This window comes from Saccostrea cucullata, unplaced genomic scaffold (assembly GCF_032062105.1).
Source record: "Saccostrea cucullata isolate Sc308-1 unplaced genomic scaffold, CSIRO_AGI_Scuc_v1 ctg778, whole genome shotgun sequence".
Taxonomy (NCBI): domain Eukaryota; kingdom Metazoa; phylum Mollusca; class Bivalvia; order Ostreida; family Ostreidae; genus Saccostrea; species Saccostrea cuccullata.
In genome coordinates this window covers 46,850-191,028 of record NW_026925444.1, presented here as the reverse complement: position 1 = coordinate 191,028, position 144,179 = coordinate 46,850, and the positions used below count along the sequence as shown (strand labels likewise).

At 32.5% G+C, this 144,179-nt stretch overlaps 6 protein-coding genes across 13 annotated transcripts; 2 read left to right on the top strand and 4 right to left on the bottom strand.

Annotated features, from left to right (window-relative positions):
- Positions 1-9,039: 9,039 nt before the first annotated feature.
- Positions 9,040-12,661, bottom strand: LOC134268852 (uncharacterized). Its single transcript, XM_062751094.1, has 5 exons — positions 12,549-12,661; positions 12,288-12,401; positions 10,927-11,124; positions 10,543-10,680; positions 9,040-9,315 (listed from the first exon to the last, which is right to left on the bottom strand). The coding sequence occupies exons 2-5, from the start codon at positions 12,378-12,380 to the stop codon at positions 9,211-9,213; spliced, it is 534 nt and encodes a 177-aa protein (XP_062607078.1). The 5' UTR covers positions 12,381-12,401; positions 12,549-12,661; the 3' UTR covers positions 9,040-9,210.
- A 2,883-nt stretch (positions 12,662-15,544) lies between these two features.
- Positions 15,545-17,840, bottom strand: LOC134268857 (uncharacterized). The gene is made up of 3 exons (XM_062751097.1): positions 17,788-17,840; positions 16,048-16,098; positions 15,545-15,907 (listed from the first exon to the last, which is right to left on the bottom strand). The coding sequence occupies exons 1-3, from the start codon at positions 17,812-17,814 to the stop codon at positions 15,545-15,547; spliced, it is 441 nt and encodes a 146-aa protein (XP_062607081.1). The 5' UTR covers positions 17,815-17,840.
- A 7,955-nt stretch (positions 17,841-25,795) lies between these two features.
- Positions 25,796-71,661, top strand: LOC134268859 (serine/threonine-protein phosphatase 6 regulatory ankyrin repeat subunit C-like). 3 transcript variants are annotated; one of them, XM_062751107.1, is made up of 4 exons: positions 25,796-25,960; positions 65,504-65,909; positions 70,626-70,724; positions 71,003-71,661. In XM_062751107.1, the coding sequence occupies exons 2-4, from the start codon at positions 65,603-65,605 to the stop codon at positions 71,365-71,367; spliced, it is 771 nt and encodes a 256-aa protein (XP_062607091.1). In that variant the 5' UTR covers positions 25,796-25,960; positions 65,504-65,602; the 3' UTR covers positions 71,368-71,661. The 3 variants fall into 3 exon arrangements, with proteins under 3 accessions (XP_062607091.1, XP_062607090.1, XP_062607089.1); XM_062751106.1 differs by lacking the exon at positions 25,796-25,960 and adding an exon at positions 65,266-65,373; XM_062751105.1 differs by lacking the exon at positions 25,796-25,960 and having other exon boundaries at positions 65,408-65,909.
- On the bottom strand, positions 36,239-37,537 carry LOC134268851 (ankyrin repeat and SOCS box protein 3-like). Its single transcript, XM_062751093.1, has 3 exons — positions 37,280-37,537; positions 36,832-37,143; positions 36,239-36,722 (listed from the first exon to the last, which is right to left on the bottom strand). Exons 1-3 carry the CDS (start codon positions 37,470-37,472, stop codon positions 36,556-36,558), a joined length of 672 nt encoding a protein of 223 aa, XP_062607077.1. The 5' UTR covers positions 37,473-37,537; the 3' UTR covers positions 36,239-36,555.
- A 14,328-nt stretch (positions 71,662-85,989) lies between the features above and the next one.
- Positions 85,990-87,282, top strand: LOC134268850 (putative ankyrin repeat protein RF_0381). The gene is made up of 3 exons (XM_062751092.1): positions 85,990-86,444; positions 86,607-86,705; positions 86,803-87,282. The coding sequence occupies exons 1-3, from the start codon at positions 86,126-86,128 to the stop codon at positions 87,177-87,179; spliced, it is 795 nt and encodes a 264-aa protein (XP_062607076.1). The 5' UTR covers positions 85,990-86,125; the 3' UTR covers positions 87,180-87,282.
- A 15,163-nt stretch (positions 87,283-102,445) lies between these two features.
- Positions 102,446-129,123, bottom strand: LOC134268858 (trichohyalin-like). 6 transcript variants are annotated; one of them, XM_062751099.1, is made up of 37 exons: positions 128,992-129,123; positions 126,906-127,019; positions 126,404-126,515; positions 125,705-125,835; positions 125,520-125,561; positions 125,040-125,113; positions 124,485-124,613; positions 124,172-124,189; positions 122,756-122,938; positions 122,460-122,534; positions 121,497-121,583; positions 121,214-121,344; positions 120,951-120,989; positions 120,440-120,557; positions 117,564-117,661; positions 117,080-117,211; positions 115,054-115,171; positions 114,199-114,375; positions 113,585-113,704; positions 113,202-113,324; positions 112,249-112,392; positions 111,447-111,530; positions 111,162-111,230; positions 110,872-111,065; positions 110,494-110,678; positions 110,328-110,389; positions 110,140-110,234; positions 109,886-110,039; positions 109,679-109,726; positions 107,380-107,544; positions 107,042-107,174; positions 106,768-106,926; positions 106,359-106,479; positions 106,179-106,267; positions 105,963-106,032; positions 105,447-105,611; positions 102,446-104,353 (listed from the first exon to the last, which is right to left on the bottom strand). In XM_062751099.1, the coding sequence occupies exons 2-37, from the start codon at positions 126,991-126,993 to the stop codon at positions 104,218-104,220; spliced, it is 4,068 nt and encodes a 1,355-aa protein (XP_062607083.1). In that variant the 5' UTR covers positions 126,994-127,019; positions 128,992-129,123; the 3' UTR covers positions 102,446-104,217. The 6 variants fall into 6 exon arrangements, with proteins under 6 accessions (XP_062607083.1, XP_062607086.1, XP_062607088.1 ...); XM_062751103.1 differs by lacking the exons at positions 102,446-104,353; positions 128,992-129,123 and adding an exon at positions 104,814-105,038 and having other exon boundaries at positions 126,906-127,025; XM_062751102.1 differs by lacking the exons at positions 109,679-109,726; positions 128,992-129,123 and having other exon boundaries at positions 126,906-127,025.
- Between the last annotated feature and the right edge of the window lie 15,056 nt (positions 129,124-144,179).

Here is a 144,179-nt window from a genome sequence, read left to right as displayed (position 1 = left end):
TTGTATAAATTTTCTCTGGCATCAAAACTTCTAGAAAATTCTTGCAAAAATTTTGTAGCTGAACTCTATTGTTAATAGTATACAGTTATATAATGGATTTGAAAGAAAACGCAATTTTATGGTCCATAAAATTGTTATTTTCCGAAAATCCATTCTATAACTGTTTTATTATACCGAAACAATTTTTAAAAGTATTCATTTAATCATATTTTTAAGCTATTTTAAGACCGAAGAAATACAGAAATGATTTTTTTTTTCAATGAATTTAATTTTTAAAATTTGATAACATTTTAAAATAAAGTTAATATGACAGTTATATCAACAATATATTTCACATCTATAGTCATCATTTAAAGAATTCTTTATCACAGAAAATATCACAAATAAATTGATAAGGTTATTTATCACGGTTAATATCACAAATAAATTGATAAAGTTATTTATCACAGTTAATATCACAAATAAATTAATAAGTTATTTATCACAGTTTACACAGTGTATATCACAAATAAATTGATTAATAAATTAATATAATAACAGTCAACAGATAATGTCTTCATTAAAAGTAGTTTCAACAGTCAGCATATATACATGTAAATTGACCACACTTATCACCGTAATAAATTTTCAAAGCAAAGTAGCCTAACAATCTTAATTGTGCAGTCAACAATAATTGAACATTTTTAGTTTTTTTGCATATTAAATGTTATTTGACAATTTGATATGTGGAAGTTGTTGGTACTTGGGCTTCTGGTAAAGAAACAAATCCCGTGTTGGTGTTTTGAAACTTGTGGTCTCCAATTTCGCAAAGAACTTTGTTGAGGTCATGATCATCCAAGAAATCTAACACTTCTGGAAAATTTTCAGTACAGGGTTTGGACTGTTCACATCTTGCAGACCGCTTTGCAGGGGGCACATTATCACTTAGAATGTCGGACATTTGCGCTTTTTGGCCTCGCTCAAGTGAGAACTGTATGATTTAGATGCAACGTCAGGAATTGCTACTCAACGTTGTAACGTTAAAACGACGTCAATATGAATTGTGTACGTGCAGTGTTTATATATTATAATTATGTTTTTAAACAATTACATGTAATCCCATTAAAGTAATTACTGAGTATAAATAGTAATTTGTTGACAGAACCTTGGGTAAATATACTTTTTTCGACAAAGCAGATCAACAAAACAAATTACGCTGTATTTTTAATTTTCTACCATTGTTTTCTCTCTTGCATATGAAAAGAAAATTCTGCACTTGCATGAATTTAAAATAATAACTACATTTGTATGAGATAATCGCTTAAGTTGCCTTCCACTGAAATGAATTTTAATAAATGTTGCCTCTTGAATTTGGAATAAATCAATAAGCTATTAACTTACATATATTTTACATGGCGTCATTTACGCAGCGGGACACATTTGCAAGACACGGATTATGTTTCATTAAATACCTCAGCCCCTGGAAAATTTTCATTATCTTTTTGGAACAAGTTGTTGTTTAAAAGTACTCATTGTTAGCTGCAGATCTGTAGCGTTATGGTTTTATATATTTGTCTTTGACCATAACACTACAGATCCCGTACTGCAAACAAGGTGCAATTTACGGTGCAATTTTTTTTTGCGCACTTTTGGGGAGAATTTCTCCACTTTCTAGCATTGGTCAATCAACCACCTATCCCTCCCAAATTTTAGACACATTCTGTAGCCAATATGTATATTTTATTAACCTCCCAACCATTTATTTTTGTCTCTCCAGGCATTAAACTCGCTTGAAGTGAATTTTCAGCAATCTAACAAATAATTTTAACCAAGTGAGTTTATCAATTGTAGAGACGACTATAAAGGGTTGGGAGATGGATAAAATATACAGATTAGTTAAATAATGTGCCTAGAATTAGGGAGTGAAAGTTAGTTGATTGACCGCTGCTGGAAAGTGGAGAAATTCTTCCCAAAAGTGCATAAAAAATATTGCGCCGTAAATTGCACATTTTAGCATTATGGGATCTGTAACGTTATGGTCAAAGACAAAATATATAAAACCATAACGCTACAGATCTGCAGCTAACTCATTGTATGTCAATTCAAATTTGTAAATTTTACCACAAAATTTCTTTTTTCACCATGGAAAAAGCGTTACACTAAATTTTCATTAAATGGGACATCTTAAAGGACTGTTATTTCAAAGGATGTGGGTATTTATTCTCTTAACAGAGGTTGTGAACAAACATATTATGTCTAAATATGATGTAAGAGAACGATCCTGTAAAATATCAAAGAGATGCCAGAAGATTTTTCAACCTTTTTCTAGAATAAACTGTTGAAGATATTTTTCTGTTACAACCGGACAAGATGAAAATTGACGTTATTCCGGAATATAGTAGTTTGTCAATGTGTACATACCTTGTAATGATACGCTTTCATCACAGGAGTTCGCGTACCTATCAATTATACCGAAATTTTCATTAAATAAAAAAAAACACGTAATACGTATAATAATAACGTTTGGACAGGGTGTACTCCTCACTTGCACGGGACATAAAAGAACATAGCGTGTTTTTTTCCGAGTGCAGAATTTTCGTACCAGGTGTCTTCATCATCGGAATACTTTCTTTTGGGTCTTTGCCAACAATTGGAATTAGATGGAGCTATGACAAGTATTTCTTGAATGAGGAAACTGGACACCTTGACTCGCCTATATATTTAAATTTCAAGAATAAGTTACAGTTTGAGTTTTTTTAAACAATTATAACAGAATATACAAAGAAAGATAACTCTTAAAAATTTACCTTGTCTGTCATACATTCGGCCTTGTTTATGATCTTTGTTGTGTATATCATCCCCTCTGCGATTCTTGGTTTGTTTGTTTAATATGTTTTACGGTGTGACCGTTGAGGCGAGCGCAGTTGTACCATCAAAACACTTAAAAAATTGATCAGCCACTTCAAACATCAAGTCGCACGAGACATCTCGTCTAGCTGTGACGTCACACGACGTCACGGAGCTCGTCGGAGCTTACGGAAACGGCCGAGCGTCTGGTTTAAACTATAGACCTAGCACAATTTTGGTCGAAAAAGATTGCAGAGTTATTTTTTGTTTCTTTGAAAGATTTCTACAAACTGGAAGCTTTTTATGCTTTAAGTTATTGTTTATTTATTTATCTATTTCACGGAAGCATCTGACATGACTTAATTAGCATATCGTCAAAATTCGTAAGTTTCCGGTGACGTCATATGTATCATTTCCGAAGGGCAAGATGAAGGCCAGTGTTGTTGCATGGGGGTATTTTTTGAATAAGGCAAGGCAAAATCATTTCGTTAATTTCTCGGTAAGAAACAATGTTCCTTTATTCTTTTTTAACTATTTTTGATTTATTCGCGCAAACGACATTGGGTAGTGCAGGAATTCTGGGAATGTTTCACAGAGAAATTTGCCTGACGTATGTACAGATTTCATTCCGAATTTCCTCTGTTCTTACACGTTAGTCTATTGAGCTCGCTGCGCTCGCTATAACGGATACATATTGATCCACAGCAATACAAAAGTCTGATTTTTAGGTCACCTGAGTAAACTCAGGTGACCTATTGCTATCTGTTTTCGTCCGTCGTCGTGCGTTAACATTTAATAAACATTTTCAGCTTTTTCTCTGCAACCACTCAACCAATTTCAACGAAATTTGGCACAAAGCATTTAAGGGTGATAGGAAACAACAATTGTGAATTTCATGATCCCTGGGACCTGAGGGGTGGGGTCAAAACCAGTAAAATTAATGAAATTCTTTAAAAATCTTCTTCTTTACTCCTGGACATCAAGCAGTCAAACTGTTGGCATGATTGTAATCAGCATTGAGTCCTCTACCAAAATTGTGAAATTCTAAAAGTGTTAATGTCATGGCCCCGGGGTCAGGGGTTCTGGTGTTAGGGCGGGATATTAATTATATATATAATAGTGAAAATGCATTATTTCTTTGAAAATCTTCGTTTTTGCTCCTGGGTATTAGACAAACTAACCAAGTACATAGTTTTGTTGAATAAGAGAGCCTCTTCCAAAATTGTGAATTTCATGGTCCCGGGGTCAGGGGTTCTTGTGTTAGTGCGGGGCTCTATTAATTACATCATGAAAATGCATAAATTCTTTGAAAATCTTCTCTGCTCCTGGGTATTAAACATACTAACCGAGTACATAGTTATGTTGAATAAGCGTGCCTCTTCGAAAATTGTGAATTTCATGGCCTCAGGGCCATGGGTCATGGGATTAGGGTGGGGGCTCTATTTCTTTTTATAGTGAAAATACATTAATTGATTTTCTTTAAAAATGTTCTTCTCTGCTCCTGAGTATTAAACCAATGAACTATGTACATAGTTATGATGAGGAAGGATGTCTCTTCCACATTTGTGAATTTCAGGGGCCCAGAGTCAGGGGTTTTGGTATTAGGTCGCGGCTCTAATGATTATATAGTGAAAATGCATGAATTCTTCGAAAATTTTTCCTTTGCTTCTGGGTATAATGCCAATGTTGTAAGTACATATTAATTATGATGAAAGGCGCCTACTCAAAAATGGTAATTTAAGGGCCCCTTGGTCAGGGTACTGAGGTGGGGCGTGGGAGTTACATAGTCTAAGAAAAATTAATGCTTAGAAATCTGATTTTTGGTATTAATCAACCATTTATAATGAAATAAAATTTATGTTAAGATTTCCAGAATTTTGAAATATGTGCCCGCAGGGTCCGTGGTTTCTGTGGGATTGGGTGCACAACTGGTTATAAAGTGGAATTACAATTGCTCTTTGTTACTGTGATCCACCTGTGGGTATTAGGTAACCAAAGTAAGCAAACTAAGTGTATAGCTATGATGAGCAATAGTGCCTCTTTCAAAATTTTGAATTTCATTGCCTTTGATTTAAAACACGAACCAATTCCATTGTTTAAAAAGTTGTCACATGATACTCAGGTGACTTATAAGGCCCGTGGGCCTCTTGTTTATTTTAAGTCTTTTTGATTTGGCTCCTGTATGGTGATGTTGGAAATGAATCTCACAATTCATGAAGGATGAATTCTGAACAAATGCAGAATTGTGGGTAGAAGATTTGCTACTCAAAGCATGGTTGTTAAAGGATTGTGATGAGGGACCGGTAACAGTTATTGAAGCAATGTCTATGTTTCTCTTTAGTGCTGCCAGTTTCGGTTAATAGCTCCTTTTTTATGATAAACTTCCCCATTTCTTAAGGCTCTTCTAAGGAACTTCTCGAGGGGACTATAGAGTTGATTTGGTGCAACTGATTGCACATCAATAAGTTCTTCTCTCCGCTCAATGCGCCTCTTAATGCTCCAGTCTAATAAAATATATCACAAAATGTAATACATTTTTATACCACATGGAGAGTGGGAGGGTATATAGTAATCGGAGTGTTTGTCCGTCTGTTACCCTTAGGGGAACCCAGCTCTTATCCGCAACTCCTCTTATACCACTGTATGAAATTTGATGAGACTTTCAGATTGATTGTATATTGTTTAACGTCCCTCTCAAGAATGTTTCACTCATACGAGGGGTGTTAGAAAAGTTCGCGGACAAGTTCTATTGTGAGCGCACTATTTCCACGAAACCGGTCAAACTTTCCAGATAAAATCTTTACCCTTTTTCCAATAAATGTACAAAAAATTGGTGCTCTCCGATGACTATTGAAAAATATGCAGCTTTTTTATTTTGATAAAACTTGCTTCACGGAGCATGCTACATTTTGGCACGTTTACATCACAAAGACTCTTTATCAAAATTAAAAATTGCACAATTGTACCGCAAAGAGTTTTATGATATTTTACCTGCCGCTAAAGCATTCATGAAACGTTACTGGGAGAAATTTTGAACTAAATTGGAGTGTATATGACTGTTTTATAGCCGTTTATAACTGATCAACGCTTAAAAACATAGCAAAAAATCGGAACGTCATTGAGCGTCATGGAGCATTGCACTACGTAAAAATTATGTATGCAGACTGGAAAAGGTTTAAAAAGAGATCAAAATGTTCAAGATGCTGCCGGGAATTTCCTACACCTACAAAGGACAAGTTTTCAAATGGTTGTAGCTTCATAAGAAGGGAAGGATTAACATTTTGAATGATTAACTCCATTGATACTTCAATATCCCCGTATCGCATGGACGTTGCGTTGCGCCTATATGGTTTTGCATAGTTTCCATACCTGATCGATTAATGCATAGACTTTTTAAAGATCTCAATAAACATCCGAATCAGTACAAAAGACATTATATAGAAGAAAAGTAACATGTTTTGATATAGATATTCATTTTAAAGAAGAAAAAAGATAAGAAAAATCTGAAGAAGTGAAAGATTTATAGAACTGCGACAAAGCTTAACCGGTTGAAATCTGGCTGTCACGTCGCCTTACGTCAAGTGATTGCTCCGTGAATCCCATGATCTTATAGTAAATATCGTTGTAAATTTTCAAGATTTTATTATATGGACCTGATTTTTTACATACAAATAAACAAAATGTAGGAATTTATTCAGACATAGGTCATACTTCACAGTACACAATAGATTTTCCGTAATTCAATGTGTCCGCGAACTTTTCTAACGACCCTCGTATAGAGATGCCACCACTTGCCGACGAAGAGCTGACATTTTTCCCTATACTTGGCAGTCGGGGCCATCGAGCTGGGAGGAATCTTTTTCGTGCCAGGACCTACTGCGACAAAGGACCTCGGTTAACACGATCTCATCCGGGAAACTGGTCTCTACGTCCCTCAGTGGGATTCGAGCAGAGAATAGAACAGAATAGAATAGAACCGAGCATAGAACAGACGCTCTGCGGCACGCGGGCGACGAGACTTTCAGAGAATCTTTATTACATTATGCCATTGGCACCTCCTATTTAACTTTTTGATCCCACAAATATCTTGGGTTTCCCATAAAAAAACCAGAAGTCTCTGTCGAGACTGTAGCTCTACTGGTTTGTATTTATAACAAAGGATGAGAAAAGAAACCATTGCCACCAGGCCAAAACTGTAGAAGGAGTAGCGTTTTAAAGGAATTTCACAGAAAATTCTTGTTTTAGTAACCATGGCAACACCATTCATCGAAATCAAAAACCGATGCAGTATTTTATGTATCATAGTGTTGTCTACTTGTTTGCCAAGTTATATTGAAATCAGACCAAAACTGTAGAAGGAGTAGCATTTTAAAGAATTTCACAGAAAATTCTATTTTTAGTAACCATGGCAACACCGTTCAACGAAGTCAAAAACCGATGCACTATTTTATGTATCTTAGTGTAGTCTACTTGTGTGCCAAGTTATATTGAAATCAGACCATCAGATCAATATTGTAGGAGTAGTAGCGTTTTAAAGGAATTTCACAGAGAAATCTATTTTTAGTAACCATGGCAACACCGTTCATCGAAAGGAAAAACCGATGCACCATTTTATATATCTTAGTGTAGTCTACTTTTGTGCCAAGAAATATTGAAATCAGACCAAAACTGTAGAAGAAGTAGCGTTTGAAATGAATTTCACAGAAAATTCTATTTTTAGTAACCATTGCAACACCGTTCAACGAAATCAAAAACTGATGTACTGTTTTATGTATCTTAGTGTAGTCTACTTGTGTGCCAAGTTATATTGAAATCAGATCAAAACTGTAGGAGGAGTAGCGTTTTGAAAAAATTAGGGTTGTCAAAATTGTCAATAATTGATATTCGAATATTCGATAGAAGTATTCGAATATATTCGAATATTCGATAAAATAGATTAAATATATAAATCTTCACTCTCCTGTCAAGTAGTATATTAGGTTTTATGGCATTATTTTGAAATAAAAACTCAAGTAGAGTGTGGTAAATGCACTGCAATTATATATTTTTTTAATTATATTTAATAATATATATCCAAAATGTAATGATTGTTTTTGGAAAATTCAAGATTGTCTTACTAAAGTCTACATCGATAACTCCTACAAACTCATACCAAGCAGAACAATTATCTAACGGTGAAACATTTAAATCAATTACTTTTTGCTAATCTTAATTTCCTGATAATGATTTTAATGATATTTACATAAACAAAGGGTCCGTGTGTTTACTGTAAAACTTTGTCCTTACAACAATACAAGCTGATTGTAAGTACTGGACACTATTATACCACTAATTAAGTGAACAAATAAATAAACTACTAAAATGGATGCACTCTTCACACCTTTCAGGTAATCCAAGAGGAGTGTTTTTTTTATTTTGTACAAACTTGATTCAATTTCTAATAAAACTTGCCCGGCTTTTTTTTCTCTTTTTAATGCTTGTATACTTAAAAACGAATATTCGAATCATAAATTCATATTCGAATATCAACTCATCGAATGAATATTCGAATATTCGTTGACATCCCTAGAAAAAATGTTTACAGACCGACGAACACCTTACTATCCTATAAGCTCTTCTGGTCTCTTGCAGTACATATATATTGACCTTGAAACATTCTACACCCCTAGGTTGTGTTTTTCTTGGTGCCGGTTGTTTGAAGAGATTTAAATAACTTGTTCATTTTTTTAAATCTGAACTTTCTTTGATTCTGTTATACATTTTGAGCATGTTGAGAGGGGTTGCGGGAGGCACAGGTTCAGGGAGGTCAGACAAAACACAAATGCTGAAGTTTTCAGTGATATTTTCTATTTTACTGATACATAACACGTGTTAATGTTGGAAATCGGTTGTTTCACAATTGAATTCATCAAACTCCATCACTAAACCAAATTCAAAGTGACCAAACTGATTCTGGCTCTGAGAACTAGCACTAGCCATGGTGTGGAAATATACATCACATTTACATACGATTAATATGTTTACGGTTACATCAGAAAGAAAATGAAACAAAAATGACAAGAAAATGAGCATTTATTTTTCATTATTGTTTAATAATTTGACTGACATGTCAATAAGCACTGTCAAAATACGTTTGTTTACATTTAGAAGTACTTTTAATAAAAAGTAGTCCCAAGAATGTTTATATTCATACGCGGGCAGATTACTTCAGGTGGGTTAGGAATTGACATGTTTACGAAGAAATTAAGAGCAGTTAATTTTAAGAGAAATAGAGAAAGAAATCTTTATTGAATGTAAAATTGATATAGACTTCTGACGGATGTTATTACGTAACGTGTCCTGCACTAGTATAAGAACTTGGTTGCTTTGATTTGTCGCATGCCTTCACTTCATTGTTTTCATCTCTGTTTTTGTGTCCTTATTTTGGCGTCTCTTGAACAAAATCACAATGAGGATTAAACAGGTAACAGAACACAAACAGGAGGCACCCTGAAACAAATGCAAACATTCCTCATTCTTATTACCTAATTAACTGTATTCAGATATCATGAAACTAGATGATATTATTAACAGTATTACTAACAGTACTAGTAATTGTAAACAATTATACGTAACATACAAACGCATAGTTCTATGTACAATTTATTATACCCCCCCTCCCCTTGGAAAGCGGGAGGATATATAGTAATCAGTATGTCCGTCCGTCTGTTACGCTTTGGGGTACCCATCTCTTATCCGCAACTCCTCTCATACCAATGAATGAAATTAATTTTGATGAAATTTTCACAGAATCTTTATAACATATTGCCTTCGTGCACCTCCTATTTTACTTTCTGGTCCGACACATATTTTGGGTTTACAATAGCAATACAAGGACAATCCCATTAAATTCATATTGGAGGCGGGGGTATCATCTAGTGAGCTCTTTGCTCATAGTACATCTACAGCTGTATTTAACATTGAATTAACTACTTGTACATGAACACAACTCAGATCTCATTAATTTGCAGCAACCTACGTTTGCTTCGAAATAAATAATCTGTATGGATAAGAGCAAACTTGCCATTCATATTTAATATAAAAGTTCTCTACACTTTAATTATTATATTTGTATTGATTGACAAGTATTTATCTTACATCGATCCCCGTTTGTTACTCCGCCTTTTAAATTCGCTATATACGTGTAACAAATGATGATGTATGTATAACAAAAGAAAATACACTTGTAATAAGCAGACTACAAATGTTGTCTTTCAAGGTAGCTTGTTCCCCAGAAATAGAAAATGCTCACAAAAGTATCTCAAAACTAACAATTAATCCAAGATATTTCTTCAAAGTAAATCTTTTTAGTTAATCATATAATATGAGGCAAAATCATCAAATCTCATATTATTCAGGAAATGTAAATTTATAAAGGATACTTATGTCAACTTTTTTCCATTACCCTTACTACAATTTATAAGGAAATTGAATCACATCAAGATGCATAAAAAGAACATTGTTGCATAAAGAAATTTCATGCTTTATGTTGAGGTTTTTAATTTAATTAATAATTTCACGATTTGTCATTCCTCGTTGAGGATATTCGTTATAGCTTCCCCAGACAACTTTTGTCCATAATCTTTTAGATACATGTTTATTCGAGTTATGTGAATCTTTTAATTTTTTTAAATCACTATGAATCAAAATCTGAATTGGCAAAAATGAACCCTGTACCTTTATGTAACTTAATGTTTTCCAATATATGGTAACATCCTTAAAATACTTGTTTTGGTCCTTCTGTTGTTCCTTTTGTCGTTGTATATAATCCTCTTTACGAGATTGAAGCTCACGTTTTACTACATCAAAGCATCCCTACAATATAAGGCAATCATTCAGTCAGTAACTCTGTTTTTTAACACTTGGACCCTTTTTTAATAGTCATTAAAGCTTCTTAGATACATGTATATTTATTTTTTTTGTTTGAAAAGTGAAAAGTTTTGTATTGTGATTCTGTCAGATGATAAAAAATCATATAACCCAGATTTCTTTATACATATAACTAATTCTTTTCATTGAATATATTTATTTGACTTTTTATGTAAGCATTGTTTCATTAACCATTTTATAGAAGCCTGACGCTACATATTCGTGACAACTCCCTTTTGTCAGTACAGGATTCTTTGCAGAGTAGCTTTCACAACAAGTCTTTGGTATTTGTGAGTTGGTCATCTGACAATCTCCAGCTGTTGTACACCATGGTGTATTGTCAAAGTCATTTGTGGTGGAGTTTATCGGGTTAACAGCACAACAATTACGCTGGAAATATATGAAATAAAAAAAAACCTTTTAAAACTCAATTTGGCCTCATGATCGAGAAATAAGGAAAAAATCCGCCAACAATTAACTTCAGTAAATAATAGCATAGTAATTATTTGAAAAACAATTAATAGTACATGTAATAATAATTATATATGGATTTTGTAAAATACAATATTTTCTCTTCAACTTGATTTATTTCTCAAAATAGTCAGTTGTGCCGATATTCAGTATACTTTTGAAATTTAAGCCCCAAACGATTTGTCATAAGACATGAAAATATTAACGTTACAATACATTTAACTTTTTCCTACTTTGACCTATTGTTAAAAGTATCTGTTTTCGTCCATCGTCGTGCGTCGTTCGTTACTTGTTGAACATTTTAGTTTCTTCTCTGAAACCACTCAATGAAATTTAAAAATTGGCATAAAGCATCTTTGGTTGAAGGGGAACAAAAATGTCATGATCCCTCTTCCCCGGAACCCGAGGGAAGGTACCAAAACCACTATAATTAAAGCAATCTTTTAAAATCTTCTTTACTCCGATCCTCGACGTCAAGCAGTCAAACTGTAGGCATGAGCATTGAGTCCTCTACCAAAATTGTGAAAATCATGGCCCCAAGGTCAGGGTAAGGCGGAGCCATATGGATTATTTTTTGAAAATGTATTATTGCTGTGAAAATCTTCAGAATCTTTGCTCCTGGGTATTAAACAAACAACCAAACAAAAATAAACAATGTCTTTCAAAATTCTTAATTTCATGTACCGAATCAGGGTTCTGGTTTTAGGGTAGGGCTCTTATGTTATTGGTAGTGAAAATGCATTAATTCTTGGAAAATCACTGATCCTGGGTATTAAACTTACTATATACCGGTATGTCGAGGAAGGGTGTCTCTTCCAAAAAATTGAATGTCATGGTCCCAGAGTCAGGGGTTCTGGTGTTAGGGCGAAGCTTTATTGATTATATCAATTTGCAGTACCTCTATGAAAAATTCCTCTCTGATTCCGGGTATTTAACTTGAAAACTTCATACTTATGATGAGCAAGGGTCATACTTATGATGAGCAAGGGTCCTTCTTCCAGAATTTTGATTTTCATTTCTATTTCAAGATATTAAAGTTCAAAATAACACCTGACTACTAGTATTTTAATAGTAGAACTTACCCCGATGAAAAATCTTAAGTTCCAGCTGTTAGATACATTGTTGTTTGTATCTGTTCTATCACTGGTATAATTTTTAGTCAGAGATGCATTCATATATCTCTTCAGCTTTATAAACTTTTAAGAAAAGTAATAAATAATAAATGAATTAAAAATGCATAAATAAATAAATCTATTGCAAATAAATATTTTCATGTCAAATTCTTCTTCAACTTGATATATAAGAAGGCGTAAACGTAAAAAACCGAGAGGAAAAAAACGTACCGACTCGCTGTTGTTCTGGATTTTATATACGGTGTCCTCCAAATTCCTTTGTTTGACTGATTGTGTTACAAATAGCACAATGGTAACAACGCCTAGCTATAATAATGATCAAAATAAATGTCACAAATTGAATATTAAAGGACAAGATATGGTAAGACACCTGGTTTGGGTGTCTTTTAGAATGATGCAACAGTTTATAAATTGAAAACCACTAAATGAGTATTTGTTATAAGTTATGAGATACACAAAGATCACAGGAACGTCAGAAAATAGGTAAATTTCCGAATTTTCTCATTTTTAGCTCACCTCAACGAAGTTGGGGGAGCTTATGTAATACCCTCGGCGTCGGCGTCGGTGTCGGCGTCGGCGTCCCGGGTTAAGGTTAAGTTTTTTGGAGCAGTTTTCTTTTTAAGTACTTCTATGTCCTATATTGATTAGACATGCATGGAAGATGGTTCTAGTGTGTTTCATTGTACCAGTCAAAGTTTCAGATGGTGCGATTTTAGCAAAGGAATGACCAGGTTCATGTTTTTGGAGCAGGTTAACATTTTTGGTGCAGTTTTTGGTGTAGGTTTCATTTCCAAGTAACTATAAGCCCTATGTTAACCAAACTTGCATGGATGATACATCTAAGGATGCATACTACCGGGCTTGCTTCGGATGCTGAATCTGACCTACTTTTTCCGGTTGAGTGAACAGGTTAAAGTTTTTTGGTGCAGGTTTCATTTCCAAGTATCTGTAAGTCCTATGTTGACCAAACTTGCATGGATGATACATCTAAGGATGGATACAACCAGGCTTGCTTCGGATGCTGAATCTGACCTACATTTTCCGGTTGAGTGAACAGGTTAAAGTTTTTGGTGCAGGTTTCATTTCCAAGTATCTGTAAGTCCTATGTTGACCAAACTTGCATGGATGATACATCTAAGGATGGATACTACCAGGCTTGCTTCAGATGCTGAATCTGACCTACATTTTCCGGTTGAGTGAACAGGTTAAAGTTTTTGGTGCAGGTTTCATTTCCAAGTAACTATAAGCCCTATATTGACCAAACTTGCATGGATGATACATCTAAGGATGGATACTACCGGGCTTGCTTCGGATGCTGAATCTGACCAACATTTTCCAGTTGAGTGAACAGGTTAAAGTGTTTGGAGCAGGTTTCATTTGCAAGTAACTTTAAGCCCTATGTTGACCAAACTTGCAAGGATGATAAATCTAAGGATGCACACTACCGGGCTTGCTTCGGATGCTGAATCTGACCTACATTTTCCGGTTGAGTGAACAAGTAAAAGTTTTTGGTGCAGGTTTCATTTCCAAGTAACTATGAGTTCTTTAATGACCAATCTTGCATGGATGATACATCTTAGGATGCATACTACCAGGCTTGCTTCGGATGCTGAATCTGACCTACATTTTGTGGATGAGTGAAAATGTTAGTTTTTGATGTATGTTTCATTTCCAATTAACTATGAGCCTTATAATGTGCAAACTTGCATGGACGATACATCTTAGGATGCACACTAATGGACTTGCTTCGGATGCTGAATTCGACATATATATTTTTCAGATAATAGACTAGGTTAAAGTTATGGTTGCAGGTCTATTACCAAAAAACTTTAAGGCTTTTATAACATTATATTTACATTTGCAAATGTTTTCCTTTATATAACACTACTGAAGGCAAGCGTTTTTATAACTGTGTAAATACAGGTATGGGGTCAAGAGGTCATAGATGTGCGTTTGGATAAACGTTCGACGTAATTTCTCTGTGACGTCATAAAGGGTCGACGCGCGTTCAGTGGATTACATACATGCCGTTGGGTTCGAAAAATTAACGCATTTCACATGTTAAAAGTAACAATCAGGCAAATATAAGGTATGAATAAGTCACAAATGTAAATATAAGTAATAAGGTATCATTTTTTGAGTTTTATTGAGATGTAAAACGGGTTGGCACATAATCAAATCTTCCATAAAGCCCTTCGGGCTTTATGGGATTTGATCACGTGACCAACCCGTTTTACATCTCAATAAAACTCAAAAAATGATACCTTATTTCTTAAGTATAACCCAAACTTGCACAAATGTTGCATCAAGAGATGAAAACTCAAATTTGCTTTAGATGCTGAATTACATTTTCATGAAGAAGAACTACTTTAAATTTTTTATGTTGGACTACTTCAAAGTATCAGATCAAAATTGCTTAGATATTTTCATTTTTGGAATGTACATTTTTTGTTGGTTAATTGTGTGACTTTGCCTTATTTAAAGACAACATTCGTTGAGGTGAGCTCTGTAATCTCTGATTACCTATGTTTATGCAAATGACAAAGAATTTTACAGCACATTTTCTATCAGAAAACATAGAGTATTAGCTTGCCTATCTACCATATTCATATATTTCATACACTAGTATCAAATGCATTTGGGGTCTTAAAATCTCTGATAGGCAAGCTTGTGGTCTATGTTTTCCGAAGTGAAAAGTATCTCTTTGAAGATATTCAACCAGATTGAGGAAATTCGAGAAAACTTCCTATTTCTGCACCCTCTTCTGCCCTCCGTGTATGCTTTTAATTGATATGAGTGCCGGTTTTAAAACAAGCATCAATTTATTAATTAACTAGTTATTAACTACAAACTATCACAGCCTGAATTGTGTTCTAATTTTTACATCAAATACGGAGCCAGATTAAACGGTTACCATACCTTCTCCATTATCTGGTATCAATTTCTTTACATTCCGAATAAAAATATGTCTTCACATTTTTTTTTCATGAATAGGGTATCGCTAGCCCATTTTGCTGTTAAGAGTGTATTATATACATGTAATTTACAGAAGAAGACGATACGTTTCTGTAGAAAATTAAAATCAAAGCGTTTGTGAGTGGTCACTAATTTGCGTCACAAATCCTTTAGCAAAAACATCAAATAATCTAGCTCTGATATTTTGAATTTCTAGAAAAAATACTTATAGTCCTTCTTGAAAAAAAAAGTCATTCTGTTACAGGTGATTTTAATATATTGTCACAAATGGTCATGAACACCCAGCCGCTCAAAAGAATGAAAATGCTTACACCAACAATACAAATTGCCAAAAGTACCATCCTTATTGATCTCCAACCTTCTTTGGCTTTCAGCAAGATCAGCAGCACTAGAACGGACATCAGAAGTTCAATACCAGATAAACTAATCGTTGATATAAAAACTTCCTGAGAGAATGCACTGTCTAATGGCTCATTGACAGGTACTAAATTATCGACATAGTGTACACCAATGCGTTCAAGGTCAGTGAGAATACTGTTGTCGACTGTTAATTTATGATTTCTGAGTTTAGGCAACAGAAGTATTGCAACGATCTGAAAAACGCAACAAAGCAAATGCATGTAGTGCTATTTCATAACAGTATTTTGTTATAATCCAACATGTTCAATAACACAAGGAAATAATATTATTTTAAAATTGAGTTCTGGTTACATCAAACGCAATGCATACTTACAATGACTGCTGCATTTATCAACAGGATTAAAACGAGCGGTACCGCTGTCACCTTAAATAGAAGGAAAATGCACATAAACCAAGTGAACTATAGTATTTTTTACGGTTTATTTTGTAGTTCCGACGGGAAAATAGAAAATGGTATCATGGAATATATGGAGAAAACGAACAGTATTCAAGAGCAAACGTTCAATAAACAATACGGATTAGGAGTACAGTAAGCACGACCACGAGGAGTTAGCACCCCCTGCCGACCGCCCTCAATCATCGTGTGCTCCTTGACACGATCGTTTAACAGGTCTGGACGATTTCTAAATAAGGAAGTCAAGAACGATAACCGTGAATTGCTATTAATACACAGAATAAACAAGGCACTAATCCTTCTGACCAATCAGATAACAGCATTTAGACAAACCCATGAGAAGATAAATAAAACACGTGGTTTTTAAGTTTTTGGCTCAAAAGATTTTTTTAGAACAAACTTTTTGTAAACTTTATGCGCATTTGGAAATAATATAATATTTATGACAATTCTACCGTGAACAAACACGACTTGAAAGCTTAGAATACGTTTTAAGTGGGATTAAAAAATCTGTCTCTAGGAGGTAGCAATCCCAAAAGTTTAACTTACGGTAAAAAAAAAATGATAAAAATACGGTAAATTTTCAGTTTTTAGAGCCTGACATAAAAGTCTTACCGAAAAGATATCAGTTTTTATTATATTTGAGTGTTTATTACAGAATACTGGTAGTCCATGCTGTTTCTGATATGAGGGGTAAGATATTGGGATAAAACGCATTCATGTATAATTACAGGATTCTCTTTTCTCCACGTTATGCGCCTTTCCTTATGCCCATTTAAAGTCTGCATAGCTAAGAATTCGGCGCTCATGAAACCCGTGATAATTCAAAACTATATGTGTATTATAGTCCATACGATAAACACTTGTGTGAGTTGATCTATACACATGGAACTTAAGCATTATCGATGAAAATCCGACGGCTAAGCAAAATTATATTTACCATCATATAATATATTCTGGTAAATGTTAAAATTGAACTTGATAAAAACTTGCTGGTGCGATCTATACCTCTGTAAACGATTACATTCTATCGTGTATTATTTTTTTTTTCTTTACCGAGATAAAAATGTCAAGGTTGTTCACGGTAAAAATGTGGGGAATACCTTATTCTTCAAAAGTTTTCGTCTTACTTCTACAGATTTTCTGTTAAAAAAATCTTTTTGAGGAAAAAAACAAAAGCACGTGTTATTTTTTTGTTCTTTTAAAATATGTTTTGGGGTGTGTAAAAATGCTGTTGTCTGATTGGACAGAAAAATTGTTACGTGTACTTGATGTACATTTATAGCAACTTTCGGTTATCGTTCTTGACTTCCATATTTAGAAATCGTCCAGACCTGTTCAATCAGTAACCTCGTCATTGCCACACAAAATTTTGTCACAATACACATCGGAAAAGACAGCTTTGATATATCATTTATGATAATTTTAATAATTTTTTTCTGTTATATATGGGTTATGTAATGCATAATAATTTCCCATATCTTATCTTTTTTTAGTATGAAAAAGGAAGTAACCTATTTGTTTCTGTTAGGGAGTTGATTAAAATACCTAATGAAATCCCTTGAAACTAGAAAACGTTGTGACAAATTCAATCATTTATTGTCAGTTATTTTTCAAACTCGGAACGAATTAAAAGTACAAAGAAATACATATACAAACCTTCTTAAGTATAGTCATTGTGTGCATGCCTTCTATAACTGAAATCTATGAACGCCTAGAAGTGTCTTTTTCCTGTTAAAACTATGGTAGAAGAAGGGTCGCCATATATTAGAAGAAAATGTCTGGAGTTCGCCTAACCGGCCAGATCATGCAAACTTATTTGGCCTTGATGCTTATAAAGACCGGTCTATCGCTGATAAATTAAATCTTTAAAAAGGCCCATAAGCCGCGCTCCCTTGGCCATATTTGTCCAAAAAAAATAAGAGTTTCTGTTTAACCATTGCATGATTAGATAAATAAAATCAGTAAAGAAAACTATATGGATTGAAAAAGAATGTAAAATAAAGACTAGGTATCTCAGGAACACAGTTACTTCTAAATCACTAAAGCTAAGATGCACAAGAAATCAAGCCAATCGAAGAATCCAATGTTAATGCTGAATCCTGGGGAATAGTAGAGGGGCAAAATTATACGGGATGCAAATTTTAATCTCTAAAAAGGGAAGCTTTCTAAAGACATTGATAAATCCTACTAGTGGACCTCCATATATAGCAACTGTTATCTTCTACAAACATGCACTGTTAAACAATTAATTTAGATATCAGTATACATGTATCTTGACTTACAAGTGGATTATATCAGTTACGCAATGCCTCTTGAACGAAGAAAATACATGAGTTGAAACAGAATTTTTTTTCAAATGCATTCTATATAAAAACAATGGACTTCTATTCATAAAATAAATGAAAGTTTTATTTGATGTCTGTTGCATAAAAAATACTAACTAACAAACAAAAAACGACAAAACAAACAAAATACAAACAGACACATGTTTAGGCCCAATTATTCTCCCAATATTTTGTGAATTAAAAATAATTGAATCTATTATTTCGAATTCACATTTTCAGTTTTGATATAATTTTATTTATAAATACCAGCCATTGGTTTAATGAGATCTGAACAGAACAGTCAATTTATGATCAGGAAATGACACTCTTCCTGCTTTCATACTTTTTATAAAGGAACTAGTGTGACTTGTCATCTTTACATGGGTCATACAAACAAGCGGAAATGCATGTTTACCCTTTTAAAACTATCATTTTTCGATTTATTTTCAGTCAATATAGGCACAGACTGATACAATGATGTAGAACAGGAATACTCATAACATATATTGACCAATCTTCAAAATTTTATTTTCATGCCGGATCGTTAACTGCGTAATAGCAAAGACCACTGGATGGAGCAAATAATGGGATCAGGTGCCTAGGGGGAGAAAACATCATTCGACAGGTCCCAACCACCATGAGCCCTTCGTATTGTTTTTGAATAGTTTCTTATGAAACTCCAAGCTATCCTTCGAAAAAGTTTTACAAAACAAAAATATTTGAAAATCTCATAAGATTCTTCATCATTTTATCTCTAATAGTCAGAGACCAGAAGAGCTTATGCGATAGCAGAGTGTCCGCCGACTGTCCATCTGTCTAGCTGTCCGTTAACAATTTTTCAAAACAGTACTCCTTCAATTTTGGTCTGAATTCAGTGTAATTTAGCGCACAATTAAGCTATTCTAATGCCCTGTTCACACGAAGAGTTTAATTCGAAATAAACGTAAATTTACTGCGAATTGGCTTCGGAGAATTTAATGCGAATTAATTTAATTCGAATTAGTTTACTGCGCATTAATAGCCATTCTCTGTAACCACTTAAACTTCGTTGCCACACATGGTCATCGATTTTGATGAAACTTCACCCATGCTTAGTACTTGACACCAGAAACAAATATCAAACAAAATTTTGTTGCTATGTGTCTTGGTTGCTATGGCAACAGCCGGAAAAGAAAACAAACCATTCTCACAAAAACATGACACCTTGATGTCACTTATACTGTAAAGAAACTGTTTAGAATATATCTCTAAGTAATGGTAACCAAAGGTACATTTGGAATACATTTAAAATGCTGAAATATGCTAAAAAACACTCCGTATACACTAATGGTAGGTGTTACATGCTCAAACTCAATCAACGACTTAAGAAAAACAATGAAAATGTTTGACCTTAAGTATATAAGTATAAGCAATATTATTCTATTAATAACTTATATGGTTGCCATGTTAAAACAGTGTAACAATACAAAACCAGTAACTAAGATTGGTTTAATGCTACTATCTTGAGGAAAAACATGAAAATTCAAGACTGGCAAATATGCATCCTAAGGACCTTGCAACACCAAAACCATAAGAAAAATTGGGTATAATTGCTACTTTGTAGTGTTACCATGGAAATAAAGTACCAGTGCTTAAAAGTGAATTATTTTTCGCTGCATTAAGAATTAAATTGCCATTTAAGCAAGAAACAAATTAAAGTACTCAGCTTGAATAGTACTTATCTGTTAGAACTGAAGTTGAATATCATATATTGATAAAATTTGATGAATAAAACAACACTGTTGCTATGGTTACCAAGAAGGGAAAATGTTCGATTTTGTGAACTTTATATCAATATTAAACCCTGTGAGCCAACTTCTTGCACCCACTTAGAGATTGAATGATAGTCAAAATTAAAAGTCAAGTTAGCTGTTAATAAATATCAATCATAAAAGTTTTGGGAATCTACATTTAAGGGTACGTATCTAAGGAAAGAAAATATTTTTCAGGTTTTTAAGCATATATTTTCTGTTTATTTCCATAGCATCGCTCTATTTAACGAATCTAATCTGAATTTTTTCAAATGAGAAAACTTGTAGCACACCAACATCTTATAAAATTGATCATTAGTTATGAGGAAATGTGCTTTATTTAAAAGATAGGATCAGATTTAAACATACAGAGTGTTACTTTGAAGGCTCTCTGTGGTATAAAAACCTTGGCAACCATTGCCAACCAAAATGAAATATATTTTGTTCTTGGTATATGTTTCAAGGCTCTTTTTTCAATTATTTGGTCACATTTCATCCTATAATTGCTTTTTATTTTTACGTGTATGGCTTTATAAAATTCAATGAATATTTTTTTTTACTTTTGAATACTTTGTTACCATAGTAACATACGTAATAGTTGATTTACCAAACATGTTTATTATGCATTTCAGACATATGACCTTCAGCTTTTGGAAACAGTCATTGCCAATAATTTGCTTTGCCGCAAAGGTTAACTATGGGGCTCTAAACATGTTAAAAAATGCCATTTTTCGAACTTTAAGACATGTTGCCATGGTAAATATAAAACATAGCAACCAAATTTTGCATGATTTCAGTTTAGGGTATCAATGACTTTTATCATAGAGAGTTTGGAGAAATTCTGAGACTATGTGTGCCACAGCTCCTATATAAAATTTCGAATCATTACAGAGAATGGCTCTTAAATTATTTAGCATTAGCCCTGTGTGAACACTAAGCGAAGCTAATTCGAATTAAATTCTGACGCATGCGTAATGGCAAAATTTAGTCAAATGCCACTTGTCGGTGGTCAGCTATAGGTACTTGTGCAATTTTTGAGTGAATTATTACTAAAAATAGTAGTTTCTGTGAAATTCTTTTTAAATGCTTCTCTGATGAACGGTGTTGCCATGGTTACTTAAAATAGAAGTGTCTGTGAAATTCCTTTAGAACGTTATTCTTCGTATTATTTGGTCTGATTTCACTATAACTTGGCACAAGTACATTTAGACTACACTAAGATACATAATTAAGTGCATCGGTTTTTGATGAAAGGTGTTGCCACGGTTTCTAAAAATTGGAAGTTTCTGTGAAATTCTTTTCAAACGCTAATCCTCTTACAGTTTTGGTTTGATTTCAATATAACTTGGCTTACAAATAGACTACACTAAGATACATAATTAAGTGCATCGGTTTTGATTTCAATGAACGGTGTTACCATGGTTACCAAAAATAGAAATTTCTTAGAAATACTTTCAAATCGCTACTCCTCATACAGTTTTTGATTGATTTCAATATTGACTGGCACACGAGTAGACTACATTAAGGTACATAATTCTAATATTTATTGCTTCCTGTTGCAAAGTTTCAAATTCAAGTACAAATTTCCTTGTTTTTACGAACAGACCAAATACTTCTGCATTCAATTAAAAGGTAGCGCACGAGAGAAAGAATATCTTCCAGAGGATAAATTATCTTGAATTCCCCTGAAGTTTATAATAATTTTCATTGCTGTGTTTTATTTCATTTAAACATTTTAAACTTCATTTCCAAATTTTATGATAGTTGCGTTAAAAAATATTAATTACTATTCAAATGTATTTTGCATTGTTCGAGGTAAAAAACCCAAGTGTTCATCTTTAGCTCTATTAACTGTATTCTGCGTATAAATGATTGTTTGCCTTCAAGGATATATTTATTATATGTTTAAAAATGTAAACTGCCTGCCGTAAGAGAAATATCTAATCGGGGGAAACTTCCTTTTCCATTATCTTTTTTGTTTTTTTTGTTTTTTTTTTTTTTTACAAAATATTTTGTTCAAAGTTTCCTTTTTCCTCAGTTTTTTAATATATAATTTTGTACTTCCTTTTCTCGATTTTACACTTCACCACAGGACTTTAGATCTTTTTTTTATCCAACTACAAAAATTTAGGACAGGTGTAAAAAATTTACCCCATTTTTTTGGTTGAATCAGACTGAAGCAATCAAAGGTCTGTGCACATAACTACATTATGTAATTAATAAACGTTTTGCCACATTTGTCAACCTTTCATTTTTATTATAGATTATATAAAATATAATGTATAATTTTAATTTTGACATACATTGTACATGTATTTTGCACTATCTTCCGTGATTTAACCTCAGGCTCGTCACTTTTAAACATCAACGAATGGAAAAGAGATTACGCTCCGCCCATTCTGTGACGTAAGCGGTCCAACATCTCATCGACCGGTCCAATATCTTACTCAGCGGTCCAATATCGATTTTTTATGCCCGCTCAGGAAAACATTAGAAATGTTAGACTTTTATCGTATAGATTTGTATAGGAACAAATTTTTAAAGGTATAACAATATATAGTACTGCATAATTTTAATTTCCTGGTTGTTCTCAATTTACAGTGTGTATCAACTTTACGCAAGTTGTTTTGCTATTAAATCCTTTCAGTATTTAAAAAAAAGATAAGACCTTTTTCAGGCTATAAATGAATTTTACTTTCTCGAAGAATGCCCTTAAAATATTTAGATTGTCATTATCTTGTGATTAGAAATTTTTGATACCACTTAACTGAAAAGGTCCGTGTAACACTTAATAATTCAATTTTTTTAAAGGTACTTGGACACAGATTTGAAGTTAATTTTTTCTCTATAATATTACGACTTATATGTTTTAATAGCATTTCACACAAAAATTAATTAAAATTCTTATTTCATTTATAAGTTATTAAAATTTTTATTTTTTTGGCGGGTTTGATTAACTCATCCTTGCATTTTCACAAATTTTAACTTTATTCTTAATCCTTAGGAAAAATGGCAATTTTGTTGAGTATTAATGAAAAATATTAATACTATAATCCAGAAAATTAAGAGTAGACATGTTCGAAAGCAAAACAAACACACAATGTATTGTCAGTCCGTTCAGTTGTGGTGAGCAGACTTTGGCAATTAAACGCACCCGGTGAATCGTAAACACCAAACAATAACACGCTCTTGCCTTGTTTACAAAAACTGTGTACATAACACGAGTGTGTTCGATTTGCTAAACTCTGTACACAACGGAATGACGATACTTGTGAAGGAGTTTTGCTTTCTAACATTTCTACTCTGGATTTAAGTTTTAATATTTCCCAATAATACACAACAAGATTGCCATTTTTCCTAAGGATAAAGAATAAAGTTAAAATTTGTGAAAGTACAAGGATGTGTCAATCAAACCCACCAAAAAATTTAAAGTTTTAATATCTTTTTAATGAAATAAGATTTTTAATTAATTTTTGTGTGAAATGGTATTAAAATATATAATTCGTAGTATTATACAGGAAAAATTAACTTCAAATCTGTGTCCAAGTACCTTTAAATGATTGAGAGTTTTGAAATGTTAATCTATTAAATTTTGAACATTTAAGGTAAAAATCTAAAAACTCAAAATGTTAAACCTGTTTTGAAATTTGAAAGCTTAGGTTTTTGAACTAAAATATTAAATTCCAATATTATATAATATTACATACTTAGTAATAAATACAGGATTTTTGCATATGCGATATGGCTGACGTCACAATAGCCGTATCAGCCCTTCAGGGCTGATATGGATTTGCGGGGCTAATATAGGTTATCAGCCCTGCAGGGCCCCTAGTAAATTAAACCTCAAAAAACAGTACTTGTGATCACACACATATTTTGTGGGTTACGTAATTCTCTTAATTTTAACTTTTTTTGAATGTAATGATAATCTAACTGATAAATAATAGATTATTTTCAAATTACGGATCGGGGACATTTGAAATAGAAGTACATGTAGAAACAATTCCACACCATATGAGACAAAAGACCGTGTAAATTGTAAGAATTCCGTGCATGATTATTTACTTATTTTCTTCTCAACTTAATGTGTTCTGTATTTTATTACTAAGTATGTAATAAATATAATAAAACATACCCTTTTACACATCACATCCTGTATCAGCCCTCGACCAATATCAGCCTTCGGGCCTTCGGCCCTCTGGCTGATATTGGTGTCTCGGGCTGATACAGGATGTGATATGGAAAATGGTATGTATTATTCTCTATATAACAAATCAGTTTGAGTTTTTGAAAGTTAGAAATTTGAACTTATATATTAACATTTCAAAACTCAGATTCATTTTTGAAACCCAGAATCATTTTAGAAATTTAAATTGTTAAGTGTTACACGGACCTGAAAACATTAAGTATACGGTATCGCTGTACCTTATTCTTGAGGCAGTTTTGTTGTGTTTACAAAAAAATTTTATTAGATTTAATTTTTCAGTTTTGAATGGAAAGAACTAGAGATTTCATTGGTGGAGACAAGAATCAATTAGGCATGAGATTGCAAATTAGCTGCCGTTGGCTTGTATACGTACATGTATACAGCTTCCAACATGCGGTCGTTTGTCAGTTAATAAGTGTTATGATTAATATCGAATCATAGCCGTTAGATTTTGTGGTGGCAGACATTTCAGGGAGTCGTAAAACCTAGTTTTTCTCTCTAGCCTTTTTGTACGTATTTGGACGCTACCATTACAAAAATTGTGTATCTATTTCTGTTTGTATTTTTACATAATTTACATAAATCCAATAGTTTTTTTTAAATTTTAGATCAAATAAGGAGTTGTTGGTGTATGACCTTTTCCGTGTTGAATATGTTTAGGACTCGATAACCTCTGTGGTTTTAGAATGTTCGTTTTTATGTCGAATCTGTCCCTTATTCTACAGCCCATTGCCTCGATAGTCTTCAATAACAATTAGTCTAATTAAGTGATTAACTGAGGGGAAACGTCGTTGTGGTTATGTTTTATAAGCTAGCGAATGCATTTGAACCTGTCAGAAATTAATTTTGAATTTAAATTTATTTGATCGACCTTGCAGTTGGAAAAAAAATCTGATTTTTTTAAAACTTGGAAACAAAATATATGAATTGCAACCCGAACTATCAATTTATGCTATTTCAAATATTCACATGCGTGAAATATATTATATTAACTTAAAATTAATTTAATATTTTTTCAAATTTTGCTCCATATTGCTTTATATTCTTTTCCACGTACAAAAGGTTCATTTTCTCTGTACACCGATTATTTGCATCATGTTTGACAGTTGCATATCATTGCAATTGAGAGGCTATAGGACCTTAAGGGTTATCCGAGTATAATACAACACTTAAAGAACCATAGGGTACAAAGTGAACTGAGAGATGAAGGTATGTTGCCCAAAATCAAGAGATAAAAGATAATCAGGTTCAACGAGATAAATAGTCTACGCATATCACAAGTATGAAAGAGACACCTTTCATTTGCTTATCATAACTGTACTTTAGTTATTTTGTGAAATACCCAGAAACAGCTAGAGAAGATTTTCTGTCTGCAAAGATTTTCAAAGAATAAATGCATTTTTACCATATATTCAATACAGTCCGACTCCAGCACCAGAACCCCTGAACCAGTTGTGACATTCACAACTTTGGAAGATGTACTTTTGCCCATCACAAAGATGCACTAAGTAAGTTTTTTAATACCTAGGAGCAGTAAGAAAAATCATGATAAAATACTCTTCAAACTTCATGTATTATCATCTATATATAATCCTGCCATAGCACCAGATCCCCTGATCCTGGGACCATAAACTTTTCAATATCAATAAAGGGACATGAAATGTGTTATCTTTGTAACTCTTCACTAATTTCTTCTACTTGCCATAATTCGTTAAAATTGGTTCAGTGGTACAAGATCTAAGAAGCTGATGTTGGTCAAAAACGAATAGAAAAAGGCCACCTGAGTGACACACTTTACCTTAGAAATACATAATTCAAGTGTTTTACTGTATTATTCATGCTTAAAGTTATGTAATTGCCTAATAAATTTAATTTATATGTTAAAAAACACAAAGGCTTGAGACGATGGCATTGGCTTCTTTTAACTATTAGCTGGTTTTATTGCAGTTTTTTTAAAAATATAATTTCGAAAGCTATTGTGTGGCATAATATTGATATTGTTTCTTTGTACATTTACCTATATATTTGTATGAAATTAGTCTGCATAACTGATTCTAATATATACTCCGTCTTAATCTCTATCTCATATTTGTATGCTTATGTAATAAGACACTTTCCAGTGCTTCGAATAGCAGTAATTTTCCCATAGTATCTACGGACAAATTAATTAATATCATGTGCATCATTATGAAAAATTTTTAAAATAATAAGTAAAAAAATTCAAGTTTCAAATAAATTTTCTATATTTTTAAAGGTATTATGTAATAATTACCAACAGTATATTTTCTCGAGATATATTTTTATTGAATATGAATACTAATCATTTGCCGACAGAACATTACAGTGAACATATCTAGACAACTGAAGCATATCAATAAAAATATTCATTGAAAAAACAATACCAGTAAAGATACCAGTAGTTAATATGATGATAGCAAAACAATTATATTTTTTCATTTTTTCTTTACTTCAAGGAAATTTCACAATAGTTCTTAATATGCGTTTCTCTCAGACAATTGATGATTTCTGGTTTCCCCCATGTACATTCCTTATCAAATCCAGTAACATGAGGCACTGGTCAGGACATCCTTTTACTGTGTCTGCCTCGGTGACTTGTCAAGATGTTTGAGCCTCTTCTTGTGCTGTCCGAACATTGAAAATGGGTTCATTCAATCTGTCATTCCAATCTGAAGAAGAGACCTTGGTTTAGCTGCTATACCAGTGCAGGCTGTTGACTTGTGTACTCCAGTTTTTGACATACTAGGGTTCGAAGTGCGCATACTCTTCTCAATCAGTTACTTCCTTCATCGCTTCTTTCCCTTTGATGCCGCCTGTTGCAGATCGTGGATGTATTTTACTTTCTCGGCTATCATCTTTAAGATATTTGTCATTTTCACGGCTTCTGAAAATTTTGCTGCCATTTCTATGGTATTTTGTTGAGCGATCGTTTACGTAACTATTTAAGCCCAAGTTATAATGCTTCTATGTAGCTGAATTGAGGTAAAGTTGTTAACATCCCGTCTTTTTATACCTCAGTGGTAAAACAGAAAGGATCTCATTGGTCGAGAGAGGAATCAATTAAACTAAAGCAGAACTATGCCGCTGTTGTGATTTATTGTTGTTGGTTTGTAATCATTACTTTCATTTATTTGTATCCGCATTTTCTGTATATTAATTAACACTGTTATGCTTCACTTCTTGCCACATTTAGCGAATAACATGTTGATTAGCCTATTAGTCTGCATGAAAACATCCAATTCTCTTTTACTATTAAATAGAACCAGGTTTCACATATTAACGATTTCGTTTGTTATTTTTTTCCATTTGTTTGTATCCGCATTATTTTACCTTTATTAATAATGTTTTGCCTTAAGTCTCTATATATATTTAGGGTACAACATTTTTGGGAGTCAATTAGTCTACATGACGACATACAATATTTTATTGATAAAACCTGGCTAAACAGATTAACAGCTATTATACATACCTGTATTTATTTTCATGCATTCATTCTTTTTTAGATGTTTTTAATTTCTTCTCGTCATTCATTTTGAGGAAGTTTAGAAGAATATTTTCAAAACAAAAATATTAAATAAATCTCCCTTCTTGGTATTATTGAAACTAGTCTACCCTTTAAATAGAATGTACAAAGTGTGTTGTATATTTATTATATCGAACGGTGACCACGCTAAAAAAATCCTGTTAACAAAAACAAATATGAGCAGGACACAATTGGAAATCCCTGGACAGGTTCGTATGAAGAAACTTTGAATAGTTTGGTGGACACAACCCTACACTTTCACTGAGTTGGGGGCACTATCAACGACCCAAAATTCCTTGACAGATAAAAGATCTTTAGACATTATTTTTAAGGGGCACGGGTATATCGGCATAACTGTAGGGGTGGGTGCGGTCCTCAAGTGCCCAGTGCCTATGGTCATTTTGGATACACCATACTTAGAAGGTATCTACCAGATACCTTTGTTATGAGAGCCACATGTAGAAGAATAGCCCAAGATTTTGATATTTTAAGTACAAGTTTTCATGGTTTTCCTGGCACGTAAAATATCAAAATAGTGAAAAAAGCTTGCAAAACGTCAGATATTTTGGAGTAGCAGACGGAGTACTCCGCAGCCAATGGATGGCTGCACGTAAGGAATTGCGTGAAGTTTCCACCAAAATAATCTTTCTCAACAAGTATTTTTTTTAATGGCGGGAAACTAGAAGTTTTGTTATTAAATTACATTAAATGAAAATTTGAAGTTAAGGAGTGCAAATCTGTTTTCATGCGCGGGATAAGCAAGGTTTCTCAAAACTCCGAGGACTCCTTTCTTTTGAGCTAATACATAAAATACAACAACAAATTAAACTTTTGTCTATTGCTCTCTGTTTATTGTTGGTGTATATATTTGCATGTTACATTATAAAGTTGTGTCAGTAGGAGATAAAATGAAACAAACATGTTCTCAAAGTTATAAAGTGTAAAAGTTGGGTTTTTTTTTTTACATTTGCTTTCGCTATTTTTCAAGCTTTTTAATATGATGAATTTTATATTTCATCAGTGATTTTTCACCTCAGGTATCTTTTGTGAATACTAAATTCCGTCACATGACGTGTAAGGTACATGTAGCATGTTATGTACTTACTAGTACTAGTTCATCGAGGCATTGATTTACAGTTTATCTGTACTTAAGTAGAGATGAAGATATTGTTTATTTCGTTTTAAAACCTCTGTGAAATAAGAACTGGTATCATTTACATAATAGAAAGAGTAAAAGAGATCACGTATTTTTCTGTCTTTACATGTCATTGTTTGTCTTATTTACAACCGATACTTACATTAAAGTTTATTTATTATTAGAGCCTTGTTCCTGAAGAGTTCACAGTGGGAACGAAATAAAAATAATGAAGGCCCTTTTGAAAAGTGTTAGATGCGTCAAAATTATTCATGGGCATAATTGAATTTTTGCTATAAAATATTTTAATCAAGAATTTTTTTTAAAGATTTGACGTCAGCAGTATCTTTAACCTTTTTTATGACTGTCACACTGAAGCTTTCATTATGTGAAAGCAAAGAATAAAAATGATTCATATACAGTTTTAGTTGGATTTGTTTTTTTGCCCCCCCCCCCCTCCAAATATTGTGAAGTGAGTATAAACATTAGTTTCCTTCTAAACATGAGAAGCTTAAAGGAAAAGAACTCGTAAATCCTTGCCTTTAGAAGAAACGGAGTGTACATGCTCTTTCTAATATGGAAGTGGTTATAACGACATAATATACTGGTGGTTTTACATCAGTAACTGATAATTTTAGTCATGAAAAGATTTTGCAGAGTGCATGACATGCTGGGAATATTTGACAAAAATGCACGTGAACATGGCGATTTGATTCAGGAAAGAGTTATATTTCCTCTCTTAGTATAAAAAAGTTACACTTTGCTATTCATCCCATGTTTTAAACCACTTTATTCCGTAGATTGCACTCATATACTAGTAGTTGTGAAATCACAATAGGTTTTGAGTAAAAATGATGAAGTAAAAGGTGGATTCATATACATGTATATATAAAAAACTGAGTAAAACACTGAAAGTGAAGTATAAACTATGAAATAAAAAGAATCTCCCATGGTTTGAAGTTCGATATGATTTATATCAAACTAGTTGTATGTTTTTATCCTTTCGCCGAGGGGCTAAAACATACATTCCCAAAAGGATCGGGAATAAAAACCAAAACAAATAGTTGAAAATTAAGTAAGGAGCTGATCCTAACGTCGCAGTTTCGAAACCACTGCAGGACGTGGAGACTGTTCGGATCCTTTGGATGAGACAGTATAAAAGTGTTGTCCTGTGTGGTACAGTAATAGGTGTTGGCACATGAAAGAATCATCGCTGCTCAATGGCCTTCAGTGCCGTTTGTTCTAATAGGTTTAATTTTGCAGCTGTTTGCCTCTATGAAACGAGCACTTGTACTATTTACATAATAGAAAGAGTAAGAGAGCTCACGTATTTTCTGTCTTTACATGTCATTGTATTCATCCTTGTCTTATTTACAACCGATACTTGTATTAAGGTTTACTTATTATTAGAGCCTTGTTCCTGAAGAGTTTCACAGTGGGGACGAAATAAAAAGGCCCTTTTGAAAAGTGTTAGATGCGTCGCAATTATTCATAGGAATTATTGAATTTTTGCTTTAAAAGATTTTAATCAAGGACATTTTTAAAAGATTTAACGTCAGCAGTATTTTAAACTTTTTTATGACTGTCACACTGAATCTCTTCTTATGTCAAAGCAAATAATAAAAATGATTCATATACAGTTTTAGTTGGATTGTTTTTTTGCCCCCCCCCCTCCCCCTGTGTGGTAAAAATATATTGTGAAGTGGCTATACATTAGTTTCATTCTAAACATGAAAAGCTTAAAGGAAAACAACTCGTATATCCTTGCCTTCAGAAGGAATGGAGTGTACAAGCTCACCCTAAAATGGGAGTTCTTATGACGACATACAAGCAACTGATGGGTATAAATCAGTAACTGATAAATTTTTGGCATGGAAATATTTTGCAGAGTGTATGCCATACTGGGAATATTTGACAAAAATGCACGTGAACATGGCGATTTGATTCAGGGGAGAGTTATCTTTCCTATCTTAGTTTTAAAAAAGATTACGCTATTTATCCCCTATTTACTACTTTATTCTGTAGATATCACTGATTTGATATTTTTTGGTATCCCATAGCTGTAACGTCACAATATGTTTTGTGTGAAATGATTAAGAAAAAAGTGGATTTATATATGAAAACTGAGTAAAACACTGAAAGTGATGTATAAACTATGGGATAAAAAGAAACCCCAATGATTTGAAGTTGGATATGATTTATATCTAATTAGTTGTATGTTTTTATCCCTTTGCCGAGGAGCTAAAAACATACATCCCCAAAAACCACACAAATCGTTGAAAAAATAGGTAAAAGCTGATCTTTACGTCGCAGTTTCGAAACCACTGCAGGACTTGGAGACCGTTCCTTTGGATAAGACAGTATAAAAGCGTAATTGGTGTTGGCACATGAAAGAATCATCCCTGCTCAATGGCCTTCAGTGCCGTTTGTACTATTAGATTTAATTTTGCAGCTCTCTACCATCAAGTAGTGGCGTCTCCATATGAGTAAAAGATTCTCGAGAGGGACGCTAAATTTCAAACAAACAAGGTGTTTTTTTTTTTTTTTTTTTTTTTTTACACAAAAAAAAAAAAAAAAAAAAAAAAAACTCGCACAGATTACTGGCAAGGCACACACGATTGTTTCGGTGATGTCGAGCAGGTGCTTGAAATTCAAGTGCAGGTTCTAATCACCCCCCCCCCCCTCACCCCAACCCAGCGTATAAAAATCATCACGCCTTAAATTTTAATGAATTTGGTCAATACAGGAAGTTTACATATCGTTTTCAACTCATGGGAAAAAAAGTCAGCTCCTGTCTCGTGCGAAATTCCCGAATAGGGAGGGGAGGTTCTGAAATTATATTAAGTCAGCCATGTTTTCACATGAACCTCAACTTGAATACTTTTTTGAAAACTAGATTATTATGTAAATTCCTTTTTTTATTTAGTAACATTCAATAATCACCTGTACATAATGTTCATGTATTTCAGCTGATCATGATTCAGTATACAAGTGCATGCTCCAAGTACGACCAGTTTAATCTTAGACAGGCTAATGACGAATAAGTTGAAATTACAGAACATTTTCTTTTCTCGTTAATGTCAGCAGTTCGCAAATTCTTTGTCCTGTATAATGGCTTTGTTTGTATATACATGATTTAGACCAACTTTAAGGCAATTGTTATATTATATCATTATTGACTGCAAAACTTCAAATAAAGAAAAATGACGTTTGCTTTAACAGCCGACAGGATATAGCACCTGCTACCCCCTCTGGTGTTTTTAGGAATCCGTGTTTTTGTCCTGTCCACAATTTGAATTGTTAAAAGACTTCGTGAGATAGATCCTAGTTCATTATGTTAAACTTTTTTCAATCTATTTTAATTATATGAAGGTTCATTATGCTATATTGTTCTATTTTGTTTCAATGGTTAAGGAAAGAGATTTAATAGATGTCAAAGTTTAACAGTGATCATAATTAAATGCACATTTGAAGAAAACAAAGAATTTCTTCACTTTGATCATAAATAAAGAATTAATTTTCAAGGATGATTATTCTAAGTTTGTATACTGATCACTAACTTTTTTATTTCTTCGCCACAGAAAATGATTTCATGTTACAAAACCGGTATAAAAATCGATTGAAAGCACCGGAAAAATATTTTGATAAATAACAGAAATCAAGGTGAAGAGTACAAAGAGCACGTGTAATGTAGTACTCTTTGCCCTGAACTTTGCCGCTTTATCTCGATTCACCTTGTCAACATTACATACATACAAGGTACACACATACATATACCAGATTAGACTGATTGAGTAGCGTTAACTGCAGCAAAGTAGTGAAGACAAATTTCTGAACTTTCTGTACGCACGGCTCTGGTTAGCTATATATTTTGACCTATTAAACTTGCATAAAAGGTTTGTATCAGACCGACTGATTAGATCCATTAAAATTAAAGAATATTAATCTAAAAAGAATTCGTCATGATATTGAAAATTCCTCTTTATTGTCGTGCAAGTTGGTACATTGTAGATATATGTGTCAAAGACCAAGGTGTGGATATATTATATTATCAAAGATTAAATAAAAAATATACCGGTATGAAAACGGTGACAAATGTACATTAATATTTTGCAGATGTTCTATAACTAATGGTCTTATCTTATTATTGTTAAGTATGCAATGAAATATATCAAGATAATGAACAGTTCAAGCTCAAAAGTCCGTTAAACAATACAAATTTAGGAGCAAACACAGACCAGAGGTGGGATCAAGTGCCATTGAGGAATGAGCATCCCCTGCCGACCTGTCATAGTCGCTGTGTATTCAATTGCTGAATATGGAATCCCGTAATGGGGGCTCATATACATGTATGCATTAATTTTCACCTTTTCCCGTCATTTTTTGCATAGGAACCTTTTCTTGCTACATATATCCGATATAGCCTATATGGTATGAATATATTAAAAACAGGAATATATTTTTAAAAATGCATCTTGCAAGCAAAAATGTAATTTTGGAGTGATTTGAAATATAACCTTAAAAGAATGAGCACAAGAAAAAATAAAAATAAAAACCACACCGTGATATGTCACCTTAAAGATAGGCAATTTTATGATTATTTCTTAATTCTTAATTATTCAATTAATTTAGTTGCCAGTTTGGCGGATAAAGATATTTGTCTTCATGCTCTATACAGTCAAATTAATGATAGGCGAAACACATAATTTACATGAACTGTTTATTGAAACCCAAAGTTTGCATTATTTATTTCAACTAGCAATTAAAAAATCATAATGTACAGTTCCAAACATTATAGATAAGAAATATTATTATACGAGCAATAACTTTTTAATATTTTTTCAATAAATGTAAGCATATCATAATGAAGTTTAATTTATAAAAGCACCTTTTTACCTTGTCACACTTCCCATAGTTTTATTCTGATATTCATATGTGTAACAAATATTCAATGAAAGCTTGTAAACCTTATTTGGTTTCGCGAGACGGTATGCTCGCGAAAATTTCATTCTCGCGTATAATACATTTCCTTAAGATTATATAGAGCAATGACCACAATTCGTGAAAATTTTGTCTCGCTAATAAAGAGTCAATGACTTTTTTTTTTAAGCCATCGCGAAAACTAAGTGATCTACAGTATTTGAAAATCATTTTTCTTGGGTTCCCCCTCCCCCTTCAACAAAAATGATTCTACGCTACTGGAGCAGTATGTGCAGAGTTTACTTATTTTCAAATATTCCAACAGACATCTGATGAAATAGACTGCATTAAAAATTCAGTGGATACAAGACGTTTACATACATGGTAATTTGAAATAAACTTTAAAATTTCAAAACTTTTCCTTATTTATATACTTTAAAGCTGGGGATCCACCGAAAATCTAAACTTAAAAATAGCAAAATCGTTCATCTTATTTGACCTTCAAATGAGTGGAATCATTAACGTTTTTCCATTAAATAACTTACCACAAAGTTATGATAATGTTATTGACATTTAAAGTTTTCCCGGAATTGGTTTATTGTCCATTTTGTCCTCTCTAAGATAGTTCATGACTCCAAGGGCTTTAACTTTTTCATTTCATTTGATAAAAATATGTAGATAAACCCATTACTTTTTCTCTGTTGTAACTTATAATGTCATTTATAGATAATTATGCAAAATTGTCTATGTAAACAACAGTTTATCGACCTAACTTATTATTTACATTGTTACTTTATTGTTTGAAAGAACCAAAGAATAATTAAGTGAATAAATAAAAATAAATTCGTCGGATTTATCCAAGGACGTATAAATAAAATGTCTTACCTTAACAAACGATGATAGCAAACGTGTTCGTTTTTTTCTTTCTTCTTTTCTTTCTTACCCTAACCATTATCCTTAGCCTGATCATTGCAAATTTTTTTCTTCTTTTTCTAACCTTAACCAATTATCTAACTCAGATTATAGCAAATGTGATTCGATTTTTCTTTCTTCTTTTTTTGAATCAAATTTTACTACATTTCAGTTTATATTACCTTCCTCAGTATGCATACATATGAAATATACGGAGATAAATAACAATATTTAAGCTAAAAGGTCAATTTAAACAATACAAATTATGAGCAAAACAAACATTGGCCTCTAAAATATCAGAGATGGGATTAGATACCATGGAGGAGTAAGCCTCTCGTGCCGACCTGTCACAACCACCGTGCTCCTTGTCATGACCGAAAAATGAGGGAAAAATCTGTCGCCAATTTAGTGTGTAATGCTGTAACAACTAGTTTGCAAATTGAAACGTCTGTAAGCTTTTGACTTAATGATAGATCGTGTTTGCTGTCAAGGTCATTGTATTGACCATATCTGAGAAGATCTTAACATTCAAGGTATCAACACCGTTATTATTAAAATTTTTATTTCTAAACAAAATACTTTAAAGAAAAAGATTTACCGATAGAAATTTGCAAAAATATAAACAGATTAATTGTAATAAATCAAATTCATATTGAATTGATCTTCTAAGGTTATAATAAAGCGCTCTGAGTGTTTGTTCTTTTCACGATTTACGCTGTTTATAGAATTTCTGAAACAAAGTTGATATTAATGACCATTTTCCTTTTTAAAAACTAATATGTTCTCTGTATATTTAATCCTGCTAACAAAACCTTACTTTTGCTAACTATAATTGACTATAGTAAGCTATAGTAAGTACTTTGATACCTTGATTTACTATGAAACTTTACTCTAGAACCTTGTTTTTTTTTGGTTTTTTTTTAAGATTTAGAGCCTTAGCATTTCTTTCCTTACATACCATTGATGTAATTTCTTGAAAAAATATGTAAATTTACTTAAAATACTTCTTCTAAATATCAGAAAATTACTTGGGAATTAAATGAAATAACATATGTCTAAACGAATTTCATATCAAAATAACTTTGATAAACTTAAGTGAAAACCTTGATTTACTATTAGTTTACACTAGTCAACTATAGTGCTTTTTAGGGTCAGTTTCAGCATATCAGAGTAAAATTCCTATTTTATTAATTGAGCATTTGCAAAAAAAGAAAAAAATTGATACAAATTCGCAAAACCATTATATATGTCAGAAGAAATAAAGAAGTCAAAACAAAATCATAGAATATTTTTTAATGTTCACCAAAAGCAATGAATCTACATGTAAATGACCCATACGTTTATCCTTTTAACATGATCATTAGATAAATGTCATGGGTGAATCATAGTTCAACTACAGTTCTTTTCCCATCAAGCTGAACACTATTATGTTGCGAAAGCGTTAGCATTTTCATTATGTAGCATAGCTTTTTTTTGGTCGCCGCGTCTTCCATATAGTACAAAGACTGAACTTGAAGACATGTCTTCCAACGTTGCGGCCTGCGCATTTTTGCAATGCGTTGTGGTTGCAGTGCCAATGTGTCAGCTACGCTTGTTCAGGTGGCAGAATTACAAAGTTTCAGAGAGCTCTGGATGGAAGAGAAAGACAGCATTTTGGACGCAAATTTCTTTAAAAGTTTGTTCACTTTGGATGCGTTTTGGAATTTCTCCAAATCCAATTCGTCAGGGGAAATCCATTCTGAATCTTTCTCGAGTGAATACCCTATAAATATAATGAAATGGTAAGAGACCATTTGCTTTATCCTTTAACAAACATTCATTCTTTTCAATGCAATAATATAATATTTAACTGAACTCAAACGATTCCTTACCATATTTCATAAGCTTTTTTACTGTCTTCAAACAATCATTATTCCCTCCATTGGCAATCAAGAACAACGCTGATTGTCCAAGTCCATCAACAATATTTACATCGCTGCCTTGTTTCATGAGATACTGAGCAATTCTAAATTTCCCCTCCTGGAGGGCCAGAAGAAGAGGTGTTTTTCCAGACTCGTCAATGCAATCAACATTGGCACCTGCTTTGATGAGAAATTTCACCATATCAAGATCATCTAAACCCACGGCCGTTGTCAAAGCCGATGTTGCAGAATCCAGACTCTTTAGATTAATGTCACAGACATCTGCAAAATAAAATCGAAATCTTAATATAGTCACCATTGATTATGTCTAAAATTGCTAAAATTGCTAATAACATAATAATTTCATCTAGTTGTAATCAAAAATGAGGTGTAATGAATAACGTAATGAAAAACGTACCACTCTCCAAAAGTACTTCGAGAGTATCATAATCCCCATTAACAACTGGGACAAAGATAAGGGGTTCTCCTTCCCCATCAAAGACATTCGGATTTGTTCCTGCTTTCAGGAGCTTTCTGATCACGTTTACATGCCCCTGTTGAACAGAGTTGAAAAGCAGGACAGATTGAGCTCGTGCTTTATCACATTCCATTTTTATAAATTCAAATTCCCAATAACAAGATTAGCAGATGTATTTTTAATGTGTCCTCTTTGAAGAAGCACTTCTCTTTCTGATGAGTTGTAAGAAAGATATGATAAAATCCAAGACATGTCTTCTATTTATATATTATTGCAAGATAACTATTAATATTAATGAGACATAAGCACCGCCTTTTTGAATTTGATGTGCAGTATTCCAGTTAAGTGACAGCCGCTTTATGAAGTGTAAACCATTGTCCTGGTCGGCGGGGACCACAAAATAAATCAGCAGTTGATGGCAAGAAAGAAACAAGCATATGATTAAATTTTCACCTTGAGGTTGAATTCGTTATGTATGAATTTCCAATGAGACGTTGGCGGCAATCTGTTGGAGACTGATCATTCAGTACAATTTTTTATTGTTGAACCTGTTCTCAAATGCATGTATATTGGACTAAAAACCATATTCATTCTACAGACAATAAGAAATATTTTGGGATCTTTAAAATCTGAAAAAATATTCATTAAATAAAAAAGGTTATTGCAAGCGTATAAGTCTTTTTAAGACAATTGTATTTTTAATTTTTTTCTTTTGTTTTTCGTTTAAAGTAAATTCTTGAAAATGTCGGCTTGAATCAATTCCTCACATTAATGAATAACAAACTTAGTCTTTTTCAAATTAAAATTATTTAGGTATGTCCTAAGCCATCTTCCAAAATCAAGGGTTTTTGATCCGCTCACGACCCCTGACTTGAAGATGATTCTGAGCATCCTCTCGCCAGAGTATTTCTTATCAAAGAATTAAGAAATTAGTATGGAACTTTATCTCATACGTGTTGGTGATACAGGCCGTTGGATAAACTTAATATGCTTTATCCACGGGTGATGCTTTATCAATAGCACTTCTAGTTTTGACACGATCCTTCGCTTCAAGATTTTATTTCATTGAAACTTTTATTTGTGAAAATTATTGTCCTTATAAAATGAATGATAAAGGGCAATAATATCATTAAAAGCAAGAAAAAGACTCGTATATGTCCAAGAAGTGTCTTATTTTATCAAGAAACCTGTATTTGCTACTTGAAGACATGTGTTAACCCTCCCCCCTTTAAATCGTTTTCGGAAAAAGTAAAGACTAGCAGTTAAGTTGTTGTTATAAGATTCCTTTAACATCTTCAATAATGCTTTCTTGTATTAGGCTATACTATACGTATGCCTACCTAATAGTACATGTAATGTAGGTGTAACTTACCATGGATCAACAATGAATCTACAACTTGCTTAACACGGTTTTATTTTCTGCTTCGGAGCAAAGAGTTAATTTTCACGATGCCATGGTCCTTACAACTTTCAGTCAGAAGTTCGTTCGATGTAAAGCTCCAGCAGTTGTCACATAATGTTTTCAAAGAGGCAGATAGCAAAAATTTTAACTTTTGAACACGATCTACTTTCTTTCGAAGCATGTAATCATCAACGGTGCTACGTCATCAAGTTATACGTCATCAATTATTCATGTAGTTTTGCAGGGGAAGTCTCAAAGTTTTGTTAAAACGAAAGTCGTATGAGATAAATAGAACATCTATAATTGTGTGATTTGATATTGGCTTTATCCAACTCGTTGAAATGGTGTATATTCGCTCGGCAAGCCTCGCGAATATATACACCATTTCAACTCGTTGGATAAAGCCAATATCAAATCACACAATATAGATATCCTCTACATATTACTGATCATAGCAATATAATTCCCACCAGTGATGCAAAAATTAGTCTTTTATTATCATCGATGTCCATAGGGAGTCTAATTTTGTTTCATATAGATTCAATTCCCAAATATTTTTACTCAAGCCCTAGAGGGGCTTGAGTTATCTAAAACGATGCTAGGTCATCGAATTACTCAGTTTTAAAACACGAAAACATATTACTTTTGTAGATAAAAATATTTCTAGAATATTAAAAATTTATCCTGAAAACGTCTGTATATTCAAAGATATTAAGTGTTAAATGTTGGATTCTTTTCTATGGCGAATGAACAATGAGTGAAGCTCCGCAGCCGCAACAGTTTCCATACAGAGATTTCGCGCTTTTCTTAGCGTAGGAATCTCAGGTAACTTTTACAATCGCCGACAAAGCATCTTTGGACGAGTCCACTGATTACTCTGAAAGGTGACGCAGGTTACCCATCGTTAACAAAACTAAAATTGCTTCTCACGGGCCTACAAATTATGTGCACTTTGAGTGACTGTAAAATAATAGCACAAAAGTCATGTTAATTACTCCCTCATACGTTTTTTTATTTAAAAAAATCGTACTATCTTCAGCTTTGGTATAACTTCTTTTGGATTCGTACGGAATATGTATTGCATTGGCGTCGTAAGTAAATGAAAGTAAGGGTGGGGGGCTGAGTGTAAGAATTTTTTTAGACCTACAAAATAACCTGTCAAGCAAAAAAAGAAAGGAAAACATTTCCATTGTCCAAACACGAAAATCTTATTTCGGGGGAGGGTAGGTTTGCCATTTTTAACCTATACTGCAACGTTTCAGTGAAAAGTGGGGGAGGGGGCTAAATCTAAGCTGCAATGTTCAATGTCTATACTAAGTCTACCTTTGGAAAAAAAAGGTTCTGACGCCTACGTATTGTACATGTTTGTATGCCCGGAGCCCCCCCCTTCCCCCAGCCACTTTGAAAAACGTTTTAAAGACAGTTCCTAATTGACTCTCTACAGCTTGAGTATCTCTGACGTTTTGTCAGTATATACTTGTTAATCGATAATTTGATTTCTAGAATTAAATGAATTGTAAAAAAGGTCACATACCTTCGGTGAGAATGACAGTTATTTAAGGATTGATTTTATTGTCTGAATTTCAAACACCGACCACGAATTCGATGTAATGCTGTTTGATTGCTTTGTCTATTGATCATCAGATCAATACCAGTGTCCTTATTTCCTCATTACAGAGACTTGTTAACATGGAGATGGTCCCATCCATCGTCCTCTTAAATCACTAATGTCGTTTTTAACATGCATAGTGTATTACATCCTGGTTTGATCTATTGAAAACAATGTCACTTAGGACTGTTTTGAATAAACTGTTCTATGGGTACAAACTATATTTTTTAGCTGTTTTATATACACGGAGCAGATAAGCTTTGTGTTCTGATGTTTATTACTGTAAAATGAGTTCAAAATTGACAGAAAATAATGTTTTCAAGCTATATGTATAAAAAAAAATATCGTTAAAGAAAACAGATCATTCCAACTTTGGAAAAAATACATATTTTTCATACAAAATATATATGAAATTTATAAGTATAATAAAGTCTGGAAAAGCTCGTATAGACTGTAAGTTTTACTAAAGTTTGTTGTTAAACCTTTTGACATTTGATAACCAGAACTAGGTTGGGGATACATTGAAAAGTAACTTATTTTGTCGTTGTATTTCTTCCAAAAGATATATTTAAAAAAATTTCATAGAAAACAGTATGGCTGTTTTATACACATTCTTCAATCATTTATTGACAAGCTAGTCTAGAAGTTACCAAAATGTCTGATCGAACGTTCTTCACCAACCAAAGGGTGTGGCGACCATCAATATGCATTGTTTCTTTACTCTTTTCTTGCAAACAGAAATTATATTTACACAATTGAAACTTCCCTTTAATGCGACATTGATTAATAAGAATTGCATAATGCTTAGCTGTGGTTTACTTTGTACACGTTATATTAAATGACGTTACATACCTTTGGTGAGGGTGTGTATCAAAAGCGTATTGATAAAATATAATCAAAATAATGATTGATAGAGCATTTTTCTTTGTAATTATTCTGGAAGATGGATTTGTAAAAACGTTTATTAAGAATATTGTTTTGATATTATAATATAGCATAAAAGGCATTTACAGAATGCATTAAAGGAAATTGTCATCCATCAAATACATTTAGCTATATGCTTATGAATAATGAAAATAAACTCCAAATAAAATAATATTAGTCGAACTGTTAAAGCTAATGTAATATTACTTTTCAATCAACTCTCATACGTTTCATTAACATTTCAAAATTCAAAATACATTATTCGTTAAAATATTTACATGGACAAGACAAAAAGTTCATAAAATAACGACTTTCAGTAAGAGAGCAGATAAAACATCTTTGACAGATCTTATCGTCGAAGTAATGGTCACAGCAGGAGGTCCCTTTTCTTGTAGCTTTAAAAAAACAATTCAGATATGTCAGGACATGAAAAGCAAAATCCACCTATTAGTGGTCAGAACAATGCGAATTTCAGAATTCTTGGAAGACCCCGTTTCAAAAGGCTTCCTTTCAAATATTTATAGCGTTTTTAATACTACTACAGATGTAGTAATAAATTCTGGAGAGTTTTCAATTCCATATTTTACAATAACATACAAAAAATAAACTTGTTTCTGTATAGAATGTTTGCCACACAACTTTAAAGTGTTCTTATTTCTTCAGATACATTAAAGATGCTGAAAATATATCAGGAACAATTAATTAACAATGTTTTAAAGGATACGGTATAGCATAGTAACGTTTCAAAAGTATATTCATTTCATAATAATATGAAAAAAGAAAAAGATCAAATATATTATAGTAATTTCATATAATGTGAAAAAAAAAAATTGAAGCGTTTTTGAAGCACAGAAAGAAGTATGGATAAATATGGCGATGACGAAGAGTTTTCAAGCTTTTAAGTCCATTCAAGCAATAAAAAGCCATGCAAGAGCAAAGCAAACACAGACATCTAAAACATCAGATGTAGAATCAGGTGCCATGGAATATAATATACTGTAAAATCATATATTTTCGATGGGCCAAATTTTCGTGGGTTGAGAAAAATATATTGGTTCATGGGGATTTGATTTCGTGGAATAGGAATAGTTCAGTAGTAACATGTGTGAAAAATTGCATTTAGTGGTGGACATAAATTCTTGGGTCTCTTCATACCTCGAAAATTAAACCGCCACGAAAATTAGTGATTTCACCGTATTGTGAATGAAATCAGACATTTATTTAAAAATATATATCATATAGCATAATTCTGTCATGAAGCTGATTAAAAGCGCATTGTCATGCTCAAAGATAGAATCTGATCTACCTTTTCTTCCAAAGTTTTGCATTTATTCGCGTGCATTGCTGACTTCATTACATCTTCACGGATCACGTCTGTCACTTTTAAGGCTTATTTTTGGTTTAAACCTGAAAACGTCTAGTTTGAAATTTATACGACTTATTGATAAATGGCTAGCAGTTTTGAAATTTTAAGTGATGCATTGATATTTACACCAACCCGATTTCCCCCCTTTTTCCTTGTGAAAAACACTTCATTAATTATTAATTAGTAAACGTTTGTAAACTAGTAAAAATTGTTTATTGAGCCACCTGTTTATATTTCTAATACAGGGTGCTTTTACATCTATGAAACCTAACTATGTGAATATATACACAGACATAACAAATACAAATATGTGTCTGTGTTTGTCTGTTATGCAGCTATGTTAAGAAGAAAAATGATATAATCCACAGAAAGAAGTTTTTACAATGTATGTTTTCTGCTATTGTCTGGCCCTCAATTATAAATCCTAAACAAATTAAAAATATTGTTTTAAACATATACTGTAAACCAACTTTTATTCGCGTGAAATATCCGCGAGTTTCACGGCAAACTTAAAATCGCGAATATTAATCGCCCCAAAAGCACTTATTTTGTTTTGTATTAGTAGGGTAGTTCAGTCGCAAAAATTAGTCGTCATGGATTTCGTAATAAAAGATGACTCGAATAACACTTAGTAGTTGGTGTCACCGGCAATCCATCTGTCACCACATTTTCTATATCGTTACTAATTTTGCTTAATTTTAAATGTATTATCAATAATGTCTTCATTTGAATTTAGACAGCTGCAACAGTAAATCATGAAAATCATGCGATCTGGCATTTTGATAGTAGATAAGCATTTGACCTAATCAATTTGAATACAAGAGATGTTGAAGACTTTTCTGAGAAGGGTCCTTCTCTTTTTGTTGAAAGTTTGTTTTTAACACGTGACGTTAAATAGCTGCATAGATTTAGATGTTCTACGGTAATATGTGTTTGCTCACATAATTTTAGGTTAATCTCGTGCAGTAATTGAATTAATTGGTACATGACGTATAAAAGAAACAATAGAAGGGCAAAGTGGTATAACAAGAGAATCATGACAAACTATCTCCTTTGTTTGTATTGCAGTTCTCGATTAATTTTTCGTGAGATTTAACTAGTTACATGTACTTAACGTAGGGAACAATTCAGATTTAAGATTTTGAAAAAGTGTATCAGATTGAAATTAATTGTTAAAAACATAACGATGATATTTCCATTGATATAACAGAATCAATAATTTTAACACCTTTACCCACAAAAGAGTCAATCTCTGTAATAAAGGGATAACTTAAAACTGTAACATGGATTATTTTCATTTTGAATTAGTTGTACTGAAATAATGTCAACCATATTATGAAACAAAGGCCAAACAACTGGCATGAAACAGCCAATATAAGACCTAGAGAAAAGTTATTGCTGCAAACAAGTCACTTTAACAATCAAAGAAATTTAGTGATTTTAAAAAAAATATATTTGTTACATCAACTTATCTGTCAGTAGCCTGCCTTGATTCGAAAAATTGTACTCAGGCCATGCCCTTGAGTATCGACTACGTTGCGAGATGTTAACATATGTTGGTGATAGCGGAAAGTTGGCCATGGGAAAGCTATTCATCTCGGTTGTGATACATTTTATGTCGTTGTTAATTGGTCCTATTCATCTATATTCAGTAAAAAAATAAAAATATTAAACACATGTAAGAGACTCTGGCGTCTCTTTTAAAAATGTGTAATAAGATTTGAAGTAATTATTGCTTATCGATAAAACATCATCAATTCATTTAAACGTCATGTTGAAAGACTTTTTATGTAGAAATTTTTGAATTAAATTTGGAATACAAGAACAGCTCGGATGATAAAGGCGTGTCCATCATAAATCCAACTATCCTTTTAGCTTTCAATGTTTTTAATCTTTTAAAACTATTATAAAATGCTCGTATATGGCGATAAAAACCTTCGTTTGTGTATGAATTCTTGTTTCTATTCTAACATCTGTTGTACAATTTAATTTTAATGTAAACACAGCTGAGATCATGGTACAATAATGTGTAGCCAAGGCACGATTTTTATCTAAAGTAAGTAATTCCCAAGCTTTAATCAGATTAATTAGGCAGTTGAAACTGTTACTGACGTAAGACATGGATTCTATGTGTAAAGTACAAGTAAATAAATCTTAAAGGTCATTTTATGAATAACTGTCTAAATTTTGTGCAATAATTGGATCTTGGATTCATGCAATCAAATTTTGGCATCTAGGATAAAATTAAATTAGCATGAATTTACAACATGAAATTTAGATCCATTCGTTTGATTTCTAAACAATTTCCACAAAGCAGTAAATTATGTTTGATCAAAATTAAACTGTCTCTCTCATTTCCCATTTAATACCAAGGATACTTATTACTTAAATATCAAAATATACTTTTTTGTAAAAGTCAAAATATAAATAGTTATATATTTTGGTACAAAATTGGTAAAAAATTACTTTATTATATGGTTTACCTGTAAAAATAGTCCCTGTTTAATCGATACAAACGCAAACATTTCATTATGCTACATTTTAACCAGGGTCAGTGCGCGTGCAGCGGTATTGTGACGTCACAATCAATACCTCATACAACGTTGAAAACAATGAGCAGAAAAATTGTTAAGCAAGTCCATCACAAAATTATTTACCAAATCTTTCGATGTCTACTTCTGGACATTTTTTATTTTACTAAGACAGAAGTTCATTATAATGAAAATGAAATGGTCATGAATCCTTCAATGTCTTTTTAAATTCAAATCCTGATTATTAAAAAAACATGGAGTGTTTCGGCGGGGAATGTTTTTTATTCACCAGAAAAATATTGGCTTCATCTCGGTCAAAATTGATATTTTTTCGTGAGTAATATACCATACTCACCATAAAAGGAAAATATATTGTAAAATATATTATAAATGAATAACCCAATAGACCAGTTTGTAAATCAATCTCTAAATAAACGCAATAGTTTTATTTCCTCAACTTTTCATCTTTCAAATAACATATTGATGTAATTTAAGAACAATTATCAAGCTCAAAAAGTCTATTTTCACAATACAAATCGAAAGCAGAGCAAACAAGGACAACAAACCGAAGTGTAATCAGGTGCACCAGGGACTAAGAATCCTTGTCAATCGATCAAAATCGATGTGTGCGCCTTGTTATGATCAATCGAGCAATCATTAGACATTTTAGTCTATAAATTATGGCATAATAATTAGTTTTGAAATTGTTAGTCAGCAGTCGACTTTATGACAGATTGTACCTGCTGCTGAAACGCGTATTTTCTCGACCATAGAACTTGCATAATGACTTTTAACGATACTTTTGATATGCTTGTTTCATCAACTTGTTTGTCAAAAGCTTGTGTCGTCTTAGAAATTGTTCGAATATTAAACATTCTTTTGCGTTTTGAATAAACAGAGAGATATAAACCCCATATACAGGTGGTAAGTGTACATTGCTACACAGGTGAGGGAAGTTGACAAAAAGAAAAGTTGAAGTCATAACATTTTTCATAAGTCTTCTTTGTTGATGTGACCATTAACGTCTTTTTCTAGTAAACTATTTAAACATAAAAAAGATGAGCCAGACTCTGGTATCTTTTATTTCAAACTCATCGGGATATTTAACATTAAAAAAACTATTTTTAAAAAAAGTCTGATATATATTTTTCATGAATGCAACAGCAAATGTATTCTTCTTGTCAATAGCTTTTGAGCATTTTGCTTGTGTAAGATACATATGTTTGCTCATTTTTGGTAACCGTGGGAGTTGTACAGATTATAAGTTATTTCCAAACACCACAGATAAATATTGTCATTTCAAATGTTTTTGATGTATTCAGAGTACTTTTGTGTACAATCAAAATGATTTTTAACAAAATAAATTTGCAAATGACCAATGACAAGGTAAGTAAATTGACAAGTTCCATTTTCATTGAAAAAGCAGCTGTCAATGATGTCAAAAAGCCTGGACTTTATTTTATCATGGATTATAAATGTCTATTGAAATTGATTTTTGAAATTTCTTTGTTGTTGATTAGATTTTTAATGGCGCCTTTACAGTTATAAGTTATAAAAGAAACTTTGTATTTGAAATTTATATATATAGAGGAAAAAATTAGAAGAAAATAATCACTTTGTTTTTCTCTTTACAATTTGTCAATGATGTACATCTACTTAGGAAAACTTCATATTTATCAAATTAATCATGCTTCATAACTTATTAAAACCAAAATAAAAAAGATACAAACAACTTAAACAGAGAAACAAAAGCTTACCATAATGTACTTTGAGGTTTAAATAGAAAAGAAACTTCGGACAGAGATATAAGAAAAACATTCTAAAATGCAACGTGTCCCACTATACATACCTAATATGTAAAATGACTAAAATAATGAAGCGCCAAAAGACGTTAATTTTACAAATGGGTCATATACTAGTAATTTATAGTAAAAAGGTAATGAAAAGTTCTATGATTTGCAACTAAACATTTTGAAAGATTAACATATATATTATATTTTACATTCCCCTACCTGAACATATACAAAGAAATGATGGAACTTTAATTAATGCACAAGAGGACTTTCACATTACAAAAAAATATTTAACAATTGCGAACTTTATTTTTTCATATTTATTTAAAATTCAATTTTAACCACAGACACTGATTTGGTCATTGTATTTGTTTTAAATACCTTCCAAACTATAAAACAGTGAACAAATTACACTTCTTGTACAGAGTCAAAAGAAGAAATGACGTTAGTATAATTAAAATCACTTTTCAGCTTCCATGTAAATTGCTTATTTAGATTTACCAAAAAAAGTCATAAAGAGGGCATATTTCAAATTTACAGTATGTGACCCTTTGAGATTTCTTAAAGTGTTTAATTGAAAAGAACGAAAATAACCCTAGCAGCACTAAGGCTACTTTACTTGACTAAATATTTGCTTATATTTGCTCATATAAGAAGTGATTTCTGCCATTAGAAAAAAGGTTTAAATGACACCAATCAATTACATACATTAAGTATGTAGATTCATTATAACTTGTTTATGGAAATTTGACTCTAATCTTGCTCTCTTATTATGCACGTATATTTCATGCAGACAAAAGTATGCTTTTACTCTAATTTTGCTTTCATATATATATGGATTGCAGACAACAGTACATGTATGCCCTTTGCTTGGCTTTTCCATTTTAACTCGCTTTCATCCCCCCCCAAAAAAAAACAGCAGGCTGAAGAATAATTTTATCGAAAGATCCTTGTTTCATATTTTCTAAAAATCTTAATTTCTTGATGAAGTATTTGGAACTAGGGTCCAAATACTTTAAGGCATAATTAACCCATGTGATTAGGAATAATGTGTAAATAATTATCTTTGCCTTGATCTTCTTCTTTGTGTCTGTCAACTTTAATGTTACTTTTGCATTTTGTGTCAGATGCAAATATAAATTACTGTTTTTATCTGCATCATCAAATGTCATATGCAGCATTCAAAGTACTGTCTTTGAAATTAAATGTTGATTTATGTTAATCCAACACTGTATTCATTACATTGATATTTTATCTTTGCTAGTGAAGATTTATTTATCTCGTATGCCAAATATTGTTTAATTACTACTTTCATCCATACAGATTGCAAATTTGAATCTTAATGCTGTCAAATATGTTATAAATGTCACAAACAAAGTCTCATTGAACTGACATTTCATTTTCTATGCTTTTAATTCACTACCAAGGAGTGTCTTTTTGGGGATAGTAAAAAGAATGCATGTCACAAAATATTGTATATTGTGAAGACGTTGATTTTTTTTATGGAATTTATGCATTGCATATTAAAAACTTGATTTTAAGAATTTTTAGTTCAAAGGAAGAGACAAATTGAAAAGAATTTTAACCTAGTAAAGAAAATTAAAGTTTAAAGGTAATCCTTAAGAACACATTTAAAAAGATTTTTCTAATTTTTAATATACTTTATATTTCAATTTATTTTGAATTTAAATTTGAAAAATACACATCACAAGCCGAATTGCCTTGCAATAATTCCTTTCTTAGGAGTAAATCAACTATGTAGATAATTGTTTATCTAATGAACAATTACTTGTATCTGGATTAAAATTTATTATTTTCCTTCATTATTTTCTTATTTTAAATGACATTGTATTTTTATCATTTTTATTAAAGTATATTCCATGTTTGAAATTTGTTGAATATTCTTTTCAGCAATTTTTTTTTCGATTGCTCTAAATGTTCACAAAATTTGAATGAAGTCAGAGATATTTCGAACTATTCATGTTATCATGTACAGATCACACGCTTTAGGTCTGGTCAAATGATCTTTAATCTCTTAATTGTCATGATGTAAAATGAACAAAATATATTAGATAAAATGTTTACTATCGGTTTATCGATTTGAATTTGATTTTTTTAATGAATCTTGCATGATGTCATATATTCCCTCTAACGCAACTATGTGCCTCTTACTTAAGATTTACCTTGTTATATCAGAAAGTAATTTTTTAAATAAATCTTTCTTCTTTTTCATAATTTAGATATCTAGACACACCCAAAAGTTCTACATTGTAATTAAAGAAATATGTTTTAATTTCAGGTACTTGAAATACGTCAAACATAACTCTCCGGCAAATGTGACATCAACCTGCCGACACGTACATTGGACACCTGGTTTCAGGAGTATTTAATGTCTCATGTACCGCTAATGTGGTTATCTTAGAATAAATGAACTTGAACCTGTTAATCTAAATGTGTATAATTCGTCAAATCTGTGTTAATTGCAGACCAGGGGTCCCTTAAAATGTACAGTAGAATAAGAAATCATTCAAATGGATGCACATGTGCATATTTTAATAACTGTTTAGAACTTAAAGTTCCTTGGAAATGCAGATTTTAAAATCTGCTTTTGATCTTATTATACACTGAAATTTAAAGTGGGTCAGTTAATTATGATTGTATTTTAATTGGAGCATTTAACATGCAAATTGGGAATCAGGTGCTGTTTTTAGCCAACCTGACACCATCATTTAAAAAAGTGAAAAAGAAAAAAATATGGATCTTGGTTTAGCATTAGGCAGAAAGATAAGATGTTATAACTTTATGTTAAAAAGTTAAAGTATATATATTAAAAAGTGTTTATCATTTTCTAAATTTAAAGATTTCGATAATGGATATTGATTCAAATGAATTAAAAACTATGTATTAAAATGATATTTTTCAATATATATATTAAGAGTATAAGACAAAATGTGTTCTGTGGTCTTTTTACAATCTAAATTTAAAGATTTAATTGTTACATGCAGGACATTATTTACACACAATGTTTCAGATTTCATTGATTTTACTAAATTAAAAACTATAACTCCCTTTATGTGCCAGTTTCCTTAAAACTTTTTTTAATATGCTCAGTATCGCAGGATTTCATTTAGGAATTTTAAAAGCTAAAAAATCAACTTTTTGTCATTTAACGCATTTTGCACATGCAAGGTGATCATGGCATGTTGTCTAAACCATTAACATATCATTATATTCCAAGAATCATTAAAAAGTCATAAAAATATGTTTTACCGTTTTTCAAATATATAGACCATTGCGCGTGAAGACGTTGACAAAACACACATATTAATTGAAATCATAATTTCTTAAGTTCTGTGGTCGATACAATGACCTTATCAGCAAATAAAATCTAACATTAACTCAAATGCTGAGTGACGGTTTTCATATTAATTGTTACATGACATTATTTACACACCTTGTTTCCGTTATTTCACGACAATGGCAATGAGAACACTGCGGATGTGATATGTCGGCAGCAGATGCTCACTCTTTTATGGCACCTAATCTCACATCTGATGTTTTAGAAGTCCATGATCAGTACATTGTGTTCACCTTGGTGGCACTGATCGACAGGGGTTGCTTACTTCTTTTAGGCGTCTGATTCCATCTCTTGTATTTCCAGTTGTTTGGATTATTGTCTCGTTCAAAGTTGGTTTTGTTTCGTTGATTTGATTACAATATTGACGTACGGAAAGTATGTAGTAATACACATATAAATAGTTTGAAATTGTTCATGGAATTAACTATAAAACTGCATAAAAATTATCTTGTTTTTTTTTCAAAAAGTCAAAACAAACATTATTTTTGAAAGAAAAATAAACTAAAGTTTATATTCTGTTTTAAAATTCACTTGTTATATAGAAAGTTTTCGTTATTTCATTTAAAAGTCCCTACTGAAAGCAAACAGTAGACATACAAGAACACCTTCATTATTATCAAAAGTTCAAGGACAAGTTGTATTTCATTCCTGATGCAAGTATTAAAATTATGTCAATGAGAGCACGGAAAGACACGACGATTATCTGTTGACAACTTACAACATTACTATTCAAAGTAGAGTCTTGCACGTTTCTATCCTATATTGTAAGAGTAATCTTTCACTCTCTCTCTTTATGTCAAGGTGGTAGTCGTAGGAATGTCAATGTACATGCCACTAAAGAAGAAACAACTACTTTGCATTGCATTTCTATAATTATGTGAATAATTCCTATTATGTTGATTCTTGAAAAACTGTTCACTTATTTGCTACTTCAGCAATTTGATTAATCCCCCCCCCAATAGATTCAGAAACCACAATGATTTTAATTACATGTATTTATTTGATCAAAGACGGATATGGAGATAACGAACAGTATTCAATATCAAAGTCCATAAAGCAATACAAAATAGCAGCAGAGCAAATACGGACCTTCGAAACATCAGAGGTGGGATCAGGTGCCATGGAGGAGTTTGCATCCCCTTTTAACCGGTCACACCCGCCGTATGCTCATTGCCATGATCGTGAAATAACGGGAAAATCCGTCGTCAATTCAGTGTATAAATAATGGACTAACAATTGGTATGAAAAACGTCAGTCAGCATTTGACTCAATGATAAATTGTATTTGCTGACAAGGTCAGTGTTTCGACCATAGAACAAAGTAAGAATGTTATGTGGATGTGCATAATGTAACCACACCATTTGCTTTTTTGTTTTGATGTCCGTTTAAAAATGTTTCACTTACATTGAGAATCCACTATTTGCTTGTGTTGAACAGCTAATAGATTTAAACTCGGCACTTATGACCTTTGAACAGTGATGGATCATTTTCGTGTCAACATACTGCAACATCTCAATCGGTTTATTAAGTCTCATCATATGGACCAGTCTCCACGTCCCGCAATGGGATTCTAATCCCTGACGTAAACATGAACTCCTTATTCCACGACTATAGAGCATTATGCTGTTTTGTAAATGAATTCTATAGAACAACATCATATGCAAAATTAGAAATGGCCACAATCCTTTTTCTAATCAATATTAAGTTTAAAAACCACTATGCTGAAGTAAATAAAGGATGGTGTTATAAATGATTTGAGTTAATATCTCTTTACGTCAATTTTAGCTGTCAGTGCCATTCTGAAAATCAATGTCATGAATTGTTCCTATCCTTACAATATTCGAAAATGACAATACCGGGTAATACATGTATATTGAATTTCCTTCTGAATCTTTATGGAGAAAATGACCCGTTTTTTTAAAATTGATTTTTGTTACAATTCTGTTTATGTGATATTTGATTCGAGAAGTAGTATCTAACAGCCAAGCTCTATGATAAACGTGATGACTTGAACTTTTCTATAGTCAATTTCCCTTACTTATGCAGCAATATACCTTCATCACCTGCATATATAGTTTATATATCTCAGTTGATTAGAAACGCAAGAGCATGCTCTTCGTATGAACAATTTCAAAACAAAGTTAACTATTGACAAATTATTGACAAACAAGTTGATGAAACAATGATTTCAGCAGTCTCATTTAAAGTCATCATTTCGAAAGTTCTATGGTCTATACAATTTATCATCGAGTCAAATGCTGACTGACGATTTTTATACTTACTGTACGTCCATTATTTATTCACTCAATTGACGACGGATTTTTCGTTATTTCCCGATCATGACAACGATATTTTTACCGGCGGGTGTGACCGGTCGGCAGGGGATGCTCACTCCTCCGTGGTACCTGATCCCAATTTTTTCGTTTTGGAGGTCCTCGTTTGCTCTGCTCCTTATTTGTTTTGCTTTGTAGATCTTTGATCTCCATATGTTTCATGAATTAATAACGTTTTGTCTCACTTTGTTAAGGTGGTCAAATTTTATATCAGAAGGAAAAATATATATTGATTTTAAAAAAATTAATCATAAGATGAGGTTAGATGAAAAGTCTTTTATTTACTAACTATATTGCACCAAAATCATGAAAGTAGGTGTTAGTGGGTATTTTAAGTATGCACATTTGCATAGTCATTTAAATGTCCAATTCATCAGGTTCTGAATATATGGCGACGTATCATTAATTGTACCTGGTTTTAATGAAATTTAACAAGGCACATCTTCATAATACCTATACCCTACAATGAAAAACATGATAAATTGTATGTTTTGTACTCATTGACCTGAGTTGATTTGAAGCACTAGAAGTTTCATTATTTATTCAGTTATTTAGTGATTCATAATTTTGAAATTGTAAGAAAATATATGTTATGTTATGTAAAATATTTTTTCTGTCTTTTATGTTACATGCTAAAGTTAGTATAATTATATTTTCTATGAAAGAACATAATGTAATATATAAAATGACTTTTCAAATATTGCATATAACATACAGCATTATAATATGTAGTTCTAAATTTGCAACCCTCCACCGACGATTGCAAGTGGCAGCGTCTCAAGTAAATAAATTCTCGTAAAGGACTGTAAATAAACAAACAAAACATTGCTTCTTCACGATAAAGAATGTCCTTGATGTCAGTAATAATATCATGACTCTAACCTTTAATTGTAAAGTAACACAAGAATTTTCACGTCTTAGAGTGCGTTGAATGCAGAATCGAGGTCAGGTCTTGATATGTGACACATACTCGTATAACATTAAGACTTACTTTTTTGAAAATGTCCTTAACGATTAGTCTTTTCTGTTTTAATTACTGGATTGTTCTATTTATTTGTCAAATTTTTTAAAGAAAAAATCCAACCTATGTTACCATTCATCTTAAAGATGATCAAAAAATCGTATTTAACCTTTTGAGTTGGAAGATTTTTTCTGATTGTTTTACTGATTAAAATTTGACTCTAACATTAACAGAAGAATACATTAATTAAGTGTGTCTCAATCTGCTTCTACAAGGATAAATATCATTACTATTGCTTATTATGTGTATTATAAAATACATTAGTCTCTATTAAAGCAATTTTGATTATTCTTGTTATTTGTTTGTCGTCTTGTATCCACGAAAATCAAAATAAACCTTGACAAATTAAAAAAAAAATATTTTTTTTAAAAGAAAAAAGAAACTTGAATCATTTGAGATTGTTATGTATAATTTTTTCAGAAGTTCATCTAAGTTAAATTCTTATGTTTCTTTTTGTATCCATTTAAATTATGCAGTTTTTCTTCTCTTCACCAGACATATATGAATTGTTTCCACCCTATTATTGAGGTCAAATTTAGTGCAAGTAAGCATAGTGCGCTTAATGGTCAAGCACAACATAATACGCACTGAGTTTTTAATATCAATTAAGAGCATAATTCTAGAAAGGTCAAAATATAATAAAAATAATTAATTACTACATAAATATAATAGTTAGGGGGGTGTTTTGTGTTTTATGAATGAAACATGCTTGATTGATTGTCACAGACGATACAAGACTAGATAAAAATAAACTTAAAATTGCAAAACGTGAAGAAATTTATGCAGAATTTTAATGAAACTCTATATTAATTAATTAAATAATAGCTTAGGAAAGCTTACTCATGAGGGAAATAAGTGCAGTGTTGCAATGTTCAGTATGTTTAAGTGTATCACCAATTATATGACAACATATCATTTTATTTTTTTTTACTTTCTTCAAAGCCAAATCTCTTTGATAAGAAAAGCAGTGCTTTAATTCAAGAAGTCCTACGTGGCATAAATTAGAAGTAATATATGGAGATAACACACCGTATTCATGCTCAAAAATCTATTAATAAAGCAAAATTGAAGCGGAGCAAACACGGACTTCGAAAACATTAGAGGTGGGACCAGGTGCCATGGAGGATTGAGCATCCCCTGCCGACCGGTAACACATGCCGTGTGCTCATTGACATGATCGCGATATGACGGAAATTTGTCGACAATTCAATGTGTAGATTGACCTAACAATTAGTATAAAAAACGTCAGTCAGCATTCGACTTAATGATAAATTGTATTTGCTGACAAGGTCATTTTGTCGACAACAGAACGTATGAAATGATGATTTTAGACGATACTGCTGATATTCTTGTTACAGCAATTTTTCTGTCAATAATTCACCTTGTTTTAGAAACTGTTGATACGTAGAGCATGTTCTTGCGTATCGAATCAACTCCGGTATCAAATCCGGTATGCAAGTGACGAAAGTTATAGCTGCATAAGTAAAGGGAAGTTGACGATTGAAAAGTTTAAGTCGCGATATCACGTTTATCATTTCACTGCATTTCATATATTATATGGATTTGAGAATGATGCCAACAAGTTGATATAACTCTTAATTACTCTTAAAGACCATCTATTGATTGAAAAAAACCCATTTTTTTAAATTTCTGATACAGTAGATTGCAGGATGCATGCTACTGATACTTTGTCGTCAAATCAGGTGACGGCATTTTCTATACGTATATCTTCGTTTTTTCACAAACACACAAAAAAACCTTACTCTATTAGTAAATCCTAAAAAAGGTTAATGAAATATTCCTCTTCAGTAAAAAGCAGATTATAAGTATTATTCTACCAGAATATAAATATTTCGTCATAAAAAGCAAGCTCAGAACCCAGTGCATTTCCAGAATCAACTCGTGCCAATATTCACCGATATAAGAATTCAATCATCAAATACTATTTACTAGGAGATAGGTGTATACTTTATGGTTTCATTAACCTTTAAATCCTTTTCATTATCATTTTCTCGCCTATTTTGTGACATCCTTCGAAACTAGATTGCTTTCCTATTATTAGATTTATAAGACTTTAGCTTAACAGCATAATAGACATACATTTTATTCACATGAATAACAAAATAATTGCAGTACTTGCGTCCTTCATATATACATGTATGTACAGTAACAATGACTTCATTTTAGTGTTCATGTATAATTAAAGAGCTCGGTTCTCTTTATGTATAAAACGCCCCTGTAGATATACATGTACCAATTTATTGACTAATTATAACTATTTATGTTCCATTTTAAACATCAAAACAAAGTAGAGACTTATTTAAAACTTTTATCCTTAAATTCCGGGTCTTGAAACAAATACTTTATGGAATTTGCAATGTTCTTGATTCATAATGTAAACAGGTATATTTGAGTAATTTCAGAGAAGAACAATAATATGAGTGCACCCTCTGATCTAAAAAATAAAACGTCTTGTAATCCTCAGAAACAGTTCTTTCATTTACAAGTTGCTGATTTTAGATCAGAGATTGCACTCTATAATAAATATTGAAAAATTATTTTTTAAAAAATTGGCTGTTTTTGTAGATTTTTTCAGAATATGAGGAAACTGTCACATTTCGTGACGTCATAATGCATTGACTAACCAGAAAATTACGTCACTTTTTATAGACATGCAATCACCAAAGGTCTACATAATATTTACATCTAATGCATTGTTAACTAAAATTTTTCAGAAATTCAAATGGCCAAAAAAAGCCATAAGTGAATCTTTTTCTTTATGTAGGCATTTTTCATATGAATCCTCCTTGAATAATAATGTTTATATAAGGTTAATGGCATATGATTTCAAAGACGTGTGTGTATACTGTTATATAAATTTTGGCAATATACAATATAAGTTTAGATTTTATGTAATTAATCTTGGCTTCATGAAATAATATTAATGATTGATTGACTGTTTTTTGTTTAACGCCGAGTCAGCTATCTTTTAGCCATATTTTGGCGGAAAACAATATTAAAATTCTCTATTGTAAAATCATTGTTTCAAATATTATTACAAAATTAAAATTATTTTATCTCAAATTAAAACCTTACACTTAATGCGTATTGAATGCCTATTGAAATTTATTTTGAAAGTAATACTTCGAGAATATTATATATCAGGAGAGTGGATTGCCTGGATAACGTGTCATGAAGAGAAAGTATTTCTTTGAATCGCTATTTTATTTTATTACAAAACTTTACGAATGGTTATAATATAATTATATATGATACATGTATATAGTTTACTTTCACATCCAATTTGAAAATTCACTCATTTTTTCAGCAGGCATCATTCATAAGATGCTGCCTATCCTCCCGTATTTTATTGAAATTTTGATGACTTTCAGAACAATATTGTCTAAGAACATGAATTACAATTTTGCGTTGACGTAAAATCATCCTTACAGTTCGTCATATGATTAAATAACACATGTTATAATAATATAAACGAAGCATCAAACTGTAAATATAAACATTTCTTTTCATATGCATTGACGTTCTTGACATAAGCACCTTATGCATATGGTTGCAGAAAAACGTAAATATGATGATCTAATGTATGTTATTTACATAGTAAGTGTTTCAGCGTGACACAAGACAAACTCAGATAACACATATGGAGATAACGAACAGCATTCAAGATAAAAAAAATCCATAAAACAATACAAAATAGGAACAGAGCAACACGGACCTCCAAAACATCAGAGGTGGGAACAAGTGACATATGATATACTTCAAAGCAAATACCTGTGTTGTGACGTAATGTATTTAAAAAAAAAAAGAACAGGTAAAGATATTATTATGAGTCATATTCACACACTTCAAGTTGCATATTTCAATTGAAATAATTTATTATAAAAGAAAATCTAGCCTGCTATAGCTAGACGTAACTCTACACGATAAAGACTTTGGCATATAAATAACGTAATTAAATGCATTGCAACAAGTTTGAAGACAAGGGTTTTCATGATTTTGTGCTTCTCAGCTGTCATGAATCTTTTAGTCAGACATTTGGATATCAAGCACTGCTTAATGACAAGTATTTTTTTTCAAATTAATTAATGTATTAATGACTAAGTCATTGCTCTTTAAGTCCAAGAAAATCATGATAAACAGCTAGTCGTTTAGAAAACTAGTAGAGATCTTCGATCAATACCGTTGTTTTTTTTTTGTTTAAAATATAACATATAGATATGATTTTTTCAACCTTACGCAAGTTGTCAGTCATAACCAGACGTAATTTTTTTTTTCAAAAGTATAAGAGCATAATAATTTAAATTATCATTTGAAATGAAGAAGATTGGAAAAACTCAGGAATAAAATTTTGAAATGATTGTTTTTAGTTGGTATGGATCTTTTCGTCTTTTTATTTATATGTCCGAAATAGAAGATCGATTTGACAAAAAGGTTTGTTTATTCCAATTTAAGTCTTACGAAATAATGTCTTTATTAATTTTAACTTAATTTTAAATGTTGGAACTAAATTGAAATTAAAAATTACATAACAGGAGCTTTACCTTAATTATAAACTTTCGGATTGATATCTAAATGCAATGCTCTCTAAAATATGAAAAACAGATAAAAAGATTTTTAAAAAAATTTTCTTCACATTCATTTTCATGCTTTATAAATGTTGAATTGAAGATCTACAAGGTCAAATTATGGGGCTCAACAGAAATACAATGATACATATTAATATCTTAATTTTCATGGATAGACATAGGGTGTGATTGAGACATTTACGATGCAAATATGAATATTTATAGTCTGGTGATTCATTATTTGTAAAGTACAAAATATCGTGTCTCTATTCACAGCTGCTAATCTTGACTTTTACTTTTGCTTTGGCCTTCAATTCGATAAAAAGATATATCCATGACTTTTTATCAACCAATCAATAATAATAATTATTATTTTCATTCATACTTTGATTTGATATAATACCAATTAAACTCGAAATAATAAGCACCACTGGTTGTGACATAACTGCTAAATATATTTAGATAATTTATTAGATAGAGTCATTAATTACAAACAAACATCTAAATTTTAAGGTAACGTAATCTCTTTGAATTCTTTGCCTCCACCTTCCTGCACTTACAGCAGGGAAAAGAGATTCCATTCAATTAAAATATTCCATTTAAGATTCAGAATAAATTATTGGTAAAATCTGAATTACAACATCAAATACAAAGAAAACCCATAAAACCATGAGCAAACACATCATAACCTATACTCTCTTAAGTAATTATGACTAAAACAGTAAGTTTGATAAAATTATCTCAAATTATATATTTTTATTCTGTATTTCTCAGTATTTGTCTAGCAAGCATTTAAAATAAAAGTATCAACAAAATCAGCAGGGCATTTGTAGAATAATAAGCTAGTTTTCAACAATTTGCAATTGAAAGTAAAATACGTGAAAATGGTTTCCTATTGTTTGCACAAAACACATTTTGAGTTTCTGCTAGCTATTGCATTAGCTTTATAGTCTATTGAACAGAATATCCAAAAATTATTACGATAGATCTAGTCATACATTTCTACAATGAATGCAGGTCAATTATGCGTGACATATTCTTTCTTCAACAGCATTTACAGCTTACGGGAAAACACCCAAGAAGAAACGTGTTTATCAATTAGAATTATGAAGATGCTGTTATCAGGAAATTTTTGAAAACAGTCAAAAATGACAGTGGCATATTGACAAAGATATGATATTAGCATTAGGATGTCAGCCGCCCTTCCGCAGAAATATGGGCCAAGGTTCAGGATTAGAATGTACTTTAGACAAAGTACACAAAGACAGTTTGATAAGTTCTGCAACTGAACAAACTATTTATTAATATCATAAATAAATAAATATAAGGTTTATATTTCTTGCGAACGACATGTTGAAGAATACTTTTATTTGAAAGAATACAAAACACTGTTGTGAGTAGTATGCAAGAAAAAAATTCTGAAAAGTGATAAATCTTATAGCTCCAGCCACGAACCACTGGACGCACCAGAGCTAGTACTTTGTGTTTAGCAAGAATGAGCATCCTCTGTCTACCGGTCACACACACCTTTTGTATTCACGACGTTAACAGAGAAATCGATAGTCATTTTTTGAAATAATTATAATAGCCTAATGATTGGTGGAAAACTCGTCTGTATAAATACTAGCCAACAAGGTGATTGATCTCTTAATTTTTAAACAATGAAATTATAATGACAAAAAATCAATCAGCCGCAAAGTCCACAAAACAATACAAAACAGGAGCAGAGCAAACATGAACCTACAAAACATCAGAAGTGGAATCAGGTGCCATGGAGGAGTTTGCATCCTCTGCCGACCGATCACATCCTTCGTATGCTCCATGTCATGATCTGGAAATAACGGGAAAATCCGTCGTCAATTCAGTGTGTAAATAATGGTCTAACAATTACCGATAGTATGGAAAATGTAGTCAGCATTTGACTTAATGATAAATTGTATTACCTGTCAAAGTCATTATATTGACCATAGAACTTACAAAATGATAATTTTAAACGAGACTGCTTATATCCTTGTTTCATCAACTCATTTTTCAATAATTTACTTCGTTTTAGAAATTATACATACGTAGAGCATGCTCTTGTGTTTCGAATCAAATGAGAGATAAACCCAGTATGCATTTGATGAAGGTATATTTCTGCATAAGTAAGGGAAGTTGAGGATTGAAAAGTGAAGTGAAAGTCATCATGTTGACAATAGAAAAGTTAAAATCATGTTTATCATAGAGTTTGGTTGCTAAATTACCATTTACGTTTTATTTCCCGATCAAGACAAGGATCACACGGTGGGTGTGACCGGTCAGCAGGGGATGCTCACTCCTTCATGGCACTTGATCCCACTTCTGATGTTTCGGAGGTCCGTGTTTGCGCTGCTCCTATTTGTATTGTTTTATGGACTTTGATATTGACTACTGTTCGTTATCTCAATATCCTTCTTTCAAGTAAAATATCCAAATACGAAACAGATATCGGTGGTATCTTTCATATCCAGCTAACCTGGATATATTGTATCGACATTACAATGGAAATACCCATTGCAAATTGAAAATGCATCGTTGACATACTAGTATCTAAATGTCGAGTAAAAGGTCACAGAAAGTGATTTCTTCTTTTCACGTTTAAGATTTGGGACAAATTCTGCATAAAGTATTATAGTTATTGTTTCGCAAACGAGAGCTGTATGGCATACACCGGTGTCGACTTATTGCAATGAACAATGACTAAGTAAGGCCTTTTTATATAGGGTTCCTCAGAAATAGCAAGAGTCCGATCGAAAATGGACACATTCTTTTTAAGACTCATGTTCCGTTTTAATTATTGCAGAATCAAATCAGTTCAAGTTATGGCCCGCAGATATTGTGCGAGTTCAACAAAGGTCAATGTTTACAGGAATCAACCTGAAAAAATATTTGAAAATCTTCTGCTCAAGTACAGCAAATCCATCATTATTGATAATAAACGATGAGATATTCATATGGAAGCATCCTGAGGAAGTGTAAATTGAACTCCCTCCCTTCCCGTTGATTTTTCATTACCGAACTAATTTGTGCTTTTTTCATAGCAAATGTGCTCAGATGAGTGATGGGCTCATGGACCTTTTGTTCACGGTTTTCATAGTTTACATGTCTAAAAAACTGATTATATTTTTTGTTATCTTCACTTTTGAACTATTGGTCCATATGTTGTGACAAAAATAACGGACACATAATTATGTCTTTGATATTTTCTGTCCTTGGCATCCATTTCAAGAACATTATTTGTGCAGTTGGCATTCATGTGTGATGAATATACTCAGAGATATGAAAAAAAAGTCTTAAATTTTGTACTTCATGTTTTTCGAAGAGTACATATGATTCGAATTTGTTGTCTTTGACTTCTGACAACTCAACATGTTTTCCAAATATCGTCAGGATTTTCTAAAACTATACATCACTGATTACGAATAACTTGTCATCTATCAAGTCATTTTGATACTGAAACTTTTACTATTAACATTTTCCTATAGCTTGTATAAGTCAGTTGTGTGTCAGTTTTATCCAAACCTTTCCTCAAAGTTCGTGTAGAGGTAGTCGACTTATTTGCAATGTTTCCGTCATTAGCATTGACTTTTAACACTAGATGAAACGCAATACTTATTTATAAAAGTTTCAAAACACAGTCCTGTCATATGTTGACTGGTTACAAATGATTGACATTTCATGTTGAATATCATCATCATAATACAGTATCGACATATGCTGGAAAGTTTTTTGTTAAATATTGACAAGTGTTTGCTCTTAATGATCAAATCAAATTGTTTTAAACGAAGAAAAACTCCCCTTGCTTTTTTGACACCCACATATACGCTTTCAAAAATTAAAGTGAGATGACTAAAATCGTATTCCAATTTTTCCCCTAGGAATTTCTTTTGTGCATTTCTCAATGCAATAAAAATTGTTATTAATCATTACATGTGTTCAATGATTTTTTTTAAATTATAAATTACTTTTACGATAAATTTGAACAGTTGTTATCCTTTGATGAAATTTAATAACTTTTACCTGTCTGCAAAATCCAGTTTCTTCGTTTTTATGTAAATCAAAGACACAAAAAGACTAACGAAATATCAGTAACACATAAACATATTATTTTTCTACAATTCTTGGTGGCGAATTAAAAGTAAGCTTTTCGATATTATACACAACTGCTTCTTCAATATAATCGACACTCTTAATTTTTATTAAACTATTAAATTTTTACATCTTGTGACTGGTCTGCATACAAAAAAATGTTAAAATCCCCTCTGATTCTACATGCTAGTTTTCCTCAAAGTCATTTTATCGACCGTAGATGTTACGAGGTGATTTTAAATGAGACTGCTGATTTTATTGTTTATCAACTTGTGTGCCAATTATACTTACCTGTTTCAGAAATTGTACATAGCTACGTAGACCATGCTATGATCTTGATCTTGATTTAGCCATGCTCTTGCGTATCGAATCAACTGAGAATTATAAACCGTGAATGCTGATAATAAGGGTATATTGCTGAATAAATAAGGGAAGTTGATGATTGAAACGTTAATGCCATCCCGTTGATGATGAAACTATGTTGTTAGATTACATGTACCTTTAACGTCTTTTTCTAGTAAAACAAATAAAAATGAAACATTGTCAGATGCTGTGGTGTCTTTTATTTTAGGCTCACTGGCATTTCGCGAATCGAATTTGAATGACAAAACACATTGTTAATTGACAATACGTCGTCGATATGATTATCTGAATGTTGAGTTCAATGTCAAAGCGTTTTCTTCTTTTCGCGTAAAAGGAATTTCAATAGGATCTTATTGTGTGACTTTCCAAGCCGACTTGTTCTATCTATGATGACCTTATTCAAAATCTAACATTATTAACATGAAAACAGGGAAAAAAGCTATTGTGACCTTCAACTCGGCATTAAGATAACCCCCAAAAGGCCAACTACCAACCTTTATCTATGAGAAAGAAAATGGCTTCATTTTCTTTTATCGTTAATAATCCTTATTCATAAAGAAATACTATTACTTGTCATACACCAATGTATGGTGTTATGGTCTCGAAATCTATTCAGTATCAATTGCATGCTCAGGAACGATCAATTTTGAGATCAAGGCAGACTTTTGTAACGCAAGTTCATGTTACAAGAAATTCAACACAATCGTTAAAAGTCTGCATTTCGGGAATTATACAGTCGTCTAAATAACCTTGTTTGCAAAAACATTCTTTCTATTGGACATAGTTTGGTTGACAAGATTCATACCAACTGTGCAGCGTTGCCTTTGTTCTGCATTAATTTTGACAACAGGAACAAACATTCCGTCGACCAGAGAACGGTAGATGTGACTGGTCGACACAGGATGCTTACTCTTCCTGGATACCTTATCCTACTATAAGAATTCCAAGGAGGTTGTGTTGTATGCCATGTTCACATTTTTAAAATCATTTTTTTTTTTTTTTAAATTTTATTTTCTAGATAGATCAATGTTTGTTCTGTTCATCTTTTTTGAATGGGCCTCGCGTAAAACAGTTCATATATATCCAAGAAGCATTAATTATTTTCGTTGCAATAACATGTAGCTCTTGCTCTTGCATTTTGAATTAATTCTCTCCATCGAATTGTACTTAAATAATATATCTGTAGTACATATTTATTTTTATTTTCGATAAACAAATATGATTTAATGCAAATATTATGCTTTAGATAAGCATTGTGTCTAATCTACATTTTGACCTTTCACGAATTTAGAAAAGCCAGTCGTGGTTGGTTCTACTTTCCAGAAAATGTAAATTATAACAAATTCCAGTAGTTTGTGCTTTATCCAGTATATACCTTCTCAGTTCAAAGGAAATTGTAACCCAGCATCTGAACCCTAGTGTGGAAGGAGTGATCGGACCTGACCGGGAAAGAAATCATCAGATACAACTTGAAGATAATTCATGTTGAAAATATAGGTTTACAAAACAATTATTTTGTGCGGCAAGCTTTTAAATACTTAGAGACAATATAAAACATTGTTATAATATGTTACTAAAAAAAAAGGATCTCCGAACGCTTCTATTTTGCTTTTAATATATATTTATTGAGAAACAAATACTTTCGTATCATGTAACTTAAAATCTTGAATGAATTTCGATGATAGCATAACCGGACATAATCCATGCTAGTAAATAAATCAATCAATGAAATATAGAATTGTTGATAAGCAGTACATAGGCAAATAAACATTTTCTTTGAAATATTTTTTCCAAGCCTTTGGCAACACTAAGTTTTATCTTTGCCATGATTTTCTATATGGGTTTTAATCTTTTAATTATTTATCGAACATGATGATTAAAAGCATGATATTTTGTATACACACGAAGCACTATATCAAAAACTCAACCTGACTTTCAAAAGGTATTTAAATGACAGCAAAAAGACAATGGGTCGTTTATATGTTAATTATCACTTTTACCTCATAGTTCAAAGTTTAGAGCCATATATCGTGAAATAATTTCATTAGATGTCGATAAAAACGGCACATAAATCTTCGTCTTAATTTGTTCAATGTTATTTTATTAAGAGTAAAATATGTTTTTAATTATTAAAGATAAAATTCGTACATTTCCTATATAGCAAGTATTACTTTTCACTTTTCCGTAAATAAATAAAAATTACTGCATCTCATTATATCACGACACTGTAGTGTATACACGTAAAAGATAAATAAATAACTCGGACATTTGTTTGAGTAAAAGTATAATCAGCAAAAGCACTCACAAGGATGCGTTTCGACACACACATTTTTTTTTTTTATAATTTGTCAATGCATCTGTAAACAACATATCCTGCGGGAAAAAAGCTCCGCATGTTAAAAAGCAAAAACAAATGGATTCGTGATAAATTGTAGGAGTGTAGATTTGTTATTCTGGCTCTCATATTAATAAAAAAAGTGATTTAATTAAAAACAGATTTTTCTCTTGCCTTTATATGCTGAACAAATTTATAAACATAATACTTATAGAGACAATAGAAATCTCTAATAAATTATGATTAAATTATGACAAGTAACAGTTCCGCGTGGCTAAATTTACGTCGAGAAAGTGACACGATGCCGTTAGCAGTGTATTAATTTCTTCTTCTTGCATTCATTCATTTGTAATACGTGGGTTATTATCATTATATACGCTCGGTATTTCCTGGTGAAGAAAATTTTATTTTCACCATTTTTAACTGTTCTTTATAGAAGGATCACACGAAAACTGGTGAAGCTGTGAATTGTGTTCCGTGTGGGAAAATACGGATTAAATCTTCTCTGATTCCCATTTGTGGGAACCGGCGAACGATGGAGGATTCAACTCTCACATCTTACCCCTCTTCCTGGAGCTTAACGTCACGCTCCCCCTTAATCAAGAAACGGTTGTCTCGCTCCGATTCTGGTGGTTCACTTCCGGACAATATACTAGATAAAAGGGACGCCAAAGGTCGAACGACATTTTTCAATGCCACAAAAGTTGGGGATTTAGACGAGGCGAAACGACTGTTAAATGCTGGGTCAGATGTCAACAAGGGGGACATCTATAGAGTTACACCCCTCCATGAGGCTGTGGAAAGGTCAAACTTGGAGGTTGTCGAATTCCTTGTGTCAAAAGGTAAGATGTTTTATATTGTAAATGTTTTGCGAAGTGATCGGTGGGTTTTTTAAGAAAGAAGGGGAATTAATTATATGTGTAAGGGAAAAATTAATTTCTTTTTTGACCTTTTTCTGATTTTATGACAAGAGGCCACTGAAAACAACTTTATTAATGACGTATCTTGCCCTGGTGAAAAGTTTCACCATGTATACTGCTCAATGCTTAATATTTTGACACATACGACAAGAAAAGCTTTGAGCTACGCTCTCGTTATATACGGCTATCTAACTCTTGGCAAAATCTAAAACAATGATAAAATACTTTAACTAATTTCTGATGAAAAGCCGTATGAATATTTGCTTTATGAGTTCAGATTATTTAAGTTTATACTTCACCTTGATCGAAAGTCATTTCAGCTATTCCCAAGCCCCGAAAAACACAGACACAAAACACACATAAAAGTTTTAATATTAAAATACCTTCATTCCAGTTTTTTGATATTAATTAAGATGGGGCAAGTTTTACATTATACAGAATCGCGATGGAAAATCAACGAATCACAGTTTGTTCGGCAACCACAAAAGCTTTTTCCCTCGTTAACACGGTGACACCGATTGCAAACAAATTTACACGTGCATGCCGTAGCTTGCGAAAGGTACCCCTAGATTTTTATGCCTCAGTAAAAGAAGTTTCAGGGGTATATAGTTTTTGACCTGTCCGTCCGTCTGTCTGTTTGTCCTCAAAAACTTTAACCTTGCTCATAACTTTAGATTGAATGGGGCTATGGCTTTATTTCACAGGTGTATTCCTTGTGGCAAGATCTTACTTTGGGTACCACCAAATTTGACCTCTTGACGTTGTCAAGTATGACCTAGTTTTACAAAAAAAAAATTACAACAAATTTACCTTTTCCATAAGTTTTGCACTTTCAGCAAGGGCTGAAATCCTGTCAGAGGGTATATATATTTTGACCTTTTCTCCTTGACCTTAGAGTTTAACACTTTAAAAATTTAACCTTGGTCATTACTTTTGAACAGTAAGAACTAAGACTTTCATATTTCACAGGTGTATTCCTTGTAACAAGATTTTCCTTTGGATACCAAAACTTTTGTCCTTGTCCTTTGGACTTCGACGTGCAATTTGAGAAAATTCAACCCTCGCCATACGGGGGAATTAGTGTTTCATAAACACATCTTGTTATGACTTGTTTTATTTTAATCGATTTAAAACAAAATTTGCCCATTCTAACAGGCCACTTGATAAGCATGAATAAGCATAAAATAAATGTATATTCAAAATTGGAGAGTTCCAACTTTCTGACAGGTTGTCTATAATCGACGGATTTTCATATTTAACGAGTTTGCATATGGTGATGAGTAAAAGACATGATGATATGATCACCCATAGGAATTCCACGATGTACTTTGACTCACTATGAATTGTTAAACACAAATATGCTGAAACATGAAGAGTATAACTAAATAACAGGGTTTTATATCCATATTAGTTTTTCTGTCGAAAACAATGATATACAGTTGTACCCTTTTCCTAATGATTTATTGAAACCATGGAATTTTCAGTCAACCTCTTGTTTATGTCTTAAGGTCAAAAGTTCTATTCGTCCGTTCTTTCGGTCGGGAATCACTTATTCTTGAACAAAGCAATTAACATGCTAAAATTTTAATATAAGTTGAGTCATCGTGGAACTTTAATATTTAATACTGCGTGCGTCTCTTCAGTTTTTCTATACATTTACATACACCGTTAGATAACAAGCTCATGTGTATAAAAACTGTCATTTCAACAAATTAGGCTGGATAAAACTGTTTGAACCAACACTACTGTATATAATACTTCTAATTAAGAAACTATCTTTATGTTGTTCATGTGTAAAAATAGTTTCCTAACGACGTCTTATTCATCAATGTCATATTCATGTCATTGTAAGACTTACACGTGATTAACACGATCAAGAAGCAACACTGAGAAAAATTTAAAATTGAATCTGTTAATTGGGATGTGGTAAAATATTCCTACTTTGTCGAGCACAGAAAATCTAAGACCTTGTGTCCAACAGAGAAATCTATTCTTGTAGCTTGACAAGTAAGAATATCAAGAAAAGCTTAAGGGCATACTCAATTGTTGTGTATAGAAATAAACTCTTGGTCCATTCTAGCTTCGTTGAGTATTGGGGGGGGGGTCATTTAATTAGTTTCCGGAAGATCAATCCTTTGAATAAATTCGAGAGCATGCGGAAATGAAAAGGTCCCTTTCGTTCACTAGGACAGAGAATACCGAGTACAGATCTACATTTACAGCATGGTACAGTTACAAGACGCTTGAAAAACATGTAAATTCTCCTGAAGATGTAATGCAAAGAACCTAGGAAAAAAACTCTTGTTCAACAATCTTACTTTTGTCACTGCAGTTTATTTATTCATACTTTTTTCATAGATTGAAAAATTATATGATTATTCATTAGATAAACATCAAGTTTGTTCATCTTCATGTCCGTTAATATTCACTCAATATTTTTGATTCTATACTAGCTTTTGATGGAAAACTTAAAGTATTCAAGGACAAAAGAGTTAATAACAATAGTATTTGAATGTATTTCTACCTACCTACCTAGTACTTGTTATGCCCGGGACACATAGGGCAAGGACTAAACCTCCATTTCTCTCTGTCTTGAGCATTTCTCTCCAGTTTTCCCCCAAGTTAGATTATGGTCTCTTATTTCCCTCTCCGGAGTCCTTCTTCAGGCGTTCTGTCACCGACCAGGTTTCCTCTTCCCTTCTGGTGTCCATCTAAGAGCTACTTTGATGATGTAGTTGGATGGTTTTCTTAACATATTCCCTATCCATCGCCAACTCCATTTTATTAGTAAAGTTCTCATGTCGTCTGTGTTTGCTTTCTCATGGAGTTCAACATTGGTAATTTGCCAGATATTTGAAAATATATTATATTATTATATAAGGAATCTTTTGTTTTTGTTCAAATGAGAAAAAAATATTGTTAAATGATGCCGATAACTCAGGAACGAAACTGAGCAGCAGTGAAAAGATAAACTTGATGTTCTCAAGATTTGAAGTATAATTTCTCTACATTACGAAATATACAGCGATATTTCAAAATATATTTAAAAAAAAACACTTGCACATTTATCATTTGTTTAGTGTCATTCTTACTGTCAAGGACTAGCTGCAGTGCATTTACTGTCTTGTAAAATTTTAAACACGAAAAATTTATGGGGGATTCCTTCTGGTAAAAAAAAGTAATTCTTGCACAGATTGGACAATCCCAAGGACATTACTTAATTATTTTGATTTTAAGTTAAACATATTGATTGTAACAATATTGTGGCAAAGTTTGGAACACACGTGATATATTGTGGTTAATATTTCCGCAAACTGCATTTTCTCTAGCTAAACCAAACTCTACTATTGGGCGGTAACAATTCAGGAAAAGATAACTGTCTCACACAGCGTGGTACCGTATCTAGTCTGGTAACCATCATGCCCCGAACATTGTCCTCATTATGCACGTGATGATTCAATCGCTAATTAGTTGGTTCAAAGAAATATTTTTGAACTATTTATAATGATCACTTGCTATGATGATATCTAATTTTGATTGAAATTTACATCGCTAATATAGATGTTATTAACTTGTGCCAAAATTTTGATATAAAAAAGGTGTTTTTGTCATTATAATAGAAAAGGTCATTGAATGGTGATAATGGCTATCAAAATGAAATAAAGTTTATTTGATATTCACAAAAAAATATCACGATTTCAGGAATAATTAAAAATGTTGCCAATATTCTTCAAAGAAATGAGAACTATTATACTTGACAGCTTAAGTGATTCATCATTGCTTAATAAAAGTAAGATTTTTTTTACTGGGAGGAATATCAACCAATGAGGAAAGAATTAGTGACTAAATAATATTTCAAAGAAAAAAAAATAGGTTTAAAAGAAAAAAACTAAAATACTTTTTTAAAATGATGTATCGTTTGCTAGTAAACATTTGTTTAACATAATCAATTGTCGTTTCCAAACATCCATTGCAAACGTTTATAAGAATAGCTTTCACGTAACGCAGCCAAGTTACTCAAACTTTTGATGAGCCGAAAAATCAAACCTTTGTCTTCATCTGCAAAATAAGAAAAATCACAATGCAATGAGAAGAGCAATACATATACACATAGCTCTACAGCAATCAAAACCAGGTTCCGTAGATTGTCATAACTTGAAAGGAAAAGGTCTGCCACTTTTGATATGAAATCACTCATATAATGTATCATTTTGACAGCATTTGATAGTATTATGAGTGAGCAAAATTCATCTGTTGATGTTCATTGCTGTTATGTCATATCAAAGTATTAAAAAATATGTAGATCTTCATGCTAATGCGAGACTTTTGTTATGCAGGTTGACAACCTTCAATTACTAAAACACTTTCTTCTCTGTTATTAAGACGATTACCCACATTATCCTTTTGTCTTTATATACAAAAATATATGTGATCAAATACGTCTGTATCTTGCAATAAAATATTAGATAGGTAAAATTAGGGTCAAGAAAAATATGTTATTAAGAATGTACTGGGCGTTAATAAAAAAAGTCCTCATCTCCTTCAATGCTTAGCTTTGATTTTGTAAGCAGTCCTGAAGATTTAGGAGTTTATTATTTATTTACCTGTGTATCTCATGCTTGAATACTTTTCTCACAGGATGTGACCTGAATGCCAAGACGATTCTAGGACAAACCCCGTTAATGAGAGCTGTTCTGTATGACGATGTCGACCTCGTTAGATACCTTCATAAAGCAGGTAATCAGGCAATGAGACACATCATGTTTTCCAGCGCAAGGTCTTATCGATACGCCAAAGACCATTACACAATTTCTAACCATATTTATAATTATATTTATCGATAATTTATCTTTAAATAAACAATGCTGTAATTTCTTGAACTCACTGTCTGGACGATATAAAGTTACAAATTGTAATTTTGTGCATTCACCTTAAGCCAGTAAAGTAAAAAAAAAATATGCGAATCATTCAATATTTTCACCTGCATTAAATACCTTCGATAAAACCTTTTCCAGGTGCTCGGTTGGATGAGAGGGATTGTACAGGTAAAACAGCTCTTCTTATTGGAATCCAAGAAGGACGAACGGAAGCATGCAGGTATCTAATGAAAAACGGATGTGACGTAAACATACAAGATCGACTGGGACACACGGCCATGATGATGGCTCTAAGAGGAGGCAAAACACCGAACTTTTACATAGGCCGCAAACTTGTGAAATTTGGATACGACCTCAAGAAAGATGAGAAATGGATGACACAAGAAGAACTAGAGGCAGTTAATGTAAAACCAAACGTAGTGGACAAAATCTGCTCTAAATTGGGGATATCACTAAAAAGAAGTCCCTCCAGTGCTAGTAAAAAAGACAAAAACGAGAGCTAAATAGGCTGTAATACACCAGGTCATAAACAAAACGAGACCTATTCAGACTGTATACGTCAGATCTTGTACAAAAAAGAGAGCTTATCAGACTTAACAATCGCTTATGAGAAGAATGTGCACAAACAGATATTTATGCTTTCATGCAGGGATTCAAGATCATACACAATCACACACTTAACTTGTTTCAATGACCATGAACAACAATTTCGTTCTTTTCATTTCAACTGCAGCTGGGTGAGAAAATCAAACACTGATGCCTGTAATGATTTATGTGCTGTTTTTAAATGAAAAGAAGGAAGAGTTGAAGCATTTTATGGATACATTTTAATATAACATACAAATTCTACAAATCAGAGTACGTCCTCTATATGTTTATCTATGTTAATGCCAACAGTTTTTGAATGAAGCATTTGTAAATATTTTGATGCAATAAAGATTTTTTTTTCATATTTTCCTTCTTTTTTAATTTAGATAAAGCAAAACAATATCTACATTAATTCATTTATATTTGATTTCCGAATAACAAACATAGTTGCCTTATTCATTTTTCCTGTCATTTTAAGAATATAATCAATAGATATTTTAAAATTTAGATCACTGCATTCTGGGACATATTTTATCTTAACACAGTTAAGCTTTTGCATCAAAGTGAAAATATTTCATGAAGTACCCATTATTTTAATAATAATGTGATCCACAAAATATACATTTTTATTTCATACTAAAGCAGTCTATATTCTTAATATATCAATAAAATTGAAACAGTGATTTAATGAGGTGAAGCCAAGATGTGAATGCAAGAGAATACAGTCCATACATCACTGCATTGAAACAAGTACAATTACTGTAAGTTATTCATAGCTAATAATTCATCAAAAACAAGAATTTATTTTATTTAAGAAATATTTTACATTTAGTTCTTCACAGTTAAGAAAACAGACCAAATTTCGAACTCTTCTATGAAGGATATGGAGATAATGAACAGTATTCAATATCAAAGTCCATAAAACAATACAAAATAGGAGCAGAGCAAACACGGACCTCCGAAACATCAGTGGGATCAGGTGCCATGGAGGACTGAGCATCCCCTGCCGACCGGACACATCCGCAGTGTGCTCCTTGTAATGATCGGGAAATAGCGGAAAAATTCGTCGTCAATTCAGTGTATAAATAATTGACTAATAATTAGTATGAAAAACTTCAGTCAGCATTTGACTCAATGATAAATTGTATTTGCTGGCAAGGTCATGGTATCGACCACAGAACTTCCGAAATAATGACTTTAAACGAGACTGCTGATAGTCTTGTTTCATCAACCTGTTTGTCAATAATTGATCTAGTTTTAGAAATTGTTCATACGTAGAGCATGCTCTAGCGTATCGAATCAACTGAGATATGTAAACTTCGTATGCAGGTGATGAAGGTATATTGCTGCATAGGTAAGGGAAGTTGACGATAGTAAAGTTGAAGTCATCACGTTTATCATAGAGCTTGGTTTTTAGATTACAATTAGTGTCTTTTCAAGTAAGATATCCAAGTATGAAACAGATGTGTCAGACTCTGTGGCATCTTTTATCTCAAGCGATATATCGTATTGACATAAAAATAGAAATTACCATTGTTTGACAATACGTCGTCGATATATCTAAAGATCGATTTGAAGGACACAGCAAGTGTTTTCTTCTTTTCTCGCATATACGATCTTTTACATTCCCTTACGAATTTGTAGTCAAAATTTTTTATATTGTGGCTAAGAATATATTAAAATAATTCTCTTACTTTGCAATACACCAGCCACAGTAAAGCCCACAGACAGCAGACCGTTATTTAATGTGACGTTTTGAAAAATGAATGTGTAATTCAAATGCAAGGTGGTTGTAGGCTATATAAGGTCGAAATTCGTAATAACATCGAATTAGACAAATTATCGCCCTTGATAACAAATACAAAAGCTATGGTAGAGATCCAGGCCTACAGAAGATATTTTTAAGAAAATGTTACTGTTTCTAGAGATTTTTTGCCTTCTCGTCCAACTCAATGGTGCTGTATGTAATGTGTCAAAGTTTATTTCCATTGGTAAAAATTTTAAAAGAATAAAAATGATAAAAACAAAGTCAAGGAGAAGAATGTTTGTTCCTAAATTGAGTATTTATATTTGATATTTATATAAACCTGCAACATTTAGACGAGTTTGTAAAAAAGGAAAGCTTTAAAATCTAACGTTTGACATACCTTTCACATGGTTTTGGAACCAGCTGGTACAAATATACTTTAGACTTACATGTAGCTATTTTCCATGTCAAGAGAAATGGACACACATGAAGAGGGACTTCACACGTCACACAAAGAGCAGTAAGAATGACAAACAAATCAGGATGTGTCAAAGTTCCAACGGTGGCATCAAATTTTATTACCGAATCTTTCTTTCTTCTTCTAAAAGAATTGGTAACGAACATCCAGCAAATCACTATCGGGACATCTTTACAAAGTGTTAACTACATAGCGTGTATTAATGTACGAAATTTACGTTGGGTATTTTCAAAACCATTCACTTCAGCATGAGGTCTATATTTTCCGTGTTTGTTCTCTTAAATAGCATTCTGAACTTGATAACTGTTGTTTTTTTTTATATTCCATGTATTAACATGTATTGCTGTGAAAAATTGATAAAAGTATCATTTAGAAAAGACTCTTTATTTTCATGCTTCTTATATATATTAGTTTAGAAGTTCATCATCAGAACTGTTCAAGAAACGAGCTGAAAACAAAAAGTAAATCATCTTGTTGGTATCAATTCCAGACTTTACATCATGATTTAATTAACCTTGTACCACCTAAGGAAAATGAAATATATTTTTACTAGTGCTTGTTTTCGAATATCTGTATCTGGAAACATAAAACTTGCTTTTCCGTCCAATATATCTGTATTTTTAGCATATATATTGAAGATTTAAATATATATATATTATATATTATAAAAAAAAGAAAGAAAGAAACGTTACTTCCGGTCGAACAGGACGGAAGACCTACTCGTTGCTTTGCAACGAGCTTTGCTCTAGTTATTGTCAATTATTATAACTTGTAATAATAACAATCTTTTCTTTGTGTGTGTATCCCAGAATATATATATATATATATATATATATATATATATATATATATATATATATATATATATATATATATATATATATATATATAAAAAATATTAAGAAATGTCAACAGATATTTGCTTCCATTTCTTTAGGCACACCTCCTAACTGAATTAACATAATCATCAATTCTGCTGCATCCCAGACCAAACTTTTAATTAAATGCGCCATAAGCATGCTGCAACAAGCATATTTATTATGCATAAAAATCCAATAAAAGCGAAAGAAATATAAACTGCACATCCACCCATTCTTTCAAAGCGATGAATATTTTCATTATGAATATATGATGCATTTAATACAATCGAAATTAAAGGAAAATTTGTTTATGCGGTCGCTTTTTTCCGAAAACCTATAAACAGGGGAGAAAAGTGCATCATAAAAATTATAAAAGTACAGCATAAGAAAGATGATTTACAGACCTTAAGTACTTTTAATATGATTTCCATTGACTTTTTTTTTTCAATTTCACATAAATGCATTTAATTTGCTGATGCAAAGAAGAAGATATATTTGAATGTTATCATTGTTTATTTGAGACCCATGTTAATTTTGTTTTGTTAAACCGTTTGAATGTATTTTTTATAGACTTTTAGTGATGGTCCTAAAGGAGCATATAAATTTTTAAATATCTGAAAATTCTTAATGCAAAATTGCAATAAAATTTAATGTACTTAATTAGAATTAAACAGACAAAAGTGTCCCAATCCGGTGATCTCCAAATAATGTCTTTGTAAAATTCAGAAACAAAATATGTACGAGGGGTGTTAGAAAAGTTCGCGGACAAGTTTTATTGTGAGCGCGCTATTTCCACGAAACCGGTCAAACTTTGCAGATAAAATCTTTACCTTTTTTCCAATTAATATACAAGAATTTGTTGCTCTCCGATGATTATTGAAAAATATACAGCTTTTTTATTTTGATAAATCTTGCTTCACGGAGCATGCTATTTTGGCACGTTTACATCACAAAGACTCTTTATTAAAATTAAAAATTGCACAATTGTACCGCAAAGAGTTTTATGATATTTTACCTGCCGCTATAGTATTCATGAAACGTCACTGGGAAAAATTTTGAACTAAATTGGAATATGACTGTTTTATAGCCGTTTTTAAATCAGCTTAAAAACACAGCCAAAAATGGGAACGTCATTTAGCGTCATGGAGCACTGCACTATGTAAAAATTATGTATGCAGACTGGAAAATGTCTAAAAAGAGATTAAAATGTTCAAGATGCTGCCGGGATTTCACACCTACAAAGGACAAGTTTTCAAATGGTTGTAGCTTCATAAGAATGGAGGATATATTTGAATGATTACCTCCATTGATACTTCAATACCCCCGTATCGCATGGATGTTATGGTTTTGCATAGTTTCCATACCTGATTGATTAACTGCATAGACTTTTTTAAGATCTCAATAATATCCGAATCAGTACAAAAGACATTATATAAAAGAAAAGTAATATGTCTTGATATAGATATTCAATTTTAAAGTAGAAAATAGATAAGAAAAATCTGAAGAAATGAAAGATTTATAGAACTTTACCGGTTGAAATCTGGTTGTCACGTCGCCTTACGTCAAGTGATTGCTCCGTGAATCCATGACCTCATAGTAAAAATGTAAATTTTCAAGATTTTATTATATGGACCTGATTTTTTATATACCAATAAACAAAATGTAGGAATTTATTGAGACATAGGTCATACTTCACAGTACAAAATAGATTTTCCGTAATTCAAAGTGTCCGCGAACTTTTCTAACGACCCTCGTACTTTATCAATAGTTTACTGCATCTGGATATTTACATTATAATTCACGACTCCCATTAGAGTAGACCAAATATATTCTTTTTATAAATTACATTCAATAACATTTTGGATCAGTTAAATTATGTTTAAAATACAAAAAATTAGAAAAAAAAAAAAAAAACAAAACCATTACAGAAGCAAACAGGAAATGATATACATATAATTCACATACATAAAATATTCCCAAGAGTACCAGTTGCGCCTCGTTATTATCAGACCTTAATTTTTTCATTCATATGAAGCAGAATTCGTCCAAAATCTTATACATGTACGTGGAAAGAAGAAATTTTAAACATCAACTCGGCATTTAGATACCGTATATACTCGCCTATAAGTCGGTATTTTGGGAGTTAAACTTTAGTCCAAAAGTCCAACTTATAGGCGAGTCATAAAAAGACTTTTATTTTTCTGGACGGTGAAGCGTAATTTTCTATAAACATTTTCAACAGTTATCTTTGAACAAAGTCTGGATATATGATATCATTTATGTATTCAAAGATTATACAAAAAGTATAAGTTTTTATATACATGTATTTTATATATTTTTTTTTATCTAAAGAGGGTATTATTTATTTTTTTTTATGATTTTAAGTCAAATATGGACTTTTATGGATATTTCCCAAAATATTAATTGAAATCAGATTAAAACAGACCATTTATTAGAAACTGTCATATGACTGTCATATGACAAATTTTTAAGTTATAAGCTAATGGCAAATCCCTGCAAAATAACCCCCCAAAATACAACGACTTATAGGCGAGTATATACGGTATATCGATAATGTATTGTCAATTAACAATGGTTAATATTACCATTTTATGTCGATATATCCCGGTGACCTTGAAAAAAAGGATACCACAGAGTCTGACACATCTGTTTCATATCTAGATATTTTACTTGAAAAAGACGTTAATCTTAAGCTAACAACCAAGAGTTATGACAAACGAGATGAATTTAACTTTTCAATCGTCAACTTCCCTTTCTAATGAAGCAATATTCCGTCATCGTCTGCATACGAGGTTTATATTTCTCAGTTGATTCGATACGCAAAACCATGCTGTACGTATGAACAATTTCTAAAGCGATATAAATCATTGCCGGACAAATTGCTGAAACAATAATATCAGCAGTTTCGTTTAAAGTCATCATTTCGTAAGTTCTATGGTCGATACAACGACCTTGTCAACAAATACGATTTATCATCAAGTCAAATGCTGACTGATGTTTTTCATACTAATTGTCATTATATACTCACTGAATTGTCGACGGATTTTTCCGTTATTTTCCGAAGATATCAAGGGGCACATGGCGGGTGTGACCGGTCTGTAGCGTATGACTTGTTCACTCCTCCATGGCACCTGATTCCACCTTTGATGTTTGGAGATCCGTTTTTACTCTTCTCTTATTGGATATGGAAATAATGGACAGTATTCAAGCTCAAAAGCCCATTGAACAATACGAAATAGGAGCAAAGCTCTTTCATCCTTGTCTATTCGGATAAAATCATAACACTGGGACGCATTTAAAAAAAAAATTATTAATCCCGATATTCGATAGAATTAATTTTTGATTTCCCATTTCATGTTCATTTCAGAAAATACTTTTATTAACCCTATATATCATTGACACAACCTAGCAAATTTAATTATATTTAAAAAAAAAACCCATTTATTCACTACATGGGTTTGGAGTAAATTAGAGTTACCGTCAAATTTCTGTCTTAGGAAATTTTTAAATGCTTTTTATTATAAATCATTTTAAATAACGTTAAGTTCACACTTGATGTGCTATCATAAAGTTGCTGTCACATATATCGGTTAATTACCAGTCCATGCAATGTGCTTTGGACTAGGTCAATAAAAGGCATTACAAACCACACAACTTGTCCCTGACCTGAACTCCTCTTGAAAGTAGAGACATGGTTATCTGCATATGACACTGAGGGTTCATCAGTATCCCATTGAAGTTGGTTTTGGAATTTATTTCTTCGGCAACAGACTGAAGAGAAATGCATTAACAAGTGTCAGATCAACATATATAAGAAAAAGTGAAAAGTATAGATTAGCACAAAATTGTGACCGTCTAGACTTTGGTGTGGTTGCAAATTATGCCGTGTGTATTCCATGTATAATTCAATGGGTCATATCTCTTTAGGGTCAAGGCTTCAATATCAAAGTACCACAATTTTTTAATACAGTTTTATTCAAAGATTAATAAATTAATCAGATAAACTTTTCTGTTTTCCAAAATTGTTGTAAATTATGTAAAAACATTTTTTAAAAAAATTAAAAATTAGAACAAGCAAACTGAATGATGCTTACCTGATTAAATCATTAGTTTCTGCTGGAGATGGTTTTCAGTGTCTTTTTTGGAAACACTGTTCTGTTGTCAATCCCTTTCTAAAACATCAATATGATTTAAACATTGCTTTTGGTACAACTTTTTTTACGGAAATTTGTAAAAAGTCTTATTTGTCAAAAAAAAAATGTTTAAGCAGGTTACATGTATGTGTTGTTGATCATTTAGATGAGAAGCCTACCTTATGCAAATTTCACGGTGTTAATAAAAAATGATAAGGTACTCCTTAAATATTCAGTTAATTGTTTTGTGAAAATATACAAAATTTTAATTACTAGTAATTTCTGATTTCTAAACATGTTTCTAAACATGTTTCTAATTGTTTTTAAAAATTTGAAACATTAAAAATGTGATTTTGGCAAAAAAAGTTTTTTTCCCAAATAGTATAGAAATGGCTTTATTTAATTTATCAAATTCATAATCAACAATATATCCCTCCTTTTTGAATTTTAAGATTCTGAAGTAGGCTTAATGTTTCAGAAACAAATATAACTAATTTAATATTTTAAGCCACATTTCTTTTATTTAGTTTTTTTTTTAAAATTAAAATTATTCGGATAAAATGAAAAAGATCTTCAAAAATAGAAAAAAATCTTGAAAAAATTATATATTATAGAAATTACGAATAGTGCATTTTTTGTGTCAACATGATTCAAAGGGTTACATTAATATTTCAAAGTTTATGGGAAAATGTAACATTTCAGAAACATGTCTTTTTTTTTACTACTATCAACCAGATAGTAGTTAAAGGACACAAATCCAGAGAATTAACGGTCTTTTTTAATAGAAGAAGACAAATGATGTTAAACAATCAACAAAATCTAAAAATAGTAATTCAATGTTTATATTTACATTCCTTAATTTTCTCTTTTCAAAAATGTTAATTGCGATCATGTTTTCAAAAAATATAAATTTCAGCCTTTCAGATGCGGTTGATATTGACGTAAGAGGCGTTTTGGCGTGAAAATTTGAATAACTCAAATGAATATCGGGAACAAAATAAAATCTAAGTGTACGTTTGTTACATTTTTACATAATTTGAATATTTTTAAGATAATAGTTTTTAATATTAAATTGTTTGGGTGTGTAATAAATTCGAAATTTTTCAAGTTGTGTTTTGCAAAAGTTATAACGATGCAATGGATCGTGTGAACTCTATTTGAATAAATCTCCAATTTAATATATCACAATGATATCCATTTCGAAAACTTATTCACCGCCTTACTTTTTATATTTACTGCCACCGTATAATGCATAAAGTTAACACATTGCACCTTTGCAGTATTACATGAACATGGGAGATATGTCTCAATAATTCCTCATGTTTTATTTCTGTGAACAGAATTGTAACAAGAAAAGTTTTCAAGCCGATATTAAATCATAAATATTATTTCAATACATAGTTTAATAAATTTTATGGAAAAAAATCCATTTCAAAGGTATAAAAAATTGTTTGTACAAAAATACTGTATATCAAAACTGATGAGCATTAGAGTTAACCTTGTGTCAAGCGGAACTCTTTAATAAAACGAAAAGAAAAACGTACAAATCAGAAAAGTAAAAAGGTGTGAAAAGCAGTTCACTCTTCTTTATGTAGCCTGTCCCGTCAGGTTCACTTAGGTAAAATGAGGTCATGACAAAAACTAATGATATGGATGTCATCAAGTGTGTCCGTACATAAGACATTCAGCTTGATTAAAATAAAACTCTAAATTAATCTCAATAAACATTATTAAAATAATTAAAAGTGTTCTTTACTTCAAAGATGTAAATCAAATGTGATAAAACACCTCAGACCTTTTAGTTACATTTCAGCGCTATGCTGTTCTTCATAATTGGCCAATTCTCAATTTTTTTGCACTAATAATAAAGTTATATAATTATATACTTTAAGCTCTACTCGTAGGAAACATTTGCAGGAAAATGAATAAAATATTAATTATCAGAGTGAATAAAGTTTATGAATCATCAATACAGAGTTAATAAAAGCACAGGTTGATAAAAGGTTAATGAACGATTAATGTTCACAAAGCACCAAATCAAAAAAGAAAATATCAATAATAAAAAGTTCGGTTTATTTTTTGGTTGTTTCGCTTTTCATTTTAGACCTCTGCAACCTATACGTCTCATATTTAAAGGGCTGGTCTTTTTGTACCTGTAGGCATGCTCTTCTTGTACATAATACTTGAGCATAAAACTACTTTTAATTTCTATTAATGTATAAATAAAATGACTTTTCTGACAAACGCAGTTGTGACTAATATTGTAGTTTGGAATGACTTACTTTTTCCCCCTATTTTTACTTGGTCATAAGCAAAGCCTCCAAAATACCACGACCAGCTGTCTCTAATCTCTATTCATGCACTCCTATATTGGAAATACACTTACCTGTACGGGTCCGAATGTTTGACCATTTATGTCCTTGTTTGGTGGTAGAGGATTCAATAATACAAATCTATTACAAAGTAACGTCATATCATTGATAAAACATGTAAGCCGTTTAAGATTGTTTGTGGCGATTGTTTTGTCATTTAATTCTTCCGGTTATCAGTTATTGACCAATGTCAACCGATGCTAAATATTAATCATACTCACCTAAATTAAGATTATAGTCCTATCTTGAGAGTCTTTTAATATCAAATATCTCAATCAATTATTATATTTTACAGCATTACCAATAAATGTAGACTATATGGCTAATTGTAATAGATATATGCAAACAAAGATACATAGCGGGTTCCAAAAAATGTTCTACCAAGCCTCTTTCTTAACTCCTCACTAAGGTATTAACAGAAGTGAAGGAGAAACTTTAAGAGTTCTGCGCACCAATATATTCCAGAAGTGGTATAAATCAGATGTGGATAATAAAAAATTCCAAGGATCTTTTGGATAATTTAAAACCACACAATTTTATTAAATTCTAAAATATGAAAAACTTGCAACTTTTCAACTTTATATATAAAGCTATTCCCCACGATAAATTAAAGTCCAGACTTTCTGCCATCATTGACATGCAGCTGCTTTTTTTTTCAATAAAAATGGAACCCGTTAATTAACTTATCTTGTCATTGGACATTTGCATAAATTTTTGTTTTAAAAAATCTGATTGTAACACAAGTACTCTGAAGATGATATTAAAAGATGCTCAAGTGTCTGGTTTACAATACCTTTGTGGTGTTTGGGGACGGGTTCTTCAAACAGTCTTTTGGAATTCCCATCGGTACCAATTGTGCCCGATAATAAACAAACCTATTTTGTAATCATATGAAAAAGAATTCGTTCAAAATCTTTTACGTGAAAAGAAAACTCTTGCGGTGGCTTTCAAACCGACATATAGATATATCGACGATGTATTGTCAATAAACAATTCTGTATTATTTAATGGACTTTTGAGCTTCAACACTGTTCACAACGGCTGAGACCGGTCGGCAGGGGATGTTTACACCTTAATGGCATCTGATCCCATCGCTGATTTTTTTTTTTGGCAGTCCCTGTTTGCTCTGCTCCAATTTTGTATTATTTAATGGACTTTTGTGCTTGAATAATGTTCGTTATCTTCATATATTTCATGCAAGTAAATGACTACGGATTAAAGATAGTTTTTTGTACTTCCAATGTTTAATGGACTTTTGATCTTCAACACTGTTCACGGCGGCACCAATGCGCCGATTAACATTAATTTTATTCATCTGCCCTAATAATACTTCAAATTATCACTACTAATGATATTCTGTCAAAATAAATTATTTAGATAAAAAGAAATTATTTTGATTCCTATATTTTTCTTCAAATATCAACAGTTCAGACACTTAATAGTCCTTTCTGTCCTATTTCAATTTTCGTATCATACAGTGTTCTTGTCGAGGAGTATTTTTTAAAAATCCATTAATTAATTAAATATAATCTGTTACAACCATGCACTAATCATTTGTTTATATTGTCACGATAATGTCTTATTAAATCCGCCATCTATTTATTAAACCCATGATGACGTAAAATTATAAATCTGTTCTAGCAGGTGTTTATCTACTAGACCTACCTGAGTTTAAGTTTCGGAATTGTTACGATTTATAATCATGCACTGATGTCAGAGGCGGTGTTTGGCTTTTTTTTAAATGTTTACTTAAACTGGTGAAGAAAGACATTTAATGCTGATCAGATGTACTTTGCAAGAGATTATGCACTAAGGTACAAACTGTATCATTTTTTACTGGTAGTTAACATGCTTTCGGTATGTATTCAAGCATTGTACATATCATTACCTCATCAAGCTTGAAGTAATTTTCATTTCTTACATGAATTATCACCATCTAAAGCGGCGTCTTATGATAAGAAGAGGAATATTGTATTATCTAAGGAAATAACTCGTGAAATTTCAACCTTTGTTTGATATTACTAGTATTCATATATCAAATTTCAATCTGGATTAAGTAATTTATGTAATTTTTTGGGTGGTATTCGGGCGTTATTAGCATTTATTTAAAAGCTTTAACGCATTTGTATACACGGTTTAGACGAACTTCCATGTAAACTTACATTTTTCTATTTCATAATGACATCTTTACGAAGTAAAAACAATATTTATACTAGTTTTAATTATTAAGTAACAAATTTCAAGACTTTTACCTCTTTAACAAGGAAGCTTCTCTGAATCACATGTCAGTTTTGTGTAATATCTATTTATTATTCCCAACAACCAATATGATCTTTATTACCAGTATACCGGTATATTGTAATTCATAAATTTTGAAAGAAAAACCTTAAAAAGATACAAAACGGGTGCTAATAGATGCTATACCAAATCTTTTTCATCACCCTACTAAAATACATGTATTAACAACCGGCGATGAAGAAGGAATTTCCTGTGTATTCTAAAACAGATTTTAAAAAGTGCCTATTACTCAGATGTTGAAATATTATACCGTATAAGTAGAATTTTTAGCGAGGATTTAATTTTGGCATTATCAGCGAGGGTCCTGAGATCGCTAAAATTAAATATCACTAAGAATTAATTATCACATTTTATATGTAATAGCTTCTTTAGTTAGCATTTTAAAATCGCTAAAATTATCTCTCGCTAAAAATAAATTACCATTTCGAAGGAGAAATCGTTAAATTTGCGTCTTGCTAAAATTTCCACTTATACGGTATTAAAAAATGACAATTAAAAAATTTGAAATGCAAAATTTTGTTAAACAATGAATTTGATCTTTTTCAACACTTTATATAACTTTTTACATCATAAACACTGCTTTAAACTCTTTGCAATATGAATAATAATAATCTTATAATAGGTCAGTAACAGAACATTCTGATTCTAAGTTATCATTCAAAGGATTCCTGAGTTACAAATGGAAAATATCCATGAAGTTTTACAGAGACTAGGTCTTCTTACAAACTGTTGGAATTTTCATTGGTTCCAATTGTATCCCGTAATTAGCAGACCTCATTAAAGGAAGTAGTTTCTATTCGACATTGAGATAAATCGATATCTTATCAGTAAACAATATTCCGACTTATTCCTACATTGATTCGATGTATACCATTGAAAAACATGTGTTTCATATTTGAATGTTTTACTTGAGAAAGGTTCGATGGCAAACTAACAACTAAATATATTTTGATTAACATGATGACTTCAATTTTTTTCTATTTTCAAGTTCCCTAATTTATGTATCATTATACCATAATCAATTGCATATGAAGTTGTTTCGATCATCCTCGCAATACAGAGATCCTGGGTCAATACGTTGTCGTTGGACCCCTGGCATGATCCGCAGTCAATATGTGGCCATTGGACAACGGTATTGTGTTGACTCAGGACTCATGACATTGCGAGGATGCATTTCGATATGGACGTTTGATATTTTTAAACGAGATACGGTCGCGACGAGATAATGAAGTCCATGTTTGGTCATAATTTGTATTGCCATATGCGAGCTTTTAAGAGAGGTCACTGTTTGTTGTTCTCGTTTTTAATTTCTTGTAGTGTCTGCATATATGAATTGGTAAAAGTAGAGTTAATTTTCCTCACACGGTCGCAGTAGCCCATTGGTAGGGTACGTACGTACTTTTTTGTGGTCGGAAGGTACGGGTTCGAATCCTGTTCCTGGTTCCGCGTCAAACCTTGAACGTATAACAAAAGGAATGAATGTTCCTTGGCCAAACTTTCAGTGAGAAACATTGGTCTATCAGCTAAGACTTCGAAAGCGTAGATCTCGTGGTACGGTAGTTGTTAATTATAACACGATATATTAAACATCCCTCACTTCTTATTGTAGATTGGAGAAGTAAGGTTTATAGGTTAAGTTCCACAAGGATATTCCATTTGTATTCATCATTTATTCATCTGAGTGAGAAAAAAAAGTTCTCACAAGGGAGTTAAAACAACAATCAGTTACACGTAATCAAGAACATTTTGAATCTCTCTTTATCACCTTTCGTTATTTTTGATTACGTATGTCACGGTAACCAACCTTCGACATATAACATGGGTAGCGCCCGGTTTCAGAAGCCAAAGTCAATGGTCTTTCGGACATGACATTAAAAAGTTTATTCCCATGTCATGAGAAGGGTTGGTTCGATAGAGAACCCTCACTTCTTTGTAGTTCTGAGTGCCAAGTACATTTCTAAATAAAACACTTGGTGTCTGTTATCGAGTGAGTGAGAAAAGGGTGTAAACATGGTAAAACAACAATCAATCAATAAATTAAAACGTTTTATGTATAATTGTCCTGGCATCTTAAATACAACCCATTTCATGAAAAACATTTCCAGAACATTTGGAATCTTTCATGGAATTATTTCATAGTCAAATCATCATTTTTGTTCTATTTTAAATTTAAACATAATTCATCAGATGTTTTCAGTTAAATGGGTCGATTTCTTCGAAAAAACCTCGGCAAAAATGTCAAACTGTTGTACTACTCTTGTAAAATGTTAAGCTTTAAAATTTATTGTGTTTACTGGAAATGCATTATTTCAATTAATACCAATATCATAAATAAAAAATCCCTTCCTCTATGTTTTGCCTTGAATATTCATTTGTTGGTATCAATCATAAGAAAAACCGTAGTAAACTATAACAACAAGATATTACACATATCGTTAATCATTATGTGATGAGTAAACATAAATTATTACGCACACACTTTGATTGGACATCAGATGTGCTTTATTGCCTTTCTCGCGTGCTGTTTCGTGTAGGATATAACAAGGTAAACAGCTTACCTATGAATGGGATCCAAGGTTACCACCATGTCGTCATGACGGCGTGAGAAAAGGGGGTTGAGCTTCATGACGAAAGTGTTGGGTTGACTATATATAAATCCTTCGACTCAGAAAAGAAGTTGCATTTCTCTTCCATTCTAAATACAATCGAATCAGATTACTTTTTCTCTTACAAGAATAAAGTAACCTCTGTAAATCGATAAAAAATGTCTAGATCAGGGCTGCAGATGAAAGTTTCGTCCAGCTTACCTTCTTTTTCGCCTTATTTCGAAAGAAGGGGAGCACGTGGACGAGCTGATTCCGAACCCAAGAATCTGTTTGCTATGGGAGAAGAGATAACTACAAAAAATGCTAAGGGACAGTCCTTGATTTTCTATGCCATTCGTTTTGGACATAAAGGCTTGGCCAGGGAGTTACTGGAGAAGGGCTGTGATCCAAATGAAGCAGACAATTCGAACCATTATCCCATCCATGAAGCTGTAGATCAATCAGAGATCACGATGATAAAACTTCTCAAAGAATATGGTATGATTTAGCTTTTAAAATTTTATTTAGCATTGGAAAATGATATGAGAGTAAACAATATAAATTAACGTACTACAATACTGCATTCCTTTTTATATCATTACCAAATCATAGTTCAATTTAAAAAAAGTGATGTTTCTTAATACTTGATTTCTTTTCCAGGTGCCGATCTCAATGTTAAAAATCTCTTAGGCCAGACTCCTCTCATGAGAGCTGTTCTTTTTGATGATGTTTTGATTGTGAAAACTCTCCTTGAAGCAGGTAAATATATTTTTTAAATCAATTCATTTAAAAATAACTTTAAAAACTACATTTTGATTAACATTATTTTTTGAATTAATGCTTGTTTGTTCTTCAGGTGCAGATCCTTATCAGAGAGACATTTCGGGCCAAACCCTCATCGACTTTGCGCTTTCTACAGGCAGAGAGAACACGTGTCTCTACCTGATACAGAATGGATACGAATCCCTGACCAAGGATAACATTCACCTGCATCACCTGACCACATCTGAGAGGTCCGGCACTGTGGTCAACTCTTTAATCAATTTTCTAACCAACATGAAGAAAAAGAAGGGACTGGTCAAAAACAAAATAGCAGAGAAAAGGAAAAGCCTCGCACCCTTGAAGATTAATTTTACGTTTTCGAAGAAAAATCTATTAAAGAAAAAGAAATGTGTTGGTCCAGTTAAACGAGATACTGACTTGCCTAATTTTGCAATTCTAAATATTCATTGATTCCAGCTATAGAAGCACACTGAAATCCTTTGAATTATTTCAAATTTAATCATAAATTTGATTTCAGATACGTGTATGTACTATGTACACTTAATTTTTGTATTTATATAAAGGAAGAAAAAACGGTTATTTCTTTGTGATTTTTTTTATCAAACAGATCTATTAAAGATACTAGTACAGTGACGAATGAGGACAAATCTTGCAAAGCGCATTTAATATTAATGTTCAATATGGCTGAAATGCCTACAGGGTCTGTAATATGCGTCACCTTTTGCTGGCATTTGGAATGAAAAAAAGGAGTATAAAATCGATATTTTATATACAAGTGTATATATTCCTTTTATTATTCCAGATATGTTATAGTAACATTAACATTGAAAATCAGAGAAGGTCAAGATGAAAAATATGGAGATAACGAACAGTATTCATGCCCAGAAGGCCATTAAACAAGACAAAATAGGGGCAGAGCAAATACGGACCTCCAAAACATCAGAGGTAGGATCAGGTGCCATGGAGGAGTGAGCATCCCCCATCAACCCGTCACACCCGCCGTGTGCTCCTGTTCATGATTACGAAAATAGCAAAAACTCTGTCGACAATTCAGTGTGTATATAATGGTCTAACAACATGAAAAAGTCAGTCAGTATTTGACTTAATAATGAATTGTATTTGCTGACAAGCCAGACAAGGACATTGTATTGACCATAGAACTTACGGAATTATGATTTTAAGCGAAACTGTTGATATTCTTGTTTCAGCAACTTGTTTGTCAATGTCTTACCTCGTTTAAAAAATTGTTCATACGTATAGCATGTTTCTGTGTATCAAATGAACTGAGAACCCCGTATGCAATTACCTTGTCAGCAAATACAACTTATCATTGAGTCAAATGCTGACAATGTCAGACGTTTTTTCATTCTTATTGTTAGTCAATTATCTATACACTGAATTAACGACGGATTTTTCCGTTATTTCCTGATCATGACAAAGAGCACACGGCGGGTGTGACCGGTCGGCAGGGGATGCTCACTCCTCCATGGCATCAGATCCCAACACTGATGTTTTGGAGGTCCAAGTTTGTTCTGCTCCTATTTTGTATTGTTTTGTGGACTTTTGATCTGGAATACTGTTCATTATCTCCATATGTTTCATGCAGATGATGAAGGTATATTGCTTGCACTAACACATTTCGTTTCAAGCTTTTCTTTGAGCTAGCAGAACACATGAAACTATTCGTTAACAATCAGCCGACGATACTCCTTCATTCCTAGCTAGTTAAGGATAAATGACAAACGAACAATGATCTCACTTTTATAGTAAATAATGTTCACTTCAAATGTTTATAATTATGTTTCATAAAGAGGGTTCTTAAAAGGTTTTGCATAAGAAAATCCTTATTCTTAGATATAAAGTTCTAGTAGGCGACAAATACTAGATATTCCCAATTACAATAAATGTTACGATTAAGAGCAGAATTCCATGTCAATTTGAAGTTTTTGTTGAAATTTCTGACAATTATAGCAAAATAAAAGAAAAGTTTGTTGACTTTAACAACAATTATGATTAGTGAACACTATAATCTGTAAGTATTCTTATTTATCTCTATGTCAGACCCCTTGGTGGCAATGACATCTTATTTCTTCTTTTGCAAATTAAAATTAGAGAAACATGCTTAAATGTCGACCACAACAGATTTTTTTTCGTTTTAACAGAGAAATCTAGGTGTATTTTAGATCTATCTTCATAAAGAATACCGCAAGTCATTTCAACCAATTGTTCAGCAATATGGCTTTGGATAATGATAGGAAGGAATTTGAACGAATTCTGTTGGTTAATTACTATTACCGGATCTGTACAAATAGAAAAAAGGAAATTTTTTTCCCAGGACATTGTTGTGATAAAAAATATCACCTTAACCTGAATTATATAAACATTGGCGTCCTTAAAATGAAGCAACATACCATACCTCTCAGATTCTTAAAATACTTGATACAGTGTAGCCTTCCTTCTTCATTGTCAATAGTCCGAGAAAAATAAAACTATAACTCAGCATAATGAGGAAATTAACGTATAGCAGTTAATATCAACGAATACAAGCTTTTAAATATATTAAATATGCTACTTTCTCATAACTGTTCACATTCAAGCCAAATAAAGCAGAAATGCCCGATTTAATTTTAAACCAAAATGTGTGCGCTTGACTAAGTCCTTTCACTCTTTCTTTAAAAAAAAAAAACATGATTTAAATGCAAAGTAAGTCTTTGTTTTTTTTTTCGGTCAATAAAAAGATGAAATGAGAATCCAATAAATATTTAAAGTAAAAATTTATAACAATGCCAGGTTTTATATAAAAAATGTAAGCAATATCAAAACCTGTACATTGTGCTGAACCGATTTCGGTCACATTTTTAAAAGTTATGTACTTAACGGAGAATATTTTAACAATGGGACTCTACATTGTTATAACGTACGTGGTTATAACTCATTAAGGTAAAAAAAAAAACCGCCCATTTTTTTCGGTCAATGATCATAACCTACCTCTGTATACGCAAGGTCCTAATTACTGACACCAATAGATCAACCTGTGTTTATTGCATGCGGGAGTGATCGATGATGTCATAATGTCTTGAAAATAAAAGATAGTTCGATCTACATGTAAACATAATATTTGAATATTTGGGATTGTCTTCTGACAAATAGCGTAAAGAAAATACGTAACATGAAGACATATTATTTCAATTACACAGTCATTACGCATATGTAATGAACTGACTCTTTATAAACACAAGAACATGTCAATTTATTATATGATTGAATAATTTCCATCTCTCTGATAGGCTGAGATCCAACTATGTTAGAAAAATACTACGTTGTATTGACCTGCACGTGACGTTCCAGGTCAATACAAGGATTTATTTCCTCCACATTGATCTAAAAATAGATTGGGAAATTCCAAATTGATACAAATTGTTTTGGAAAGCTATTCAAACGACTGTGAATTTTTTTTTTCAAGTGAAGTAAAACATAAGCGAATATATATTTTAGGGTGAGAGTGGTAAGAGAGGACCCCCCCCCCCCAAACACTTTTACTGAACAACATGTTTTTATTACTTTTTGGCTGTCAGTTTTCCCTGATAATACTCCTTCCTTTAAAATTCTATCCTATAAAAATACTGACATTATATTATTTTTTTCATGGCAACTAAATTTGATAAAAAAACATTTCAAATTGATACGACTGGTAAGGTTTATTCACATTTTAATTCTGTTTCTCTCTTGTATTGGGCTAGGACTTTTTTAAATGCAAGTTAACAAGTAATGAGCTGTATCATTTTATCAGTGAATCATATAATAAAACAATTATTGCTGTTTTTTCGGTCAATACAATGATTTAGCCATCTTCGAAGAACAATATTCACCTCGCCCTTCGGGCTCGGTGAATATTGTACTTCTCAGATGGCTAAATCATGGTATTGACCTCAAAAAACAGCAATAATTGTATAATATACTTCACCTTTGTCGATTCTACATTAGTAGTACTCTTATTTGCTGTTTACTGCCGTGCATATATTTACATTCACATCGCAAAATTACTTTACCTCAAAGATAAATTATTATAATATTATTTAACTACTTTCAGAATAAGACCTATACTTCTTACGAAAATATTAACAGTTGTGAAGGAGAAACTTCAGGAGTACTGTGCAACAACATATTCGGAAGTGGTGAAAATCAAGGGACTTTTGGACAACCTGAAATCAAAATTTTTTACCAAAATCAGCAGCATTAAATCTTGCGACTTTTCAACACTATTCCGCACGTTTAATTAAAGTCCAGGCTTTTGTTTATCATTAACAACTGATTTTTCAATAAAAAAAGAAGTCTTAAATTTACTCACCTTGTCATTGGTTGTTTGCAAAATTGTGTCTACTCTGAAGTTGACATCAAACTGATGCTTGAGATTCTGATTGACAATATCTATATTGTTTTCGGAGACCATGTCCAACAATGTATTGGAATTCCCATGGGTACCAATAAGGGATGTCAAGATATTAATTTTCCTTAGTCGAACATTCGATTGCATTGTTCGAACGATAGTCGACTATTCGGAGCACAGTGCTTCTGAAAGCTTATTAATTAAAATAAACTGGAAAATTGAAATAAATTGGAAATGGGGAATTCTAAACACACACTATCCACACCTCCGATGAAAATGTTAAATACTAGTACTGTTTTTTCAATTAATGATTGCCCAAGCTATAAAATGTCTTTTATGTAAGATTATTGTTTTAATAATTTTCGAAGTTTAAAACTTTACGGCTATTTTATATAGATATTTCTAGTAATATAGATATATATATATTTAGATATATCGATGAAGTATTGTCAATTAACGATGGTTATTTCCATTCTTACATGTAAGTCGATACGATATATTCTGGTGAGATCAAAGTAAAAGATACCACAGAGTCTTGCACATCTGTTTCAATTTTTTTTTTTTGGAAGAAGACGTTAATGGTAATCTAACAATCAAGCTTTATGACAAACGAGTTGACTTTAACTTTTCAAACTTCCCTTACGTATGCAGCAATATACCGTCATCATCTGCATATGTTGTTTATATCTCTCAGATGATTAGATACACAGGGCGAGGCTCTACGTATGATCAGTTTTAAAAACGGAGATAAGATATTGTCAAACAGGTTGCTGTAACAAGAATATCAATTGTCTCGTTTAAAGTAAGTAAAGTTCGTAAGTTCTATAGTCGATACAATGAACTTGTCAGCAAAAACAATTTATCATTAAGTCAAATGCTGACTAACGTTTTACATACTATTTGTACACACTGAATTGTTTATTGCGAGTATTATTTAGTGTTTGAAATGACATTGAGAACAATTTTATATTATCTAAACTCCAAGGAATGTCCTGAACTCTATGACATACAGCATAGTAATCATATGACATCTAGCTTGACTTTCTCTCATGAATAAATCTTTAATGAATTGAAAACAGTTTATGTGACCACTTTTCATTTCATAGTGAGAAGCTGGAAAACAAGGACTATTCGAGACACAGCATTAAAAATGAATGGTAAAGAAGCAGTAAACTAAAGTGAAATTAATTGCCTCATTAAAGCTGCTGTAAAACTCGTTCAGAATCCTAAAGAAATATTCATTGAAATGTGTGAAATTTACAGCAACAAATGTCTGTTTTATAGACACATAAGCTGGGTGATTTCAATGAACAAAAATTATATAATGGGCATATATAATGGGCGACTAGGACTTACAACAACCAATGTACTGTTTTCCAAAATTCAACAAATAATCACTAATGAAGTTTGATTGATTTTAAGACACATAGAAAATTTGATAGGCATTATACTGGGGGTAGTTCACACTGTTTTTAAAGAAACTTTTAACAGTAAAAAAGCTTAGTACTTAATGGGTAACCTATGTTTGCAAAATGAATTAAAACGACAGGGTGCAAAAATATCTAAACAATTATTTTAAAAAATCAGAAATTGTAGTTATCCACGTTTGTCTGAAATTCAAACAGATAATGAAACTTGAATCCATTGCCTAAAACCCTCAAAACAAATTTACAATAAGATGCACTTGACAAAAACAGCAAAGAACTATATGCGGTATTAACCAACATTTGCCCCCCAAAATCAAACTTTGATGGAGTAAATATTTAATTAAGTCCTTAAACAGGGGAGTATATGCTGACTTCAAAGCACTGAATAATTTCATAAGTAATGACGTCATATGTACGTAATGACGTCACAAATATGACGTTAATTTCAGTTTTTTATGAATTTTGCAGAAAAATGTACATATTTCGTCGATATTTTAAATAATAGTCACCGAGCGCATGTGTGTTCAAGATAAATATTTTGATATAATGTGCAGAATGATAATATCAATGAAATATGTCAATATTGTTCCTGAACACACATGCGCTCTATAAATTTTAAAGCTTAAATTGTTGAAATTTTGTCCATTTTGTCCTCTTTCTGAAAAAGGATATAAAATCGGACTAGTTTGTGACGTCATAAAAACAGAAATTGTGAATACAGTGCTCTGGAACTATAATATTTTCTGTTAACTTATATTTCTCGTACAATTTATTGAATTCAGCACATTTCAGGAAGTTTTCAAAATTTGACTTTTGTGGGGGCAAACATATGCAATATACCGCATATAGTTCTTTTAAAGGTTTGAGAAAAGCAAAGAATTTCAAGAGCACAAAGTCAGTTTTATATGCCATTTTCTCTAATATTAGTGGTATTGTTGTTCAAATTCTTATTTGGGGAGGCGGTTCAATTTCTGGAGAAGTCAAAAAAGCAGATTTTTGCCAAAAAATCTAAAGGTTTATAAGAGGTTTAGGAACCTGAATCAGGATTCCACCACATTGAATTTCTTCATGGCAGCGTCCAAACCAACACGCCATGAAGAGAAAAGAGATTTTGGGATAAACAGTTCTAAAGCTAATGTTTTGTCACACCAACAATATTCGCCAGATCTTTCATCCTTTGACTTGTTTCATTTTCCAAACTTAAAAAAACACCTTTCAGAAAGAAAAAACAAGTCTGTGAAATCATAGGATCAGCCATATTCCAGTATACGAAGGGCCATACTCAAAATGACTTCCAAACACAATAAGAAATTGGATACAAATGTAACGGGCATGTGTTTTAATTAAAAGAGAATATTTGATTGAAATCTTTATGACTAAATCATTGAAAAGTGTCTTTTGTTTCTTTTCGAGCACCGAGTACATTATATATTTATTGAACAGCCCTCGTACGAAGGAAAATTAATACAATGCGTCAATACACCTCATCATATAATTTAAAGAAACTTCTTTTTTTCTAGAGGTATTTGAATAAATTCTGTATTTAAACTGGAGGTACTGTGAGCAATGAGCTCACTAAATGATACCCCCGCCTGCCATATAAATATTATGGAGATGTACAAAAATGGCATTATGTAAAAAAGATTCTCTGAAAGTCTCATCAAATTTCATTCAGTGGAATAAGAGGAATGCGGATAAGAGATAGTTACCCCAAAGAGTAACAGATGCATGGACGGACAGACAGACGGACGAACATCCCGATTACTATATACCCTCCCTCTTTTGAAGCGGTGTGTATAAAATAATAAGTCTGGGGATATAGAGAAACAGTGAGCTTGAGAATTCTAACAGATTGTTGGAAGACCTAGCTTGTCTGTAAAGACTGAATGTACATAGATATTGTCAATGAGAAACTCCAGCAGCTTTTACTTGCTTGTAGAAACAGAATTATTTTTTAAAAAGTATAATTTCAGGTGATAAATATGAAAATTTTTGAGTTCCATTTTTATTGAAAATGCAGTTGACTTAACTGTAAAAAAAGCATGTTCATTGGTTAATTATACATATGGGGAATGGTTGTTTACTCGACTGGAAAGTCGTACGTTTCTGAAATTCGAAATTGCAGATCATATCTTCCAAAAATTACCCTATGGCCGTAGATTTCTCAAAATTCTTGTTAACATTAAAATAACATTGATAAGAAAAGAAAAAAAATGCATTCGGGTAGACCTACAAGGACTGTGGAATTTTTATTCAGCATTAATACTGCTCACAACCAGACATCGATTGATGTAACATCTTTCAATCAATGATATTTCAACAGGATTATGCTACATAATGTTGTTACACGAAATGGTTTTTTTTTTCGTCGAAGAGCAGTTACATATCAAGAACATGTTTTCTTTTCATTAAAATTTTGAGATGCTAATATTCATATGAAAGTCTTATGGAATTTTCATACTTTAATTTAAATTAACATTGACCCCCATCCCCCTCTTGTATCGGTTATTCCTTATGTATAATATTATGTATTAAAGAATAAAACTTAAACAGCATATATATCTAGAGGGCATTTTTGCGAGACACTTTTTATGGTTTAATAAAGTGATATATGAATAGTCTTTCAGAGAGGTGAAAAGTTTAACAGCAAAGTCATCGTTTGGCATGAAAGCCAAATGTGTGATGATACCTTTATGATTACATATGATTGTTTTGGCATCTTAATTTTTTTACTCACGATTTCAAACACCGTGAGTTCCCCTTGTGAAATAAATAGAACAGATAAATAGAACAGCGCAATCATGACAAAAGACGCTATTCGTCGTTTTTGACGGACAGCATTCAATTTTAATCAAGAAAAAACATTTCCTTGGTGACAAGATATTCTGTGTCATTATAAGATTTCAGATATTAAACAATCACGAACAGCATGTCAGTTGGGCATGTTAAAGGTTTTCTAGAAAAACGAAAAAATCCTTAAGGTCAAACAGTCCAAAAGAAACTTGTTAAAAATAGAAATTCGAATAATATTGTCCCTAATTACATATATCGATTAATGTTATATTTTAATACCAAATTTAATCTAAATAACTTTGCTTCATCATCCCCTTCTCCAAAAAACACCCTATGAAAAATTACATATTCTACATAAGAGAACAACAATTTTCGTGAACAGGAACACCCACCTAAATATTATGCAATGGAGACATATTTAACCATCTTAACAAAACAGTGGAGAAACTTCGGCAGCAATGTTCAAATTCATATTGAGATGTGGTTTTAATCAAACGTGGATACTAAATAAACCAAAGAAAGTTGACATCACAATAGTTTGATAAAAATTAAATCAAACTTGATTCGAAATCTTTTGCATTTCAACACTTTATTAACCACTTCTACATGTTCTACAATAAATTAAAACGATGCAGTTGGTCACAATACACCTCTGCATCTACAATAAAATGGATTCTGCAAATTTACAAAAATGCTTACATAACCGATCATATTCAAACTTACTTTGTTAAAAACCATTCTGATTCTGCACACAAGTCTTCTTCTGATATTAAAAAGATGCTTTAATTCTCAATGACAATATACACTTACATTTAATTATATGTATAATCCAACTTATACTGTACCTCTAATTCCCTATCTAGGCAAGAAATTCTTCAAAATCATAATTATGTCCGTTTTGAATATATTTAATATTCCAAACAACCGAAATGAATTTGAATTACCTTATGTATATTGGCTTCCAATAACGGGTTCCAGTAAATATCAATCAAGCCTCTTTCTTTACTCCTCACTTAGATATTACCAGTAGTGAAGGAGAAACCTCAAGAGTACTGTAGATGCAACAATATATTCGAGAAGTGGAGTAAATCAGATATGGATGCTAAAAAATTCCAAGGAACTTTTGGAAGATTTGAAATCACAAGATTTTACCAAAATCAACAGCTTAAAAACTTACTACTTTTCAATTTTTTTCCCGCGATAAATTAAAGTACAGGCTTTCTGATACCATTGACAGCTGCTTATTCAATAAAAATGGAACTCGATCGTAAATTCACTTACCTTGTCATCAGTCATTTGCAAAATTATTTTGTTTCAAATAATTCTGATTGTAAATAAAAGTATTCTGAAGTTGACATCAAAAAGATGCTTGAGTTTCTGATTGACAATATCTATGTGGTTTTTGGGGACCAAGTCTTTCGACGATCCATTGGAATTCCTATGGGTACCGTTATTAGCAGACTTATTTTTGTATTAACATGAAACAAAATTTGTCCAAAATCTTATACGTGAATAGAAGAAAACACTTGCTGTGGCCATCAACTCGAAATTTAATATCAATGCCGTATTGTCAATTAGAACTTCCATTCTTATTTCGATATGATGTATCTAGGAGATCTTAAGATAAAACATACCACAGACTCTGACACATCTACTTCGTATTTGAATATTTTACTTTAAAAAGACACTTATGGTAATCCAAAAACCGAGCTTTATGATAAACGTGATGACTTTAACTTTTCAATCGTCAACTTCCTTCAACTTCCCTTACTTATGCAGCAATATACATGTACCTTCATCACCTGCAAACGGGGTTTATATCTCTCAGTTTATTCGATATGCAAGAGCGTGCTCCATGTATGTACAATTTCTAAAACGAAGAACATTATTGACAACTATGAAACTTCTTGTTGAAACAAAAATATCACCAGTCTCATTTAAAGTCATCATGATATAGTAAGTTCTATGGTCGATGCAATGACTTTGTCAGCAAATATAATTTATCATCGAGTCAAGTGCTGACTGATGTTTTTCATACGAATTGTTAGGTCGTTATTTACACACTGAATTGATGCCACATTTTCCCGTTATTTCCATATCATGACGAAGAGCACATGGCGGATGTGATCAGTCAGCAGGGAAGCCTTCATATTGTATATATTCATATATATTGTCTTCATATTTCATACAAAAAGTCTTAGAGAACAAGTCCATGCCAAGGATTCAGTTCAAAATATTCATCAATGAATATGCACTGTTATTTTCTGATGAAATCATTCTTACGCGGTTTAAGTATATCAAAATATTTTGTATTGTTTTATGGACTTTTGAAAATTCTTTAGATACTAGTAAGTATATGGTAAATGTTTATATATTTCAGTCGTTCTACAATGGACAAAATAAGATATTTCTAGATCAATTTTTAAAACAAGCGCTTGACGTGACGTATTTTCTGATTAATTGGTCAACCCAAATGCTTCCTATCATCGATCACAAAATTTTGCAAATTCCATGCATGCACGGTGTCAGTCGCTTTTAAGAACAATATGTTCAAACATTTGAACCTCGTCCGGGAATGTTTCATTTTGACAGAAATCTCCTGCTCTACACGTGTTAATTAAGGATCGAATTGTCACCTAACATGCCTGCCGTTGCCGCCACCGTATCAATGTCCGTTTCCTCGTCTCCATTAACTGAATATACTTTACATGATCGTGTGTTAGGACTTTTCCCCCAAATAATTTTCCAACGCATTAGGAGAAGAAAACATACATATATAGCTACCTTATGCATGTTATGCTTGTTTTTTTTCAATAATGTCTGATGACCTTTGCGTGTCTAGAAATATTTGCTCGCATTGGTAGTGTCCCCAAACACCTTGGTTATGCACCCCCTCTGAAACTGATTCAATCTAATAGTATAGCCTTAAGTATGAGAATTTTTTAGCCAAAATGCGATCCCCCTCTCTGGTGTTTTGGAGGTCCATGTTTGCTCCGCTCCTAGATTTTGTATTGTTTATGGACTTTTGAACTTGAATACTGTTCGTTGTCTCCATATATTCATTTTAAAAAGAAAACAGCTGTAAAATTTAGAGAATTTTTTTTTTGTGACTGACCTTTTATTTGGACAAACTATATGATCTCAGGATGCATCAGCTGAAAAAGTTTGATCATCCCAAGTTTCTCGCTCGGTATCAAAGATAAATTGATTTGGGAATGAACAAGAGGCCCATATTTTGATAAATTGTTTTCACTTCTATTAGAAGCCTCCAACTCTATTAGAATCATAAGACCCAAAATGATCAACTTACAAAGTTTGATAATATTTAGCCAGTTAAGACTGAAGATATTATGATATAATTATAAAATACCATAAGTAGGTCACAGTGATATATTGAAATTTTCTGAGGACTCAAGATACATTAATTGACAAAGACTGATGATTCTAATTAAATAAGTACCTACCTGAGATATTCAAAAGTAGGTCACCATGACCTACTTTTTGGTCATTTTTAATCTGACAAAGTTTGACGATTCTTAGCCATTTAGTACCAAAAATAATTAAATATAGCCATCAAATGTCAAATGTAGGTCACGGTGACCTACTTTTTGGTCGACGTTATTCAAAAACCCATAATGCCTAAACTGACAAAATTTGATGATTCTAAGCCAATAAGTACCTGAGATATTCAAAATTAGGTCACCATGACCTACTTCTTGTTGGACATTCAATGAAACCCTAAGATGCCTCAACTGACAAAGTTTGATAATTCCGAGCCAATAAGTACCAGATATCAAATAAATATAGCCATAAAATGTCAAAAGTAGTTCACAGCGACCTACTTTTTGGTCGACATTCTCCGAAAACCCCAGGTGCCTAAACTGACAAAGTTTGATGATTCTAAGCTTATACTTACCTGAGATATTCAAAAGTAGGTCACTGTGACCTATTTTTTGGTATGATGCCTCAACTGACAAAGTTTGATGATTCTTAGCCAATAAGTGCCTGAGATACTTAAGGTAGTCCGATCCTCAGGTTTATAAAATTAGCAGTTAAGTAATCAAAAATACTCATAAAAGTATCTCTGAATCCACAAAGTTATGTAAATTTATCCACAGTATTTCTTTAAAGTTAATGATTAAAGTTAATCATAGAGTATTATATAAGGAAAATTGTCAAATCTCAAATATTTTTGCAGAAAAAAGCAAATTGGAATATGAGCAATGTATTTTCTAATTGCAAATTGATCAACACGTATATTTTAGGTTAAAAAATTATAGGTATCCAGGCATTCAGAGAAATTGTCATGATTTTTATACTTATTTGGTATTTTTTGTCTCCTATTTCTGTCATGTATTCTATAATACATAGTGTAAAAGGCTTTTGTTATCATTGCAAGACATCACAAATCACTTCTCATTTCATATTATGCTAATAGGCATTGATATCTATTGCTGGATTCAAGAAAATCTTATTTCTCTGAAACTGTATTAATTTTTTCTCCTTTTATAGGGTACAAATGTCAACTTTTATAGGACCTTATCTAAAACTTCCAAAGAGCTCGGATCTTATAAAGATAAATAAAAGGAAAATTGTTGAATGAAAACATTTCATTTTTAAGCTTCATTTTGATGCATTTCAATTGAAATATTAATTTTTGGAGTTATCCTTCCTGGCTGAGGATCGGATATCCTTAAATATAGCCATAAAATGTCAAAAGTAGGTCACTGTGACCTACTTTTTGGTCGACGTTCTCCAAGATGCATCAACTGACAAAATTTGCTGATTTTAGGTCATTAAGTACCTGTCCAGAGATACTTAATTATAGTCAGAAAATGTCAATAGTAGGTCACCATGACCTACTTTTTGGTCGTCACTCTCCAAAAACCCAAGATGCATCAACTCACAAAGTTTGATGATTCTAAGCCAATAAGTACCGGAGATACTTACATAAAGCCATAAAATGTCAAAATTATGTCACCGTGCCCTACTTTTAGGTTGTCACTCTCCAAAAACCAAATATGCATGGACTCACAAAGTTTTGATGATTCTAAGCCAATAAATACCTAAGATACCTAAATATAGCCATAAAATGTCGAAAGTAGGTCATCGTGACCTACATTTTGGTCGACATTTTTCAAAGACCCAAGATGCATCTACTGACCAAGTTTGATGATCGTAGGTCTGAAGGTAATCAAAATATGCGTTTTCCCCTCTGAAAACAAATGTCGTGTTTTGGTAGGTCACAGTGACCTACTTTTTCATAAATTTGTTTTAAGGTCCCAAGATGCATCAAAGTACAAGATTTGATGATTCTAACCCTCCCAGTGTCTGAAATAATGGGATTCGATGTTTTTAAAAGGATAAGTCATAAAGTTCAAAATGTAGGTCACGGTGACCTACTTTTAAGTTGACATTGTTCTGATACATCAACTGACAAAGTTTGATATATTAAAGTGTCCAAAATATGCCTTCAAATCAATTTGAAAACAAATCCCTGCAAAACTTAAAAAGGTAGGTAAACCTACTTTTGAGTGAAGTCGTAAGATTTTTTGATCCTAGTTCTTATAGTAAGCAAAATATACACATTTTTATTAATTGTAAATTTAAGTCAACTTTGAAGTGACCTTGAAACCACGCCCTTTGCCCCAGGGTAATTCCCCGTGCAAATTTTAATCTTCGACATATCCTGATCGTTGTATGTAAGTTTGGTGAAAATCTGCCTGGTGGTTATGGAGAAGATTTTTTAGCAACCAGTACTTTTGGTTTTGTTTTCCTGATTATCTCCCCTTGTTTAAGGGTCCCAACCCTTATTTTAGTATAAATGGTAGCCCTTGGGCCAAGGATACCCTGTGACAAATTTGGTACTGATTGGCCAAGGGGTTCCTGAGTTATGGCCCATATTCTAAAAAGTTTACGCACACCGCACAAATGGCCATAGCATTAGCTCTTTGAGCCTTTGGCTCAGAAGAGCTAATAAAATAATATACTAAAAGTAGGTTACTGTATAGGACCTGCTCTGGGATAACATATACTGAGATGCATCGATATCAATTGACAAGGTACAATATATTTCGCCTCATATCAAATATAAAGACTGGACAAAATTAATAATGATTAATAATGTTGTAAAATAATGTTGAAATACTTAAAGTAGGTCATAGTGACCTACTAGGATTAAGATGCATGAACAGACAACGTTTAACACGTGTGCTTTGGCCTCTTACCTTCAAAGATATCGAGATAGTAATGATAGAATGCAAAAAGGTGGGTTACCTTTACCCACTATCAAAAAGATGCATCTTGGAAAATTAAATGAATCAATGATTATTAAGTTCTTTTTTTTAATTTTAGCTCCACAAGTCATTTTGTTTAAAACATAAATTTCGACAAAAGATATTACTCATAATGGGATAAACATTTAAATCATTTCTGAATAAATTTTATGTATATACATTTTACTTTTTTCTTTGAATGTTAAGCAACATTTTTCGTGAGTCAACAGAGTGACTATATATCTTTTAATTAAGGCTGCAGTTGAGTCATCTATTCTGCAATGTTTCCACATATGGTTTTGTACGCGAATGCTCTTGTAAATGGCTTTGGCAATCTTCTTGAACCCAAAATGGAAATACTACTAGGTATCATTTTAAATTTGCGAAAAAATCTGCCACTCATGCAATTAAAATAGAACAAATAATTTAAGAATGCCGGTATGCTGTCATATCTTAGTTTGGTGATAATCTGCCAAGTAGTTCTTGAGTAGATTTTTTTTTTTGTAGAAACCGTAACCGTTTAAATTTCTCTAATTTTTTCTCCCTTGTTAAAAGAGTAATATCCCTATTCTTAGCAAAAATGAAAGCCTTAGGGCAAAGGATTCACTGTGACAAATTTGATAATTTGACAAGGGATTCTTGAGAATACTAAAATGGTAATAGTATAACATAATTTAACCTTTGGCTCACAAGAGCTTAACTTCTCTCATTGCTCAAGACTACTGGATAGTTTCTTGATAAAGTCATAGATATAAATTTTAGTTCTTTTTCTTCAAATTTTAATTCTGAGGTTATCTTTCCTGGCTCAATTCACAAATAAAGCAAATGATAAAATAGTTTGCTATAATATATTTATTGTCATAACAAATGAGATTTCATGATAATTAACAACATTCTATCACAGAGTTTTAGAGTTATAAATAAAACAGCACTCTTATCTATTGTACAATCAAAAATATTGGTCTATTTTGACCTAACACTTGCAATATCTTTCCTTTTAATATCTTTCCTTTCGTACAACCATTTTTACTAAAAAAAATTGCAAGGCTGATTTTTACACAACCTTTGAGCATGTTTTCTTATTTTTCAGATAAGGACAAATTCTTACAATGTACCCAGGACCACAACACTCACCTGGTTCTGTTAGCAAGAATTTTTGACTACCAGTAATAAAAACTCATGTAGCCCAAATCTTTGGTAAACAGGCATCAAAAGTGCAAATTTAGCTTCAAGATGTCTACTGCATTCATTTCAAGCTTTGAATCCTACACTATATCCTCTTAATTATCATCCTATGTAGACATTTAATTTTAAATTCCATCCTTGGAAATGCATTCCAGGATTGTAAATTTTAATTTTTTTTTTCTACACTTTCAATCCATAACAGCTCCAAAGATATTATATATTTTTTTAATATCTGGTAAACTCTCCTATCATAGTATTATTCAAGACCAGAAGGGAAGGATTGGGGATATCTGCATATTCAATTACGGTAGGCTTTTAGAATTTTTCCCCCCTAATCCTGTTTTTATTATCTTTTCATAACATAGCCTCTGAAAATAAGACTTGGCCCCTGAATAATGAACTTGCATTCACTCAAGGATGCATTGAACTAAGTTAAGTTGCAACTGGACCTGAAGTTAAAAAAATAATAACATAATAATAAAGAAATGTAAAAGCTTTCAATACCAGACTATTAACCAACTTTGATCAGAAAAGGTCTGTTGGGTCTCTGGCTCCGATAAATGTAAACATCATACACTGTTAACAGTTCTAATGCTGAATATGAGAATACATGTATAACACATAAACATATTCATGGAAGAATACAAATGGTGGGATAAATCACAATGCAGACTCTTGATATGAAATACTCAGTGTATAAGGCTGTGTCGGATAACTGTGCCGGACGGAAGGAATATTCAAATTTCGTTGAAATGAACCCAGTTTCCATACATGGTATTAAATATACATCAGTTGAAACCTCAATTACAAGTGAGAAGGATGCTACAAATGATAAACATGCTGAAGACAAAATGGCAATGATAAAATGAACACACAAGTATGAATATTCCTGCCATTGTGAAAAATCTATGTGTAAAAGAATACACGTTTTATCCATGCTACAACCGTCTACAAAACAGATCATCATACATGTATATCTAACTATGTATATCCATTCTTCCAAAAGTCCAGTGCTTTACATAAATCTATGCGGACATTGTGAACACAATGGAACTGTCTTCTTTTATACCTTACTTCTACTTACATCAACATCATGATTTTTTCTCTTTCATTTTTACAAATTCTGTCCAGTTTATTCTCAAACTTAATTCTGACACAGATTTTCTGTCTCACTCAAAATATTGCTTTCAAAAGAGATGCAAAACTATCATGGTACAAAAAAAACCCCATAACATCCACTCTTCAAAAAATAGATACATTCTCTTTTACTTAATACAAATTTGTATGTGCATTGCAATGTTCTACAAACTTGAAACAAGTTTCACCCAGTTTTCTGCAATCACTAGCACTGAACATAGGTACCAGGTACATACAGCTACGATGCTATCTTAGTTCACCTTTCATGCAGTATTTTGACAGTCCTAGAAATGCCTGACTCTTATCTCATCATTTTCATCCAGTTCCAGTCGAGTGACTCCAGGGACAGACGGTCGTCGCTGAGGCGTGGATGACAGTGGTTCTGTGTCATTTACCTGGGAACAGAGCATGAGGCTGTCTCTAGGTTAGTAGGTTAAGGTCAACTCAGGTGACTCACTGCTTCACACTTCATTAAGCAGATCCAATCATAGAAATTTACGAAATCGAAACGTTTTTGGATCTACTTAAAATTTTGATAGAAAAGTTGTGATTGGTGTAAAGTTATTGTTTAAAAACATTCTTGTGCATAATTCCAACATGGTGCAACCAGTTTTCAAAATCATGCATACTATTTGGTTAGTGCTGCATAGTATGTGATTTAAGGGACACAGCTTAATTTAATATACTGTACAATCTGTTAGCTATAGCTGCATAGTATGTGATTAAAAGAGATTATAGCTTAATCTAACAGAATAGACAATCAGTCAGTTAAAAGTGAAAGAATGAGGGTTAATGATGATTAAAAAAGTTTTTTCCTAAGGTATACAATACAATGTACAGATACACAATCAATATTACACAAACCTATTTGTTAATTAATACATCTGTGAGGTAGAATATGATACATGTTATTGTTTTATGTAAACGAATGGGAAAAATGCAAATGTTTATATGGTAAAAAAAGCATTAAAATATTAATGACATATGATTAATTAGATGTTAGTAAGCTCTAGCTACTAGACAGTCCTGGCTTGTTTTGGCACCTTGCAACAACAGAATTTTTCCCAAACACAAAATCTCTCAGAGCACACATAACTAATGATTACTAATGAAGGTTAAGGTCTACAGAAACTCTGTTACAGCTTCTAGATTCAAGTATATGCATGTTTGTTATGATATAAGCATATTCCAACAATGATAGCTTTAAAATAGCACTACTGCAAACAGCCAAAACCACATATACCATGAACACACTGTATATATATCTTGTACCTAAAAACGCGACTGTTTTATTTCTGGTATCTCATCAAATATTCTATGATAAACTAGGAAACTAATTCCTTCATAGAAGTGTACTATTCTGCTCTATAATAAATTATCGAGAATACATATTTTCTCATATAATCTTGAAAATCAATTTTATATCTTAAATTTTTCTTTAAAATAAATGTCCAAAATTTTTTTTCCCTTTCCCATTGTTTACCGTGAATTGTGACTGTCAACAGAAGGATACATTGAGCCCTGATCCGACTGTGGGGGGTGGATAAATGAGGAGCCCAGGTTTAAGTCCTGACCAAACTTTCTGAGCCACTCCTTCTGCTCGGCCAGTTTATCCTGAGTGGTGCTGGAGGGTGGTAACTGCTGGTGGAGACTGATGCGATACTGTCTGAGCTGTTCTCTGTAAGGTACAAACAAATTAATAATTTAAAAGAAGCAGCATTTTCAATTTCAGTAGATTTGTCATGATTATAAGCCCTGAGTGAGTGAATGGTCAGAAACAAAAGTATGTAACTATTGCAAAAAAAATCTAACTAGGACACCACAAAATTCAGAGGGGTGTCCAATCTAGAACATTTTTCTTGAAATGGGGACCATGTATAGAATTCATTTCTCATACAAGGATCTGGGATAGCAGCATAATTACATACATGTATTATCTTTTAAATGTAATTTTTGGTGGTGAAAAAGTCTCAATTCCCCATTTAGTTATTTTCTAACAAATCTCAATAGTTTCTACTTGAACACATACCTGACTGGTACAGGCCCTGAGGAAATCGTGAAGGTTCCTGGCACAGCACTAGTAAGAGGTGGGCGGCGATCTGCAATGGAATAAGCTCATCAATTCTAAAACAGTATTACTATATTTCCAAAGATTGTAAGATTCATATTGATGGTTAAATGACAAGCTACCATTCAGAATATAAGAACACAAACTTTCTCGAGTAGGGTATGAATAAAAGTTTACCTCCAAAGTACTTTCTCCATTTTCTTTCTAGAGATTGCTCTGCATTCATTACTAGGGTGGAGTAGTCTATTTTGTGCTGAGGATTTTGTCTATGAAACATAATTCCCAATTTATAAAACGAGATGAAAAACCGATATAAGATTATAACACACACAAAACTTTATCTTTATTGATACTTACATGTAGGGATTGGTTGTTGTCCAGGCCTGAATTGGAGAAGCAGGAACTGTACTCCCTAACAAACTGGGTGGGGCTGAGGGGGCATATATAGGTACATAGTTCCCAGGTTTCTCATTGGTTCCTACAATAGTAAAATAATTGCTACATGTTGTTCAATACTAGTAAATGAGCATTCCATATGTACTGAATATTCTTCTACTTAAATGTCTCTATTCTTTCCTAATATTGAAGACTTATAAGTACTACAATCATTTGTTAATATTATGTGAAAAAGACAAGGAACAAACAATTTCAATTGGTTATGATACTTTAAAGAGAATTTTTCCATTCTCATAGCATTTGTACTGCTTCAACATTTATGTAGCAAGAACGATAACTCTTACATATCTCTCTGTATATTTTCTCTCACCCTGCAGACTGTTGTTTCCATTGCTTCCGATCATTGTGATTACTTTGGCCAAATCAGAGTTAATCCTTTGTAGGGATTGAGCAATGGGATCTCCCTCAGACCGCAATGTGGACATCAGAGGGGTACCATTCTGTATTCTAGCATTCTGCTTCTGTAAGGCTTTAAAAAGAGAACACATTCTTTTAAGAAATAATACATGATTTATCATTAAAACATTTATTTCTTTTTGGTTTTTCCATCTACTATTTTAAGTGTTAGGAGAAGGACCTGTTACCTTTAAGGACATTATCCAGACTGTTGTCTGTGCTACTAACTCCACTGCTTTCATCATCAGACAAGTCACAGTTGGGAATCTTGGCTGGTCGCCAATGGTGCTCAAAGGGAGAATACTCCTCTTCACTGCCAGACTACAAAAGAATGCATTTTCCTTTTTCATTCATTCTTATTTTAATTTATAGATATTTTCACTTTTTCCCAAAAATTCTAACAAAATTAAATATGTATTAATGAAATTTAACAGAGTAAACTAACAATGATTTTTTTTTTTTTTACAGCAAGTTAACTTTAAGTCTATAAGAATAGATTATATTTGATACCTGAGAGAAAACTTACCTCAATATTGAGCTTGCTACTCATCTGCCTCACTCGCCTCTCCTTCTCCTTGACGAGACGGGAACCTGTTTTGACCTGTGATTCCATGTGATCGATGTCCATGGATTCCTTTTCTAACTTCTGCTTCACCTCCTCCAGGACGTGGGGACTATCTGAGGGGAGGTTCTGGAAAATACAACACACAATGTACATTGTATTGAATTACTTGTGAAAATTTCTCTTTTAATAAAACTTTATCAATTAATTATAATCCTGGCATGAATTACTTTTTAATGAATATGTAACAAGTCTGCTTGAAAATTTACACTGTACATGTATTTATAAAAGAGTAGCTCTTAAAGACTGGTAATTCAATAAAAGTAATAATGCAAACAATTTCAAACACCCATCAATGTTTGACCCATGTACTAATTAATCAACAAAATGCAAATTTTTAATACACTGTATCAAATATTCCTGAAATAATATATCTAAAGGAGCCATTTTGCCAATATGCTTGTCCTCTTTACAAACATATAAAATATAAATACATACATGTATCATACTGTTTTCCCAATTGCCAATACTTTTGTTAGTAATTAAACATTCAATAACATTTTATCATCATGCAGTTCTATTATTTAAGCCTTGCTTTGAGCACCTTTAACCTTAGTTTCCTTTAATATGATAAATACAGTTTTTATTAAGTTAACACATATATTAAATACATATCAATAATGATTTGTATTAGTAGACATGACATCAACGATCATCACACAAAAAATATTAATCACCTGTATACAAAACGGTTCCAGTGTTTCCGTTAACGCATATTTCTGCGTATTTTACGCATAAAAATTACTTTTTACCCCCAAAAACGTCACCTAAAGGGTCATCATGACGCAGAAAAAAATGTGAAAACAAATTTCAAAAATCCTGTTCAATATTGATGTTTTGATAAAAAATGATATTTTATATGTTTAATTTACATTCTGGACAACTTTCTAGGAATTAATCATTATTTTTAGTTTAATTTCAAAGTGACAGTGATTTAAATCGGCATTTCCACGTCAACAATCTATTAAATATTCTTTTGTACGACCTATCTAATTCTTAACAAAACCGGAAGTGCAGATAAAAATGGCGCTTCAGCATGTTCAGTCTTACATTGGCATATTCATATCAGCTTGGCTTTGTCAAAAAGGTTAATTATGGTAATAAAAAGGTGGGGAAAGTTCAAATCTTTAATAAACAGTCTTGTAAAGCAATCAACTACTTTCAACTGTTATCTTTTGATTGAGGTATTCACAAAACCCTAATGGTGTAATCGGTAAAATGTAACAGTGTATCGGTAAATAAAAGAAGTAAATGTATCAATAATATTTTACTTTCATTTTTTTTTAATTTTTAAACATCAAATATATGATCTTAGGAGGCACAGCTAATGATAGAACCGAAAGCAAAACCAGAATATATTTTGACCCTCAAAAAATCTTTTTGACCCCCAAAATTTTATATCAAAGGGTCATAACGACCCTTGGTTTTAAAAATTAGCAAAAACACTGGGTTCAATCTCACTACCTAGCCAAATGTACCAGGAATTATTTTTTTTGTTTTCACCATTGTTCAGGAGAAAAAACTTACAAAACAACAAACCTATAGATTAGAATTGCCTTCACCAGAGTAATCCCCTAAATGAAGCATAAATTAAAACAGATCCGAATACGGCATCAATAAAGCATGACTACAAGAACACCTCATTATGTTTGCTATCTACTTCAGATTATCTGTGATAAGCTTAGAATGAACTTAATCCTGTCTTTCTCCTATTTCACTAATATGTAAATTAAAGCAAGAAATGAACATGAAAAAAAGGTCAGATTCTGCATCAGAAAGACCCATTACACCAAGTACTCCTCTATAACCCTTATCTGCAAGTTCTGGATGGGTTAGCCTTTGAGGTAAAAAAAATATCTATACGTGTATCTGTAAATACTGAGCTTAACCTCACTTTAACCAACTGTCACTGGAGCATAAACTGTTAGTCATGGGCAGCATAATCAGCATGCTTCACACTAAGTACATGTATCTGTAGATGCAGCATAACTGCACAATTCATTTGGGTTCTCCAACAGATAAACAAGAAAGTAATTTAAAAACTTAACCTTACATCTATCCAAGGACATATAGGGACAGAAAGACATACAGGCATGGCGATTCCATTATCCCCTACAATCTTTTGCAAATTTACACAAATGTACATTAAAAAGAGGTCATGCAAGCATGATTCACCACAAGCTAAGATTTAAAGTTCCCTTACAAATCGCACATGCCCCTGGGACTGATTAGAGGGCGAATCAAATGTGTTCTGCAACAAAACAATTCCAATAAAGAATTTTGCTTTATAACCTGAAAAACTGTTCATAATCTAATTCTTCTACAAATAAATTTAGATTAATAGCTCAGATATTCTCACTTGCTGTGAGATGTTTTAACAAGAACGATCGAGATAAAGTCCTCAGCTTACCCCTTGTTTCTGCTTGATGACGTCCTTCATCAGCTCCTGCTTGGCTGCCAACAGAGCTGCATGTCTCCTCTTCAGTGATTGTCTCTGCTTCCTGAGGAATTCTTTGGCCATTAGTATTGAATCATTCTCTTTGGCAATCTGAACTTTCACTTCCCTGAGAAGAGGAGAAAGAAATCTTACTCACAAATCATTATCTTATACATGCCTTATCTTGTAGCATTCAAATTCCTCTCACTTTTCAAAGTCATACATACCCATAGTTCTGCTTCTCTATTGGAATGTTTTCAAAGATGCTGTCTTCCTCTGTGAGAAGATCCTGCCAGTATTTGCCAGTCATGGAAGAAATATCCTGAAAATCATTTTCATAGTCAATATCACAAGCTGAATTCACCAAACTTAAACTAAACAAAAAGACACTTGTTAAACAAATTTAAACTCTTACATCATCATCAGTTCTATCCTCAGCAAAGCTGAATTTCTTCCTATGCTGCCTCTCTGGAATATCTATAAATTGAAAATCACAAAAAAATTATAATCAGGCAAAATACTCTTTAATCTACAATGTATAAAACTTTCCTTCCATTCCTCTGGAAATTGGATCCACCTACCACTGATGAGATCCTCCTCTGCCTCTACACTGTCTAGCCTGACATGATGTGGGGGTCGCCTTATCGTGTGGGTGGCTCTCATTCTCTCCTCGGCCATGGACTTTGTCTCCTCTGCAGCGTCAATGATTTTCTGGTTCAGATGATCAATATCTTTACCTTTCTTGTCTATCCTATCCTTTAAGTCACTGGAAAAAAAAATGCAATATTTTACACTGTTTCCCTAATAGATGTACCTGAATATTAACTTCCTAATTCAAGTTGCCTTCTAGCAATTTAGAAATAACAATAATGATTTAAAACCTTAATAATTTATATCAGACAGAGCCATAGGAGATTCAAATGAAACCTCTCGAGTTTACTGAAGTCCTGTAAACTTACCGAAGTTTTCGAGTGAGCTGTTCTTTGTTCATTTTGAGTTTTGTGACCTCCTCCTCTAGTGCCCGTTTTTCGGCCTTCAGTTGGTCGAGTTCCTCTCGCTCCTGTCGGATCTCCTCCTGGTACTGTCGTCTCTCCTCCTTCATTCTCTCCAGTTCCTTAGCACTCAGATTGCTGGTCCTACTGCCAAAGGCTTCCTAAATATGGGAAATTATTTTCAAATCAATTTCTGTAAATGATTTATAATTTTTTTAATACACAAATGCAGTGTATAATATCATGATGTGACATACATCTTGTTCCCGGTCAAAACTTGCTGTATTCTCTCGGAACTGCTTCCTCTTTTCTTCTAATTTTCTTTCCTAGAAAATAAAAATACACAATGAATTTCTTTTTACATGTTTTTTTTCATTGCATCATGTTTATAATTGTTCAATATAGTTATGATGAACAAAACAACTGAACTACATGCAAATTTTGGATACCTGAGATTTCAAGTTCATTCTAAATAAGTAATTACTTGGTGAGAAAAACAAATGTATACATACGCTTAATAAGATTATAATATTTTGGTATACCTGTGATTCTAAGTTTTTGAATTCCTTCTCCACTTGCATCTTTTTCCTCTCTAGTTCAGCTCTTCTGTCCTGGAACTCTTCTTCCTTTAATCAGAATAATCCGCACATAAAGTAACTGATCTCAACAACGTCATACAAACTGTTATTCTCATATGTAAGAAGTGTAAGATGTATTTTCTTTACAACAAAATATTTACAGCTGTACAAAACATCTATATTTCTTGGCTCTTGCAAACAAACTTTGGAAGTGTTCTGCAGTCAAAAGCTTGTCATTAAAATAAAGTTCAAAGTGATATTATTTTATTCATGCCATGCAATTTTCTTTTAACTTGATTCTACCATAAAATTATGTGTCAGTCAGGAAATTAAGAAAACCAATACTTTTACAGTAACAGTGAAGTACATGTAAATGCAACTTAAATTGCCATGTACTCGTACATATCATAATCAAGAATGACTAAATTTGTGAATGGAACATAACATAATGCCATTAAGTGTTCTTTTAAACTTCTGTGATAATGTACAGATATATGAGTTACATTTTACAATAAGCTGTGAAGTGACTTTTGTTTGTACATTCATGCACTTTTCACCTGTCCCACTAGGACATTTCTCTCTAGCTTGTCCTTTGTACTCTCCACAGTATATTTCAACTTTCATTGAAAGAAAGAAATTTGAGAATGGGTTACTTCCCTCAATAAGAATCATCTTTCTAATTAAAGACGATGTAGAGTGATAATGAAATGCCGAGAGAAATTAATGAAATAAATGAAATAATGATGAAGCATCCTTAACGTTATACCTCATCCTCTAACTGTTCTGATAGAGATTCTTTCTTGCGTTCGTAATTTCGGCGGATGTCATCAGAATCCTTTTCGTACTGTTTCTGCATTTTCTTCTTATCTGCATCCAGTTTCTCCTCTAGAAGTTTCTTCTCATCCCCTTCCTGAAAAAACCTCTCCATATTACTTACATAAAACATTTAGAATAATCAACTTATAAACAGTAATATACATGATGATCCTGCTTTATATGATTTAGCAAAGCTTGGTGTATAATAGCTAACCTATTCCTTGAGCTCCTGTCATATAGTGTTAGTTTGGTGCACATTATCTGATCTAACACTGGTGCTTTTGCCATATTTTGCTAAGTATTTGTTGTTCCTTATCTCACCTCATCAGGTAGCATTGTCTATTTCCCAAAGTCTGGTGTGTATTACCTAACCTGTTCCTCATAATCTTGGCATACTCTGCGTAGTCAGGTATATACTTTTATTTCCTATGTAGCTTGTAGCTTTGATTGGTTACAAAGTCAGGTGTAAATATCCGTGCACTAGACTTGAGCCGTTGTAAATAAAACGTGACGTCACAATGCATACATTCTCTATGATAAAAACGAAATAACATGACGTCACGATGCATTGTAGTACGTAGTTATCTAATCGATAGATTGAGATACACTCTGCTGTTTACAAAGCGTTTTTATGGGTGCAAAGGAAATAAATCCATTATCCAGGTCCAATCAAGGGTGTATGGGGATTTACCCCGGGTTTTATTTCATACACCCTTCAGCCTTGGGGTGTGTGGAATAAAACCTTGGGTAAATCCCCGTACACCCTTGATTGAACCTGGATAATTAATAATCTAGCTGATCTGTTCCTCGTAATCCTGGCGTATTTTGCGTAGTCGGGTGTATATTAACTAACCTGTTCCTCGTAATCCTGGCGTATTTTGCATAGTCTGTATATTAACTAACCTGTTCCTCATAATCCTGGCGTATTTTGCGTAGTCGGGTGGAATGTTCCTCCTGAAGTCTGGACAGCTCCTTCTGTTGTTGCTGTTTGATCTCATGCCGCCTCTCTGATAACACCTCATCCAACTGATAACACACAAAAAAATATGTTTAATTTATTTGGAAATAAATGAAATTGATAAATCTGATGTTTCTTCATTTTTTGTCCTTTCTTCACACTGAACATATTTTATTTAACAATTTGATAACTGAAAGATGGAAAACATTCATGAATTTTAATGTATAAAAATTTTGCAAGATCTGAACAATGTCAAATTGTCAATGAACACCAATCTCCATCCCACACCCTTTTAAAAATTGTCTGTGAACATTGTCTTAGACCTTACCCCTCTGTCTAGATCATCGATGGCCTTCTGCCTCTGCCTAGCCATCTCTAGCTCCTGTTCCTTCTGTTCTCGCTCCTGCTCCTGTAGGCGTTTTATCTCATCCTTTATTCTCCTTATCTCCTGTAATATATTGTCAAAGTATTAGAATCAAAGCAGTCTACATTAGGTGTTAACAAGGAAAACACAAACCTGTTTTCCTATATTTAATACAGATATAAATTCTTTTTGAAAAATATTAAAATCATTCAATTTTTTTTTATTTTGCTATTACCCGTACACATTTATAGCTTTCATCTCCAGTTCCCTGGATTCCTTCCCCTATAATCTATAACTCTTCATGTTTCTCCAACTGCTCTGTCATTATTTTATCTACCCTCCACACCTATAGATCCCCTCCCCTACATTAACATGTACCTCTTCTTCATGTTTCTCTGACTGCTCTGTCCTCATTATAAAGACCCTCTACACCTTTAGATCCCCTCCACTATAATTGCCTCTTATTGTTTCTCTTACTGTTCTGTCCTCATTTTAACTAACCTCCACACCTTTAGATTCCCTCCCCTATAATTTTTTGACTACCCTCCACATCTATATATCCCCTCCCCTATAATTACCTCATCATGTTTCTCTGACTGCTCTGTCCTCATCCTATCCAGCTTCTCTCTATGTTTTCTCTCCAGATCCTCCTTTATGTTTTCCAGCTCATACTTCTGTTTGGACTGCATGCTTTCTATGGCTTCCTGCTTTTGATTTTCAAGTCTCTTCTGTTCACTTGCTGTAGCAGTTTCAACCTAATGTCAACAATAATATTGTTTAAGCATATTTTCCTGCTACAATACACAGATACACAAAAATTTAATTTTGTTATTTAAGAAAAAGCTGTAATTTTATTTTATTCATGAAACAGGTGTAAGAGGTTTTTGCACAATGCATCTTATGCATGATAATTTTATGATTAATAAGGGCACAGACAAATAGTTATGTATATGTATTGCAAAATAACCTCCCCCTTTCTTTTGATACATACTCCTATACCTCCTGATCCTGCAACATGTCTTTAATATACCCCCCTAAGTTTCTGCCCATTCACCTGTTGTTGTAACCTCTCCAGACATGCCCCCCCCTCCCCCAAGTTTCTGCCTGTTTCTCTGTGGCTGTCACCTCTCGAGGCATGACATACACATCCTTTCTACCCATTTATTTGTTGCTGTAGCCTCTCCTGACATGACACTCCCACCCCTTTTTCTGCCCATATACCTGTTGTTGTAACCTCTCCAGACATGCCCCCTCTCCCTCAAGTTTCTGCCTGTTTACCTGTAGCTGTCACCTCTCCAGACATGACACACACACACACCCTCTCTACCCATTCACTTGTTGTTGTAGTCTCTCCAGACACTTTTTCTCCTCTTCTAGCTTTTCTTCCCCCCCCCCCCTCTTACAGAGACCCCCCTCAGTTTCTGCCTGTTTACCTGTTGCTGTAGCCTCTCCAGACACTTTTTCTTCTCCTCCTCCAGCTTGGTCTGCTCCTCTCTCTGTAGAGACCCCACCTCATTCCTCAATTTCTCCAGGGCTGACTCCATCTGCTTCCTATAATATATGTACCAACATGCAATCTAGCTATAAATTTCTGTGATGGGTGAAATTGGGTGAAATACAAGATGAATGAATGTTGCATGATTGTATTGACCTACCGCAGTAGTTATTGACTTTGTAAATAACGATACAAAACATTACAATAATTTCAATAAAGATGTATGTGTAGAACTTTAATAATTTTTTGAGCTCAGACATGTACCTACATTTCTTCAAGATTTCATATCAACCAGTACAAAAGTATCTAAACCTATATGAAATATATTGATCCACTCCTCTGTTTCTCTAGACTCTGAAGGTAAGAATTGTCAGTGACATCATGCATTGGTTTGACAAGATCAAGACATTTAAAGTTTTCAAGCGGATAATTATCGTAGCATGGTCAGGTATGTTGTGAAACAAGGAATACGTCATCATGTCATGTCATGTAAGTCAACATCAAAGTTAACTTTACCTGTATGCCTTGAGTCAGTAGTGAGTCTCATTAAAATGAAAGACTCAAGTTTAATTCTAGAATTTATGACATCAAATAACACATTTCATTTCACATTTTTCTTTCTAAAATTCTGATGAAAAGTGATCAGTTTATTTCATTCATATTCAGTTTGTAATCAAGGTAATGTGAAATTAGCATTTTTAAATTTTAGAAAATATTTTGAAATACTGAAAAGATACATGCTCATTGATTTCTATTTTTTATTTGTGCTCAAAGAATCACAATACAAATGGAATGACAGATTTTAAAACACAAAGAATCTAAACAGTATTTTTATCTATAAATACAAAAGGGACTTTACTGTCTGGGATAATCTCCTTATTAGGTTAAATAAGAAATCTAATGAAAGATGAAGTACAATGTACAGTTAAACCTAGTTTTCTTGAACTTTATCAGGCCAAGAAAGGATTCAGAATATCCAGGGTGAAATACTTGAAGAATAAGCTGGGACTTTCAAATCACTTTGACAAATCCATGGTATTCAAGATGCTAGAATTCAACTGTACATACTACATGTATGTATTAAACATGTCCATTAAGTAACATACAAAATACATGATGAATGACTAAATTATTTTTTGACATTTCTCCATAGTATATGCTACATAGATATTCATAGCTGTTTTACAATAAAATCTCAGAAAAACCATGAATATTTTAAGTGAAATTTCTTTTCAATATACTTGTTAAAGATTTCAAATATTTGAACACTTATGAAAAGGACCATTTGAAAAGATGCAAACTTACCGGTATAAACAATATCAATTTAAACTATAAAACAGCACTTTAAACTTAAGACATGTAGTCCTTTATTTATTTATCTAAACTGGTGGAATATAGATACTATAGCTGTTAATGATTTCTCAAAAGAGTTCTTACTTATTCTCTGATTGAATTTTATTACAACTTTTAAAATAAGGAAATATCTGCTGTGTTCACATAGAGTAAAATCACCTTTAGTGATCATGTTAACAATTTTTCTACACTTGAAATATTAGATTAATTGTCATCCATGCTCAGAAATTGCCATGCAAATGACCTCTACCTCCTTTTAAAACATAAATATGTGAAACATTTTACATATACATAAGTGCCATTCACTGAAACACTATAGCATGCATGCTTGCCACCAAGTGGTATAAGTCAACACTAACTGGACATGAAGGATTTAATAAAAATGAAGTTTGCAGTCACTGAAAGTTGGCAAAAAAATATCTACTGTATATAAATATTCAGTAAGTGTTCTTTTTTCTATACATGTACATTCCTCTTAATTCCAATCTTTGATTAGTCAATAGTGAGCTAAAATTTTAATTAAAATCAACAACCCCTCTGGAGCAGAACAAAAACACAGACATTTCTTGTCATACATGCATGCATTACAACACCGATTTTGCTATTTTTACCGAATCTCTGACTCTTTTTCTTGCTGTTCTTGATCATTCTGCTCTTGCAGTGTTTTAATCTGGTCACTATTTTTGTCTCTTAATTCTCTTTGCAGTCTATCTAATTCCTCTTTTACTTTAGTCTCTAGTTCCCTGATTATGGTTGATGCATAAAAATTTAATATATAAAATGAAAGATTCAAAGCTTTTTAGTGCACATGTTTTTGCCATTTGTTTCAGGAATTAATTATACTACAATATACAAAAGCTAGCAAAAGGCATACCCCAAGCAGATTTTTAATTTTAAAGAAATGTTCACATTTTTATTTAATATGATGAAATCCAAAGTAAATATGACAGTAAATGGTAAATGTGGGACAACTGATTATGATTGAAAGGAGTTACTGAACTTGGTAAATGTGACAAAACTGATTACTAGTAAGACTTATATGACTAAATGGACTTGGTAAGTATGAGAGAACTGATTAAGGCTGATTTAACTTACTTGACTTGGTCCTCCTTGTCTCTCATTATTCTTCTCTCCTCCTCAGCCAACTCTCTCTTAATTTCATCCTGTAGTTTCCTTATTTTGGCATCTTTCTCCTGAAAGTTATAATTAACACTTACTCTCAATTCTTGTAATAGTATCAAGACATGTTATTAGTCAAACTGCACTGAAACTACTAATAAACTGGAACAGTATTAGCAATGGATTTTTTTTAAAGAATCATATTTCTGTAATTTGAATTGGATATTGGACCTGTTATTAAGGATACATACCACAAACAAATTTTCTTATCTTCCGCGTAAAAGAGTTACACTAATTTTTTTTCCGGAATTCGCAATGCTTGTATACATGGGTTCTTATTTTCTAAAACCGTGAAATTGTAATCCCTGTAAACATGTACAGAATGAAGACCGGGAAATTCACAAGCAAATCCCACTATAATCGTTTAAGAAAGGCGTATGAAAGAAAAAAGAAACAGCAAGGTATTACCGTAATCAATGTTGACGAAAATAATAACATTTGTACAGACAGTATTCGTGTTGATTGTCAAAGTGAAACAGAAAGGGTTCCCTCTGAATCTGACATAGTCAGTGTTCATCATGATACTGATCATGAATGTTATGATATTAGCGATTCTGAAGAAGATGTTCCTGATAGTGACTCGTCATGGGACCGTGGGAGACGTATTGTAGAACTAGGGGTCATTGTTGAGAACTTGCTGAAGGGTTGTGTTATGTGTGGCTTCCCATTGCACCTAGTTGACTGTGTGAATTAAAAGCGTTATGGCCTTGGCTCTTTGTTATATATCAGATGTCGTCAAAGTGCGTGTAGATACTTGTCACCAGAACTCATGCCGTGTAACTAGAGAAGGGACGTGTTATGAATCAAATGTCAACTTCCATCAGGATGACTCTGATTGTAACATCTTGGAGATTCCTGCACCCCAAACCGCACCAAAATCTTCACCTCTGTCAGATGGGAAATCCTACACCTACGTATACTTTGATCTGGAAACCACAGGATTGGGTAAGTGAATTATAATGTGAATTTCTAACAATGGAAATCTCAAGACATTTACAATTTATGAGATGGATATTAGTACCCCGGTACTTACAGTTATTTTTTATTTGTAAACCGATAAGAAAACTACAATAATTTATTTTTATGTACATGTATTTTCAGAAGGCATTCTGATATCACACAGATTGGTGCAACATGTGGAAAGGAAACATTTGATATATATATGATTCCAGAAAAGAAGATATCTACTTCTGCCACTTGTGTCACAGGTCTAGCCATGATGAACCATCAAATGTTCAAAAATGGTGTTCCCGTGGTTGCCGTGTCACCCAAAGATGGACTGACAAAGTTTTCCTCATGGCTTCATCAATTTCCCAATCCTTTATTGGTGGCTCACAACTGTAGATCTTTTGACTCTCTTGTATTGTCATTCAATTTACAGAAACATGGTGTATCAAGTGATATAGAGGGTTTTTGTGATACTCTACCCTTTTTCAGAAAGAATTTTCCCGGACGTACCAGTTACAAACAAAAAGACTTGATTTTTGATCTGCTCCAAGAATCATATAATGCCCATGATGCCCATGCTGATGCTGTCATCCTACAGAAATTATGTCAATCTGTTGTGAGGATGGAGAACCCTACATCAACTTTACTCGAGAACAGTTTCAGTACCAATTTCTGTTAGACTTTCTTCATTATGAGAAAGAAAAGAAAATCAACAGTGAGTCCTTGCAGCCCTTAGTTGACGCAAAAGTGATTTCTCCTCACATGCGTGCCAAAATAGCAAGTTCTGGACTAGAACTTAGGCATATTGAACTGGCCCACACAAGAGATACAAATTTAGGTGTTAAACTTTTATTTCTAGAATGTGCAAGTGATGGCAAACCAAGAGTGACAAAGAACAGTAAAATTGTGTGTCAGGTAGTTCAATACCTTGAGCAGCAGACTTTAGAGGAGACAACTCCTACCTGACATGATTGAATAAATTTCTTTTTACTATATAAATTATTTTTTCTTGCTTTATTTAGTGTGGAAAGGGTACCCAATTCCTAGTTTATTCAAAAGTAGTACTACATGTACTGTTTACACTCCATAAAAAATATAAACATATTTTAGGATTATCTAAAAACTTTTTACATCAAGTTTCATCATTTTTTCAACATTGATTACAGTTGAAAGCCAAAAAAGAAAATTTTGATTGTCTTCAATAAAATATTTGACCCATGAACATGTTCTGCATAAGGTAATAATTACAAATTGTCCACAAAGATGGAAAAAAAATAACTTAGAAACTTTTTTAAAAAAATATGGAAATAAAAACATACATTTTCCCACTTTCCCCCAAATTTTGGTGAAGTGTTCAATACTTAAGTTGTAAGATGGTCGGATATTATTTCTTTAGTGAGAAGGGCATCTGAATATGTAAAGAGTATTAAGTTTCTTGAGAAAAATTTTGTTTGTGTTATTTATCCTTAAATCTGACTGAAATTCAAAATGGGAAAAATGTTTTCTGTTATCTCATATATGTATAGTAAAACTACCTGATAATGTTTACAAGACAATTTTTCCACAAAACTTTGACACAGTTTTATAATCAGTCAGGCTCAGAAAGTACCAAGAAATGACAAAAATGACCTCTTTTAGTATAAATTTTTGAAGATTTGAAGATGTGTGACCTATATCCCTTACCCCTAGGAGCTCTACCTCTTTTCTTTCTAGCTCACTTAGAAGCTTGACAATGTATTAGATTCTTTTATGACCTGTATCAGCTTACCTAATGGAGCCCTAGGTTTTTTGCTTTCTAGCTTGCTCAGAGGCTTAGATTTCTTTTCTGACCTTTATCAGCTTACCTCTAGGAGCTCCAGCTTTTTGCTCTCTAGCTCGCTCAGAAGTTTGTCCTGGAGTTCTCTTATGGACCGGTCATTACTGACACGCAATTGGTTTTCCTCCTCTCGAAAATCGGACTTCCTGCGAAAGAAGTTTTTTCATTAATGACAAATATCCAAAAGATTTTATTTTAAATAAAAAGGAATAAAAATAAGCAAAAACAGGTAAGAAACAAAATAAAATGATCATTATAGGATGATAGTACAAGCAGGAAAATTTGATAGAAGGAATGGAGTTCAAAAATTATACTGTGAATATTAGCAAACACTGATTATAAAGGAAAAATAACAAGGATACCCAATTGAGCATCTTCGAAATAAAATAATTTAAATCTTTAAAAAAACTTGGTTAGCATTTGTTAATTTTTTTTCCCTGAGTAAAGGGTATAGTTAGGTGACAGATTGATAGACACACTATCAAAGCATGTTACAGGATTTCTTCACACACCAATGAAAGCTCACACAATTAACCTACTTTTCATAAGATTGATAACCATCCTGAGTTATAAGTCGCCTGTGTAAAATAAACACCATGCTTATGTTTCTAATTACTGGATATGATGACTATGTATCAGTAAAATGCAATATTAACAAATGAGAGTTGTAAATAAAAAGACAACTATTTTCTACAAGAAATAATCTTCAAGGTTAAAAAAGAATTGATTAATTCAGAATATAGAGCCTTTAAAGTAAATTACATGACTTTTTTTCTATAACAATACAAGGTTGTTACGATACCTTTCTGCAGCACTGGCAGCCATTTCTGCTCTTCTTCGTCTCTCTTCCTCCATTCTATCCAGAGGGCTGATCTTGCCCCCAGGGGACTCTACTCTGGCGGTGGACATTGCAGACATGGTGCCTTCAAAATCCTGTAAATTACAAAAATAAAAGAATCTAATAAAACTAAAGGAGGCAAATTAACCAATCTCTTACATTTCTTTCCAAAGCAAAAATATTTAGGTAGTTAGTACAATTTAGGTTTTCTTTCCTCCATCTTTGACCAAAGTTCAAGGTCACTGACCTTCTCTAGGGAGCCTCGGACAGGATCCAAGTTCTCTATGGCCATGTCCATTATTCTCTCTGACAGGTTCTTGTCAATCCCAAAATCCTTCAAAAAACATTACAATGATATAACTCATCAATTCTAAAATTTAATTTTCACACATAAAATCTCTCCAAGGAAGTTTGGTTTGTAACAAACTGCTGAAAGTGTCAATTCTAATATTGGCATTAGAATCAGAATCAAAGTACTGAAACAGTACTGAAAGACGGGATCAAAATAATTTTCATGCTAGATTTCACAATTTTTTTTTAATGAGTTTTGATAATTTTTTCAGTTAACATACAAAAAAAAACTGTGAATAAAATAAATTCGCATTTTTCATTTAATTTGAAGCAGAAATTTCAATAATTGCTAAGTCATGAAACCTTTTTGAACTGTCCGAATTTCACCTGGTCCGAATTAATATTTCTCCAAAAGTAAACAATGGATGATGCATACGCATTCGTAATACTACGCAGGAGAGTACTTTGTTTACTAGTGCGTTTCACAATTAATATTTTGAGTTTACATTTACAAAATGCTTCATTAATTTGATTTAGAGAAAAGTTCATAGCACTTTCTTCAGTTTGATAAAGAATGTTTATATTTTGATCAAAACAATTCCTGCAGTCTTTCATATAGCGTAGATTTAATTCATGTGTTATCACCACGGCTTCCATTTTGAGGCTCTGACAGTAAACTAATAGACGGGGTCATGTGACCCCGTCTAAAAACTACTTCATTAATCTGCAGATTCAAGTGATTGTATATATATATATATATATATATAGTATATATACAGTTAATGTATCAATCATTTCAGCAATATAGTTATCCATGCAATCAACAAATATATGTCATATATCAGTGTTAATTGTGTAACTGAGTCCTAATTCTGATACATTGAATCAACAGGTATCTCTGGGTATTGGCTGTACTTACAATATCTTTGCCATAATCTTCACTGTCTTCTGATTCTGTTTCAATCTTCAGTTTATCACTCCCTTCTTCTGACTCCTATATATTCAAGTAAAAAAAAAGATTCTTTAACTACGCTGAAGTACACATATTTAGTTTTACATGGACTTTTGCTACAAAATGATCACTACTAAAAAAGACAATTTTTCAGTGAATTTTATGTTAAAAACCAATGTTATAAATTATGCTCTTGAAGCAGTTATTGCAATGTTAAAAGTGCTACATGTTCATTTATTTAGATCTAGAGCTAATTTGTTGACCTGGTATCCCAGCATGGCGAGATCGTGAGCATCGAGATCATTCCGCGGTCGTTCCATCTCGTCCTCTTCGTACTCGGTGGAGTAGATGGGGATACTCATGCTGCTGGTCAGGTTCCCACTCTTACTGAGCATGTTGGGGTTGTTAGACTTCAGGGACCCCGTAGTGTTCAGACTGGATTTCACCTACATCATAAATCCAAAATGTTTGAGTAAAATAACTTTCCAATTCTATAAGGAAATCTGTAAACTTCACAATTTGTATGTTTGTTTATATTCATGTTTTTTCTTATTTTGTGAAAGATTGAAAATAAATTATTTAAAGCAGCTAGGACTCTTAACACTGATGTGCTCCTTTGACATTGCTTGAGAATAAAAAAATATTTTCCACTACATGAGGGCTACTACAATCTTGGTATGTTACAATTTGATTTTCAATTCAATTCAATTCATATTTGATGGTCATCAAAAACTCTAACAATACAATTAGAAATACATCTTTCATGTTTTATTCTGTTTTAATCTTTAAAGTAATTCATAGCTGCTCAAAATTAATGTAGAAATGTAGTCCATTCTTGTTCTGTGGCAATTTTCAATATATTTATATTTTTCCCCCAATATTTTATCGGAATTTAAGGTTTTTTAAAACTTGTTCTTTAATCTACCTGACAGCTTTAAAATTGCTATTTAATTTCAAAAGTGACCTTATGACCTGTAAACAGTTATGTGTGGAAGAAAAGATGAAGACTTGCAATTTCTCAATTTTTACAGCAAAAATATGGGTTTGTTGGGTTACTGTAAACAACCAATGTCCATAATTTTTTCCTGTGGCTTTTCAATTGAACCAGGTGTATATACATGATGGATCTACTCTACCCATGATAAAATATTTAGTAATACATGTACATGGGTATTATTCTGATAATACCATATGAAATATGACATATATTGTACTTTAGCTCCATGATGGTAATGAACAAAATCTTTTTACAAAAAATTTGTCATTAATCAATTTGTAATCATTGAATTAATAACCCAGATTTGTTTTAGTTCAATGAACTTATCGTGGAATTGTATCATATTCAGTAGTTACATATTTACATGTGGAAAAACATGTGTCTCATAAACCAAAATACATGTATATATATATATATATATTAAAAGTTAAAATTTCTAGAATTTCAAAATTTCAAGCACAAAATTCAGAGATTTAAAAGATTAAATGAACAAAAACCCAACATTTCATAAAGTTCATTTTTCAGTTTAATGAAATTAAAGTCAAACAATGGTAAACAAATGTTTCTTCAACATTTCAACTAGATATCCAATGTGTTGCATGATTTAACTGGCATGCAAATCATGAAATGACATGAATTGCCAATGCACACTAAAATCTAGTCAGCTTGTATAGGAACTTACAGAAGATGAACTCTTAGACTGACAAAAAAAAAAAAAGGAAATTTGTGGTTCATATGGAAATACTACATGTACATGTATATGTACATGGAGGTAAAAACAAAGCAAACAAAACAAAATGAATACAAAAATTGAATACAAACAAAACACATACTTGTGCAAACAATCCCAAACATGTATGCATCTGAGTTATCTCATTAAAAAATTACACACATTTGTTCTAGAAACTAGAAATTGTAGTACTGTATTTTTTTTTTTATTTTCTTCCAAACACAAGAAAAAAAAACCTGAAACTTTTCTGTGATCATTTACTTACGGGTTGACTATTTCCTGCTGACCCCCTCAGGGGAGCTAACTGGCCTGTGGAAGATTTCATTGAGTCCAGACTTGAGTTTCTGTGCATAGAAGGAATCCCCTTACTCTGCTCAGCTTTCAATGGACCAAGCTGAAATTTAAATCACACAATATAAAATACTATGAACACTGCATTAAATAATAACAATAAACAATCACTAAATCACTGAATTAATCTAGGCATTTTATATTATCTCTATATAACCAATAACCAACTAATATCAGACAGTGTTCATCGTATACAAAGGATTACATATACATGTGATAACTATATGAGTCACCCCCCTCCCCAACCCAGTCAACACCTGTACTAGAAATTGACCAAGACCCTCAGTATATTTCAGGTTTCAGACCCCAACTTATCTTCCACACAGTACATAAAATCATAACGTTTCTTTATAAATAAAATACATACAACACAGAATTAGTCACCAATCCACGAGGCATGGTTTGATACATGCATACTAAATAATAAAAATTTTATGATGCATTCATATTGATGTCCCTGTATGTGTACCTTCTCTGCAGCTTTATTTTTCTTGTCTTTTTTCTTCCCTCCATCTGCTTTGCCTCCTTTCCCTTTCTTTGAACCTGAAACCATGACATTAAAATGTAAAACAACTCTACCAACTAGCGAGTGTTGAACCTTTTTTTGTACTTTGGCACATAACTCAAAACTGAAGCATTGTGATCCAAAAGATCATATGCAAATTTTTTTCTGCAACTTAAAACCCTATTCTACTTTAGCATTAGTATTCCAGAAAATGTCCATACAGCTGAGTTTTGAATTCAGGCAAACCATGCAAGTACATGTATTTAACAATCATGCATATATCATAATACTTTTGGTGGCATACTGTCATTACGAGTATAGATAGAAAATATTGCAATGTATTATCTTTGGGATAAACATTATCAATATTGCAATACAAAGCTGTTATTGAAAATATAACAGATGTCACATATTTCTTTTAAAGATATATTTTTAACTCTTTACCTGCTGCATTATTTCCTGGCTGACCACCACGAGAAGGAGCGCCTGAAACAAAATAAACAGAAATACGCACTAGCTTTCTCAAAATAAATGCATAATATCATATCAAAGTAATAATTCCTTCACAACAATTTGGTTACTTATCAATACACTAGTTGTCTTTAACTAGGAATTGAGGAAATACTGACCTCCTCTGTTCATGGCCAGTTTCTTTCTCTCCTCCATGACCATCCGTCTGTAGAACTCATCACAAGGGTGGTCCCAGATACTCTCCCCAGTGGCAAAGTTAAAGTAATAAATATCTCCCTTGGGATCTTGACTAGAACAGACAAAAATTAACTGGTATTTCTCAGTCTCTGTATTATTCTTTCAGGTTCATGTTTACAGACAAACTCAATGCTTTACATTTTTACTCTTATTATTTATTTCTAGTCCAAAAGACAGGGCTTTCAAACAAATTAAAAATAGGTGGTGCTTTTTTTCAAAATAGGAGGTACCTTGTGGAAGCAATTTTAACTGAATATGTTATCAAACTTTTCTCCAATGAATATTTTGGCCAGTGTATTCATAATTTCAGCCAGGTAAAAGTACCAGGTACCAGCACATTTTGAAAGGCCTGAAAAGACCTTCCAAAATCTTTTTTTTTTTAATAAGGAGGCTGGGGGGTCAACAAGTTAACCACAAGTTAACCAGCAGATTTAACTTATATTTTTAGATATGGTATCTTAAGCTGTCAACTATCATTTTGCAAAGAAAAAATTCATACATTTTAGTTTTAAAATTTGATATCTTTATATGGAGCTCTTCTTTTAAAGGAGATCGAAATAGTCTGAAAATGGCTGCCACCCCCAGCCTCTTTTAAAGGTACATTGTAAGCCTAATCTTACCATGGTCTCCAGTGGTCCGGTAGGGGGGCACTGATCCCCTCCCTGGCTATGTAGATCAAATGGGGCTCTGTTTTAGGATCAATCCCTATTATCTGTGCATATTCAAATATTTCTGAAATATAAAAAACAGCACCATAAATGTTAATAATGGAATTATACATGAACTCTCATAAAATCTAACTATAAAATTTTCATTTGGGGGGGGGGGGGGGGATCACCATATTTCTGATTATAATGTAAATAGAAAGTACATGTACAAATATATTATAATCAAGTCCAACTAATTTGTTACCTCATGTTATCTCATAACAAATATAAAAATTATAAAGAATATAACCACTACGACAGTTATGCACTTTCATGTAGTTGTCTTTGACACTGAGTTGACAACATCCACTCTTAAAATCAAATGGAAGAACAACATATCAGCTTAAAGGATGGATCTTACATGATTATAGAAGTATTATGATGTTTTAAAATATATTAAAACTATTTATGATACCTTCTTCACTTGGTTGGTAATTTTCATCATAATCCTCCTCTAGGATCAGCTGATCATTGATCACGGTGGTATTACCCTGCTCATACATTATGTTTGGTTTCTTTAAGATTCACTCTAAAAGCGAAAAAAGATCCCTATTAGAAATAAAGTTCAGAGATGAAAAATTTAAGTTATATAATTAATGTGATACTTTCCAATTTAATTTGTGACTACACAGTTACTTCTTGAATGAAATGATAAAGCCAATCAACTTTGGTCAACAAAATTATTCAATGTTAATAATTTATACAGAACAATGTGAAGTAATGATTATACTTCTCCATACATTGCCACACACAATTATTTATTATAAGTAATATTCTTGAGTATAACTGCACATTCATCGTCGCAAACCGCAGCCAAAATGTACGATCTTCTCCCATTCTGGCCGTGGTTGAACGAGGCGAGAATTCTTCGTGGCTCATTAAAATATTGACCAATGCGAGTAAAGCATAGTCGGAATATGAACTTTATCACGACCTTTCAATATCCAATCGCAGTAAAGAAAATATTTCTTGTATACTGTTGACGTCAGTTGTTGATTTCAATTGCGATGGAAACAAAACTTGTCACTGACTGAATATGACGTCACAATAGAGAGGCGTAAATATTCAAGATTTCGACACTTTTTGTGATCAAGCAGCCATGGGTAGGAGAGAGCTATATATGCGGACTCCGGACCGTGGCTTGAGACGATGCTGCACATTAGACATAAAATTTTCATACAGCAAAACTCCGTTAAAACGAAGTTGCTGGGACCTTTGATATTACTTCGCTATATCTGTATTTTGTTATAACCGTACAAAAAATTATTCATTAAATTTAATATATAGCTGGGGATTCAAAATGACTTCACTATATCCGTGAATTCGCAATATCTGTGTTCGTACTAAACGAGCTTTACTGTATTACAGACCATTATTTATCAATCTATTGATGGGTGATTGTTTTAGTCTTTAAAAAGTAGAAAAAAATCATTTGGCTTCAACAGTTAATGTACCAAATGCGCTAAACCAGAGAACAACTTATCTTTATCCAACTCCAGAAAAACTTGCTTTAATATATACTTGGACCCCCCCCAATGAATAAATTTTGCTTATTCAGTTGAAAATGAGAATAAACAATGTCATTCCACAAAGCGTGTGCAGTCCTAGCTTAGTGATGTTTCTTTCTTGCATGCTTTAATGTAGTGATGTTTCTTTCACACCTAGCTTTTTTTTTCTTCATATAAAACAAACTAAGATTCCACGAAGCAGAATCAGAATTTTGAGAAAAATACAGATGTAGCTAATTCTTAATTAATAAAAAAGAACAAGACTTTAGATCTAATCTCTCAGATGGTATGCATGGGCTAATCCAAATCTCCAGGACAGATGCTAGACTTTCCCTAAGCTGTCAAATAATGTGCAAGGACTAACACTATTCACTAATATAGTGGAGGGATGTGAGACTAACCCTGATCAGCTGAATTTGAATTTGCAAGAACTAACCCCAATATCTCACGTGGGTGCAAGACTGACCCTAATAAGTCAAGCAGTGTGCAAGACTATATATCATACTGCAATAAGCATGTGGATCTTGCAGTTCTGAGGATTGGTATTAAAAAATCTCCACCTAAACTGAATTTTGGGTTATTTCTGAAAATCATAACAATTTTATATGTCCTATAAAAATAAATATATCAGAAAAATTTAGACATCATATTTTGGATACCTTAATAAATCTACTTTTAGCTCTCTTTTTTCCAAATTAATCTGTTATTCAAACTATCAAAGGTTTTTATTGGACCTCATTACTAGCCATTTCAAAGCAATTCTTGAACTAAATCATGATACGTTTAAGAAAAATAATTTCAATTTGCACTGGAATCTATTTTAGAAGATATTAGATAGCAGCATGATATTTCAAACATTGCACTGTCATCATAATAGTTTGAAACACCCGTGCCCAAACTTGTTTACCTTCGATTCACTGTCAATATTTGCAGAAAACACAGCGAGTATCATCATTACATCATAACAAAATATATTAAAAGAACAAAATTTACCCTCATAGACACTCATTTAGAAGACATAACGTTGTTTTTTCGCTTTGTGACGTAAATCTTTTGTGACGATCGTCAATCCAGGCCCAGCCGCGACCCGAAATCCGCCATCTTGCTTCCTCGACGCTTCTGGAACTATGGGTAACTATCAAGTCATTACATGGCGGGAGATTTAAATGTTGCATTTTACACATAGGCGCTTGGGTCAAGGATACTGTATATTTTCTATATAATGCATTGTCGAGGAAATTCGAACTTACTCGTAACATTTTTTTTCAGTGTGCAGTGTTAATTTTTAGTTTTTTGTAAACCTTTGTGCTTCACATACACTAGAATGTCACGGAAATTCGGTTTTAAGCACGCTTTAAAAATGACATATCCCACTGTATACCGTACTAAAAAGAAAGACAGATTCAGAATTGTAAATTTTTATTGAAAAGTGTATTTCCTTACTGTTTGGGTAAAAGACTAACTTTTGAATGTTCCTTAAAGACTAGGGTGGAAACCCGATCCACTAATTTATTGGTACGAAAGAAAAGGAACTTGATTGTAAGGACAAAAAATGGTTTAAGAATTTAAACACGCAGAAGGGAAAATTTATAAAATTGGCATAGTCATGTTATTCACTCCGCGAATCAAATAAGTTTGACGTTGTACACGTTAACGTCAATGCCTGTATAAGAGTGATTTTAATCATGCTTTTGCATTCGGTAATCAAAATTACCAATGATTTAAGGAAATAAAATATATAGAGAATTCTGTCTTATAACTAGCATAAGGCATATTATAGGGAGCGAATCAAATAACATGAGTATATACCGACGCAAGTTCTGTTTTTATTTCCATGAGAGTCAAGTATTATTTAGAGTACGAGTTTCTTACTGTATCAGAGATACAGGGCGGGGCTTGAGGCGAGAGCGGTAGCTCGAGCCGGGCCCCGCCCTGTATCTCTGATACAGTAAGAAACGAGTATTCTAAATGACTTGTGACATGACCTTTCTAAGGACCTCACTAATTTACATGCGTATTTGGGTACATACCTCCCAACCAATCAGATGATTTTGCAGAAAGTTGATTTGTATCCCATTTCAAGCATTCGCAACTGAAATGCCGAGTGAGATGGACGTGCAGGTATCTATCATTTTAAAATTATCTAAGGGATGCATAAATTAATTTGTTTTCCAAAAATTTTATTTAGATTTGATTGCGCAGGGTTTTTTTTTCTATGCAGCTCTTGCTGACATTTTTTTTTTCATGTTTAAGCTACGATTTAATGCAAAACATTTTGATATATAAAATCATGTGGGAATATTTTTGAAACAGAAATGCTTCGGGAGATCGTAGATTCTGAGAGAAAGGTCCGACAATGTCCTATACCGGTCGTCATATATAAAATTGAAATAAGCAGATGAAAGGGAAAGGGGGGTATTTTACCTTCACGTTTTCATTAAAATGTAGAGTAACCAAACGGGGATACAGCACTCACTGGTGCCCCCATCCCACCTTTGAGTTTTGTTTCTTTTTCGCTTTCTTAAATTTTTTTTTCTAAACTTGTATACATACGGTTTTTAATTCATCAACAAGTAACGAAATGACCACATAGGTGTTGGTTGATTATAAAATATATACGGAATACGATTTTCCGTTTTTTGTTGTTGTTTTTTTTTTTTGGGGGGGGGGGGGGGTCAAAGTAATGATTTGTGAACTGCCCCACTCCCTCCTTTCTAAATTTTTTTAAATCGACAATAATACCTTTATGTTGTAAAATTTTATTTTTAATTCACCTCAATATTTGAGTACATATATAAATACTAACAGTTCTATGGCGAATTGAACGATTGGTATGTCTGTATACGGATACAGCTTTCCGTCATCGCTAAAAATAAACCGTGCTGTATCGTTGATATTTTGCAGATACAGTACAGTTTCTGCTAATTTGCATAAGAAACGCCCACAAAAAGTGTTCTGTATCGCAGTTACAGTATGCTTGACTTCAAAGGAAAACTCGCCGGGTCATGTCACAATTAGACCGTATCGATCATATATATGTGAAGAACAGGTAGCGAATCAAATAACATGAGTATATATATATACAGACGCAACATTCTAAAAGCCTCTGAAAGGGGAGATTTTCCCCGGAAAAGGGTTTCTTTGGGGGACATACAGATAAAAAATGGGGCTTGGATTTTTTGGGGGTTTCATTCTTAAAATGATCATTTTTTAAATGATCAAGGCATATTATAGGAAGTGAATCAAATAACATGAGTATATATACCGACACAATTTTCGCCTAATGCTTTTCACGTAAACTGAAGTATATTATGATATCACAAACAGAAAAGATATGTAAAGAAATTAGTTTAAAAATATGCTATTTATTCCGTATGAACAACAGACAATTAATTAATTACAATAAAATAAATTTTGCTATTTATTCCGTAAAATGTTATATCTTAATTTACATAATTTACGGAATAAACGCAATTTTATTTCATTTAGCTAAAATTATGTTGAATGTGTAATAGTTAAACTAGACACATCTATATCATTCTATATTTATTGATGACTTAATGAGAAAATAAATAATTGAATTAAGTTTGGTATTTATTCCGTTAATTTTATTTCAAATTTATTTTTTTTTTTATATATATATATATGCTATTTACGGAATAAACGGAATTTTTTAAATAGTTTTAAAAATTATGTTTCAAATATTCAAACGTGATACATCTTAAATCATTTGCTAGTTATTTCGTATGCTATAAAATGTGAACAAATATTTTACTGCTTGTAATTTACGGAGTAAACATAATATTACTTTTGCTCTCAATGTTGCTTAATTTTCAATATTGATACAGAATAAACAGCAAATAGATTGAAATGCAAATAGTTTAAACGTTTATTACATGAAAGTATGTGGTTTTGTTAAAAAAAATATTTATACGGCTTATATTAAGTCTTTGTGATTCTTTCATATTATACTGTGGTGTTAAGAGTGTTCACTCGCTAGCTACCTTCATAGGCCTAGAAGTGCAAGTTGAAAGTGAATGATATGTAATCAAGAAATATTTCATTCCGGAATTGTCGGTAGTAAAATGATCCCTTGACACAATTATAAAATAAGAAATTTAGTAAGTATATGTTTTTTAAAGAAATAAATGCTAAATGTTATTTATTCACTTACCTCGTAGAAGGAAAAATAGAACTTGCGTCGGTATATATATACTCATGTTATTTGATTCGCTCCCTATGATTTGCCTTGATCATTTGAAAAATGATCATTTTAAGAGTGAATCCCCCCAAAAAATCCAAGCCCCATTTTTTATCTGTATGTCCCCCAAAGAAACCCTTTTCCGGGGAAAATCTCCCCTTTTAGAGGCTTTTAAGAATGTTGCGTCTGTATATATATATATACTCATGTTATTTGATTCGCTACCTGCTCTTCACATATGTATGATCGATACGGTCTAATTGACTCTCATGCAAGTAAAAACAGAACTTGCGTCGGTATATACTCATGTTATTTGATTCGCTCCCTATAATATGCCTTGATCATTTAAGACACGATCATTTTAAGAATGAAACCCCCAAAAAATCCAAGCCCCATTTTTTATCTGTATGTCCCCCAAAGAAACCCTTTTCCGGGGAAAATCTCCCCTTTCAGAGGCTTTTAGAATGTTGCGTCTGTATATATATACTCATGTTATTTGATTCGCTACCTGTTCTTCATATATATTTAAAACGAACTCTTACCCTTTGAAAATCTCCCCTTTTATAGAATTTTAGAATGTTGCCTCTGTATATGTATACTCATGTTATTTGATTCGCTACCCATTCTTCATATATATTAACGATTATCTAAAGAATCCAGTATTGGAGCTCTCTCTCTCTCTCTCTCTCTCTCTCTCTCTCTCTCTCTCTCTCTCGTATTATTTTATTTCCTGAAATAGCAGTAAATACTACTAAATATTCGAAAATAATAATATAAACTGTATAACATCATTAGAATCCCTCTTATACAAGAAATGACGTTAACGTGTACAACGTCAAACTTATTTCATTCGCGAAGCGAATAACATGATTATGCCATAAAATTTGTTGTTTAATGTTGGAAAATGTTTTGGATTTGGTCCTAAAGCCTGTAGAAGAGTCATTGGGTTTAAAGGAAAGGGTGACTAATGCCATCTACTGATTGACGTCTTCAGCAGAAATTGGACGATTGGAATCTTTTTGGTGTTGGAAAATATATAGTACATCAAGTGTGTGAGTTCATCATAAAATATCCGCTTGAATATGATCATGAAGGATATGGAGATAACGAACAGTACGTATTCAATATCAAAATCCATAAAACAATACAAAATAGGAGCAGAGCAAACACACCTCCAAAACATCAGAAGTGGGATCAGGTGCCATGGAGGAATGAGCATCCCTGCCGATCGGTCACAACCGCCGTGCGCTCATTGTCATAATCGGGAAATAACGTGAAAATCTGTCGTAAATTCAGTATACATGTATATATACAAGTATGAAAAGCGTCAGTCATGTAATTATGTATTTTCAAGGAGAATTAAAACGATGAAGAAAACTAACAGTCATTGATCTCAAAAATTTTGCACAATACAAATATGTGAATGGGAAATTAATACAAACCCATGACATTCATGATGAGATCATATGTCTAGATACTTAAGAATGTTTACTTTCAATGAGTTTATTCCTGTAACATTAACTTATGTGATATGTGAGTAGCTTGCCTGAATTAAAAACAGAGAAAGGTAGAAGAAAGTCATCAAGAGCTGAGCGGTAATGGGGCCCGAGCAATTGATGGAATGTATGTTTCTATCATAGCTCCGGAGCATTTCAAAGGAGACACCTTGTATAGTAAGGACACAACTTATTGATCCCAAAGGACAATTGTTTGCGACCATGCACAGCTATATCTTTAGAGATATTTTAAAAACATATAGATTTGCCAGAAAGGGTGCAAGATGCCCTCGTTTTTGCAAATTCGAAAATTTATCTCGGAGGAGATAATGGCCGGTTCCTTGTTTAGAGGTTTGCCTTCTAGCTACCATGTTTACCAACTGATTTTTTTTTTAACCAAAACAACACTTAAAATGAAAATTTATGCAATAAACAAACAAAATACATACATAAGTAAATTTGCTGCGTGTTCATGAATACGACAAAATTTACATACAAGTATGAACTAATAATTTGCTACAAAGTGTATGCAAAAGTTAATTTGCACCTAGTCCTGACCAGGTGTAAATTTACTCAACTGTGCAGAATTTGCATCTGAGTAAATGTGTTCATACGACAAAAATTGCACATGGAAGTAAATTTACTTATGTGTAAAATATACTGAGGCATGCAAATCATGTCGTATGAATGGGATATAAGTATTATGAAAAGACCCTTGAATGACCTTCTAGTCCGAAAACCAACATTTTTGCCAAGATATGAAATTGTTGATCACTAAAGGTGGTCTGTGAGGTTGCCACAGGGGTAGTCCCCAGTTATAAATCAAATAACAAACTGTCATTGACTCTCATATCGCCTAGTAATCATCCGGTGCCATAGTGTCCATACCAAATGCACTCAACTTCCGTAAACGCCGCATTCGTTGTAACTTTTTTCCTGAGTTTTTTAGCTCACCTGAGCCGAAGGCTCAAGTGAGCTATTCTGATCACATTTTGTCCGGCGTCCGTCTGTCCGTCCGTCCGTCTAGCTGTCCGTCTGTCCGTCTGTCTGTCTGTAAACTTTTCACATTTTCGACTTCTCAAGAACCGCTGGGCCAATTTCAACCAAACTTGCCACAAAGTATCCTTGGGTGAAGGGGATTCAAGTTTGTTCAAATGAAGCGCCCTCAATCAAGGGGAGATAATTGGGAATTAATGAAAATTTAGTGGCATATTTTAAAAATCTTCTTCTCAAGAACCACTGTGCCAGGAAAGATGAAACTTATGGGGAAACATCCTCAGGTAGTGTAGATTCAAATTTGTTCAAATCATGGCCCCCCGGGGTAGGGCGGGGCAAAAATGGCCGACCAAAGTTTTACATAGAAATATATAGGAAAATTCTTTAAATATCTTCTTCTCAAGAATGACAAAGCCATAATTCATCATGTTTATATGGGAGCATGCTCAGGTAGTGTAGATTCAAGTTTGTTCAAATCATGACCCCCCGGGGTAGGGCGGGGCCAAAATGGCCGACCAAAGTTTTACATAGAAATATATAGGAAAATTCTTTTAAAATCTTATTCCCAAGAATGACAAAGCCATAATTCATCATATCTATATGGAAGCATGCTCAAGTAGTGTAGATTCAAATTTGTTTAAATCATGACCCCCAGGGGTAGGGCGGGGCCAAAATGGCCGACCAAAGTTTTTAAAGATATATATAGGAAAATTCTTTAAAAATCATTTTCTAAAAAATAGCAAATCCGTGATTGGTCATGGGACTACTTTTGGATTTAAACTTTACAATAAAAAGCCATTTTCTACTTTTTCCTACCCTTAGTACTCAGGTGAGCGATGTGGCCCATGGGCCTCTTGTTTAAATTTGTACAAATGAAAAGAACACAAAAACATAGAAAAAATTGAATTTTTCTCTTTGAAAATGAAATAGAAATGATTTTCATTTTTTCTAGGAATTGGTCACACTTCAATAAACATTGTAGTTTTTTTTAATAAGGTTTGACATTAATTTGCCTTATTTTTTTTTTATTAAAGTAACATATTTTTTTTTATCAAATACTTCATAAAATAAACAGGTTTTCAAAAGTAAAATATTAATTTTCTTAAGTGGTGCGTTAGCAATTTTGTCTAGTGTATAATTTCATTTCCTCAGTCAAATAGCAATCGCGTTTAGCATAAAAATAAACACTGATAAAGGGTATAAAAATAGATAGGAAAAAAATACACTCTCATTTACAATATTTTATAAACATTACACAGTTATTGTTATATATTTTTATTCGCCTTACTTAATTTTTTAACGGGAATAACAGTAAGTATAATGTTTGCATACACATCACACATACATAGATATACGTAGTAATCAGCTAGTAATGCTTGGGACAGCCAAGTAGCATCGATTTTGAAGGGGGGGGGGGGCAGCCAGAAAACTTTTTTTCGACTTACCTGAAAAAGTTGACATGCCAAAAAAAAAAGGAAAATTGCCCAAACTCAAAAATCCTATTTCGTGGGGGATGGGGTGGAGAAGGGGGTGGGGATGGGGTTAGGGACCAACTTTTTTTCAGTGTCAACTTCTTTCAGTACCCAATTTTTTGGCATTCAATACTACATTTCCCTGGTATCAATTTCCTGTACTATAAAGTGAGGGGGAAAAACAACCTTTCAATGAACAATAGTAAAAGTAATGTTGGGAAAAAAAGTTGGGGGGCCAGGCTCCCCCCTCCCCCCGGGTGCTACGTGCCTGTGTGACGCCTATATACAGTGTCACTGAGTGTAGTGTGTACGTCCCTAGTACCTGAGTGCTCAGTATATGAAATTAAACAAGGAAAAAAACACAAATATATTTTATTTTGTTTTAAATTTTCTGAGCTGAAGCAGAGAGAGAGAGAGAGAGAGAGAGAGAGAGAGAGAGAGAGAGAGAGAGAGAGATGGGGGAGAAGAGAAGTCGCCGAGATTTGTCAGAGCTCCCGGCGTGTATTAATTATTTATTTAAAAAAAGATCATATACAATAAAACAACACGTATACGATTAAAAAAAATAAAATATTACACGCCGGGAGCAAGCCCCTTTGATCTAGTAAAACTTACAAAGATGTTGACTAGGACATCTTAAGTCCCTTTATCTAACGTACGTTATACAAATAAAAATATATTACAGCAGAAATTCTAAATAGAAGTGTGTATATTACATGTATTATGTGCCCACAATCAGATCTTTGTTACATGTACGCTCCGAATTTCTGATGGTCGCTGTACACATAAAAAATTATACCGACCATCAGAAATTCAGTGGGTAACAAATATCTGATGTTAATCAGTTTGAATTAAGTTCTCATATAGACACATTTATGTACATGATCATGCTCTATATTATATTAGCAGCCAAACATGAAAGTAATTTTCATGACATTGAAACCTGTATATATACAACCTAGATCTTCATTCTGCTAAGGTAAATTACCCAATGAAAACTTTTCAAATAATTTTAGACAAAAATTATATTGTATATTATTGTTTTATTATAATGACATGTGCAAAAACAACTAAAATGTGCCATACGCTGAATTACAAATCATACACCTAGAATATTGTGGCTAATTTTCAAAAGCCATGTTAGCCTTTCAAGTCCTATATGTTTATCATTAAGAATTTTATCCATGCTTTTTTTTTTAAGTAATCCTTCCATTTATCTTTGTAGAAAACTGTCATGATTGTTTACAGCATTTCAAATCAATTACATATTTTTATCAAAATATGCTGCCCAGGCTAATCGGATGTAAACTGAGTTTCAGTCTAAACAATGATTAATTTCCTCATCAATCTCAGTCCAGACTGAAGGCCACTTTGTGGGATTTCAGTCAATTCCTAAAACATGAAATGCATTTTTATTAGACTTAATTATCAATTTTTATATCATAAATTATAAATTGATCATGTAATATAATGCCCTGGTACATGTATCTCCAAATAAAGATAAATGATGGGATTTTGAAAGGTCCGCAGGTGATCAAATAATAATTAACTAACTTCCAGGAAAATCTTCTATATACATGTAATGCAGCAGTGACACCTATTGTCTTTTTTTTTTCGCATGCGATAAATCTTATTAGTTATGAGTGTGTACGAGGGTTGTCCAAAAAGTTCGTCGACAATGATGTTTTTGTTAAAATAGATGGTTCTATATAAATCTATTCAATATCAAAATATTTCTTATGAAAAACCAAGTCAGAATGATTTAATTTTTTATTGATGGAACTTATATTTTTGAATAAAAAAAAAATCGGGGTCTATGGTGCACATGGACCAGTCTGACGTTAAGCTAATTTCATTATAACGTCAAACATTTGGATCTTGAATTTTAACACACGCTACATCTCTTTTTTATGGCGCCACACTTCCAAGTGCTAGCAATATTTACGTATAAATTATGATTTATTTAATTTTGAATATTCAAATCAATGCAAAAAAATTTACGAGCGCTATCAATATAGACAGTTTGTATACACAAACTGCTTAGCCCACTTCGACGCGGCGTAACGATCTTTTTGGACAACCCTCGTACACACTCATAACTAATTTAAAAAGTTATAATATACATGTATAAATCCATGCAAATATATATTTATGACAATTTGTTTCCAATAACGTAAATTACATGATAGAAACTCTTGATCATTATGAATAATGATTAGATGTTAAGGGAAGTAAATCAAAACTAGAGCCGAGCTCGTTGCAAAGAAACAAATAGGTCTTCCGTTGGAGCTACGGACATGTAGACGTAACATTGAGTCTAGGTCAAACCACATTCTAAAGTTATACAAGTAAGCAACCTTGTAAGGGAAGCAACTTACAATGTTTCGGTATGAAAAAGACTGTAAAGGAATTATGTGAACTTGAACTTTCCAGACTAACTTAAGAAAAGTGAGATCCAGGTTAAAAGAAAGGTCAAGGTAAAAAAAAATATTGATGCAGTTGAACTGTATCAGCACATGGAATTTGATTACTGTGTCTTGAATGGTTTGTTTACCACTGAGTTAAACACTAACTTAAGAAAAGTAAGGTTAAGGTCAAAGGAAAGAAAAGAAGGAAAGAAGGTTTATAAAAATATTTTTTAATAGTTTCATTGAAATTGAGCTTTGAACTGAGCTAAACGAAAAGCGGGACGGAAGGATAGAAGACGGACAAGGCAAACTACATGTGTAAATATGCCTCGGTCATTTTTATAGGGGGGTGGGTGGGTTATTGTATTCATTTTAATTTAGGGGGGTGTACGTATAGTGATGAGAGGAAATTTAACCACCTGTCGGTCCTTTAAACTTTAAAGATTATTTTGGAATATTTGTATACAACTATACAAATTATAATTTTTGAAATATTTAAATAATTGTTTAGCAGATTTGTCACATATTTGTAAGAACTACTTTTAAATTATTTACACATGTACAAAACAAAGTTTCATTCTTTTGATATGATATATTTGATAGCCGATCTTTTTTCAGTATAGTCGAAATGCATGGAAGAAGGATAAAAAAACCCGTATGCTGATCGTTCAAAAACACGTTATTGCGATTGTTGTTTTCATTTACACAGACACGTTTTTCTTCTGTTTTTCCTTCTTTGTGAATTGCCCGCTTGCTTCATGCGCGGATCTAGAGGGGGGGATCAAGACCCCCTCCGGAATTTGCAAAGATATGAAAGTGTTACACTTAACCAAGTAAACAGGGACCTTGGACCCCCTCCCCCCTAAAAAACGGAGACGCTCCTTGAAAACGCTGACCTTTGTTAAGTTGTTATGAAAAGTAAATTAAAAGCATTAGAAGTCAAAAGTCAACTATCCCCCCCCCCTCCCCCAAGTCACCCCCCCTCCACACACAAAATAGGATTCTCACGTTCGGGCAATTAAGTTTATGTTTTTTTTCTTTTTTTTTTTGCTTCTCAAAAAATTTCTGAGTTGAATTTTTTAAAATTAGTTGGACCCTCCCCCCCCCCCCCCCGGGAAAAAATTCCTGGATCCGCGCCTGCTGCTTCGAACAAAAGCAAGTGTTCATACCGCTGTTCATACGCGCTACCAATGTGAGAGGAGAGAACAAGACGTCCTCAAGCAATTTATTTAAGGAATGACTCTAATTCTTGGCCATATTATCGAGTATAATCTGGTTTGGGTCAGTTTACGCTTTATAATCCGCGAAGCGGATAATAAAAAAGCGTAACCTGACCCAAACCAGATTATACTAGATAATATGGCCAAGAATTAAAGTCATTCCTTTAAGGAATGAATTTAATAGCTACCCATTTTATACGGTATAAAGTGGGTTGGGGCAGTTTAGGCTTTATAAACCACGAAGCGGTTTATAAAAAAGCGTAAACTGTTCCAACCCACTTTATACCGTATAAAATGGGAAGCTATTAATTTCATTGTACAAAATTTGAATGTAACGTCAGGCGGATTGATACGTTTTTGACGCAAGTCATTGTGACGTAGCAACCCATTTTATACGATATGAAGTAAATTTTTTATCCAATCAAATACAGCGTTACAACCAGAATTAAATTATTATAATTTAATTTTAAAATAATTAAACAGCTTTTGATGTAAAATTGTGTTGCTTTTTATAAGTTCAAATTTACCGCGCAATAATACAACCGTAGTAACGGAAGTGATTTGAAGCGAGGGGAGGTAATGACTGATTCATAGATCTAGCAGCCATGATGTTTGTTTACATGAGGTAAAAACGAGTAATTGATTAAAGTTGAAGGTACATTTATGAAATCTGGAATTTTCCATGGATTCCGAGGACTGGAAATGAGGGGATTGCATGGATATGATGATTAAGCTGGTCGTCAAGGGGGTGTGTCCCATACCAAACCAGATTATACAAAATGTTATGCGTTCCTTTTTGGAAATCAACCAATGAGAGGCGAGAATACAAATAAAATTAAATTATTTAAGGAATGAATTTAATAGCTACCCATTTTATACGGTATAAACTGGGTTGGGGCAGTTTACGCTTTATAAACCGCGAAGCGGTTTATAAAAAAGCGTAAACTGTTCCAACCCAGTTTATACCGTATAAAATGGGTAGCTATTAAATTCATTGCTTATAATTTAATTTTCATTCATTTGATGTAAGAAATAAAGATGACTGTTCTAATAAATTGACTTCAATTTGTACAAAATTTAAATGTAACGTCAGGCGGATTGATACGTTTTTGACGCGTCATTGTGACGTAGGCAACCCATTTTATACGATATAAAATAATTTTTTATCCAATCAAATAAATCGTTACAACCAGAATTAAATTATTTCTAATTATGAAAACAATTAATGTGAAAGTATTTACTGGCACCTTAGTATCTTCATGTCTTAATGCGATGTCACCAACATTAAAAATGACGGACCAGAAGGACGTTAATATTACCGTTATTAACACAACTTAATAATAGAGCGAACCAATAATCTCAAAGCCTATGTCTGGAAATCAAAGGCTTTAAAAATTCAATCAAAGGGGGAATATCTCGTAATTATACAGAAGGTAATTTAGAATTGTTTCACAATATTCTAAAAGTGTCTTTCAAAGTTTGAAAGCTCTGAAAATTTGAACAAAATCCGTTCCGGAATAAGGAAGATATGAAGCTTCAACGTTGGTGTCTAGAAAAAGGAAAAAAGAATAACTAGAGCAAAGCTCTTTGCTAAGCAACGAGTAGTTCTTCCGTCCTGTTTGGCGTGGCCCTTCATTTGAACAAACTTGAATCCCCTTCACCAAAGGATGCTTTGTGGCAAGTTTGGTTGAAATTGACCCAGTGGTTCTAGAGAAGAAGTCGTTGGAAAGTTTACAGATAGACAGACGGACAGCTAGACAGACGGACTGACGCTGGACAAAATGTGATCAGATAATACCTAGATAACCCCGAATCTTTGATTACAGGGGCATAAAAATGATGTTTAAAAATATGCATCAATGAGTATCTTTAGGCAGGTAGAAAAATATGCAATATTAAAAAGAAAACTTCAAATAGGTTTTAACTGCAAATAATTATTATTTGTCTAGCATTTTTAAAACCTATTTCGAGTATGCTGGATCAGGAAAAAAAATATGCTGGCCCTCATGAAAATTGCGTTAAGAAGGTCAAAATGGGGGACATCCAATTTTTCTAATTTTTTCTTATTGACGTTTGAATAGTAGAAATAATATGTAAATTCTCACTGAGAGTAAAGCAGCTATAAAAATGATGATAGAATGCTAACATTATTACTTTAATTCAGAAAATTCAGCTGTTTTTACACTTAATTCGAATTTTCTCTGATTCATTTGTCTATTGTTTCTATATTCTGCTTTGTTCAGGATTTTACATTTGCAAATATCCATACACTGCAGATTTGTATTTTCCTCTGCATCTCTCTATTTTTTTTTTTTATAACTGAATGATGGTACAGCTGTAAGTTATATGTCAAATGGCGATTCAAAATGGCGGATATTAATTTTTATTTGCATTTGTCATCAATTTCGGTACACATTTTCGACGATTCGAGCGGTTGTTTTGTGTACAATTGATTTTGACGACAGTTACGTCACAAAGGCGACGTTACATTGTTTCCCGTTTACTTCTCTAAGAATGGCTTAATAAATAGTCTGTACGAACCATTCAAGTTTATTTAAACAACACTCATGATATCAGTACATGTATTAGCCAATTTCAAGTATTATATTTAATAAGTCTGAATTCTGATGGTTCATGTCTAATGTCTTAGAAGAAACTAATAAAACAGGTATGTAGCAACAGGGGAGTTTTTCCTGTTTTTAATTTCTTTTTTTTTTAACTTTAAAATTTTGTACGTGAATCTTGTGAAAACGCTATATATCTGCAAGCATGCAAATAATTAATTTATTAAAGTGAAATGCATTATAATAAATTTATACAAACACACGGCCTATCGGTCCTATATGACACTGTGCAGATAATAATATGCATTGTACTATGACATAATGCAAGTATCAAAAACATTTTTTCTTTATAATAAAAGCTGTCTGTGTATAAGCTGATTGCAAATATTCAACATTATGCCACCGATCACGGTAGCTCAGTCGGTAGAGCGCTCGCTCCGTGATCGGGAGGTCGTGAGTTCGTATCTCGGCCGCGACTGACCTAGTCGTTAAAATGGGTAGCAACTGTTCCTTCGCCATGCGCTCGGCACTTTGAAGTGAAAGTTGCAGGTCCTTCGGATGAGACCTTAAAAACCGAGGCCCCGTGTCAGCGGCAGGCGCTGGCACGATAAAGATCCCTCACTGCTCAATGGCCCTGAGTGCCGAGTAAAGGTCAAAATTTGAAGACGTTTCCATGTGAGTGAAAAATTCTCGAGAGGGACGTTAAACAATGTACAATCAATCAACATTATGCCAATGAAAATTTGAATAAGACTGATATTAAAAGTACGGCGCGGGTGTCGGGTATCCCCCCTTTCATCAGAAGTAGGGATGTGGTAAAATTCATGTGTAATTGTTTAAATCTTAATAAACACGAACATCTTAAAAATACATGAATTAACATATCACTCAGAGTGTTGTCAATGCATATTATAATGTACGAAGAATATTCTAACTTCGTGGGCAGTAATATGAATTATTTAATATTGATAGGGTATATAAGTTGCTGGACTTTTTAACAAGATTCTGCAATAAGTTAAATGATGAATAAAATTACAGTGTTCATCTAGATCACCTTTTAATTTTTATTCTGCATATTCCAAAAATAAAGATGCAAATATAAACTCGATTACGTTCAACATGACATTGTAGTCGAAGTAATATGAGGCGCAGTCTTAATATTTTTGAGGTATTTTCTGATATCAAAAAAGAAATACTTGATATCAATAATTCGAATTCTTGATATAAAAAATATTTTTTGATATCAGTAAATAATTCTTGATATCGAAAGTTCGATTTTTTGATATCATAAAATCATTTTCTGATATCAAAAATGCGAATTCTTGATATCAGAAAATGATTTTATGATATCAACAAAAATTCGAATTTTTGATATAAAAAAATCTTGTTTATTTTCTGATACAATGTATCAAAAAAATGGATTTTGTGATATCAGTAAATGATATTTTGATATCAAAAAATCATTTTCTGATATCAAAAAAGAAACATAATTCTTGATATCAAAAAAATCAATTTTTCATATCAAAAATTCAAATTCGTGATATGATAGAATAATTTGTATTTTCTGACATCAAGAAATCGAATTCTTGATATCAAAAAATCAATTTTTTGATATCAGAAATTCTTTTTTTTTTGATATCAGAAAATAATTTTGATATAAAAAATGATCAGTATTTTCTGATATCACAAAATCAATTTTTTTAATATCAGAAAATAAGAACCAAGTAAAATTATGGTCGACTTAATGAATGCTCCCCGTGATGAACATTCAACTTCCTGCCACACAAATTTGTTGCGATTTTTTTGGGGTTCTAATAAGTTTAA

Bases quoted from the DNA above. Each gene is read 5' to 3' on its own strand.
- LOC134268852 (XM_062751094.1), bottom strand. From the start codon at position 12,380: ATGAATGCATCTCTGACTAAAAATTATACCAGTGATAGAACAGATACA. The intron at 10,681-10,926 runs GTTAATGAAACA...CTTATATTGTAG, and splicing joins CGTCAGGCTTCTATAAAATG to GGATGCTTTGATGTAGTAAA. The intron at 9,316-10,542 runs GTACAGGGTTCA...CATTTGTTTCAG, and splicing joins AAACATTAAGTTACATAAAG to GGTGCCTCCTGTTTGTGTTC.
- LOC134268857 (XM_062751097.1), bottom strand. From the start codon at position 17,814: ATGCACACAATGACTATACTTAAGAAG. The intron at 16,099-17,787 runs GTTTGTATATGT...CTTCTATTTAAG, and splicing joins CAATGACTATACTTAAGAAG to GTGACAGCGGTACCGCTCGT. The intron at 15,908-16,047 runs GTAAGTATGCAT...TGCGTTTTTCAG, and splicing joins TGATAAATGCAGCAGTCATT to ATCGTTGCAATACTTCTGTT.
- LOC134268851 (XM_062751093.1), bottom strand. From the start codon at position 37,472: ATGGAATGTGATAAAGCACGAGCTCAATCTGTCCTGCTTTTCAACTCT. The intron at 37,144-37,279 runs GTACGTTTTTCA...TTTATTTTGCAG, and splicing joins CGAAGTACTTTTGGAGAGTG to ATGTCTGTGACATTAATCTA. The intron at 36,723-36,831 runs GTAAGGAATCGT...TTATATTTATAG, and splicing joins AAAAAAGCTTATGAAATATG to GGTATTCACTCGAGAAAGAT.
- LOC134268859 (XM_062751107.1), top strand. From the start codon at position 65,603: ATGGAGGATTCAACTCTCACATCTTACCCCTCTTCCTGGAGCTTAACG. The intron at 65,910-70,625 runs GTAAGATGTTTT...CTTTTCTCACAG, and splicing joins CGAATTCCTTGTGTCAAAAG to GATGTGACCTGAATGCCAAG. The intron at 70,725-71,002 runs GTAATCAGGCAA...AACCTTTTCCAG, and splicing joins TAGATACCTTCATAAAGCAG to GTGCTCGGTTGGATGAGAGG.
- LOC134268850 (XM_062751092.1), top strand. From the start codon at position 86,126: ATGTCTAGATCAGGGCTGCAGATGAAAGTTTCGTCCAGCTTACCTTCT. The intron at 86,445-86,606 runs GTATGATTTAGC...TTTCTTTTCCAG, and splicing joins AAAACTTCTCAAAGAATATG to GTGCCGATCTCAATGTTAAA. The intron at 86,706-86,802 runs GTAAATATATTT...TTTGTTCTTCAG, and splicing joins GAAAACTCTCCTTGAAGCAG to GTGCAGATCCTTATCAGAGA.
- LOC134268858 (XM_062751099.1), bottom strand. From the start codon at position 126,993: ATGTATGAGCAGGGTAATACCACCGTGATCAATGATCAGCTGATCCTA. The intron at 125,562-125,704 runs GTCAGTATTTCC...ATTTTGTTTCAG, and splicing joins ACTGGCCATGAACAGAGGAG to GCGCTCCTTCTCGTGGTGGT. The intron at 124,614-125,039 runs GTACACATACAG...TTTAAATTTCAG, and splicing joins AAAATAAAGCTGCAGAGAAG to CTTGGTCCATTGAAAGCTGA.